This window comes from Heloderma suspectum, chromosome 8, assembly GCF_057233095.1.
Source record: "Heloderma suspectum isolate Gila_16-S chromosome 8, 16-S_ref, whole genome shotgun sequence".
Lineage (NCBI taxonomy): Eukaryota > Metazoa > Chordata > Lepidosauria > Squamata > Helodermatidae > Heloderma > Heloderma suspectum.
In genome coordinates, this window is record NC_139465.1 from 28,509,526 (window position 1) to 28,653,704 (window position 144,179).

General features: G+C 46.2%; 1 long non-coding RNA gene across 1 annotated transcript; it reads right to left on the minus strand.

Moving 5' to 3' along the window:
* Positions 1–26,156: 26,156 nt before the first annotated feature.
* LOC146338996 (uncharacterized) lies at positions 26,157–83,419 on the minus strand. Its single transcript, XR_014784737.1, has 3 exons — positions 83,041–83,419; positions 27,357–27,474; positions 26,157–26,873 (listed from the first exon to the last, which is right to left on the minus strand). It is a non-coding gene; the product is annotated as an uncharacterized LOC146338996 (long non-coding RNA).
* Between the last annotated feature and the right edge of the window lie 60,760 nt (positions 83,420–144,179).

Below are 144,179 nucleotides of genomic sequence, written 5' to 3' on the forward strand. Positions count from 1 at the left end.
GACACACTAATGGGTTTGTGATGGGAAACACAGGGACAGGAAACACCCCTTGATTGGGGTCATGGTGAAAGGGCTAGCATACAGGAGGTAAATGCAGGGGTTGAGGCACACAGCAAGTATACTGTGGAGAACCTGACTTAAGGAGAAGAATTGGACTTTAAGCAGTGTTAGGAATAGGGATGTCAGAGAATTCCGCCACGGATCTCAGGGAGGCCGAATGCCAGCGCATTCGGCCCCCCGAAATCAGTGTCAGAACAGTCTGCCCCCCCACCCCCACCCTGGGACGAGACTTACCTGGGGCGGATCTTCCTGGCGGCGGTGGCGGTGGCGGTGGCTCCAGTGGTGGTTCGGCGGCGGCGGCTGCAGCAGCCGGTCTTCCAACCGGCTGCCGCTGCCGCCATTTCCAGTTTTAAAAAAAAAGAAACACATGATAGGCTACGTAAAGATTTATGTAGCCTATCATGGCAAGGTTTTTTTTTAAAAAAACGTGATAGGCTACGTAAATGTTTACGTAGCCTATCACGTCTGACTTTTTAAAAAAAACAACCCCGCTCATACGCAAATGGCGGCGGCCGTGGCTGCCGCCATTTGCGTGAGCGAGTTGTTGTTGTTGTTGTTTTTAGTCGGACATGATAGGCTACATAAACATTTATGTAGCCTATCATGGCTGACTGCAGGGATGCAAACAGCCGCCGCCATTTGCGTTCCTGCTAGCCAGCAGCCGGATGTCCGGCTGCTGGCGGAGCTGGCTGGCGGCTCTGCAGAATCCCTGTGGAGCACAGCTGGCTGGCCAGGATTCCGGGGGACGGGGAGGAACAGAGCGCCTCCCCCTCTACCATCAACATAATCTGCGAAAGGTAAGAGACTTTCGTACATCCCTAGTTAGGAAATCTGGTTTTCCCTGAGAAGCTCCAGGGTGGCTGCTGGATGGCCATGATGTCATGCATCCCTAATGACCTCTAAACGCAGCCAATATTGCTCATGTAGACACCCCCATAGTCTTCTACCATATTCAGAAAAAAAAGTTAAGATGGCTTGCCATTTGTAAAGAAAATGGGTCAGTTTGGGAAATGCCATTCTTATTCTTTTCATTCCAGAATCAGCAAGCAAGTAACTAAAGAAATTATCTTTTAAGTTGGGAGATTTTTGCCTCAGGTCAACCATAATTAAGTTATATTCAATAAATACATTCTGGAAAAAAAATCAATGTATGAAAATGTTTGTCAGTAAGATAGCCAGATGTATCTGCCTTTATTGAATCTGATTCTTATTCCATATGACACAATGCTAATTTTCTCTCTTCTCTTTTGCTGAAACTAACTCTCTCTCTCTCTCTCTCTCACACACACACACACACAGAAACTTATTGAACTCTGTCATATTTAAGCATTCGGCTCTCATACACACTTTTAATGTACCCGTACCATAAGTTAGCTATGTTCCTGTATCACATACACACACGGACGCATGCATACACACACTCTATCTGAATTGGAGCCAGAATTACTAATGGTTAGAGTAGACCCATTGAAATTCGTCATGACTAACTTAAGTTTCTTGATTTCAATGGGTCTACTCAAAGGATGACTAAGTCTGGATTCAGCCCTCTATACCTGCCCATACATGCCTGCCTCTACAGTGACATAATCAGGCTGTCTCCTGGCTTTCCCTATCATCTGAGGTGAAGCAGGAAAAGGTGCTTCTCAGTGATGGCACCACAGTTGGGGGATGCTCTCCCCAGGACAGCTTACCATGGTCCTACTCTGATACTATTTTGGTGCCAGGTGAAACCCTTTGAAATTTTTCCTAGGCCTTTTAACTCTCAATTTTTATCTGTGCTTCTTTATGCTACTTTTTTTAAAAAATGTTGTTGTCATTGTATTATGTATCCAACATATATCTCTATCTCTATCTCTATCTCTATCTCTATCTCTATCTCTATCTCTCTATCTTTATATATTTTGCAAGCTCCTCTAGGAATCTTGGAAGCTGTCATTTGCAAACCATTCCTCCTGAAAAGCTACCATGTGGATTTCAAGGGAAGCTCTCACTGTCACCAGTGGAGGCTACCTTTGCTTTGATATGTGAATGACAGCTTCCCAGAGGCAATTTGTGGTGGGACCAGTGTCAGGAAAAGAAAAAGTTAAACTTCCCCTCCTCACTGCCCTCCCCTTCCCCTGCGCAGTCCTCCTGAGGTTGCTCAGAATTCCCCAAGTTTTCCATTTGTATAACAAAAGTCTGAATCTTAGAGTCTAAACCTACGTACATTCAGAAAGAAAAAAGTCCTACAACTACAGGATAGCTGGCTGGAGGATGCTGGGAGTTGTAGGACCTTTTCCTGTCTAAATGTGCATAGGATTGTGCCCACAGTTGCATTAATCCATGTCTAGTTTGACCTCAGTAATGTATGCTTAAATTCACTCATGTCAACAGACTGGAAGAAGCCCTAACTAGGTATGGAACTGCATCTTAAATTTTAAATAGTGATCGATCCCCCCCACAATAACTTAAAATGAAGAATACATCTAGGAGAAACTGGATGTTTAACATAACCCTGACCCAAGTAATGCCAGAGGGTATTCAGTTCTTTTAAATGACCAGAATCCATACCCACCATTTCAACATTTAAGAAGTATTATGCTTATTATTTTTACTTTTATTTCATACTGTAGTTTTAAACATTAAAACGCTGATATTGTATCTCATGTTGTATTTTATGGGCAGTATCCAGCAATGTCATTCCACAAATTAAATAGTGCTAGTGGAGTTCTGCCAAATCTTCCTGTTGTGCAAATGGTTGCCCATTATGTTTGTGCAACTAGTTCTGCAAGCAGTTGCACAACCCCTTGCACAATGGGTTGCACAAGCAGAATGTGCAACCTGTTGCACAACAAGTTAGACAACAGGTTGCACAAGAGGTGTGCACAACTGGTTGCACAACAGGTCGCATATGCATAATGCACAACCCGTTGTGCAACCATGCGTGCACAAACAACACTTTAGTTGGATTCTCCTCCTGCGCATAGTTCAGAACATAGTTTCTACTAGTGCAACATCATTTGTGCTAACCGAATGTCACAGCTGGATACTGCCCTATGATTTTAATTGTTGTGAACCACCCAGATAATTTCAGCCACTGGGCAGCATAGAAATGTAATACATACATACACACTCAGCTCTGTTGTTTTTGAGATATAACACATATCCTCTGTCATTTTCTATGGAAGGCTTCATTTCCATATGGGACAAAAGGTTTTGTTTGAAACAATGGAATGCAGAGGGCATTGTCAGGTCCACGGATGGGCACTGAGACAGATGTTCTTCCCACCAAATAGGAAGCACTTTTTCTCAGGAAAAAAAGAAGAAGCTTTATTGAATTCTGCACAGATGACGGCTGCAGAGACACAATCAACTCTGTGAGCGTTAAAGGTCACGCTGAAATTTAGTGGAGACAGAAGAAAAGCAATAATAGATAGAAGCATGGATTGCATGTGGAATTAAGTAGAATGAAATAAGACACGAACAAAAAGCCACAAATATTTCGTATGGCTCTGCTGCAGAGGTCTCGTGAACATAGCAATAAATAAATAAACAAACAAACAAATAAATATAAATACAAAAAGTGGTTTCCATTACTGCCTCAACATTAAGGTCAAGGTTCATCTTACTAGAAATGCTGTATAGCAATCACTGAGGCCTCGCAAGGCAGCTCATGATTTGTAAACTTTCTACTCTGGCTCTTGCATTCCAACAGATACCTTACAGGTTGTTGTTGGGAATATCCCAGTGTGTGCAAGAACAGTGCTGGGAGGCCCCCTGGGCAAAATGCACATACTGGAGTCTCTACCTCATCACCACCACCCATCCACCTTTGCCCTCTCCCTCTGAGGCCAAGGTAGGGATGTATGAGAAATTCATTTCATTAAGTTTTTGATCAGGATTTACCCAGTTCACACCTTCCATGCCGAACATGGACTCGGACGCAATCTGCCATCAAAGTCTGTACATTTCTAAGCTTGCAATGGGATTTGTGGACCAAAAAAAGAGTATTCTACAGCATGTGTGCATTTCAAAAATGCATACATTTCAAATTCAGTGCATTTAAAAAATGAGTACATTTTAATAACGTGTACATTTTAATATTTTAACGTGTACATTTCAAAAATGACTGAATAGGGATGGTTACAGGGAGCACATGACTCTCTTGTTACAACAGCTTCACTGGCAATTGGTCTGTTTGTGGGCACAATTCCAAGTTCGGGTTATGGTTATGACCTTTAAAGCCCTATATGGCTTGTGACTGTGCTCCTTGAAAGATTGTGCTCTCCTATACAAGCCTGCCTGTATTTTAAGATCTTTGGGGAAGGCTCTTCAGAGGGCATGTTTGGTGACAGTGTGAGAGAGGGCCTTCTCGGTGGCTGCTTCCAGGCTGCAGAGCTCCTTCCCAAATGAGGCTAGGTTGGCTCCCTCTCTGCTATCCTTCTGCTGGCAGGCAAATACATTTCTGTTGGACCAGACCTTCAGCTTGTAAAATGGTCTGCTGGGTAGGTTGGTATTTTTATTCTGTACTTTTTCGTGTGCTTCAGTTAATGTTTTGAATATGTTTGTTTTATTTTATTTTTTTATAACATTCATATGATTGTTAGCTGCCTTGAGTGCCATTTTCTGGGTGGAAGGCAGGGGATAAATCTAACAATTAAATAAAACATATTTTTGAATGTATTTTGGATTTTCTTACACAATAAAATGAACATTTGTAAAATGTATTTTATCCTAAAATATACATTTTATATGCATTTTGCTATGATACTGAGCTTTTTTCCCCCTTTTTTTTCAGTTGCATTGCAAAAATCAGAGACATGCAAAATCTGAAGGCCAACTTTGTTCCAATATTCACATTAGTCCTGGAAGCGAGTTTTAGGATGGTTGACTTTGAAAGGCAGATCCAAAGAAATCTTTGTGCATCCCAATGTACATTCAGAGGCAGTCCTCATGGGGGCACCTCAGGACTTCATGGAGACCATGACTTCCTGGGAGCTGTACCCTATTCTAACTGGGCTCACCCATGTAGCTGGTCATGCACTAGACCTTGTGTTTGTTTCTGGAGAAGTGGGGAGTGATCTGGAAATTCAGGATATATCCACCACCCCCATGTCATGGTCAGATCACTATCTGGTGATGTTGGACTTCCCGGTTCCACAACCCCTCATTAAAATTGTCTGCCCCAGGCAACTTATGGATCTGAATGGATTCCTGAACACACTTGGGGATTCTCTGGAGCAGGCCAAAGGCCACTCGGTCAAGACCCTGGTGGGTGGCTGGAATGCCGCAGTCACTGGGGCATTAGATCAGGTGGCTCCAAAATGCCCTCTCCCCCTAAACAGGGTTCGAACTGCACCATGGTTCAGTCCACAGTTACGAGCCCTGAAACAGGACATGAGACGGCTAGAGTGCTGGTGGTGGAAGTCTCTCTCCGAAGACGATCGGACACGGGCTAGAGCTCTATCTTCAGCCTGTCATGTGGCTATGAAGGCAGCAAAAAAGGAACACTATGCTGCCTCTATTGCGTCTGCCGAGTGCTGTCCCAGGAGGCTGTTCCAAGTGGTCTGGAGTCTGGTCAGTCCAGTTGCTCTGGAATCACTGGAGCATTCTAAGGCCTCCTGTGAGGCCTTGGCAAAGCACTTTGCAGATAAAATCGATCAGATCAGGAGTGTTATTCCATGCACCGTGGATACAGTTAGCGAGCGAGAGGCAGCCTGTGGCAAACGGGTTTTGTGGGATCAGTTCCAGCTTCTTCCTTCTGAAGAAGTGGACAAGGTGCTTTCATATGTAAACCTGAGCACCTACTTACTTGATCCTTGCCCATCTTGGGTTATTATGAGCTACAGAGAGAGATTGGGTGAGGGCATGAGGGCAGTGGTGAACACCTCCCTTGAGGAGGGAGTGACGCCATCAGCACTCAAGAAGGCAGTGATAAGACCGCTCTTAAAGAAGCCCTCCTTGGATCCCCAAGTTTTGAACAACTTTTGCCCAGTCTTGAATCTGCCATTTTTGGGTAGGGATGTACGAAAGTCACTTACCTTTCCGCGGATTATGTTGATGGTGGGGGGGGAGGCATTCCGTCCCTCCCCCCGGAATCCTCAACGGGGGGGAAGGCGATCCGTTCATCCCCCATGGAATCCTCCACAGCCGGCTGTGCTCCACAGCAGCTCCACGGAGCAGCTGGCCAGGCCCAGGCCAGAGCCATCCGCAGCCGGATTTCTGGCCACGGAGGGCTCTGGGTAAGAAAAAACAAAACAAAACCGCGTACGGAAATAGCAGCGGCTATGGCCGCCGACATTTGCGTTCCTTATTTTTGGCCGTCTTAATCTACGTAAATATTTACGTAGACTATGATGGCGAAAATAAAGGCGAATGCAAATAGCGTCGCGGGCACTATTTGTGTCCCTTTTTGATTCACCATTTTAGCCTACGTAAATATTTACATAGGCTAAAACGGCAAATCAAAAAGGGACACAAATAACACCCGCTAAGCTATTTGCATTACCCTTTATTTTCGCTGTCATAGTCTACGTAAATATTTACATAGGCTAAGATGGCCAAAAATAAGGAACGTAAATGGTGGCGGCCATAGCCGCCGCCATTTGCATACGCGTTTTTTGTTTTTTTACCCAGCCATGATAGGCTATGTAAATCTTTACGTAGCCTATCACATCTTGTAAAAAAAAGAAAAAAAAAGACAAGACTGCAAATGGCGGCGGCTGCAGCCTGTCGAAAGACCAGCCGTCGCAGCCACCGCCACCGGAGCCGCCGCCGGAGCCGCTGCCACCCAGAAGATCCACCCCAGGTAAGTCTCGTCCTGGGGGGGATCTGCGAGGTGGCGGGGGGTGGCAGGCCATTCCACCACAGAGTTCGGGGGGCCAAATGCACTGGCATTCGGCCTCATTGAGATCCGTGGTGGAATTCTCTGAAATCCCTATTTTTGGGCAAAATCATTGAGCGGGTGGTCTAGGGATGTCAGAGAATTTCACCATGAATCTCAGGGATGCCAAATGCCAGCGCATTTGGCCCCCCGAAATCGGTGGCAAAACGGTCTGCCACCCCCCCCCCGCCACCCCCCGGGACGGGACTTACCTTCGGTGAATCTTCCTGGCAGCGGCAGCTCCAGCAGTGGTGAGGTGGTGGTGCAGCAGTGGCGGCTGCGGAGGCCGGTCTTCCGACCAGATGCTGCCGCCACCATTTCCAGTTAAAAAAAAAAAAAAGTGATAGGCTACATAAAGATTTACGTAGCCTATCACGGCAAGATTTTTAAAAAACACCGTGATAGGCTACGTAAACATTTACATTTACGTAGCCTATCACGGCTGATTTAAAAGAGAAAAAAAAACCACGGGTACGCAAATAGCGGCACCCATGGGCGCTGCCATTTGCGTACACACGTGTTTTTTTCCTTTTAAATCAGCCGTGATAAGCTACGTAAACATTTATGTAGCCTATCATGGCTGACTGCAGGGACGCAAACGGCGGCAGCTACGGCTGCCGCCATTTGCGCACCCGGCCAGCCAGGATTCGGGGGGGGAGGGATGGAGCACCTCCCCCCCACTGCAAATGTCACCCTTCAAAAAGGTAAGTGACTTTCATACATCCCTAGTGGTGGTGATGCAGTTGAAGGCACACTTGGAAGAAGCTGATTATCTAGATCCATCTCAATTGGGCTTCAGGTGTGGGCATGAGACAGAAACAGCCTTGGTTGCTTTGGTGGATGATAAGAGGAGGGCTCTGGATAGAGGTGAATGCTCCTTCCTTGTTCTCCTCGACCTCTCAGCGGCTTTTGATACCATTGATCTAGGGATGTACGAAATTGCCCTTACCTATGTCCGCTGGGTTCCGCTGGGGGGGGAGGTGCTCCATCCCTCCCCCCGGAATCCTCGCCGGCCGGCTCGGCTCCACGGGGATTCCGCGGAGCCACCAGCCGGCTCGGCCAGCAGCTGGACATCCGGCCGCTGGCTAGTAGGGATGCAAATGTCGGCGGCCGTAGATGCCGCCGTTTGCATCCCTGTGGTCAGCCATGATAGGCTATGTAAATCTTTCGTAACCTATCACATCTGACTTGAAAAAAAACAAACGTGCGTACGCAAATGCGGATGCTATTTGCATTCCCCCTTATTTTCGCCATCTTAGTCTACGTAAATATTTACGTAAACTAAGATGGCGAAAATAAGGGGGAACGCAAATAGCATCCTCTATGCTATTTGCGTGCCCCTTATTTTTGCCGTAGTCTATGTAAATCTTTACGTAGACTACCCGTGCCCAAATAAGGAACGCAAATGGCGGCGCCCATGGGCACGCCATTTGCATATGCGCTTCCCCCCCCCCAAAGTCAGCCGTGATAGGCTACGTAAAGATTTACATTGTCTATCACGTTTTTTTTTTTGTTTTTTTTTACTTTACTTTTTTCTTTCGTGGCCAGAGAGGCGGGGAGCTTTCCCCGGCCAGAATTTCGGCGGCGAGGGATTTTGCTGGGGAGGGATGGGGCGCCTCCCCACCTGCCAAGAATTTTGGGGGGAGAAACAGAGCGCCTCCCTCCCCTGAAAAAAGCTGCAGGACCAGGTAAGGGACTTTCGTCCGTCCCTAGCTGTATGGGGAGGAATAAGCTGAAGCTGAACCCTGACAAGACTGAGGTACTTTTGGTGGGAGACAAGAGTAGGTTGGGGGATGTTGACCTGCTGTTGAATGGGGTACAGCTACCCTTGAAATTCCAGGTCTGCAACCTGGGTGTCATTTTAGACTCCCAGCTGTCCATGGAGGCTCAGGTGTCAGCTGTGAGCCAGACAGCATTGTATCAACTCCATCTGATATGGCAGCTGCTCCCCTACCTTCCCAACCATCTGCTCCCATCGGTAATACATGGCCTGGTCTCCTCTCATCTAGACTGCTGTAATGTGCTCTACGTGGGGCTACCCTTGAAGATGGTTTGGAAGCTGCAGCTGGTACAAAACTAGGGGTGGACAAAAGTCACTTACCTGTCCTCGAAGGACGTTCGCGGTGGGGGGGAGGCGCTTCGCTGGTCCTCCTGCGAAGTTCAGGCCGGGGGGGGAGGCTTCCTGCCTCGGCCCGGCCGAAATTCAGGCCGGGCGGGAGGCTTCCCACCTCGCCCAGCCGCGAACGCGAAAGTTTAAAAAAAAAAAAAACGCCCCCTGATAGGCTACGTGACGATTCACGTAGCCTATCATGGCTAGATCTGCAAAGTCAGCTGTGATAGGCTACGTCAATCGTCACGTAGCCTATCACGGGTGACTTTAAAAAAAAAAAAAAAAGCGCGTACGCTAATGGCGGCCCCCATAGGGAGCCGCCATTCACATTCCTTATTTAGTCGCTGTAGTCTACGTAAATGTTTATGTAGACTAGGGCGAAAATAAGGGCAACGCAAATAGCGTTGCCCTTATTTTCGCCGTAGTCTACGTAAATCTTTACGTAGACTACAGCGACCAAATAAGGAACGGGAATGGCGGCTCCCTATGGGGGTCGCCATTATCCGTACACACTTTTTTTTTTTTTTTTTTAAGTCACCCGTGATAGGCTACGTGACGATTGACGTAGCCTATCACGGCTGACTTTGCAAATCTAGCCGTGATAGGCTACGTGAATCCTCATGTAGCCTATCAGGGGGCGTTTTTTTTTTCTTTCATTGCAATGGCGGCAGCGGCAGCCGGTCGAAAGACCGGCTGCCGCTCCCGCCCCGCTTGAACACCCGCCGAACCGCCGGCCGGACCCGCCGCCCGGAGGGACATTCGGCGAAGGTAAGTCCCGTCCCGGGGGGGGGTGCGGGGGGCGGGGGGGGGTTCGGAGGATTTCTCCCCGAAACTTGTTCGGGGGGGCCAAACACGTTGGGGAGAAATCCTCCGCCAACCCTATACAAAACGCGGCGGCTGGCCTGATTAAAGGTAGCCGCCGGCGTGATCACATCACTCCAGTACTGAAGGAGTTGCGCTGGCTACCAGTTGTTTTCCGGCCAAATTCAAGGTGTTGGTTTTGACCTTTAAAACCCTATATGGTTTTGGCCCAGCCTAACTCAAGGAGCACCTCCAGCAACACCAGACAGGCTGCTCAACAAGATCAGCCTTGGATGGCCGTCTCTCTGTCCCATCAGCCAGGTGAGCTAGGCTGGTGAGGACAAGGGAGAAGGCCTTCTCTGTGATAGCCCCCACTCTGTGGAACTCCCTCCCTAGGGAACTCTGCCATGCCCCCGCTTTAATGAGCTTCCACCACACACTGAAAACTTGGTTATTCAGGCAGGCATTGGGATGGGTTAGGGTATTTTTAAATAAAGTTTAATGTGTAATTTTAATGTTTTAAAATTACTGCTGTACATCTGACTGGCCAGATGGGTGATTAAGAAAATAAATAAATAAATAAATATCTTTAGTTTGCTGGCTCCACCCTCTGTTTCCCAGGGCCTGGGGATCACTCAGGAGTCCCAGAAACTCTATTTCCTCCTCCTCCTCCTCTGTTCAGACACACCCTCCTCTTAAGTACATGGCTACTGCTTTCTATTGGTTGCAATCCATTCACTGTTCAGCCATATTTTACCCTGTTCTTTCTCCATCACTCACCTGTAACCTCAAGTCCCATCCCTCTCCATCCATGGTCTCTATTTTCAGCAGCTGTGTACTCAGGTACTGATCATTGCTTCCTTCTTGATTTTTTTTTAAAAAGAAGGATAAATGGCTGTATTTTATTACCCAAGAATATTACATTGGTGGCATGAAATAGAGACGTGTCTGAAGCTAAAGATCATAGTGTATTATGAGAGGATTTTAGAAAGTGTTATTCAACTATATATTGATTTAGTTGTTTATATAGTCAAGAGCCGCACACACATATTGAATTCTGCTATGATAACAGGATTCTAGGCTGCAGCTAAATGAGATGGCAAGAGGTCTATGATCTCTGGAGGAGAGGAGGGATTAATTATTTCCTTCATGCCATTTTTTTCTGATCCAGATCTCTCACTCTCTCTTGGTGTTCATAGATGGGTATCAATATGGTACCTATAGGTATTGGCTCACAGGGATAATTGCAGCTCCAGCAGAGATTTGGATCAGAAATCATGGTACATTGCCCTCAAGGGACATAGTTTCATAGTTAGGGATGTGTGTTTTTAATGTTGATGGTCTGATCAAGGATATCCTGCCAAAACATCTAGTTTGGCCATCATTGTTATTGTTGTTGTTGTTATTATTATTATTATTATTATTTTCATTTCTATACTGCCCAATAGCCAAAGCTCTCTGGGCAGTTAACAACAATTCGCAATACAGCAAACAAAATATTAACAACAGCAACAACAATTTAAACAACTAAGAACAATTTCAATAAAATACTAAACCCATTCAGACAGCTGGCATAAATGCTCCATCATATGCCATTAAATGCCTGGGAATAGAGGACAATCTTAACCTGGCACAGAGAAGGTGACAGTGTTGGTGCCAGGTGAGCCTCAGTGGGCAATCATTCCATAATCAGGGAGCCACCACTGAAAAAGCTCTCTCCCTTGTTGCCAACTTCCAAGCCTCCTTTGGACGTGGCACTCAGAGGAAGGTCTCAGATATCGATTGTAGTGTCAGGCAGGTTCATGTCAGGAGAGTCATTAGAGTTCTTTGAGCTTCTTGTAAGTCACAGTGTATCATATCCCTTCTTCACATACAGTTCCTTTGACAGAATTTAGGGAAGTATGAGAAATATGTTTCAGTTCCTTTTTTTAAAATCAGGATTTACCCAGTACACTCTTTCTGGACTGAACACAGGCTTGAATGCAATCTGTAGCTGAAGTCTGTACGTTTCCAGACTTGCAGTGTGATTCACAGTTGTTGTTTTTAAAAGTTCAACAGCAGGCATACATTTGAAAGATGTTCATGAAAAAATGTATTTCTTTCTTTTGAAAAATGCATACAAATATGCTTTATTCGGTAGGAGCAGAATGCATGTATTTCAAAGATGTGCACAACTGATGCATGTGGCCTTCAAGCTGCAGATTGTGCACATCTGCTTTCAGCAGTGGGGGACAGCTCCTTTGGCACTGGTGACTGCCATGTTGTTTTGTCCCAGAATGCCCCAGAATGTCCCAGAATGACATTCTGTCCAGGTTATTGGAGGTTAAGTAAATGGTGGCAAGCTAGGCTGCTGAAAGTGAAAGTAGTTGTGAAATAAGAAACCAGTTGCACAATAAAATCTCTCTCTCTCTCTCTCTCTCTCTCTCCCCCTTTGTGTGTGTGTATCAGAGAGAGAGAGAGAGAGAGGGGGAGGGAGGGAGGGAGGGAGGGAGAAGAAAAAGAAGAAGAAGAAGAAGAAGAAGAAGAAGAAGAAGAAGAAGAAGAAGAAGAGACTTTGCAAAAGCCATCAGCAAACTTCCTTTCATTGCATTCATCACACTCCAAATCTATGTACATTCCTGGTAAGATTTGAAAGGAAGCCATCCATTGTCAATCCTGGATCATGTAAATGTGAATCCAGTTGCTGTATTGTCTCAGATAAATTATTACCTTTGAAAGACCTATTTTACTAAAGAGAAATTCACTTACAAGTCTAAGAATACACACCTCTGATACAGTGGCCAGGGGGTGGGGGGTAAACGAGAGACCCTGCATGTGATTTAGAAACCACAGATCCGCAATCATGCCAAAGAAGCACAAGCAACCCATTTTAAAATATTTTAATTCTGATAGCTAAAACCTTTTTCACTTGGAATTATTTTCTATAGAGCAACTATCAAAATTGAAGACATCAGTAGAAAGAGAGAACCTCTGGATCCACAGACAATATTCTAACACCCATGGAGTTAATCTGGAATAATAATTTCATTATATACTCTGGATTTTTCTTTCTTTCTTTTGAAAAAGCAGCTCTTGCATATGCCACACTTCAAAGAATTCTTCCATCCTGAACATTCCTGAAACTATCACCTTGGCTCCAAGCATTTATCTGAAATCCCAACTGCATTGCCAAAAAAGGTGAAAGCGGAAACATTTAACAGTTTTAAAACCTACCTCTGTGAACACAAACACACACATGGAAAAGAGACTTAGAAGAAGTGAAATTTTGCTTGAGAATAAAAGGCAATCAAATCTGACTTCTTAAGAGATAACTGTAGTAATGCAAAACAGACATTTTCCTTCTTAATGCAAATTCAATACCTTTCGTTCAACTGATCCTAAGACCAGGCCTTTTCATTAAGGATTATCTGTCTCCTTTGCACAGACATTATTGAAGATTAATGTGTTTAATAAAAAAGCCACATGTAAGGATCAAACAAAGAATTGTGTTGCTAAGACAGGGCAACCAACTTCTTTTATGTGGAATAGCAATGTTTCCATGTGCTCCTAATCCAAAACAGGTGATTGCATTGTTTAACAGATAGCTGTTTGTTATATTGGAATGTGAGCTCAGAAAAGATGAGGCCTGCGTGCTTCCTGGCAAGTCAAGTGAGAGATTTACAGAGTTGCTTTCACCCCCACCCCAGGGCAAGATGTTGCTATGGAAAACAACAACAACAACAACAACAACAACAACAAGAACACCCTGAGAGGCAAGGTATTCCATTGTGAGCGGAGATGGGTCAAAGAAGAATCAGACAACAAGGCTTGGGTTGAAATTTGGGCCACATTTATTAAAATATCTGCAAAGGGGAACCTAGGACAGGCATCTTCTCGGGCAAAAGCACACCCAGCCTGAGCGGTGGCGTCGATCTCGCCCCTTCTGGGGGAGGTAGACCTTCCCCTGTCACCCCCTCCCGGTGCCGCACAACATCTGGGTGAGTGAGGAGGGTTGGTCTCCCAGGCAACCCTTATCCCGCACAACCCGTTCGGGGGGCCTCAGGCATCACCTGTCACCATAAGGTGCTTCTGCATGCACACCATCCCTAATCCCTTTCTGCTTTTGCCCATCCTAACCGCCACAGGAGTCACAAGCCTAGTGCTTGTGAACTCCCCCCACCTGCGCAGAAGGACTTCCCGCAGGCCCCTTTGCAGATCAGACAGAAATGTGCTATTCCCTACATTAGACAGGTGGACCGCGTCCTGCCTGTAATGCTCCCTCCTTGTCCAAAGAATTTCCTGTGGGTGGTGCATCCATCACCCTGTTCACATAGGCCATAAGCCATTTATCTGTTCACTTTCTGATACGCCCTGCCAATGGCAACGTCGTTCTGAGCCTTCCAATTGATCCAGGGAGCAGTGAGAATTGTAATGGCTACTTCTGGCCAGGTATGCCGAACCACCTGCATGTTAATCAAGGCTTGTTCGATCGGGTCCTTGCCTGGCTTACAGCCCAAGTCATTCCTTCCATCGTGCAGCACCTGGACCTGCAGAGGAAGACTGACCAAACCTTGGTGGAACAGGGTGAGGAGGGGGGGGGACTCCCACTGCATGTTCCATCTGCCAAGCCACTGGATCGTAGCATGTTGGGTAGCGGAAACTAAGATCCGAAGGCTGGTGTAGAACCATACGTGCAGCCCAAAACACCATACTGTGCCTGCATAAGAGAACCCGTACCAGCGTACGTCAAGTCCGACAGTCTGAGGAAGAAAATATAAGGGCAAGCAAAGGGAAAATTGCAACAGAAAGGAAGTGGTCAAATTGTGAGGGCCCTGCTGGAATGCTTCGAACTGCCATCATCCCACCACCATAACTTGCCTGTGAGAGACACCAGAAGTGGCTGCCTTGAGGACCACTCAATACCAAAGAGGGTTCCTATCGAAAATTACCTGGCCTAGCATGCTAGAACTGATGTGGTAGCGGCCCAACTGACATTTTGTTAATAGTGAACTGTCGGACTGACAAGACAAGGGTCCCTCCCAGACCCAGTATCCCAGTAAAACCTGTGATGACCCTGACGGGCATTAACCTCTGAATGGGTAGGTGGAGTACAGTGGGAAAGACCTGTACATCGTAGTATCTGAAGGCCCTTCTGGACAAACCAGATAAGGAACCCAAAACAACCCTGAAAATCCCAAGGGCCCCGAAGAGAGCCGTTAAGGCTGCAGTGTGGGACAGTGAAACGCCATATGGGGAGGGGCAAATGGAGGGCCATTATCTCAGAACCCAAGAAGGGAATCTGGAGAGAGAGGGTGCCCAGAATCTGCTAAAAGGTGGAGGCGGCCGTGCCACCACCTCATGGTGGATGCCTGGTACTGAAAGCTGACTTGGTGTCAGTAACTCCCCTTGTTGTGGCCAAGAAGACTAAAAAAAATGGCCAGCTTGCCCCTCCTGGCTCTAGCAGATATCCCCCTTATTCCTCAAAGAGATGCAGAATTGCAGCAAGGCTCTATAGGGAAGGGCCATGAGTCCTGACTGATGTTTGCTCCTAAGGCGTGGGACCGCATACCTGCCATAGGTAGCACCGGTACGTAGAGCTATGTAATTTAGGATAACATGTTCAGCTTCGGTATGCTGGTCCCATGTAGTCTTGCAAGGATGGGACCTAGTAACAGACACACCCATGAGGGTAAGGACCAGAACCTGTTGATCTGATTCCATGACAAAGCATTGGCAACTGGGTGTGCCAAAACCCAGCACATGGTGGGCCCATAACCAGATGTAGACACCCAGACACTGGGGCATGGAAGCTCTGCCCAGTGACATGATCCCCGATTTCTGTGGGATAGGGACTCAGTAACTCGCACAGTGGCCATGTTGTCGTACAAAGAGGGTTAACGACTTGGCTATGAGGTCGGCCCCAATGTGTACAGCTAGGTGAATGGGGAAGAACTCCAGAAGGCTGGTCCTGATGAATTCCGGTGGTGGCCCAACTCTCAGGCTGCTGCCCGGGGCACCACCAAACCAGCTGTTCGATTCTGAAACTCAGGGTACCAGCAGCACCCAAGAAGATCTGCGGGTTGGTGTTGAGGAGCAGCTCGCGCCACTGGGAGGAGATGCCATTAAAATCCCACAATATCGAAGCTGTACCCACATATCCAGACGCACAGCGGATGTGACCTTGGTCCGATGGTGCGGCCACTGCACTCCCTGCATTGTCGAACAGAGCTGGCACAGGAAGGCATGGCAAGGGACCACTACCCTACCGGGGAGATTGAAAAATTGCCCTACAACTTCATACAAGGGCCCCCAAGGGAGACCCTAGGGAGATGTAAAACCACTTGGAGTCGGCCTGAAGGCCAGAGATTTGTCTGGGGGGGGGGGAGAGAACATTGCCCAAGGGTATTAAACTTGATTCCACAGAATGTAATGCAGCATACAGGCCCATTGTCCTGTGGGCAAAAGTGACACCGAGGTCAAAAGGGAAGGGAACAAATGCTTTGATTAAGTGAAAACACTGCCCCCGCCGCTGGACTCCATGTAGCAACTTGCCCAGCAGGGACCAGGGGTCAGTCTCCCAGACCGAGACAACCATATCTTCGAAAGAGGTGTTTCGTACAGGGCACAGACACCCAGGGGTCTCATCATGAACGGGCTGGCCTACGGGAAAGAGAGGCTATGGATTAGCCTGGACTCCCAAAGGGATGTCATGGGGGGTAGCATTTTAAAAACCGAAGGAGCAGCACCCTTCTGACCAGGCTGGGGCCCAATGGAAGGGGCAGTAACCTGCTACAGGCTTCCCACAGTCTTGGCCCCCCCTAGGGGGGGACCCTGCCACCCCCGGGCTATTGGACAAGAGGTGGATGGGTGCTATCTGCTACCAAGGGAGTACACGTGACAGAAAATGGCAATGGTTTGGGAGCATGTGACCATGGGGCTGTACTCACAGCTCAGCATGCAGTGCTGAACCACTGGGCCCGCAATAGGTGGAGGCCACTGTCAGACCTATTGCCGCAATCCGGCAGGGAAGGAGACATAACTAGTAGCCCAAAGGCCCTGGTCTCTCAAGTCCCAGCACATAGAAGATTATTAGCGGCCCTTCCACGGAAGGCCTCAACATAAGTCAGCCATGCCACTCCTAAGGTGAAGGCCAATTGCAGAAGAAGCAGCCCAGATGGGCATTGCTCCTCTCATGGGATTAGCGAAAGGACCTAGCATTGCCACGTATGTGGGCATCTGGGCGTGTGGAGGTAGGGACAAGAGATCCTAAGTTAACCCTGCAGGACTCAGCCAGACACTAGCGAAAGGGGAGTGAAGTGGCTGGGGCCGCATGTTGCCCGGGAGTCATATGTAGGGGGTGTGGTTGTCTCACCCATATCCGAGGCAGCCATGCCAGGGTCCCTTGTAAGTAGGGGGGATGCTGCTGCTTGCGGTGCTGCTAACAGGATGCCCCAGGAGGGTGAACTGCCTCAAATGGTGGTGTGCCGCCTGGGAGACCCTGCGAAGACAGGGTGTAGCCTCAATGGTGTGCAGGCGCAATGGATTGGGGGCCGCAACGCCCTGGTCCCCAGCGGACAAGGTGAATGATGCTACTTGCATCGCTGCTGGTGGAGCTGCCTCAGGTGGGTGGGCTGCCTCCAGCGATGGTGTGCTGCCAAGGTGAGCCGGCGAAGAAGAGGTGGAGGTCGCAGTGGCGCCCAGACGCACTGCAGACAAGGTGGCTGGGCGATGCTTCTATGGCATCCAGATGCACTGAACCCACTGTGGCCATGTTCTGATCCCCAACCAGCAAAGAGGATGGCATTGCTTGGGTGACAGGGGATGAGGAAGTTGCAGGAGGAAAGAGCCCCTCTGGGGGCAGTGGGCTCTCGAGAATAGCCAGTGAAGAGGAGGTGGAAGCTCCAACGGCATCCAGACGTGCTGAAATAGAAAATAGCAGCATTGGGTCTGCTGTCGCGTCCTTTCAGATTGGACCGCCGTGGTTTTTTTAGGCCTGGCCAGGGGAGGGGGAGGGATTCCTGAGGAACGCTCAGCAGCCTCCAGGCGAGCAAGGATTAAGGACAGGACTGGGCCTGCCTCCACCTCAGACCAGGAGTTGGGCCCAGGCTGAGGTCTCTTGGAGGGGGGGCATGGGGCCCTACCCTTCCCCCTCCTTCCCCCATGGCCCCTCTTCGGGGTCATGATGTACGAAGGTGGAGTTCAGGGTCGGTGCTTGGTACAAGGCTGCCAGAGGCCTAGCAGCAGGGAAGATAAACAAGGACCTAGGTCCCAGTGCAATACTCCAACCACTACGTGGCCAATCCCTGTAAGCACAAATGCAGGCAGGGGTGTAAACCCACAGGAGGGGAGATCCTAGAGAGGGCTAACCAGCAGGACCTCATGTCAACCAAGGGAGCACCTATAGCTAGGGATGTCAGAGAATTCTGCCACGGATCTCAGTGAGAAAGAATGCCAGTGCATTTGGCCCCCTGAACTCCGTGGCGGAACGGCCTGCCACCCCCGCTGCCCCCCGCGGATCCCCCCCGGGACGAGACTTACCTGGGGCGGATGTTCCGGACGGTGGCGGCTCCAGCAGCGGCTTCGGCGGAGGCAGCGGCTGGTGTTCCGACTGGCTGCCACCACCGCCATTTGCAGTCTTTTTTTTCTTCTTCCCCCATTCGTGATAGGCTACGTAAAGACTTACGTAGCCTATCACGTCTGGGTTAAAAAAGGAAAAAAAAACGCGTACGCAAATGGCGGCAGCTACGACCGCCATTTGTGTTCCCTATTTTTGGTTGTCTTAGTCTACATAAATATTTATGTAGACTAAGATGGCGAAACTAAGGGGGAACGCAAATAGCGTAGTGGATGCTATTTGCGTTCCCCCTTATTTTCGCCGTCTTAGTCTACGTAAATATTTACATAGACTAACACCGTGAAAATAAAGGGGAACGCAAATAGTGTCTGCTACGCTATTTGCGTTCCCCCTTAGTTTCGCTGTCTTAGTCTACGTAAATATTTACGTAGACTAAGACAACCAAAAATAGGGAATGCAAATGGTGGCGACCGTAGCCGCCACCATTTGGGTATGTGTTTGTTTTTTTTTTAACTCAGACGTGAAAGGCTACGTAAGTCTTTACGTAGCCTATCATGGCTGAATACAGGGACGCAAACGGCGGCGGCTACAGCTGCCGCCATTTGCATCCCTGCTAGCCAGCGGCCAGATGTCCGGTTGCTGGCAGAGCTGGCTGGCGGCTCTGTGGAATTCCCACGGAGCGAAGCAAGCCGGCCAGGATTCCAGGGGGAGGGACGGAGCACCTCCCCTGCCCCAGCGGAACCTGGCAGAGCCAAGTAAGGGGGGTTTCGTACATCCCTACCTATAGCCCCTTACTGTAGGGCGGAGGCAGGCCGAGGGTCTGAGTGGGCCAAATGCTTGGCAAGCGCAGGCAAGTCACTGCCCACCACCCTTAGGTAGGGCAACACCAAGGATGAACGGCCAGTAGGACTGCCAGATATGAATGGGGGGGGGGTAGAGATGGCAAGCACAGAGCGCGTTGCATGGGAAAAGGTATTGCATTATATATATTCATTATTTATTATTATTTATTATTTATTGCATTTATATACCGCCCGTTTACCTCTTGCAAGGAGCCCAAGGCAGCTTACATTATCCTCCTCCTCTCCAATTTCACACCAACCACCCTGTGAGGTAGGTTGGGCTAAGAGTCTGTGACTGGCCCAAAGTCACTCAGTGTGCTTCCATGGCCGCGTGCGGACTAGAACCGGGATCACCCGGCCCCCAGTCCAATACACTCACCACTACACCACACTGGGTCTCGATTGCTGAAATGCTGATGCCCCTACAGCAGTTAGAACATCTGCTGAAAGGAGCAGGGCCATGCACCATGGCAGCCAGCGGGCGGGGAGGTGAGGAGCGCACGAGCTGCCAAGGGAGGGCCGGTGCACCCGACAGTGCAGCAACAGGGCTGTGCATCCCGGCGAGCCGGAGGCGAGGGGCGGGCGCACCGCAGCAGCGAGCGCCGGTGCCCCCGGAGCCGCAGCCAGACCCAGTGAGAGACCGCGCCTCCCAGCGAGCTGGAGGCGGGGGGTTCATGTGCTGCAGCCCATGAGCATCGGCGCCCCTGGAGGCGCAGCAAGCACCAGCGAGAGGGCTGCTCCCCCCAGCGAGTAGGAGGCGAGGGGCATGCGTACCGCAGCAGCGGGTGCCAGTGCCCTCGGAGCCGCGACCAGACCCAGGGCGGGGCCGCGCCTCCCGGCAAGCTTGAGGCAGGGGGCGCACATGCCACAGCCACAAGTGTCGGTGCCCCCGGAGGCACAGCAAGCGCCAGAGAAAGGGCCACCCGCCCGGCAATCCAGAGGCGAGGGGCGCACACGCCGCAGCTGCGAGCGCCAGTGCATGCAGCGCAGCAGCGAGGCTGGCACCCACGAGGCACGGCAGCCGCCGGCAGGAAAAAGTCGCATCCCCCAATGAGCCAAGAGGCAAAGGGCATGTGCGCCACTGAAGCGAGCACCAGAGCCCCCAGAGGTGCGGCGAGCACCGGCGGCACCAGGACAGGCCACAGGCATGCCGGCTGCAATCTCAGTGGGAACAATGGACGGTTCTGCTGAAAGCCAGGAGTCGGTCGTTGCTTCCAGGTAGGGTTGGCGGAGAATTTCTCCCCGAAACTTTGGGGGGCCGAGCGCCAATGTGTTCGGCCCCCAGAACAAGTTTTGGGGAGAAATTCTCCACCCCCCCGCCCCACCCCCGGGATGGGACTTACCTTTCCCGAATGTCCCTCCTGGCGGCGGGTCCCAGCGGCAGATCGTCGGGTCTTCATCACGGGCGGGGGCGGCAGCCGATCTTTTGACCGGCTGCCGCCGCCGCCATTCCAATAAAACTAAAAAAAAAACCCGCCCCCATGATAGGCTACGTGACGATTAACGTAGCCTATCACAGCTAGATTTGCAAAGTCAGCCATGATAGGCTACGTAAATCGTCACGTAGCCTATCACGGGTGACTTTAAAAAAAAAAAAGCGCGTACGGATAATGGCGGCCCCCATAGGGAGCCGCCATTCGCGTTCCTTATTTGGTCGCTGTAGTCTACATAAAGATTACGTAGACTACGGCGAAAATAAGGGCAACACTATTTGCGTTGCCCTTATTTTTGCCGTAGTCTACGTAAAGATTTACATAGACTACAGCGACCAAATAAGGAACGCGAATGGCGGCTCCCTATGGGGGCCGCCATTTGCGTACGCGCTTTTTTTTTTTTTAAAGTCACCCGTGATAGGCTACGTGACGATGTACGTAGCCTACCATGGCTGACTTTGCAGATCTAGCCGTGATAGGCTACGTTAATCGTCACGTAGCCTATCACGGGGGCATTTTTTTTTTTTTTACTTCTTATTTCGCAGCCGGGCGAGGCGAGGCACCTCCTCCCCAGCCTGAATTTCAGCCGGGCGTGGTGGGAAGCCTCCCCCCCGGCCTGAATTTCGGCTGGGCGAGGCAGGAAGCCTCCCCTCCTGGCCTGAACCTCGGGGGGAGAGCAGCAAAGCACCTCCCCCCCACCCCGAAAAGCTGCGAGACCAGGTAAGTGGGTTTCATGCACCCCTACTTCCAGGTCAGTCTCTCAAGCCGCGAGAGCGAGAGAGCTGGCTTGGAGGGGGCGCAGAGCTTAAGAGGGCTCTGCCGACTCCTCCCCTGCTTGGTGGTCCCATAGGGGGGGCACCCATTAGGCAGCAGCCACCTCTTCTCACCCCACCCACCCGCAACGTCCCCCCCCCTTTTGCCAGACAAGCTGGAGCCGGGGTTAGGGCACTTCTGTTGCCATAACGGTCCATTAAGAACGATGCACACTTATCCGAAATCCAGTTTTCTTCCAGACTGTGCTATTCATGCAGAAGACATTTTTCTGCTATTTACACTTCAGATTTTCCTCTTTGATTTGATGAAGAATAATTAAGGAAAATGAAAACAGCATTTTTTGTTTGCTTGCTTGTTGAGCTGAATGCATAAAGGTGCCAGATAATACATTATCCCTTCAATATAAAATCTCAAATCATCTATCCATCCATCCATCCATCTATCTATCTATCTATCTATCTATCTATCTATCTATCTATCTATTCTATGTTCTATCATCTATCTATAGATATAGATAGATATTCAAGATCTAAAAGTGCAGAAGAATGTCATAGGAACAAGCTGGTTGCCTGGAGTGACATTTAAAAAATATATATATAGAGAGAGAGAAAGCTGGGGTACAAAATCGTGTGTGTGTGTGTGTGTGTATGTGTAAAGTCTTACACAGCTTGGGACCACAATACCTGATGGAGCGCCTCTCCCGACATGAACCTACCTGTATACTATGCTCAACATCGAAGGTCCTCCTCCGGCTGCCTACTCTGAGGGAAGCTCAGGAGATGGTGACAAGGGAGAGGGCCTTCTCGGTGATAGCCCCCAAATTGTGGTATGATCTCCCCGACAAGGCTCACCTGGCTCCAACATTGTTTTCTTTTCAGAGCCAGGTTAAGACCTTTCTCTTCTCCCAGGCTTTTGGCAGCATATGATAAGTTTTAATTGATCCTGGAATGACATATGGACGGTTATGGTTGTCTGCTTTGAGATTGCTTGTTGAAGTTGTTTTAGGTATATGTTCTTGTACATTGTTCTGTTCATGTGTTTTTTATGGAATTGGCTTTTAAAATCTGTATATTGTATGTTTAAATGTTTTAATCTTTGTAAACTGCCCAGAGAGCTTTGGCTATTGGGTGATATAGAAATGTAATAACTAAATAACTAACTACAGAAAGAAAGAACAACACAACAAACCCTTCTCCTTCCAAGTAGAAAACCAACACTTTTGGAAAAAAACTTTATAATAACTTTCTCTGATATGTTCTTTTTTACCTGCAGGGTGCTTTTTACACAAGTGTGTGGGTGGCATACAAGATGTATGTGGAAGTCCAGTTTGCATACTTCTCCCCCTTCATTACGGGGGGGGGGGGATTGTGCTTGGTGGAAGCTATGCTAATATAGCACATCTGATTTGCATGTACTCAAATTAGCACAGCCTTGCCACCAGACTTCCTGTGATGATCTTGTCCATTACAATGCTCACCGTGAATTCATGACATAACTTTGTGCATCGTGATGAAAATTCTGCCTCCCAAACATAATCACCTAATTGATTTTACTCCCTCTCTACCCTGAGTAGTTCTAAGTAAGGCATAAAAACACCCATTACTAAGAAAAATGGCATAAAGCTATAATGATTCCCATTACCGTCTATTTCTTAGTCTGTCCTGTGAAGTACAGTGGAAGCAAACCTAATTAAATCTTATTTTATGAGTAACAGATAAGAAAGAAGAGAGTGGCAGAGAGAATAGGTAAGAACTTAGTGGTACAAAATAGGCTTTGCTAGCCTGGAGAGGCAGTGAAGTGAAGTATTACCTAGTCCCATAGGCAGAGAAGCAGCGAGTACCTGACAGTCAGAGGGCTACAATCACAGCACCTGGAACAAGAAAGCAAAGCTGAACAAGGGCCCAGCACAACAACTAATTGGTTGCTGTCCAAAATGCTTTCCAAGTAGAAGGGCCCATCTGCTGGGTATTCACAGCAATGGCATAAAGACAAGGCTTCTGGAAGGGTGACTGTTTTGACCTGGACTGATGATCTCAGTATCGTGAAGCATATTAAATATGGATGTCAGAGAATTCCGCGACAGATCTCGGTGAGGCTAAATGCCAGCGCATTTGGCCCCCCGAAAACCGTCGTGGAACGAAAACCCCCGCTCCCCACCCCACGAAAGGCGTGCGGGACGAAGTGCCCGCCGCTCCCACCCCACGAAAGGCATGTGAAACGGAGCACTTACCTGCTCCAGTCCACGCTGCTGTGCGAATGGCGGCCGTCCTGAGGCCGCCATTCGCTTCCTCCTTCTTCAGCTGTGATAGGCTACGTAAATACTTAACGTAGCCTATCATAGCTAATGCAGGGACATCATTTGTGTCCCTGGGGAGGCTGTGGTAGGCTATGTAAGTATTTACGTAGCCTATCACAGCAGGCGGGGGGGGGGAAACCCCAGCATACGTAAATGGCGGTAGCCACTGGGTACACTGGGTTTTTTCCCCCCCTGCCGTGATAGGCTACGTAAATATTTACATAGCCTATCATGGCAAGGGGAAAAAAACCCAGTGTACGCAAATGGCGGCAGCTACCACCGTTTGCGTACACTGGGGTTTTCCCCCTGCCATGATAGGCTATGTAAATATTTTCATAGCCTATTACGGCTCACTACAGGGACGCAAATTATGGCGGCTACGACAGCCGCCATTTGCATCCCTGCAGGGCTGCCCAGCAGCCAGTTGTCCGGCTGCAGGCGGCCGGAGCTGGCCGGCAGCTCCATGGCTTGGCCGCGGAGCAGAGCCGGCCAGCCAGGATTCTGGGGGGAGGCACAGAGGGCCTCCCCCCTGGCGAAGAGTACTGGGGGAGGGACAGAGCGCCTCCTCCCACCTGCGGAAACTGGCGGAGCCAGGTAAGCGGGGTTTCGTACACCCCTAATATTAAAAGAAAACAAACAAACAAAAATGAGCACACAAAATGGATGTATGCTCCAGTTCTGAGATGTTTCCTTGATAGAGCCAAGCCAAAATAAATAAATAAACAAACAAATAAAAAAATCACATTTTTTTTTCCATTTGGAAGCAAAAACTCTGGGGTTGGGGAGGACCATAAAATCTCCCTGCTGCATACCTTTGTCACTGTTGTCACCTCCTGGTTTTTTGGCCCAGGTGATGGCAGGGATTGTGCTCCTGGGAATCCAAGCTGTTGACAGGTGACATTTCCCCTATCACAAGTCCCAGAGTGAAGACAGAAAACATTGCTCTCACTTTGATTTGGATTCCTGATGATATCACATCAGGACATGTTGTCAACATGAAGCAATCAGAGTGAAGAAAATGCTTTCTGCCCTCAATCTGGTGCCTTGTGTGTGTGTGTGTGTGGGGGGGGAGTGTCACTTGCCAGCAACTGGGAATGTAACTTGGAGCGTGATCACTGATGGTAAGTTCGCCCCACACTTCCCCTAAATTGATTTGAGCATTATATATTAAGCCAAGAGCAGGTCTTGGAAACCTGCTGAGAATATTCTCATAGGAAGTTTTTATATGGAATAAAACCTTTGGTCCATTCTGCTCTCACGGGTGCAAAACCTGTGGCCCATGGGTCACATATAGGCCCACAAGCCCTTAACTATAGCCCTCACAGGTGCTCTGACCTCCCCTCACACTGCTGAATTCCACCTCCCATGGTTTTCTCACAGCAATGGGGGAAGACAATTCTGTGTCAGGATCACAGGATGGAGAGAAGGCACCCCACTCCCTCCCCCAGTGATCTTCATACAGATCGCTCTTTATCTGCTGCGAAAGCAACCTATATGAGAAGTCCCCAGTTCCTGAGCCAGTATCACATGAAGCCCTCAGGGAAGAAAAGATTGTGCACGCCTGGTCTGTATTGACTATCAGTGGCTCTCCAGGGTCTCAGGCAGGAGTTTATTTCAGTCCTACCTGGAATTGGCAGGGATTGGACTGGGGACCTTTTTGTATGCAAAGCTTGTCCTCTGTCATTGAGCTGTAGGGCTTCTTCACATGGAGCTTTTATCCTGCAATTGAGATTGGTTACTCATGGAAGTTTACAGGCCCTTTAGTTGACGTCATCAATCTTCAGGGCGTCTCCTGCGCTAAATGACCTTTATTCCATTTGTTAAAAGATCCGAGATAATGAGCTGTCAAATTACAGTGCTTGAGTTCCCCTTCAGTTCCCTTGTAAAAAGAGGAAAACCCACAATAAGAGGAGCTAGACCACAGCACCATCTAGTGGCTGTATAGTGAAACATATGGAAGACTCAGATAAGGGGGGGAAAGGGGAGAAGGAAGCATGTGTAAAGGAAGTCTGTCATGATCCTGCATTTAAAATGGAAGCAGTAATTCCATTATGGTTTCAGTCGGAACAACCAGAACTCTGAAGGAGCTATCTGAGCTGCTGAACCCATTTCGGTCATGGTCATGGCAGGGATGGGTATCAGGGGTGGGGGCCAGTGATGGGGATGCGGGGGTGGTCTAGAGGGAACTTGGTTAGGGGCTCCAGGCTGGGGGGCAGTTGGGGGGGGTCATACCTAGGTCTCTACAGTGAGGCTCATGGCCAATCTAACTGGTAGGGTGGAAATGGGGGGCACTGGAGGAGGACCCAAGGGTACCGATTTTGCCATTCACAAGCGTATTGCTTGTGTATGCTACACTGTGTATTGCTACACTGTTCAACGCCCAGGCCCCCTCCTAGACATTTTCAGAATAACAACACAGAGAAAGCAGTTTGCAGCGGACCACTTATTGAAAGCAACACACGGGAAACTAAGGCAGCAGGCAATTAAAGTCAATGACTACAAGAGAGTGAGTGAGTTTGGGTTTCATAATCACAGCATACTAAGTTCACAGAAACAACAGAGAGAAGGCGTATTTCTGTCTGTCTGTCTGACTGACTGACTGACTGACTGTCTTTCTTTCTTCTTCATGTTAAGTGGCTTAAGAAAACACAGCCCAGTTTATCTGGAGTGTGTCACAACACAGAGAAAGGCATTTGTAGACAAGCCCATTTCTCTAAGATTTAAATGAAAGGGGGATGGAAGACCAGGAAACCCATTTCACACACAGGCAAACTGAGGTAGCAGATAATTAAGAGCCAATAACTAAAATGAGAGAGTTTGGTTTACATAATAATCCCAGGTTTGTTTGTTTGTTTGTTTGTTTGTTTGTTTCAAGTGTGGTCCAGCAATCATTAAGCAGGAGGAATTTAGCCAGGAACATGTATTAATTTGTAGCACTAAAAGGAAAGAAACCCATTTCTCACACAAGTGCACATACTTCCATGGGAGTAGGATCCACTGAATTCAGTGAGATGTACTTCTGACTGGATCTACTGTATATATCCCATCGTTGAAAAGCACTTGTTGGCACACACAAGCAAATAATGACCATGTGCTTTCTATCTCAATCATCATCATAATCCTAAGCTGCAGCACCATGAACTGAAAAAAAAAAAAAAGGATTTATATTAAGGATAGAATCCACCCACACCAAGCATTATATACAAACACACACATACACATACATACATACACACGTGTAAAAATTTATCAGATTGCAAATTCCTCCTCCCACACACGCACACACAAAGCCCAAATACATTGCTACACAGCGTGGCAGTACGGACTTAAATGCATTCCCCTAACTCCTTTTTATTCACTCACAACCTCATAGAAACAAACAAACAATTTGACTCAACCACCCTTCTGCCGGGCAGGACACAGCCCCTTTAAGTCCCTCTCCCTGCCTTGATTAATTGACATGGACCAAGCGGATCTGCCATGGGCCTCCAGAGGGTGCCTTTAAATTAGGGATGTCAGAGAATTTCTCCAAGAATCTCAGGGAGGCTGAATGCCAGTGCATTCGGCCCCCCGAAATTGGTGGAGAAATGGTCTGCCCCCCGCCCCCCCCAGGACGGGACTTACCTTGGGCGAATCCTCCTGGCGGCGGCGGCGGCGGCTCCAGCAGTGGTTCGGCAGCGGTTCGGCGGCGGCAGCGGTGGCGGCCAGTCTTCTGACCGGCTGCCGCCACTGCCATTTCCAACTAAAAACAAACAAACAAACAAACGTGATAGGCTACGTAAAGATTTACGTAGCCTATCACGGCTAGATTTCTAAAAAAACACTGTGATAGAACACCGTAAAAATAGATAAAAAACACCGTAAACATTTACGTAGCCTCTCACGGCTGACTTAAAAAAAAAAAAAGTGCGTACACAAATGGCGGCGCCCATGGGCACCACCATTTGCATTCCTTATTTTGGCATGTGTAGTCTACGTAAAGATTTACGTAGACTACGGCGAAAATAAGGGCAATGCTATTTGCGTTGACCTTATTTTCGCCGTAGTCTACGTAAATGTTTACATAGACTACACATGCCAAAATAAGGAACACAAATAGCGGCGCCCCTGGGCGCCGCCATTTGCATATGCACTTTTTTTTTTTTTTTACAGTCAGCCATGATAGGCTATGTAAACATTTACGTAGCCTATCACGGCTGACTGCAGGGACGCAAATGGCGGTGGCTACGGCCGCCGCCATTTGCATCCCGGCAGGAGATGCGGTTTCGTGGCCGGAGGGACAGGGCGCCTCCCCCCCGCCAGAATTTTGGTGGGGAGGGATGGGGCACCTCCCCCCCACCCAGAATTTCAGAGTAATGTGCAAGTAATGAGCAAACTGAGTAATGTGTGGAACTTGGGGCAGGACCAGTTGGAATACTCCTGATCCCACCTCCATGCATTGACTGCACCCATTTTTAGAACATCTGCAATAACACTGTATCAATATATTCCACAGATCTGTTTTTGGCCATTCACATGGGCTGTGCAGGATGGGAGAGCAAAATGCACCCAAAGATTGGCAGGGAGGGGGTAAAATTTCCCTAACGTTTTTGGAGTGGTTGTTGTGGTGGAATACCTTATGCGTTGTTGTTGTTTTGCACTTTAAGGTGCTGGCTGCCAACCCACCACCACAATCTTCTCCCTGCTGTATGGGGGTGGGGGTGGCCTATGTTTAAACAAGGTGGCCAAGGAGGGGAGGTTCGTCTTCTTTTTAAGCTTTAAAAGAACCATCATGACAACGCTCTCTCTGAGTTACCACAGTGATCTCTGCTTCCTCCCCACAACTTCCAGGCCCCAAACCCAAAGGACCCATGAGATCTAGACCCATACTGGCAGAAAAGAAGAGCAGAGCATTTTAGAGCCTTGGGGTGAACTGCTGTGACAAATGTCTTTGAAGCTTTAAAAAGAAATGGGAAAAGCAGGAATTCAGGAGCTAATGCTTGTTAAGTTAAGAAAGAACACTTTGTCTTGGCTACTTCATCAAGGGAAAAAAAATGAATATAAACCATCACAAGCTAGAAAACTCTGGGAAAATTTTGAGCACAGGAAAAGAAGCAAAATCCTTCAGCATTTTCACAGAGGGGAGATAGTCCTAAGAAAATGTAGGGTTATTTTGGGGACAACGCTAACCTGCACAGGGTAGTGATGAAAGCAGTTGAAATGTGGAATTATTAACCCACCAACCTTCTGCACAGTAAGCTTTTTCCAGTTTTGTGAAATCATCCTGACATATACATACTAATGGTATTCAGTAAGACTGCGCTCCAAGCCTCTCATCTTATGTTATTACCTTATAGCCCAAAAAAGAAAAGAAAAGAAAAAAGCAGCAGCTTAGTAATGCAATGTTTAACATTGCATGAAAACTACAGCCTCTATACAAGATATGCCCTTTTGTGCAAATAATTAGAGGATTAATGCTGCTCTGGTATAAAGGCCAGATATTTGCAATGTGTAGGTAGTGTAAGTCATACACCATAAGCCTTTGAAGACAATAAAAACAGTCATTTTTGAAAATCAAGCAAACAGGAAACCCATAATTTTCTGTAGTCAGGTCATGCACCATTTTGGCATTCAAAATCTCAATGGTTAAGGAACACACAGCTTGGCCCATTTGTGATGATATGCAGCTTATTCTGCAAGCCAAGATTATTTATGTGTGGAACTTGTACGGAGTACCACCTTGCCAAGTTCTGCTAAAAACTACAAAAAGGAAGAAAAACTAATTATGTGATACTTGTTGATCTGTGTCTCTCTTTGATAGAAGTAATGTATGGAGATGGCATTGGTTCAACATCCTTATTGCAAGCAGATTTAGTTTTTCTTTTTCTTTAAAAAATACTACTATTTACCATTGTTTCTGAACAGCTGCAGTGGGAGGTATATGACTGTTCTCCCAGCAATAGCCTATACTTAACCAAAATTGTTGCTAATTAGGGTGTTTCATTCTGATGTAGGTCACAGCAATGGTTGCAAGTGGAACACTTAAGCACTTTGTATAAAAAGTGTTCCCCCCCCTTACAAAAAACCTCTCACCCTTTCCTTATTTTCTTCAAGATGGTTTACTTGTTTAGAGAAAAGTATGCAATATCAGCATCCTAGGACTGAACCACTTCAGATCAGAATGCAATTGACAAATTATATGATTGTCTCCACCCCTCCTCTCCTAAAAAAGCCCTACTCTATAGAAAACTACATGGTCAAGGTGAACAGAGAAGCTTTAGTTTAGTTTTCTTCCTGACATTCTAGTTTTCTGTGTGTAGAGAGAACACACAGAATTTCTCTCTTGCATCCTGAAGTGATACAATCTTAGGAGAGCTGTACCTCATACTTTTGGGGGGCGGGGTCATTGTGGCTTTTGTCACAGACAGTTTTGCAGAATTGATGTAGTGGTCTAAAGATGTATTATACAAATCCTGGAAGCAAAATAAATAAAATTGTAGGAATATTTCCTTTAAATTGCCTGAGGTCACACAACCTGAAATGTAAAGGATTTTCTTGTACTTCTTGTACTTCAAGGAGCAAGCCCTTCAAATTAGAGCTGAGTCAACATTTCTCAGAAGACATATTTCTGAGAAAAGTTCTCAGATTGTTGTTTTTCTCTCCCCCTGGAAAATGGCCACTCCATAATTTTATTCAAGTATACTCCTCTCTCTCTCTCTCTCTCTCTCCCTCTCTCTCATTCTGTGAGTGTGTGTGTGTGTGTGTGTGTGGTGGTTCCCAGGCCCCTTCCAACCCTACTATTCTATGATACTATTCTATGATTCTATGACACTGAAGGGATTCTTGACCACAATAGTAGATATGATGGTCACCTGAATTAAATTCGTCCATGCCTGTCCATTTTAGTTCGCTGATTCCCAAGATGTCGATGTTCAATCTTCCCATCTCATGTTTGACCACCTCCAGCTTACCTTGATTCATTGATCTGACATTCCAGGTTCCTAAACAATATTGTTCTTTACAACATCGGATTTTCTTTTCACCACCAGACACATCCACAGCTGAGTGTCCTTTTGGGTTTGGCCCAGCCGCTTCACTCTTTCTGGCGCTTCTTGGAAATACCCTCTGCTCTTCCCCAGTAGTATATTGGACACCTTCTGCCCTGAAGGGCTCATCTTCCGGCGTCATCTCTTTTAGCCTTGTGATATGTTCCATGGGGTTTTCTTGGCAAGAATAGTGGAGTGGGTTGCCATTTCCTTCTCCAGTGGACCACATCTTGTCAGAACTCTCTGCCATGACCTGTCCATCTTGGGTGGCCCTGCACGGCATAGCTTATGGCTTCACTGAGTTACACAAGCCCCTTTGCCACAACAAGGCAGTGATCCATGAAGGGGCAAGATTGAACATTGACATCTTGGGAATCAGCGAACTAAAATGGACAGGCATGGGCGAATTTAATTCAGGTGACCAACATATCTACTACTGTGGGCAAGAATCCATTAGAAGAAATGGAGTAGCACTCATAGTCAACAAAAGGGTGGGAAAAGCAGTACTGGGGTACAATCTTAAAAATGATAGAATGATCTCAGTACGAATCCAAGGCAAACCATTCAACATCACAGTAATTCAAGTCTATGCCCCAACCACTGATGCTGAAGAAGCTGAGGTTGATCGCTTCTATGAAGACCTACAACACCTTCTAGAACTAACACCAAAAAAAGATGTCCTCTTCATCATAGGGGATTGGAATGCTAAAGTAGGAAGTCAAGAAATCACCAGGATAACAGGCAGGCATGGCCTTGGTGTACAAAATGAAGCAGGACAAAGGCTAATAGAGTTTTGCCAAGAGAATACGCTGATCATAGCAAACACTCTTTTCCAACAGCACAAGAGATGACTCTACACATGGACATCACCAGATGGTCAATATCGAAATCAGATTGATTATGTCCTTTGCAGCCAAAGATGGAGAAGCTCCATACAGTCAGTAAAAACAAGACCTGGAGCTAACTGTGGCTCAGATCATGAGCTGATTCTTGCAAAATTTTGGCTGAAATTGAAGAACGTAGGGAAAACCACTAAACCATTCAGGTATGACCTCAATCATATCCCTGATGAATATACAGTGGAGGTGAGGAATAGATTTCAGGGATTAGACCTGATAGACAGAGTGCCTGAGGAACTATGGATGAAGGTCCGTAACATTGTTCAGGAGGCAGCAACTAAATCCATCCCAAAGAAAAAGAAATGCAAGAAAGCCAAGTGGCTGTCTGATGAGGCTTTACAAGTAGCTAAGGAAAGAAGGGAAGCGAAAAGCAAGGGAGAAAGGGGAAGATATACCCAACTGCATGCAGAGTTCCAGAGAATAGCAAGGAGAGACAAGAAGGCCTTCTGAAATGAACAATGCAAAGAAATCAAGGAAAACAACAGAATGGGAAAGACTAGAGATCTCTTCAAGAAAATCGGAGATCTCAAGGGAACGTTTTGTGCAAAGACAGGCATGATAAAGGACAAAGAAGGCAGGGACCTAACAGAAGCAGATGAGATTAAGAAGTGGTGGCAAGAATACACAGAAGAACTATACAGGAAAGAACTGAATGACCCTGATAGCCATGATAGTGTGGTAACTGAACTTGAGCCGGACATCCTCGAGAGTGAAGTCAAGTGGGCCTTAGGAAGCATTAGTAACAACAAAGCTAGCAGAGTTGACAGTCTTCCAGCTGAGCTATTTAAAATCCTAAAAGATGATGCTGTTAAAGTGCTGCATTCAATATGCCAACAAAGTTGGAACACTCAACAATGGCCACAAGACTGGAAAAGGTCAGTTTACATTCCAATTCCAAAGAAGGGCAACGCCAAAGAGTGTTCAAACTACCGCACAATTGCACTCATTTCACATGCCAGCAAGGTGATGCTCAAAATCCTACAAGCTAGGCTTCAGCAGTATGCAAACCGAGAACTACCGGAAGTACAAGCTGGGTTTCGAAGAGGCAGAGGAACTAGAGATCAAATCGCCAACATTCGCTGGATCATGGAGAAAGCAAGAGAATTCCAGAAAAACGTCTATTTCTGCTTCATTGACTATGCTAAAGCCTTCCATTGTGTGGATCACAACAAACTGTGGCAAATTCTGAAAGAGAGGGGAGTCCCAGACCACCTTACCTGTCTCCTGAGAAACCTATACGAAGGTCAAGAGGCATCAGTAAGTACCAGACATGAAACAACTGAGTGGTTCAAAATTGGGAAAGGAGTACGACAAGGCTGCATATTGTCACCCTGCTTATTTAACTTATATGCAGAGTACATCATGAGAAATGCCGGGTTGGATGAATCAGAGGTTGGAATTAAGATTGCTGGGAGAATTATCAACAACCTCCGATATGCAGATGATACCACCCTAATGGCAGAAAGAGAAGAGGATCTCAAGAGCCTCTTGTTGAGGGTGAAAGAGGAGAGTGCAAAAGCTGGTTTGAAACTCAACATTAAAAAAACTAAGATCATGGCATCTGGCCCTATCACTTCCTGGCATATAGAAGGGGAAGAAATGGAAGCAGTGACAGATTTTAGTTTCTTGGGCTCCAAGATCACCGCAGACAGTGACTGTAGCCATGAAATTAAAAGACGCTTGCTCCTTGGGAGGAAAGCTATGGCCAACCTAGACAGCATAGTAAGAAGCAGAGACATCACCTTGCCGACAAAGGTCGGTCTAATCAAAGCTATGGTTTTCCCAGTAGTAATGTATGGCTGTGAGAGCTGGACTATAAGGAAGGCTGAGCGCCGAAGAATTGATGCTTTCGAACTGTGGTGCTGGAGAAGACTCTTACGAGTCCCCTGGACTGCAAAGAGGTCAAATCAGTCCATCCTAAAGGAAATCAACCCTGAGTGCTCATTGGAAGGACAGATACTGAAGCTGAAGCTCAAATATTTTGGCCACCTAATGCGAAGAGAAAACTCTCTGGAAAAGACCCTGATGCTGGGAAAGACTGAAGGCAAAAGGAGAAGGGGACGGCAGAGGATGAGATGGCTAGATAGCATCACCAATGCAATGAACATGAACTTGAGCATGCTCCGGGAGACAGCGCAGGACAGGAAGGCCTGGAGTGCTATGGTCCATGGGGTCACGAAGAGTCGGACACGACTGAACGACTGAACAACAAGAACAAATGACACTGAAGAGGATGCAAAGCGCTGGTGGCTGCAAAAAACAAACAAACAAAAAACACCTTAGGCAAAATAAATTTTGCTATCACCACTGCTAATGGTGAATCCCATCCCTGAGAAACTGTTGGATAATTTCTCCTACGCCCTGGAGAAATTAGATGAAATGGTCCTTCTAATTTCTCTCCCCACAAAGACAGTGGAGAATTCCAGGAAGCCATTTGCACACAACTCTATTCCTCACCATTTTGTGAACATTTGAGAGAGCTTCAAGAGAAACCTAGTGATTCCGTGCTCTATTGTGCTTGTGTTTCCTTTGAATGCAAAATTGCAAAAGTTAGGCAAGTTCGCATTCAGAGGAAAACTGAACTAATCTCTCTCCCATCCCTAGTTGTAGGTAGGGAGGTCAGAGAAATCTAGAACAGAATCTAATGAGTTCATATTTCTGTGAATCTGACATGTGGATGCCACAGTGGACCAACTTTTCCTGAGTCACATGGGGCATTTTTCTTTTCTTTTTTTTTTTTAACTTTCTGGAATTTTACACACATTCAGTTGCAGAAAAATACATTAAAAAAAAAACTAGCTGAAAATGCACATTTCCCCCATAAGCTACAGCATGAAAATGTACATTTTGGTGGAATTTGAACATGGGGGTATTTGCAAATAGGCATTTGTGTAAATTTGGGAAAATCTAATTCTGCCAGTGAGGAGACAATAGAATAAAAGGCACTTGGCCATAGAGATGGGCAAACTCACCAGAGTCCACCTTGCCTGGTTTTTGGTAGACCCCCGCTGACCAGCCGACCCTAATTAGACCATTTACACCTGTAATTTTGCATAAATGGAGCTCTTTACAGCCACCATTTATGCAAATGGTGATTTCTGTAAATGGCTGAGCTGCCATTTTTATGCAAAATGGTGGCTTGTGGACAAATCGGGATCCCTGTACTTGCCTGTCTTGGTGCACGCCAAGTTGGGCAAGTGCAGAGATCCGTGGTCTGGCATCCAAGGGGCCAAGCCAGTGAGAAATCACTGTGCTCAAACCCCAGCCAGACTCCAATGACAGCCCTCCCTGACAATCCAAGAAACACAGACAAAATGGATTTTCCAAAACCCTGCATCTCCAACTGTAGGTCCCAGGTTCTAGCATCTCCAGGTAGGGCTGGGGAGACTCCCACCTGAAACCATAGAGAGTGCCTGCCAGTCAGTGACACAGTCCTGAACTAGATGGACCCACGTTGTGACTCAGTATCAGGCAGTTCATGTTTTTTATCCCACAATTCAAATTTTAAAGAGAGCTTCGGTTCTGGGGTGGTATAGAAATGTAAGGGAAGGGGAAGAGGAAGAAGAAGAGGAGGAGGAGGAGGGAGAAGAAGAAAAAGAGGAAGAAGAAGAAGAAGAAGAAGAAGAAGAAGAAGAAGAAGAAGAAGAAGAAGAAGAAGAAATAAAATTGTAGGATGGAAGAGGAAAGGTAGTTAATTTCTTCAACAAAGGATTGTTTTTCTTTGTTAAGGAGGGACAGAGACACTGACTTAATTCTTAGGTTGTGTCTGTTTGCAGTCAAGCACCTTCCTTCTGGTGTGAACTCTCACAGCGAGGCTGGTTCACAGAGATTAACCAACTGGAATCATGCCTGCCTCTACTGGATGCTTGCATAAAGGCCAGAGCCATTTCCCCAGCTAATCCATTTATAAAATGACTGTAATAAAACGGCCATCCTGACAGCAGCTCAGTAACATTCTTTCAAATGTTATAGCTGTTTCCAGGCAACAGAAACATCTTTTCTAGATTTTTTTTAAAAACCCTGGTAGGATTTAAAGGCAGAGGTTGGCACATTTCAATTGTCAATGATTGGAAGCAGAAAACAGGATGTGGTAGTGTAGCTTAAGCCATAATCCCCACTGCAACTTGGGTAAATTGTCTTCTAGGATTGATTTTCTTCCGCAGGTGAAGGGTTCAGTGGACTTTTGTAACAAAGGCTGAATTCTGACTGAGGTGGGCTATACCACTTCAGAGTACGGATGGGGCTTCACGTGGTTGCATGTATTCATTTAAGTAGTTTATAGGCCTCCAGATAACTGAAGTTATCTGGGCAGTTTACAGAGTTTAAAGCAAACAAAATTCCAATAGAATACCATGATGAAATCACAAATCTTATGCACAGACAAACACACACATATACACACACACACATTCCATGCACTTAGAAAACTAGTGTTTCTGGGAGAAGACTAGGCTAGACCTCTTCTTCCTGCCATTGGGTTTTCTTTTATGTGGAGGCATTTTGTTTTTTTGTTTGCATTTCCCCCCCCCATCCCCATCCCTGAAGATTGCACACTGATTGGTGAACCCAGACACGGGTTCACCAGGTCAATAAGAATGATGCTAGCTTCATTTTCTAAAGGTTACTTGTGAGTGGACAGTGTCATTATATTGTAGGGGTGAACGAAAGTCACTTACCTTTTCTCGCAGCTTTTTCGCGGTGGGGGGGAGCGCTTCGCTGCTCCCCCCGCGAAGTTCAGGCTGGGGGTGGAGGCTTCCCGCCTCGCCCGGCCGAAATTCAGGCCGGGGGGGGAGGCTTCCCGCCTCGCCCGGCTGAAATTCAGGCCGGGGAGGAGGCTTCCCGCCTCGCCCGGCCGCGAACACGAAAGTAAAAAAAAAAAAAAGTCCCCTGATAGGCTACGTGACGATTCACGTAGCCTATCACAGCTGACTTTCCAGATCTAGCCGTGATAGGCTACGTGAATCGTCACGTAGCCTATCAGGGGACGTTGTTTTTTTTTTTTCTTTCATTGCAATGGCGGGGGCGGCAGCCGGTCGAAAGACCGGCTGCCGCTCCCGCCCCGCTCGAACACCGGACGAACCGCCAGCCGGACCCGCCGCCGGGAGGGACATTCAGGGAAGGTAAGTCCCGTCCCGGGGGGGGCGGGGGCGGGGGGGCGGAGGATTTCTCCCCGAAACTTGTTCGGGGGGCTGAACACGTTGGCGCTCGGCCCCCCGAAGTTTCGGGGAGAAATTCTCCGCCATCCCTATTATATTATCTAAACACTTGGTGGCTCTGCACATAATTGTATCTAGGTGGAGTCAGGAGCTTCCCGTATCTGTTCTTTCCTTGTTTTCGAGAGGATCAGCTTCCTGATTGCTGCGTCTTCTGATCCTTCCCCGATAGGGATGTCAGAGAATTCCGCCACAGATCTCAGTCAGGCCAAATCCCAGTGCATTTGGCCCCCTGAAATCTGTGGTGGAATGAAGCCCCCCACCCCCCACCCCACAAAAGGCACACGAAACGGGACACTTACCTGGTGCTGTTCACACTGCTTTGCGAATGGCGGCCGCGTCTGCAGCCACCATTCGCTTCCCTATTTTTGCCATGATAGGCTACATAAATACTTACATAGCCTATCACGGCTAATGCAGGGACGCCATTTGCATCCCTGCAGAGGCTATGATAGGCTATGTAAATATTTACATAGCCTATCACGGAAAAAAAAAGGCTGCCGTAGCCACCGCCATTTGCGTTCCCTTTTCTTTGCCATGATAGGCTACGTAAATATTTACATAGTCTATCACGGCGAAACACATGGGCGCAAATGGCAGCGGCTACACCATTTGCACCCCTGTTTTTTTGCCGTGATAGGCTACGTAAATATTTATGTAGCCTATCATGGCAAAAAAACTGGAACACAAATGGTGGCCTCTACGCCATTTGTGCCTAGGTATGTACGAAAGTAATTTACCTTTTCGTGGATGTGATTCACAGTGGAGGGGAGGTGCTCCATCCCTCCCCCCAAAATCCTGAATGGGAGGGAGGCGATCCGGTCTTCCCCCCGGAATCCTGCCTGGCTGGCTACGCAGAGCAGCCGGCCAGGGCCGTCCGCAGCTGGAGTTCCGGCCCCGGATGGGCTGTTGCAGATGCAAATGGTGGCCACTGTAGCAGCTGCCATTTGTGTCCAGCCAGGCTGCTATGATAGGCTATGTAAGTATTTACGTAGCCTATCACGGCAGGCCAAAAAAAAAAAACACGGCGTACGCAAATGGCGGTGGCTACAGTGGCCGCCTTTTGCATTCCATATTTTTCGCTGGTTTAGCCTACATAAATATTTACATAGGTTATTATGGAGAAAAAAAGGGGGAGCGTAGTGGGCGCTATTTGCGTTCCTTTTTTATTCACCATAATAACTTACATAAATATTTATGTGGGCTAAAACAGCAAAAAAATAAGGAACGCAAATGGTGCCCACTACGCTATTTGCGTTCCCCTTTTTTCTGCCATCATATTTATGTAGGCTAAAACAGCAAAAAAAAAAAAAAAAGGGAATGCAAATGGCGGCCGCCGTAGCCGCCGACATTTGCGTACGCTGTTGTTGTTTTTTGGCTTGCCATGATAGGCTACATAAATACTTACGTAGCCTATCACAGCAAACAGCAGAACACAAATGGCGGCCACAGCAGCCAGTCAAAAGACCAGCCACCACCGCCGGAGCCGCCACCACCAGAACATCCTCTCCAGGTTAGCTTCGTCCCGGGGGGGATTCCGCGGGGGGGGGTGGGAGGCTGTTCCGCCACAGGTTTCAAGGGGCCGAATGCCAGTACATTTGGCCTCACTGAAATCTGTGGCAGAATTCTCCACCATCCCTATTTGTGCCCCTGAGTTTTTTTTGCTGTGATAGGCTACGTAAATATTTACATAGCCTATCACGGCCAAAATACAGGAACGCAAATGGCAGCCTCCGTAGCTGCCACCATTTGTGTCCGCAGGCTCCACACGGTGCCTGTCAATGCACCCGGCTGGCGGCTGCGCGGAGTTGCAGCGGAGCGGAGCCGGCCAGGTTAGGATTTTGGGGGGAGGTGCGGAGCGTCTCCCCCCCACCGCGAATCACCCCGTCTAAAAGGTAAGTGACTTTCATACATCCCTATTCCCTGATAACCTTTATGAGCAATAGACAGTGGCAAAGAATTTACTTATGCTTTGATCCAAAAATGGGGCTCATCACCCTGTGTTGTTGTTTTTTAAAACTTGATTAAGTCCACAACCCTAAATGCAGTTACTAGGGAGTAAGCCCTGTTGAACATAGTGGGACTTACTTCTGGGTACTGTGCCTAGGATTGCGTCCTAAGCCCTAAGCCCTGTCCAGGTGTTCAGCCTGAACACATGAGGGTAACAATTATATAGGGCTCCTGGGATGCATAAAAGCCCACCCCATCAGCCCTAGACATGCTGGCTCTGCCCTCTCCTGGCCTTTGCTCTTCCACCAACAAGGTTTGAAGGGATATTATTCTAAGTCCATTCAGCTAAACGTCTAGAACCCTCCCCACAATCAGGAATACTGATAAAGTCATTTCTAAGCGTAGGGAAGTTATTGACCAGTGCAACCTATACCACATTTCGTGCTTCTCTGCATTATGGTTATTAGAACGATGTGTCTGGCCATTCCTAGCTATATAGACATATTTTTTCCCACAGACATGTCTATTCAGAGTAGTTAATCTTGATCGTGATCTTTGTGACCTCTCTGTCAGGCGACAGCAACTATAATTCTTATTCTGGAGGTGAAGAAACTGAGGCCTGCTCCACAGATGCAGCCACATAACACAGTGAAATGCTTAAGTGATACTATGTGCTGCATACCTGTCTGAAGGTGATGGTGAGGGGTTTCAATTAAATAAATTTTAGAAAGGAGAGCCTTGATTACGTATCACAACAAAGACCTGCACAATTAATACCAATAGTGGTATTACTGGGATAAATTGTGTATACTCTAAACCCCCTGTGGAATATTATTCTACTACAACTTCCTGGTAGAAGGTACTAACTATGAGAAACACAAACATTCATTTGCTTCATTAAATATGACACGTACACCATGACAAAATAAATTAATTGGTGACCAAGACCTTGCTGAACTTCAAAAAGTGCTTAATTAAAGTTTAATCTGCCCACATTTAATTAGCTCCAAAATATGTAATGGATAGAAATAAACATGGGATGTTTGACCTAAATTTTGATGCCTGGATATGGCCATGTGTTTGATTAGTTTCCTTCTGGTGCATTCGTGTTTTTGAGCTTACCTGTATTTCACCTTAGTTTGTTTACGATTGTCACACCTGAAGTGATCATATGGAGAAGTAACATTAGAACACATCACACAATCAAGTATTTTATTATCTTACCATTGAAAATCTACATGAACCTGCCCCAAACATTAAGATCAACAGAGGCTTATTTAGGAGGCCTATTCTGTATCCAGTGGAGGCATATTCAGTAGTGCTGTACCCAAAAATTCTCCCACATTTTTTCGACCGTTCTCATTAGGGATGTATGAAAGTCACTTACCTTTAACGAAACTTGATTTGCGGTGGGGGGGAGGCGCTCCGTCCCTCCCCCCAAAATTCTGCCCGGGGGGGAGGCGCTCTATCCCTCCCCCAAAAAATTCTGGCCGGGGGGGAGGCACTCCGTCCCTCCACCCCCGAATCCTGGCCGGTTGGGCTGCAAATGGCGGCGGCCGTAGCTGCTGCCGTTTGCGTCCCTGCAGTCAGCCGTGTTTACGTAGCCTATCACAGCTGAGTAAAAAAAAAAGAGAAAAAAAAGCGCCTACTCAGTGTTTAAATGTTTACGTAGCCTATCACGGCTGAGAAAAAAAATGCGCATACGCAAATGGTGGCGCCCATGGGCGCCGCCATTTGCATTCCTTATTTTGGCACGTCTAGTCTACGTAAACATTTACGTAGACTACTGCGAAAATAAGGGGAACGCAAATAGCGTAGATGCTAAGCTATTTGCGTTCCCCTTATTTTCGCCGTAGTCTACATAAATGTTTACGTAGACTAGACGTGCCAAAATAAGGAACGCAAATGGCGGTGCCCATGGGCACTGCCATTTGCGTACGCACTTTTTTTTTTTACTCAGCCATGATAGGCTACATAAACATTTTACGTAGCTATCACAGTATTTTTTAAAAATCTAGCTGTGATCAGCTACGTAAATCTTTACATAGCCTATCACGTTTTGTTGTTGTTGTTGTTTTTACTGGAAATGGCGGCAGCGGCAGCCGGTCGGAAGACCGGCCGCTGCAGCCGCCGCCGCCGAACCGCTACCGAACCACCGCCGGAGCTGCCGCCGCCAGGAGGATTCGCCCAAGGTAAGTCCCGTCCTGGGGGGGGCAGGGGGGCAGACCGTTTTGCCACCAATTTCGGGGGGCTGAATGTGCTGGCATTCGGCCTCCCCGAGATTCATGGCGAAATTCTCTGACATCCCTAGTTCTCATTAAGTTTGATAGAAGAAAAATTATTTTCGAAAAGACATTCAATGGTGAAGAAATTTCAGAGAAATTCTCTTGGGTTGGCATTGGGTTTCTTGGGCTTACCTTACTTAGGAGGTGACTGAGGAGTGAGCACAATCATCCTGTTTTTCACTGTACAGTCATCTCTCTGGCAGCCTGTAGCCTCCTCAGCTTCCTACACTTCAGTTAAAGCTCAGTTTAAGGCACCACGAGGTAATTCCTCCCATAGGGTTTTTTTTCATATCAGGCAGCCTGGGAGGCTAGCTGTGATGAGTTAAGCCAGCTCAAGAACACCAAAAGATTACATTAAAAAACATTCTGAATGAGGCAGAATGAAGCCTCTTTCATGGGGAGGTAGGGAAAAACCTTTCAGGAAATTGGAGGACAGATTTTGGCAAAGCTCACCACCTCATCCCTGGAGCTGGACACAACACTGCCCCCACCCGCATTGCAGTGGATGCAAACTGGGGGCCAGCCAGCCTGCCAAGACTGCTGATTCTGTTGCAGCACAAATCCCCCAAAACTAGGGATGTCAGAGAATTCTGCCACGGATCTCGGTGAGGCTGAATGCCAGTGCATTCGGCCCCCTGAAATCTGTGGTGGAACGAAGCCCCCGCCCCCCCAACCCATGAAAGGTGCACGAAACGGACCACTTACCTGCTGCCGTCCGAGCTGACTTGTGAATGGCAGCCGCCCTGAATCCCCCCAGAATGAATCCCCCCAGAATGAAACTTACCTGGGGCAGTGGCGGAGGCGGCTCCGGTGGCGGCGGTGGCTGGTCTTTCAGCTGGCTGCTGCAGCCGCCATTTGCATCCTGCCAGGTTGGGGGCCAGCTGGGGGTAAGTATTTACATAGCCTATCATGGCAAAGAGCAGGGACACAAATGGCAGCTGCTATGCCGTTTGTGCCACTGCTCTTTCCGTGATAGGCTATGTAAGTATTTACGTAGCCTATCACGGTAAAGGCAGCCACACAAATGGCATAGTGGCTGCCATTTGCATGGCTGCCTTTACCATGATAGGCTATGTAAATACTTACATAGCCTATCATGGCAGCCTGGCAGGACGCAAATGGCGGCCACTACGGCGGCGCCATTTGCGTCCGTAGCAGCCTGGCCGTGGCTGGAACTCTGGCTGCGGTTGGCCCTGGCCGGCAGCTCCGCGGAGCTGCTGCAGAGCAGAGCTGGCCAGGGAGGATTCTGGGGGGAGGGACGGAGCGCCTCCCCCCCACTGCGAATCACACCTGCGAAAAGGTAAGTGACTTTCGTACATCCCTACACAAAAGCAACCTTATAGGCTGAGCTGAATGGTATGGTGGGATGGGGGTTCGCCTTCTCCTTTCTGCCATTTTTCTGCCTACCCCTTTTTTTTCTAGGCTTCTTTCCCACTTAATGGGGGTGGGGAGAACAGGGCAAGCAGAAACACACATGGAATGGCAAGGCCAGCTGCAGTTCACAGACTTCACTTTGAAATAGACAGTGAATGCAGGCCTCTAGGAAGAAAGCACACATGCAATAGTATCAGGAAAACAGAATACACACACACACACACACACACACACACACACACTGAAAGTGAAGATGAATAAGCATGGAAGGTTCCAACGGGGGGCCCCCCCCCACTTTTCTTGGTCCAAAAGTAGAAGAGGCAGTGATTTTTTTCTTTTTTAATCGGAGTATTTCTCTTAAATGAAATCGATAAATAATAATTAAAAAAAACATTTCCCTTCCAAGTTTAACACATTATTTAAAGAGGGGTTTTTTGCTTTAAAAGGAAAATGTCAGGCTACTATATTCACATTTCCTGGCATTATGTCTTTATCATTTTTTTTGAGACAATAACCAAGTGGCTACTATCTGGCGCTTGTATCTAAACAGGCCTGGTGAGTGGGATAAAGAGCAGCTCTGCTTTGGCTGTCAAACATTCAGATTGTTCTTGAGAAGGCAAAAAGCAAAAATGTCAACTCTTTAGCAGGGATGTTCACACAGATCTTGACATTTGGGTTAGCAAGTATAACCTTCAGATCTGGGTTTCTTTCAGTGCCTAGCACAAACAGACACACAACACAGAGACAATGAAGAATTTCCCGTGTGGTGCCATTTCTGTCATCTTATTAAACTGAGCTTTTTTCTCAGAGGTCAGTTTACGCAGCTGAAGACCCCACTGAGATGAATGAGCAAACATAACGGAAGCAGATCTTTGATTCATAACATAGTAAGACTGTTTTGTTACTTCTCATCCATAGGTAATGCCATTCCATTCAAAGATACTTTGTTGGCATGACAAGGAATGTAAGAGGACTGACAAGGCAGGTATAAAAAGACATATTTTATACGTTTATTGTATGTTGTTATTGTATTTTAATGTATTGTTTTATTGTTTTAATCAACTTTAATTGTGTAAGCCACCTTTTGGGTAGAAAGGCAGGGTACAAATCAAATAAATAAATAAATATTAGGACAGCAAACTCTCAGCCTTGTTATAAGTAGAACAAGAGCACCCATGTTCTAGTCTATAGATGGGGGCAGTTTAAACCAATACCAACAAAGTTAAATAAGAATATAAGAAAGGTTGGGAAGTCTGGCAACCTGGATGGAGGCTTGCGATTTGGATAGCAATGGCCCATGCTGTAAAAAGCCACCTTCACAGTTGTGGGGAACAATGGTCTCCTCTACTATCAAAGAAGTCACAGGTAGTGTCAGTGGCTCAGAGTGCCTTTTATCAGAAATGTGTAAGAAATTTGCTCCATTGAAGTTTTTTAAAGAGACATATGAGAATTTGGTACGGGGGATGAAATTTCAACAGATTTTACTAGGTCATCCCTGGTGGATTTCATTCTGTTTCTCCCTGCTGATATCGACTTGATCTGCAGTGAGTTAATCCAATATGTAAATTCTGGTTTGTTTGTTTTTTAATGGTGGCAGGAATTTGCACAAATAGGATCGTGGTGTTTTTTGAAAAAAATATTATTTTAGGACCTTTAAATTTGCGCAAGTGGGATTGGGTCCTTTATTATTATTGGGGGGGGTCTTCAAAAGCACTGAAGTGGAGGATGAAATTGACAACTTGTTTGAGAAGTGCAGAGTTTGGCTGTGCTGAGCTAAATGAAGTAGGAGGATGAAATTGACAAGGCTATTTACTGGGGGAATACATAGCAGATAGGCAGTCATGGAAGACAACACACACACACACACATACAACCACAAACCCATTTGTGCAAATTTGAATTCTTGAAAATTAATACACACATTTTAAAAAGCCACAATCCCATTTGCACAAATTTAAAGAAAATCATCATAATCAACATCATCATCATCATCCATGATCCCATTTGTGCAGCTCATGGGACACCACCTCCCCCCATGTGTCTATTTATTTAATGTGTGCAAAAACCTAAAAATTTTCAGGATTGGAGAGGGGGGCATCCATTACAGTCCACTGCCACTTATTAGTACAGAAACACTGTGAAATCCCATTGGGTTTAAATGGAATGGAATTCCCAGGATCACACATCTCTAGGATTTATTTTTTTTATGGGTTTACCAAATCTAGGGATGTTGGAGGAATCCATCTTGGGGGGGGTGTCAATATGTCAAGCTTTCAGCAGCTTGACACCCCCCCCATCTCCATCTCACTTGTCTGCAAGCTGGTCCAAGATCTGTGTAGAGCTTGTCCATGATCAGTGTAGAGCTGGGCCAACTTGTGGATTTTCACAGGTGGTGGTGGGGTCTTAAAAACATTATTTACACAAGTTGTGGCTGCAATTTGCATTGGTTATGCAAATTTGGGACATAATTTGAGTAATTTGCCTAACCTGTCCAAATTGCAGCCACGAGTCATGGAAGTTAGGCATATTTACAGCCACAATTTGCGCAAACTTCACAAATTATGGCTGGAATTTTTAGAAGTTATTTAAATCGCACTTGCAACTTGTGTAAATGACATTTTTATGAGTGAAAAAAAAAAGCTGATGTCCCCAGATTCAAGGAACATGCCCCTTGCTCAGCTCACAAATGCAAGCTGATCCAGAATGCTTGAAGAAATCTGACAAGGCAAAATGCCCGGATTTCCCTGCAATGGCCATCCCTAACTGAATCCGCACCTCCCAGAACTGGACATGGAAACCGACCCAATTTGAGGTCAGAAATCCATACATTTCCTGTCTTTCAACTGGTCCCAAAAGAAAAATATGTTCAACAACATGCACAGATTTGAAAAATGTATACAAAAACAATGCATGGATTTCTAAAAGGTGCAGAAGCTCACTTTAGTTAAAGGGGACATGCATCCATTAATGTATCCATTTGAAAAACACGCACAAAAAGAAGTATTATTTATTTCATTTCTATACCACCCAATAGCCAAAGCTCTCTGGGAGGCTCACAAAAAATACAGATCCCCCCTGCATTTTTTTTAAAAAATGCATGGAATGCATTTGGGGAAAGGACCCCAGTGATCAGTCCATCCTTACTTTACCAGCTCAGGCTCAGTTGCAAAGTTATTTGGAAAAAGTGAGCTTTACCTCAGCTAGGGTTGGCGGAGAATTTCTCCCCGAAACTTCGGGGGGCCGAGCGCCAACGTGTTCGGCCCCCCAAACAAGTTTCGGGGAGAAATTCTCCGCCCCCCCGCCCCCCCCGGGACAGGACTTACCTTTGGCGAATGTCCCTCCCGGCGGCGGGTCCGGGCGGTGGTTCGTCGGGTCTTCGTCCGGGGCGGGAGCGGCAGCCGGTCTTTTGACCGGCTGCCGCTGCCGCCATTCCAATAAAATAAAAAAAAAACACGCCCCCATGATAGGCTACGTGACGATTAACGTAGCCTATCACGGCTAGATTTGCAAAGTCAGCCATGATAGGCTATATAAATCATCACGTAGCCTATCACGGGTGACTTTAAAAAAAAAAAAGCACGTACGGATAATGGCGGCCCCCATAGGGAGCCGCCATTCCTGTTCCTTATTTGGTCACTGTAGTCTACGTAAATCTTTACGTAGACTACGGCGAAAATAAGGGCAATGCTATTTGCGTTGCCCTTATTTTCGCCGTAGTCTACGTAAAGATTTACGTAGACTACAGCGACCAAATAAGGAACACGAATGGCGGCTCCCTATGGGGGCCGCCATTTGCGTACATGCTTTTTTTTTTTTTTAAGTCACCCGTGATAGGCTACGTGACGATGTACGTAGCCTATCACGGCTGACTTTGCAGATCTAGCCGTGATAGGCTACGTTAATCGTCACATAACCTATCACGGGGCCTTTTTTTTTTTTTACTTTTTAGTTCGCGGCCGGGCGAGGTGAGGTGCCTCCTCCCCAGCCTGAATTTCGGCCGGGCGAGGCGGGAAGCCTCCCCGCTGGCCTGAATTTCGGCCGGGCGAGGCGGGAAGCCTCCCTCCCGGCCTGAACTTCGTGGGGGGAGCAGCAAAGCGCCTCCCCCCCACCGCGAAAAGCTTCAAGGACAGGTAAGGGACTTTCGTGCACCCCTAACCTCAGCTACATATGCCCTGTTTACATCTAGACTAAACTGCTGGAATATGCTCTTTAAAGCATATGTGGGGCTGTCTTTAAAGATGGTTCAGGAAGTTCAAAATGCAGCTTGTTGGGGCCAGGCAGCTTGGAACATATTACACCAGGGGTGGGCAACCTGGTGTCCTCCAGACATTTTGGACTACAACTTATATCAGCTCCAGCCAGCACAGCCAATGTGGTAAGGGATTATGGGAGTTTTACTTCAACACATCTGGAGGACACCAGGTGGCCTCTGCTTGCATTATACCAAAACTGGACCAGTTAACACTGACTACTGATCCAGTTCCAGTTGTTTGAAGTGCTGGGTGGCATTCACCTTTAAAACCCTAAACACTTTGGGTCTTGGGAACTGTATATTCGAAGGACCACCTGCACACATATGAACCTGCTATGGTCTGAAGATTGGTCACTGAGGTCCTGATCTTGATAGACTGAAGCGCTGGGCAGAAAATAACAGAATGAAATTGAATAGGGATGAATGCCAAGTTCTGCACTTACGTAGGAAAAAGAAACCAAATGCACAGTTACAAGATGGAGGATATGTGGCTCAACAACACTACAAGCAAGAAGGATCTTGGAATTGTTGTAGATCACCAGCTGAATATGAGCCAACAATGTGATGTGGCTGCAAAAACGGCAAATGCTATTTTGGGCTGCATTAATAGAAGCATAGCTTCCAAATCCCAGGAACTTCTAATTCCCCTCTACTCAGCACTGGTTAGGCCTCATCTGGAGTATTGTGTCCAGTTCTGGGTACCGCACTTTAAGAAGGACGCAGACAAGCTAGAGAGGGTTCAGAGGAGGACAACAAAGATGATCAGGGGACTGGAAAAAAGCCCTATGAAGAGAGACTAAAAGAAGTGGGCATGTTTAGCCTTGAGAAGACTGAGGGGAGATATGATAGCACTCTTCAAGTACTTGAAAGATTGTCAAAGAGAGGGAGGCCAGGATCCCAAAATGCAGGACACGGAATAATGGGCTCAAGTTACAGGAAGCCAGATTCCAGCTGAACATCAGGAAAAACCTCCTGACTGTTAGAGCAATACGATAATGGAACCCATTACCTAGGGAGGTGGTGGGCTCTCCCACACTGGAGTAGGGATGTATGAAATGACTCACCTGTTTCGTTTCATGACATCCGCGGTGGGGGGGGAGGCGCTCTGTCCCTCCCTCAAAATCCTTGCCGGCCGGCTCCACTCCACAGTGACTCCGCGGAGCCGCCAGCCAGCCGAGTTTGCCCACAGCGACATCCGGCAGCTGCTGGGCTGCGCAGGGATGTAAATATAGGCCGCCGTAGCTGCCGCTATTTGCGTCCCGTTTTTTCGCCGTGATAGGCTACGTAAATATTTACGTAGCCTATCATGGCCTCCGCAGAGATGCAAATGGCGTCCCTGTGTTAGCTGCGATAGGCTACATAAGTACTTATGAAGCCTATCATGGCAAAAATCAAGAAGCGAATGGCGGCCACAGATGCGGCCGCCATTCGCAAAGCAGCGCGAATGGTACCAGGTAGGGGCTCCGTTTTGTGATTTTCGCAGGGTGGTGGGGCGGGGGGACTTCGTTCCACCATGGATTTGGGGCAGGGGCAAATGCACTGGCATTCGGCCTCACTGAGATCCATGGTGGAATTCTCCGCCATCCCTCCACTGGAGGCATTCAAGATGAGGCTGGACGGCCATCTGTCAGGGATGCTCTGACTTAGATTCCTGCATTAAGCAGGGGGTTGGACTTGATGGTCTGTAGGGCCCTTCCAACCCTACTATTCTATGATTCTAAGATCAAGACTGGCAGGCTCTAGATCCAGGAAGTTTTTACTAATGGATCTGTACCTTTGGAACTCACTCTCAAAAGAAGCATGAATGGTTTTGTTGTTACTAAATCATAGGGATGTACAAATTGTGTGCCTCCCGTGCCGCTGAGCTGGGGGCAAAGTGGGGTGCTGACATGTGTAGGAGTAAGTTGCATTGAACTCAGTAAGACTTATTTCTGAGTAGACATGCACAGAGTTGGTTATCCTCTCTGCTCAGCTTTGTATTTCCACATCCAGCTCATTATCAGACTTCCTGTTAGTTATCTCAGAAGACCCTTGGGTGAATGGGGGGGAGGGTTTCCAGGGAACAGCTGGATTGAGGGAGATTCCACACACACACACACACACACACACACACACACACATAATGGAAGAATATAGTTCTTCATTTTCCCTGATATGCTTATTCCTCATTTTGTCCATTCCCTGAGAATGTGCAGTGTGCTTTTTATTCAAACAAAGAGAAGGTTGCTGATCTTTCCCTTCATGCTCCATTTGTACAAGTGAAGTGTGACTGCTTCAGAAAGAAATTTCCATTATACTCTCTCTTTTTCTTCATGAGTTTCATAACAGAAGTATGGTGTAGTGGTTAGAGTCCAGCCCAAAGTCACCCAGTGAGATAACTAACAGGAGGTTTGCTAATGAGCTGGATGTGGAAATACAAAGCTGAGCTGGGGGCAAGTGGGGTGCTGACATGTGTAGGAGTAAGTTGCATTGAACTCAGTAAGACTTCCTTCTGAGTAGACATGCACAGAGTTGGTTCTCCTCTCCATTTTAGCCTCACCATGTCACCAACAAGGCTGGATGTGGAAATAGAAAGCCTAGCAGGGGGAATAATACCTTGTGCAGGGCTCTAGACCAGCATGGGCATTTTAAAAGGTTTCTTTCTTTCTTTCTTTCTTTCTTTCTTTCTTTCTTTCTTTCTTTCTTTCTTTCTTTCAACAGCATTGCTTTAAACCAAGAGTGCATCACTCAGGCACACCTAGGGCAGCCTAGTTTTGGGAAGCCCCGAGGAGGAGGAAGTGTTTTGGCTGAAAGTAAACGGAGATGGAGGATTTCAATTGAAAAAGAACACCCACAAACAAGGCAGTGAGCACAATTCATTTTTTTTAACTTAAGTATTTATTATCGAAATATACTACCTTGCGTTTTTATTTACGAAAATTTCGCGACTCTGTGCGGATGACAAAAAAGTGCTGTATGACTGCTGGCTCCGCAGGACCTCGTGGTGCCATTCCGCAGAGGATTCCATGACACAGACTGAAGGGAATTCGATCCCATTTCAGTCAGTGGTGGAATTCTCTGACATCCCTACTAAATCATCCTTAAAACATATTTGTTACAGTCTGCATTCCAGGGCTGGTGTCAAAGTTAGGCATGGTGTATTGGACCCAGGAGCTTAACCAAGCACTTGTAATGTTAGAGGGGCCTAGAGATCCATAATGCCTTACTTAAGTTCATTATGGGTGCAACGTCCTTGCTAGTAAGCCTCTGAGCATATGAAGATGAGTCAAAGGGCTGATAGTACGGCCTAGCACATTTCATACTAATGAGTAGAGTAGGGATGTACGAAAGTCACTTACCTTTTCGCAGATTCTGTTCATGGTGGAGGGGTAGGCGTTCCGTCCTTCCCCCCAGAATCCTTGACGGGGGGTGAGGCGATTCGGTCCTCCCCCCCGGAATCCTCGATGGCCGGCTGTGCTCCAAGGTGGCTCCGCGGAGCAGCCGGCCAGGCCCAGGCCAGGGCTGTCTGCAGCCGGATTTCCGGCCGCAGAGGGCTCTGAGTAAAAAAAATCCAACAAAAATGCGTACGCAAATGGCGGTGGCTATGGCCACCGCCATTTGCCTTCCTTATTTTTCGCCGTCTTAGTCTACGTCAATATTTACATAGACGAAGACGAAGAAAAGAAAGGGGAATGCAAATAGCGTAGTGGGCGCTATTTGCGTTCCCCTTTCTTTTCTTCGTCTTAGTGTACGTAAATATTGACGTAGACTAAGATGGCGAAAAATAAGGAATGCAAATGGCGGCGGCCATAGCCGCCGCCATTTGCGTATGCATTTTTTTTTAAAAAAAAAACCAGACCTGATAGGCTACATAAGTCTTTACATAGCCTATCACGTCTATGGGGGGAAAAAAAGAGAAAAAGACCGGACTGCAAATGGCGGTGGCGTCAGCCAGTCGGAAGATCAGCTGCCGCTGCCGTCACCACCGAAGCTGCCACTGGAGCCGCCGCCGTCCGGAACATCCGCCCCAGGTAAGTCTCGTCCCAGGGGGTATCCGTGGGGGGCGGGGAGGTGGCAGGCCATTCCGCGGTGGATTTCGGGGGGCCGAATGCACTGGCATTCGGCCTCACCAAGATCCGTCGCGGAATTCTCTGACATCCCTAGAGTAGAGTATCTAATCAAGATGTGGCCAGGAAGTGAAGTTTGTTCACAAGTGGCTGTGCTGGGAGCCAAGCACTGTCAGTCTATGCTGGGAATGAATGCTAGGGGATGCTTGTTGCTGTCATGCTGCCTAATTGCTAACATATAGGGTATAAAACCCATTTTTCCCCCGTGGCTCTGGGTTCAGAGAAGCTGTCTGATCATTGGGTACGTCTGTGTGCTGTAAGTTACTCAAGAAAGTACTCCTTGTAAGTAAACCTGGGTCTGATTTATCACTCTCTTGGCACCTCTACCCTAAGATTTCAAAGCCCATGGCCAGGGCAACACACATGGCCAGGCACCCCCTACAAGAGCCCCCTGGAGCTGCTACTCCTGTTCACCATTGCAGCCTGCTTGTTCAGCTGACTCTCGCTCCAGTCCAGACAATGGGGATCCAGAGTTGGAAGAGCAGTAGACGCCAGTGCCGGGTTGCTCACTACCTCTCTGACTGCCAAGCCAGCAGGTGGAATGATGAGAAAGAGGATGAGGAACAAGAGCAGTGGGCAAGAAGGTGGGGTCACCGAGGGAGGGGGCTCACTGAGAGCGGCTTGCCCAAGGGCCCTCAAAGTCTCTGAGCCAGCCCTGCTGTGTTCTCTTAGAAGTTAGTTTTTTAAACTGCTGTAAGCTGCTGCTGTGTTTGTGGTTTGGGGAACTGGGTGCTTTTATCTGTATTTTTAAATAGCTTTATGGTTTTAATTATCTTGTTTAACTGAGTGCCCTTGTGAGGGCTTGGCCATGAAAGTGGCATAAGTACTTTCAAGAGATAAATAGCTACCCAGTCTCATTCCCCACTGTGGAAAACCAAAAATGTATTGGGGAACTCCAGAAGCAGGCATGAAAACAATCGTCTTTGGCTACTTGCTTCCACCGGCTAGTATTTGGTGCCTCTGAACATGGAGAAGCAACATAGCCCTCATTTTACATAGGTCTCTGTTATGGATTTCTCTAAATCTCCCTTTAAAGCAATCTAAGCTAGCGGCTACCACCACATCCTGTGTAGAGATGGCGGAGAATTCCACCATGGATTTCAGTGAAGCCGAATGCACTGGCATTCGCCCCCCCGAAACCCGTGGCAGAACAGCCTCCCACTCCCCGCCACCCTGCAGAATCCCCCCAGGATGAAGCTTACCTGGGGTGGCGGCGGCTCCGGTGGTGGCTCCGGTGCTGGCAGCTGGTCTCTCGGCCGGCAGCTACGGCCGCAAATGGCGGCCGTTGTAGCGGCTGCCATTTACATCCTTTCAGGCTGCCGTGACAGGCTACGTAAGTATTTATGTAGCCTATCACGGCAAAAAAAAAGGGAATGCAAATGGCGGTGCCTATGGCAGCCACCATTTGCGTTCCCTTTTGGGGGGGGCCATGATAGCCTACGTAAATATTTATGTAGGCTATTACGGCAAAAGAGAGGCGCTCAAATGGTGTAGTGGCTGCCATTTGCGCCCAACTCTTTTGCCGTAATAGGCTACATAAATATTTACATAGGCTATCACGGCCAAAAAAAAAGGGAACGCAAATGGCGGCCGCCATAGCCGCCGCCATTTACATTCGCTGTTTTTTTTTTCTTTCCCGTGATAGGCTATGTAAATATTTATGTAGCCTATCACGGCAAAATACAGGGACGCAAATGGCAGCGGCTACGGCAGCCGCCATTTGCGCCCCTGCAGGCTGCCCAGCGGCCGGATGTCTGGATGCGGGTGGCCCCGGCCGGCAGCTCCATGGAATCACTGCAGAGTGGAGCCAGCCGGAGAGAATTTTGGGGGGAGGGACGGAGCGCCTCTCCCCCACCGCGAATGTCACCCTTCGAAAAGGTAAGTGACTTTCGTACATCCCTAACTCTGGCAGGCAGTTTCCCAGATTTATGATGGATTGGATCCAGACTTATAGAATCATAGATTCATAGAATTGGAAGGGGCCTACAAGACCATTGAGTCCAACCCCCTCAATGCAAGAAGCCTGATTCGCAGGTGGTCTCCCATCCAAGTACTAACCAGGGCAAACCCTCCTTAGCTTCTGAGATCAGACAAGATCAGATGCATCCAGCCCTGTTCCTTGGCTATGAAAAAGCAGGGGGAAGGTACAAAGATGGATTTGGGAAGAACAGGATTTGAGAGCCCCACTGGATCTAGTCCAGTTTTCCTCAACATGATGTCATCCATTCTTTGGGGCTACCTCTCCAGCCAGCCCAGCCAGCATGGTCAATGACCAGAGATTATAGAAGTTGTAGTCCCAAACATCTGGAGGGCACCATATTGGGGAAGGTTGATATAGTTAATCATCCTGTTTGTCCTGCTCTAGACTGAGTCCTGGCTTTGTGCAAGCAAATACAGGGAGCCATGCAATAGAATAGTCAAACTGGCAAACAAATGGTCAAGCACACAGGTTTCAGTTCAAGGTAGGGATGTTAGAGAATTCTGCCATGAATTCTTTAGAATCCGGCCTCTTGGAGTCCGTAGCAGAACGGACCACCCACCTCTGCCACCCTGCGAAGTTGCCCTGGAATGGATCCTACCTGCCACCGGCTGTGTCCGGTCCGTCTGCTGCCATCCACTGCCGTCTGCTGCCTGTCTGCAGAAGAAAACGGCATCCGGCGTAGCAGACTCCATTTACGTCCCTTCTCTTTGCCGTGATAGGCTACATAAATATTTACGTAGCCTATCACGGCAAAGAGCAGGGATGCAAATGGCATAGCGGACACCATTTGCATCCCGGCTCTTTGCCGTGATAGGCTACGTAAAATCTTTATGTAGCCTATCATGGCAAAGACCAGGGATGCAAATAGCCATTTGTGTCCCAGCAGCTGGCAGAGCTGGCCAGTGAGGATTCTGGGGGGAGGGAGGGATGGCCTCCCCCCCCCCCGTGGACCCCCCATGGATTCCAGGTAAGGCGGTTTCATACATCCCTAGTTCAAGGAGGTTTTGGCTATAGCAGGAATGGTCAGAACACAGGCAGGCAGGCAGGCAGACAACAAAGATCAGGCAACAGTAGGAGTGGTCAAGGTAACAAGCAAGAGGTCAAACACAGTCAATCAGTCAGGTATGTTACTTAGTTTAGAAGCAGGGTCAAGAAACAGTCCAAGGGTCAGTAGCATATAGAGCATCCACCACAAGGCAAGGCACAGGAGGCAAGGTAGCACATACTGAAGGCATTGTTTCCAGCATTTCTCAAGTTACCAGTGAGAGCTGACATAGCTAAAGCTACTAGAACCCGCCCAGTTCTCAGCTGCATCCCATTAGGGGCTTGTCAGCTGTCCTCCTCATGAGGACAGCCTGACTCATGGGTCAGGCTCTCCAATAAGCAAGCACTCCTTCCCCTAGCCACCATCCTAACATGGATCTTAAGGCCCCAGCGCTCTTGGGGGCTAGACCCAGCATCTCCCTCTGCTTCAGAAGCTGAGCTCTCTGCTGCCTCTCTAGGAGGCAAATTCAAAGGCTTCACCCCTGAGAGTCCTGGACCATCATGGCTAGTGCCATGATCTCCTGAGGGGCCAACTGGCTCTGATGGTTCTGGATCCTCCTCTGAAGATGACTCCTGTGGTGGCATGGCACCTGGGACCATGACACTGTTTCCCTCAGTGGCCAAACAGACACTACTGGGGATATTCACCAGTAGGGCATGGAGGCAATTGCCCTCTCCTCTCTGTTTCTCCTCAGCAACTGGTATTCAGTGGTATACTGCTTCTGAACATGGAGATTCAATGCATACTCATCACAGTCACTAGCTCTCCTCCATGAATTTCTCTAATACCTTTTAAAAGCCATCTAAGCTAGTAGCTACCATCCCATATTGCATCATATAATTCCATAATGATTGATAGCGTGAAGTATTCTTCCTCGGTTGTTTGTTTATCCTAAATATATTGCCAATAACTTTCGTTGTGTGACCCTGAGAGGAGGAGGCCCTATGGGTATGTGTTTCAGGGACATGATCCAGAGCATCCCAGGAGTAGTGGTCTTTGGCTACCCCAGCATTTAAAACAAAGAAAGCCAAGCTTCAGTGAAAGTCTGTTCCTGGCACTACAGATTATTTGGCAAAGATATAAATCTTTTGCTCAGTGCTCTCCAAAGATTCTGTAATGTTTTGAAAATGTGACTGTCCTTTGGCTATAATTCTCAAAAGGAACAAAGTCCAATTTGCTGATGATGCTAAAATCTTGATCATATAAAACACAAAGCACATGATGAAACCACTTTATACCATTCAGTAAAAAATAGCATGAATCCAAAGAAGGCCTTACTAAAGTCTTAAATCAAGCAGTCATCTCTTTTCATGCAACACTAACCATATTGTCTGGATGGAATTCAAACGTGACATAAGCTTGCAAACCTACAAGCTCACTTAGTCTAGCAGACACTGAATCATCAAAAAATCAATACCACAAGGGTTTTTCAGCATCAAGTTAAAAGGAAACATCTGAGAAATTCAGTGAGGTCAATTCATCTGTCCAATAAATTAGGAAAACATTGGGCCAAACCAAATATAAAATCGGCAAAAAGAGAAAGAGATAAATTTAAACCATGTCATCACTATCCTTCTTGTACAAACATAAAAGTCTTAAAAGGATCCAGATACCATTCAATAAAATTTAACACCTACAGAATAATCCAAGAGGTGCTGCAAGTTGATCAATATATTTTGAATCCAGCAGCCAGCTCATTCACTGTCTTCTGTGCCTCAGTTTGGATCAGGAGAAAGATCAAGGAGAAGGTATGACTTTCTTAGCAACCAGTTGCCTCCATGCTAGAAGGGTGAGGGAGACAATCTCTTATTCTGAGCAAACAAATGTACTTTTTAGTACATCAATAATTGGTCTGTTTGATGGGGAAGTATATTTACTCAAGTAAAGACTGGGGAAAGAAACCCATTAACAGTTCAGCTGTTCATTTAAGTTCTTTGTCTTCATTTCTACTCCGTTGTGTATTCTGGAGTCTATTTCCAGTAAATATGTCATCCACTTTGGGGAGAGGGGATTAACAAATAACTTCCTCTGATTATTTTCATGTATCAAGTTTAGATGGCCAAATCTGTATTTTTCACTTTCTCTCACATTTGATTAAAAACAAGCAAACAACTCCCCCCACTCAAGTTCATTCCATCCTGAATATGAAGAACTGTATGAATTTTGGTAAATGCTTATCAACACTGAAATGAAATTCTCATGCATCTGCACCAGCCAAATTCAATAGCTGTAGCTATTCCCAATCCCAGCATGGAGAGAACTATGTTGTATCTGCTTGCCATGTAGCTGTTTAAGATGAGGAGCCTGTCAGAAAAAAAGAGGTGACAACCCTAATTCAGAACTAACATGGTCAAACCCAGACATGTAAGAGCTAAGCTTTCAAAGCCCTGGGCCTGATGAGTGAATCTGTCAGGTTTTGTTTCTCCAACATTAAGTTAAAAAACAAACAAACACACAACCCAAATTCTTTTCATCTTGAGTATAAATAACTTTTTCTATTATTATTATTATTATTATTATTATTATTATTATTATTATTATTTCCAACCTTTCCCCCAACACTGGTACTCAAGGTGGCTTTATGACATTAAAAACTTGTAGTATTAAAACATGTAAATTTAAATATATAAAAAGTTAAGAATATAATTACATTTTTGGGATGTCAGAGAATTCCGCCACGGATCTCGGTGAGGCCGAATGCCAGTGCATTCGCCCCCCCGAAATCTGTGGTGGAACGGCCTGACACCCCCCCACCCCCTGCGGATTCCCCCTGGGATGAGACTTACCTGGGGTGGATGTTCCGGGTGGCAGCAGCTCCGGCGGTGGCTCCGGTGGTGGCTCTGCCACTGCCATTTCCAGGCTTGTGGGAAAAAAAAAAGATGTGATAGGCTACATAAAGATTTATGTAGCCTATCATGGATGGGGTGGGTTTAAAAAAAATAATGCGTATGCAAATTTGCGTTCCTTCTTTTTACCGTCTTAATCTACATAAATATTTACGTAGACTATGACGGTGAAAATAAAGGGGAACGCAAATAGCGTAGCAGGCGCTATTTGCATCTCCTTTTGATTCGCCGTTTTAGCCTACGTAAAGATTTATGTAGGCTAAACCTAGGGATGTCAGAGAATTTTGCCACGAATCTCAGGGAGGCCAAATGCCAGCGCATTCGGCCCCCCAAAATTGGTGGCAAAATGGTCTGCCCCCCTGCCCCCCCCAGGACGGGACTTACCCTGGGCAAATCCTCCTGGCGGCAGCGGCTCTGGCGGTGGTTCGGCGGCGGTTCAGTGGCAGTTTGGCGGCGGAGGCTGCAGTGGCCGGTCTTCTGACCGGCTGCCACCGCCACCATTTCCAGTAAAACAAACAAACAAACCAAAAAAACCTGATAGGCTACGTAAAGATTTACGTAGCCTATCACAGCTAGATTTTAAAAAAATACCGTGATAGGCTACGTAAATGTTTACATTGCCTATCACGGCTGAGTAAAAAAACAACAACAACAACCATGCGTATGCAAATGGCGGCGCCCATGGGCGCCGCCATTTCCATTCCTTATTTTGGCACATCTAGTCTACGTAAACATTTACGTAGACTATGGCGAAAATAAGGGGAACGCAAATAGCCTAGCATCTACGCTATTTGTGTTCACCTTATTTTCGCCGTAGTCTACGTAAATGTTTACATAGACTAGACGTGCCAAAATAAGGAACGCAAATGGCGGTGGCCATAGCCGCTACCATTTGCATATGCAGTGTTTGTTTTTTGTTTTTACCAAGAGCCCTCCATGGCCGGAAATGCAGCTGCGGACGGCTCTGGCCAGCTGATGTGCAGAGCTGCGGCAGAGCACAGCCGGCTATTCGAGGATTCTGGGGGGAGGAACAGAGCGCCTCCCTCCCGGCCAGGATTCCGGCGGGAGGGACGGAACGCCTCCCCCCCCCCACCATCAACATAATCCGTGAAAGGTAAGTCAATGTATAACCGTGTAAAAACACTGTAGACTCCCTGGCAATGTGTGCCATATGCTAAATAAATAAATAAAATAGTTGTTGTTGTTCAGTCGTTCAGTCATGTCTGACTCTTTTTGACCCCATGGACCATAGCATGCCAGGCCTTCCTGTCCTGCGCTATCTCCCGGAGTGTGCTCAAGTTCATATTCATTGCATCAGTGATGCTATCTAGCCATCTCATCCTCTGCCGTCCCCTTCTCCTTTTGACTTCAATCTTTCCCAGCATCAGGGTCTTTTCCAGTGAGTTTTCTCTTTGCATTAGGTGGCCAAAATATTTCAGCTTCAGCTTCAGTATCTGTCCTTCCAATGAGCACTCAGGGTTGATTTCCTTTAGGATGGACTGATTTGACCTCCTTGCAGTCCAGGGGACTCATAAGAGTCTTCTCCAGCACCACAGTTTGAAAGCATCAATTCTTCGGTGCTCAGCCTTCCTTATAGTCCAGCTCTCACAGCCATACGTTGCTACTGGGAAAACCATAGCTTTGATTAGATGGACCTTTGTCGGCAAGGTGATGTCTCTGCTTCTTACTATGTTGTCTAGGTTTGCCATAGCTTTCCTCCCAAGGAGCAAGCGTCTTTTAATTTCATGGCTACAGTCACTGTCTGCGGTGATCTTGGAGCCCAAGAAAATAAAATCTGTCACTGCTTCCATTTCTTCCCCTTCCATATGCCAGGAAGTAATGGGACCAGATGCCATGATTTTAGTTTTTTAATGTTGAGTTTCAAACCAGCGTTTGCACTCTCCACTTTCACCCTCAACAAGAGGCTCTTGAGATCCTCTTCGCTTTCTGCCATTAGGGTGGTATCGTCTGCATATCTGAGGTTGTTGATAATTCTCCTGGCAATCTTAATTCGAACCTGTGATTCATTCAACCCGGCGTTTCTCATGATGTACTCTGCATATAAATCAAATAAGCAGGGCGACAGTATATAACCTTGTCATACTCCTTTCCCAATTTTGAACCAATCAGTTGTTCCATGTCTGGTTCTTACTGTGTGTTGCTTCTTGACCCTCATACAGGTTTCTCAGGAGACAGGTAAGGTGGCCTGGTACTCCCATCTCTTTAAGAATTTGCCACAGTTTGTTGTGATCCACACAATGAAAGGCTTTAGCGTAGTCAATGAAGCAGAAATAGACATTTTTCTTGAATTCTCTTGCTTTCTCCATGATCCAGCAAATGTTGGCAATTTGATCTCTAGTTCCTCTGCCTCTTCGAAACCCACCTTGTACTTCCCATAGTTCTTGGTTCACATACTGCTGAAGCCTAGCTTGTAGGATTTTGAGCATAACCTTGCTGGCATGTGAAATGAGCGGAATTGTAGGGTAGTTTGAACACTCTTTGGCTTTGCTCTTCTTTGGAATTGGAATGTAAACTGACCTTTTCCAGTCTTGTGGCCATTGTTGAGTGTTCCAAATTTGTTGGCATATTGAGTGCAGCACTTTAACAGCATCATCTTTTAGGATGTTAAATAGCTCAGCTGGAATACTGTCATCTCCACTAGCTTTGTTGTTAGTAATACTTCCTAAGGCCCACTTGACTTCACTTTCTAGGATGCTGACAGGTAGAGCATGTACAGAATCACAAGATGGAGATATGGCCTTTTTAGTAGTGGCACCCATCTTTGATAGTCCTTCTTAGGGAAGTTTGCATGGTTCCATAATTATTGCCATTGTAATGTCAAGGTAAAGCCATCCCATTTTCCCAAGCTTTTAATGGACAACAACGACTTTTTTGGTCTTTATATTGGTTTACTTTGCACTGTTTCTTTGTTTTTACTTTGCACTGTTATTGTTTTATTCTTAGTTTAGTCTTATTTTTATTATTCATTGTCTGAATTGTTCACAATGCTTGTTTGTTTTTCAATCTGCAGATTAAACTGCCTCAAGTATTTTTTTCCTCATGTAAATCTTGCATGAGATATGCCCTAACCCCGGCGCCAGCTTGTCTGGCCGAAAGGGGGGTGGGCATTGTGGGCAGGTGGGTGACATGACGCAGGGGCCTCTGATTGGTGCACCCCAGTGGCACCACCATGCAAGGAGGGGCAGGCTGAGTTGCCTTAAACTCAGCCCCCCTCCCAATCTCAGCTCTCTGGCTCAAAGCAGCTCCCTCCCACCCTCCCCTAAGCATTGTGGGTTTCTGGCCAGTTGCCCTTTGGGAGCCATGTAGGAATTTTTTGGCTCACAGTTCGATTGGCCTATTACTGTGAGTAGGGATGTACGAAAGTCACTTACCTGTTCTCGCAGCTTGCTTGGCGGTGGGGGGGAGGCGCTTCGCTGCTCCCCCCGAAGTTCAGGCCGGGGGGGAGGCTTCCTGCCTCGCCCGGCCGAAATTCAGGCCGGGGAGAAGTGCCCCATCTCCCCGGCTGCGAACTTCAAAAGAAAGAAAAAAAATGCCCCTGTGATAGGCTACGTAACGATTAACGTAGCCTATCATGGCTAGATCTGCAAAGTCAGCCATGATAGGCTACGTTAATCTTTCCGTAGCCTATCACAGGGGCATTTTTTTTTTAACTTTTCTTGTAATGGCGGCGGCTGCAGCCAGTCGAAAGACCGGCTGCCGCCCCCGCCCCTGACGAAGACCTGCTGAACTGCCGCCGGGACCCGCCGCTGGGAGGGACATTCGTGAAAGGTAAGTCCCATCCTGGGGGGGGGGCGGGGAGCGGGGGGGCAGAGAATTTCTCCCCGAACAACCTTTGGAGGACCGAATGCGTTGGCACTCGGCCCCCCGAAGTTTCGGGGAGAAATTCTCCCCCATCCCTAACTGTGAGTCTTTTTTGCCTACGTCACACTGTTTTGCGGGTCGAGTGTGTCCTGTAAGGGAATATGGTCTATATCATCGGTCACATACCAGTTGGTGGCTAGGACGGGCAAAACAGGAAAATAAGGATGGTGTGCATGCAGAGGCACCTTATGGTGACAGGTGACACCTGAGGCACCCGAACGGGTTGTGCAGCTCGGTGGGGGGATAAGGGTTGCCTGGGAGACCAACCCTACTCACTCACCCAGGTGTTGTGCGGCACCAGGTCGAGGGTGACACCGGAAGGTCTACCTCCCCCAGAAGGGGCAGTCTGGAGGGATGGCAAGATCACCGCCACCCCTCAGGCTGGGTGTGTTTTCGCCCAAGAAGTGCCAGCTACCCACTGACACAGTTAGATGCCCATCCTAGTTACCCCTTTGCAGGTATTTCAATAAATGTGGCCCAGTTTTCAACCCAAGCTTGTTGTCTGCATCTTATTTAACCCATCTCCGCTCGCAAAAGTTGTTGTTGTTGTTGTTTTAAACTATCTTATGTAGATGTTCTCTTCTCTATCACTTCATATTGAAGATGTTTCCCACTCTTGAATTATTTTCACAGAACATGACTCAACCATACCATTGCATCAGCATTTCTCAATGTGAGTCATAGGTTGTCCTCCCCACCCCTATCATCCTAAAGGAAGAGTACATTTTAGGGAAGATCCAGTCTGTCTCTTTTGCCTTTATCCACATTCAGTTATGAAGGAATTTGTATATTTTGAAAAAAAAAAAAAAACTTCTCAAAAGCAAACTGAAACAATTTTTTTCCGTAACCAGGACAAGAAAATTCATTAGGTACAGCTACTCTACTGGAGAGAACCATGTTGTGCCTGCCTGCCATTTAGCTGTTAAAGATACGGACCTGGTAAGGAAAAGAAAAAAAGAGAAAAAAAGGTGGCAACTAGGGATGTTTGAGAAATCTGCAACAGATTCAGATAAGTTCAGATTTATATGAATCTGACCTGCAGATTCTGCACTGGACCTGCTTATTTTGAGTCATGTGGACTTGCAGACCAGTTTTTCACTTTTGAGGGAGATTTGCACTAATTCACATCAGCACTAATGCATATTAGTTCATTAGTGCAAGTGCATATTAGTGCTAATGCACAATTGCAAACATGCATTAATCTCCATTAGCACTGATGGAAATTTATGTCAGTAGTAGAACGAAATTCTGATCTGAAAAAATCCAATTCCATCAATGAGCAACTGCTGACAGAATCAGAAACGCCTGACAGTCTGTAAAACATAGATGGGAAGGATTTAACAAAATCCGTACATCCTTAGCAGCAACCTCAGTTGAGCACTAATACAGCTGAATACACAGGGAATCATCCCCAGACATTTAAGAGCTAAGAACTCACAGCCCTTGTCCTGGTTGGACAATTCTGTAAGTTTTGGTTTCTCCCACATTTGAAATGGTTAGATCTCAAATTCTTTTCATCCCTGATATGAAGACATTTGCAGCTGCTGGTAAGTTCTTATCAAAAACTAACTGAAATGAACTTCTCACCCATCCCTATTTATTGTATCCTTCCATCAATTACTTATTCATGTTTCTTAATGATTAGTTTTTTACATGGTGTATGTTTTTTACACAAATTATTGGATTGATCCTTGGAACATTAAAATTTTAAACCCTGGTAATTTAAAATATCTCCTTTTTTCCTATTCAGAACTACAACTCTTTGCACCCTTGCACCAGCTTAGATCCTACAGTATCCTTGGGAACTTCAGGACCTTGACAGGTTCACTTATGAGGCTTCCTATGTTTAATAACTGATAGGGGTGGACGAAAGTCACTTACCTTTCGTCGAAGCTTGTTCGCGGTGGGGGGGAGGCACTTCGCTGCTCCCCCCACGAAGTTCAGGCCGGGGGGGGATGCTTCCCACCTCGCCCCAGCCGAAATTCAGGCTGGGGGGGAGGCTTCCCGCCTCGCCCCGGCCGAAATTCAGGCCGGGGAGGAGGCTTCCCGCCTCGCCCGGCCGCGAACTCGAAAGTTTTTTTTTTTTTTAAACGCCCCCGTGATAGGCTACGTGACGATTAATGTAGCCTATCATGGCTAGATCTGCAAAGTCAGCCATGATAGGCTACGTTAATCGTCACATAGCCTATCACGGGTGACTTAAAAAAAAAAAAAAGCGCGTACGCTAATGGCGGCCCCCATAGGGAGCCGCCATTCGCGTTTCTTATTTGGTCGCTGTAGTCTACGTAAAGATTGACGTAGACTACAGCGACCAAATAAGAAACGCGAATGGCGGCTCCCTATGGGGGCCGCCATTAGCGTACGCGCTTTTTTTTTTTAAGTCACCTGTGATAGGCTACGTGACGATTAACGTAGCCTATCATGGCTGACTTTGCAAATCTAGCCATGATAGGCTACTTGAATCGTCACGTAGCCTATCACGGGGGCGTTTTTTTTCTTTTATTTGAATGGCGGCGGCGGCAGCCGGTCGAAAGACCGGCTGCTGCTCCCGCCCCACACGAACACCCGCCAAACTGCCGGCCGGACCCGCCGCCGGGAGGGACATTCGGCGAAGGTAAGTCCCGTCCCGGGGGGGTGGGGGAGTGCGGAGGATTTCTCCCCGAAACTTGTTCGGGGGGCCGAACATTTTGGCGCTCGGCCCCCCGAAGTTTCGGGGAGAAATTCTCTGCCATCCCTAATAACTGACAATTGACTTATCACATTCCACAAAAATCAATCTTGTCATGGAGGGAGCAATCCTATGGCTGCTAGTCAATGGCTAGATGGCCATAGGATATGTGGTTTCTGGGAACCGACCTCAGAGCCCATGCTCTGAGGTTGGTTCCTGGAGAACCGACCTTCCTCCCTTCCATACTGCCTTGCAGGCAGTGCGGAATGGTCCCATGCTCCATGCTCAGAAGAGGAGCATGCAGCGGCCAAAATGGGGCATTCCAGGGGGTGTTCCAGGCCACGGAGGGCAGAAATGCCAGTACGACACCTCCTATGTTGTCCAGGAGCCGCTTCCTCTGATCTGCCGTCCCGTGGCTAGACATCCGAAATCAGGAGAAGTGTGGAGGGAATGATCCCCTCCATGCTTTTCCTGCCCTGCACTGGATAAGTGGTTGCCTCTGAATTCGGAGGTGGCCACCTATCTCCATAGGATTGTGCCCTTAGGAGCTTTAATCCAGCCGTTGAAGCTCAAGAATGGCTTCTTAGATCTAAGAAAAAAGAAAGAAGAAGCTTTTGCAAAATAAAAGCCATTAAAGAGAGACACTGGCAGATGGAGGCCTAATTCTCATGGAGGAGGTGGTAAAACTCTCTCTGAGGCTGCACTACTTCAGACTGCAAGCCATACTTGGGTGACAGCATATAAAACAAAATCCCCACAGGTAGAAACCAGCATGTGAGTGAGAAGTCTTGTCTAGAATGCTTAATCCTGACATGCTAAGTTTCTTGGTTTGCATCAACAAGCACCCAATCTTGTCAATCCCCTCTTGCTGTCAGAAGTGGTAGAGTCCAGGCTCAAAGCAGGCAATAAGAAGCAGGGACTTTTCAGTTCTGGTTCCTCATCTATGAGACTCTCTCCACTTATTCATTCACCAGGCATCCAGAACATGGTTTTCAGGTGACAGTTCAAGATTCATTATCATCATCATCATCACCATCATCATTTTCACTGGCTTTCATGGGGATGGATAGAATATTAATTCTGGTGATGATGAACTGTTTTTCTTTCATCTGTTTAGGTCTGTTTTAAATTTGGTGTTTTTTATTTTATTTTGTATGTGCTATTAGCTGCCTCAGGAATCTTTGATTAAGAGGCTGGCATAATTATTGTAATAACTAAATAATAATCCTTAGCATATTCTTTTCATCCCTACACTCTGCTCCTTAAATTCAACACATCACCACATTGGTGCTGCCTTTTGATGGGCATAATCAGATGTGTACAAGAAGGCAAAGACAATTTGAAAATTTGTCTCACTTAAGATTAAGCATTCAGTCAGATATAGGTATATTATTTTATGCTAACAATTTCTCATTTCTTAAATAAGAGATAGTAATCAAGTAAAATAACACCTTGTCATAAAAAAGTAAGATATGGACATTTGTATGAGATAGATATAATGAGGTGTTGCCTTTAAGGAGTAGAGATTAGGGATGAAAAGATTATGCTAAGAATGTCTGCTTTTCATTTTAAGAAGTTGATTTGCATTACACAGTAGTACCTCAGTTATAAAGTATCTATTTGAAGACTTCCAGGGATTTCAATTGGACTGTGCTGTTTCCATCAAATTAATATGCCTTAACTAATCTGAGTACTGGTTATCGAATAGTATATTACAAAAAAGAATACTAAAAAAAAAAAAATCATGCAAACTTGATTTCTTTAACTCCTCACTTGGTCTTGATCAAAAACTTTCCTTCCTTCCCTCCCTCCCTCCCTCCCTCCCTCCCTCCTGATAACTGCATTTTATTCTTGTCTTAGTATTTCCATGTTAAACTAGACAGCCTTTTGGCGTGGCCCAACAGGCTATTATTATGTACCCATGACCTGGGACCTTTTACGTACAAAACATATGCTGGGTTAGTGAACTAAGCAGTGCTTTAAGGCTGAGTTATTCTGCCTACACAGAATGAAAGAAAGCAAGTCAGTCTATCTATTAATAATGTCTGCTTTATTTTGTAGGCTGGAACACAAATATTATACATGCACTGCCACTGGATTTAAAGCATAGTTCATATTTAACCAGAAAGCAGAGTTAGTTATATTTGTTCATCATGAATTCCAGTCAAAACGGAAGCAAATCAGACAGTCAATCTTTATAATGCATAATATCTAAAGGGGCTTTTTTACACAAATATAAAATAGTTAAGCTTAAACAAAAAGTAACTTCTGCATTAAAAAGGCCTTTAAGCAGTGCTGTAGTCACTAGAGGTCACTGTTACCGTTTTTAGGATTTTAAAGTTAGCTGCTTCTATTGTTTATTCAATTTAATCTGATTTAACTTTAAAACTTTTATCGGTAAGGAAAAATATTAAACATTGTTGAATGTACAGCTAACTACAAACAAATCTTAGTTTAAAGCTTGTGTCTAGGGAAATGTATTCATGTTTCTGTTTGTGCCACTAGAAAACTTCACCTGAAAGAAATATGAATGGCTCAGGAAGAAGACAGAATATCAAGATGAGTTGCATCCCTGAGTCCCCAAAGGATGTGCTGGGCTGAGAATTTTCATTCAGTCCCTCCAAACTATGAATCAGATGGAGTCTTTGATTCCTGAAATAATCAGACACTATCTCATCAGGATTCTTCACCTCAAACTGGACCTGTGGGCACTTGAGAAGGAGAGAAAATGAGATTGAAGCAGCGGACAGAGAGGGCAAAAACACTTTTAAACGTTGTTTGTAGTCAATCTTTGCTCAGTAGTGGCTATCATTCTAACAAGAGGGACTAAATATGCACATATTAATAATCGGGGTGTGGGGGGAGAAGGGGATTGATAATCAGCTTCAACCAAGCTGGCCCATCTATTCAGCAGAATTTGTACAGGCCTGGTTACCACTTCTTAGTGATGTGACAGCCCCCATCAGCTGAATTATCAATCTGTCTGCTTTTATTAGAGATGCAGTTTAGAATAGTAATTCTAGGGCTTCTTCTTCTTCTTCTTCTTCTTCTTCTTCTTCTTCTTCTTCTTCTTCTTCTTCTATTTTAGGGGGATGAAGGAAGGCCAGCTATGGGAAAAGCCCCCTCCCCTTTTTTTCTTTAGTTCCTCTCATATATTACTGTCCCCCATGTTCTCTTAAGGAATGGATAGGGAAGGGAGGTCATGATGGTACATAAAAGAGCATATCAGTGGAGATAGGTGAAGGATCCGTCTCAACCAGAATAATTCCTTACACTTGCTTTTCATTCCTGAGTGTTGGTGTTGGTGGTGGGGGTTACACTTATAGGGTTATCTAAAGTTATAATGCAATGCGTAGTTCACACAGCTATATGTGCATTCTGTCAACACATGATCTGTATCCTGGTTTAAGTAGGATTAGTACATGTGTACAAATCAGGGATGAATGCATCAGAATTATTACAACCATCTGAACATATAGGATTGTGTCCAGTGGTGAAATGGATGCTACTGGCAGATCCAATGCTCCCTCCCTCCTGCAGTTCACCAACATGTTCCCCAAATCTTTTCCAGAGATGTTGGGGACAGTCCAGAGCAGATGTGGGGGGGGGGATGTGAGGGGACTGCAGGGGAAAGGAAGGAAAGGGAAAATCCTTTTGTATGAGTGGAAGTCTGTTTGCATAATATTGGTTTTCACCCACAGTGTGAATGCATGTTCAATGTAATGTGTGAACTCAATTATACTGATACCAGAAAAAAGCTAAAATAGCTCTAAACCATAGCAGTGCATTGCCCTTTATTGATGCTCATGGTAATTCCTCCTTTTGGAATATAGAAAGCTGCCTTGTACTGAGTAACACAATTGATCCATCTAGCCAGCATTGTTGACCCTGACTGGCAAGATTTTTTTTTTCCAGCCATACCTGGAGATTCTGGGGATTGAACCCAGGACAATATGCATGCAAAACTAACACTGTACCACTGAGCTGTGGACCTTTAGTCAAATATATGTTAGATACTTCCTTCTAAAATGTTAAGTGTCCTTTGATTTTGAGATTCATATATTTATACTTTGTTCTGTACATTTTGTGCCTTGTCCTATCCCACTTACATCATTTCTTTGGTAACCTAGTATATATATTTTAACTGTTGTTTTGTTATTGGTGTTAAGGTTCATCATTATTTTACTAATGCTGTTTTCCTTCTATGGAGAACTCCAAGTCTCAATAACAATACGGTTTTAAAAGGAGAGAAGAAATGAACACACATGTAGTGTTGTTGATCGTTTAAAGTGTGATATTTTTGTGTGTTGGTTTTATATAATGTGATTATATTTTATTTTTAGGGTTTGAATTAATTTTTGTAAACTGCTTTGGCTGATGGGTGGTATAGAAGTGTAGTGAATGAATATTTGGTGGGTGAGTGTTCCACCCTGATTTAAACAAAATTGTTTCAATGTCTGAAATGAATTTAAGTAGGAATGGGTGAATGAGTGATGTTGGAGGTTGCTAAGATTCTACCAACATCGTCTCACTAACTACTCGATTCCTGTTTGGATTTGAAATTGCTGCTTTCATTGCGCAAATGGGAGACTTGCACAAATCAAGCTGCAATCAAATGGGAGATTTGTGTGACTCTCCCAAAATTAGCACGCATCTCCCGAAATTGGCATGGATCTCCTGAAACTGGCACAATCTCCTAATTTGCACAAATATCTTCCATAGACTAAAGCAAGGCTGATTTAGTCTACAGGGGAAATTTGTGCAATTGAGGAAATTTGACAAATCAAACTTGGAAACAGGAATTAGATGAATGTGAGCATGTGTTCGATGCTTTGCGAACTTTTTCAGCGGATATGTGCTCACACTCATGGCTTTGAATAGGGTATGCTTACATGTTTTTTGAGCAAAAACACAATTCTCAAACATCCCTACATTTAAGTGCATGCTTAAATTGTACACATGCACACATTAGCACTTTGTCATGCAATCGGGAATCCTATAGAACTCAACAATGTAGATCAGGTATGGAATCTGCAGTCCCCATCACACCCTTCTCCCTTACACCCATTCATTTCTACCCACAATAATGCTGAAAATTAACCTGAGCATTTGTGCTATGTGGCATTATTTGGTGAAATGAAATAAAAAGGGTTTTAAAAAATGCAGTGTTTTCTGCAGATCATTCTTACCAGTGTGTTGCGAATCTAGAAAAGCCTATTTGGAATGTCAGTGCTTGATTTCATGCTTTGTTTCCCCACACAGTAGACAGGTATGAGAGCATGTACAGTTGACTTGAGTCTAATACTATTCCCTTGGTTCAGACACTGCTTTAGAACTGTCTTGGCTGATGTTGTTTTTGTTTCTTATTATTTTTCACACAATCGGCAAGACGTGCAAACAAGGAATATAATGGGTCTATGTGGAGTATATAACAGCCTCCACCATCTTCGGACTTTGAGGATCACAGGAGCTGTCATGGGCGAGAATCTGTGAGAATCTCTCATTCCTCTGGTTATACAAGCAGATGACCACTATGTATGAAGCAGCACACAGTAATAATGCAACAGCCTGCTTCTGCATCTGCCTCCCTCTGTGCCTTCCGATGACTGGCTGGCTCAGGAGGAAGGGAGTCAGGAGCATTCAGCCAGGCAACAAAACATCCAGGAAACAAAGGACAACTGCCATCACACAACAGCAGCTCATCTGAGTCCATGCCTGGTGCTCTTGGACAGTAAAAGGTCTTTGGGGGAAAAGGAGGATATGCTACTCCAGAGCTATGCCATGTGTCAGAGAGGGTGGAATAAGCCCAAATGTTACTCGGTTATTTTATATAGGATACCCTGGGGATCCTTCTGGATCTAATGTCTGGACAGATATCAAATGCATACCACAATAATAAGAAATAGAATATTTGAGTCAACCCTTACACCAGGGGTGCAGAAACCCAAGCATGGGGGAAAATCCAGCCCTCTTGGGGTCCTAAGCTGGAACTCTAGGGTTCTCCAGAAGGTCCAACCCCCTTTCACCTGGCCAACAAGTGTTTGGTGGCTCCAGTTTTTGTGCAGTTTCCCCCCCCCCTCCATTCTAAAAAGCTGAAATGCCTCTCCTGAGCCTTAGTTACTGGCAGTAAGGCCTTTAGGCTAAAATATGCTGGCATTTTGGTATCTTGGCTAGAGATGTGCACAAATGGCCTCTCGAAATTCTCCTCCTTGCTTGTAGGTACAGAAACTGGGGAGACAATTTCATCAAATTTCTCCAGGGGGAGCATAAACTGTCAACCGATTCTCCCAGGTAGGGCTCCCCACTGGCAGTGCTTGTAGCATGACTTCTTTCTTTTTTGGTAAGGGTTTTGGGGGGGTTTCATACTGCAGCAGCATCAACCGTCTTGGCAGGCAGGCCCCCAGTTTGCATCCACCGCAATGCAGGTGGGAGCAGTGCTGTGTCCAGCTCTAGGGATGCAGTGGAGTTAGCGCTCTGCCAAAATCTGTCCTCCAATTTCCTGAATTTTTCTCCCCTCATGAAAGAGGCTTCCCTTGCTCTGCCTCATTCAGGATGTTTTATAATTTATCGCTGTGGTGTTTTTGAGCTTACCAGACCACCTTACCTGTCTCCTAAGAAACCTGTACGAGGGTCAAGAAGCAACAGTAAGAACCGGACATGGAACAACCGAGTGGTTCAAAATTGGGAAAGGAGTACGACAAGGCTGCATATTGTCACCCTGCTTATTTAACTTATATGCAGAGTACATCATGAGAAATGCCGGGTTGGATGAATCAGAGGTCGGAATTAAGATTGCTGGGAGAATTATCAACAACCTCCGATATGCAGATGATACCACCCTAATGGCAGAAAGTGAAGAGGATCTAAAGAGCCTCTTGTTGAGGGTGAAAGAGGAGAGTGCAAAAGCTGGTTTGAAACTCAACATTAAAAAAATGAAGATCATGGCATCTGGCCCTATCACTTCCTGGCATATAGAAGGGGAAGAAATGGAAGCAGTGACAGATTTTACTTTCTTGGGCTCCAAGATCACCGCAGACGGTGACTGTAGCCATGAAATTAAAAGACGCTTGCTCCTTGGGAGGAAAGCTATGGCCAACCTAGACAGCATAGTAAGAAGCAGAGACATCACCTTGCCAACAAAGGTCCATCTAATCAAAGCTATGGTTTTCCCAGTAGTAATGTATGGCTGTGAGAGCTGGACTATGAGGAAGGCTGAGCGCCGAAGAATTGATGCTTTCGAACTGTGGTGCTGGAGAAGACTCTTACGAGTCCCCTGGACTGCAAGGAGGTCAAATCAGTCAATCCTAAAGGAAATCAACCCTGAGTGCTCATTGGAAGGACAGATACTGAAGCTGAAGCTCAAATATTTTGGGCACCTAATGCAAAGAGAAAACTCTCTGGAAAAGACCCTGATGCTGGGAAAGAGTGAAGGCAAAAGGAGAAGGGGGCGGCAGAGGATGAGATGCAATGAATATGAACTTGAGCATGCTCTGGGAGAGAGTGCAGGACAGGAAGGCCTGGCGTGCTATGGTCCTTGGGGTCACAAAGAGTTGGACATGACTGAACGACTGAACAACAACAACAACTAATCACAGCTAGCCTCCCAGGCTGCCTGCACATCCTGATCTGAAAAAAAGAAAAGAAAAGCCCTATGAGAGGAATGGCTCCATGGAGCCTTAAACTGGGCTTTAACTGAAGTGTAGAGAGTTGAGGAGTCCACAGGTAGCCAGAGAGATTATTGCACAATGAAAGACAGGACACTTGTGCTCACTCCCTGGACACCTCCTAGGAAAGGTAAGCCCAAGAAACCAAAACCCAACCCATGAGAATTTCTCTGAAATTTCTTCACCATTTAATTTCTTTTCGAGAACAATTTCCTTCCTATCAAACTGAATGAGAACAGTCTGAAAAAAAATGTGGGGGAAATTTTCAGCACAGCACTAATTCTGGCCCAGCCTCTTTTGCATTTGGCTTCACCTACTACTGGAATGTGGCCCCTGAGAGCTTCTCCAAAGTGTAATCCAGCCCTCAGGCTGAAAGAGGTTCTGCACTCCTGCCTCACACCTTGATCTTAAACTTTTCAGCTGACATATTGACTGGTGGCTTTAGAGTAACATAAGAGTCTCCAGCACTGCTGAGGCCCAGAAACTGACATGCCAGCATTCTCAGCAGTTACTGATTGATGCATGCCTTACAGCCAGTTCAGCTTCTAAGTACATGTGATAACAACACATGCCCATTTTTTAGAATGTGGATCATGTCAAACTCCTCTAAAGTAGGTGAGGAGTAGAGAGATTCAAAATATAGACAAGGCAGACAAGAATGGGCACCAGTCACTTCCCCTGGTCATACTTTCCTTCTCAAAACTTTCAGAAGGATGCAGACAAACTGGAGAGGGTTCAGAGGAGGGCAATGAAGATGATCAGGGGACTGGAAACAAAGCCCTATGAGGAGAGACTGAAAGAACTGGGCATGTTTAGCCTTGAGAAGAGAAGACTGAGGGGAGATATGATAGCGCTCCTCAAGTACTTGAAAGATTGTCACAGAGAGGAAGGCCAGGATCTCTTCTCGATCATGCCAGAGTGCAGGACACGGAATAATGGACTCAAGTTACAGGGAGCCAGATGCCGGCTGAACATCAGAAAAAAACTTCCTGACTGTTAGAGCAATATGACAATGGATCCAACTACCTAGGAAGGTAGTGGGCTCTCCCACACTGGTGGCATTCAAGATGAAGCTGGGCATCCATCTGTCAGGGATGCTCTGACTTAGATTCTGCATTGAGCAGGGGGTTGGACTTGATGGTCTTGTAGGCTCCTTCCAACCCTACTATTCTATGATTCTCTGTTTCTATTAAAATTGCTTGCCTCCAGTTGATTTTCTCCCATTGGAGGTTGCTTCTGATCTTGGAGCCAACTTGGGAACAAATTGCTGGAGAAGGTGGTTTTGAGAGAAAAGTTTCAGTACCTGCCTAGTTTTCCACAATTTAAATTGCTCTCCACTACCACCCTCTACAGGAATCTGGCAGTGATCTAGATTCTAAGACATGGGTTGACTTCACCTGAAATGCCTCAATTTGCTGCCAGCCAACTGAGTTTGGCATGGTGGGTCCTGAGTTGTGCAGGCTTTCAGTAATGCCATATGCTGAGCAGCTGCTAAAATTTACTCCCACAGGCCATAAAAGCAATAGATAAATTAGGGAATTCAACTGAGAAATATCAGTGGTATGGAATTCAGACAGAACAATTGAAAAAAAGAACCAAAAGGTGCTTGTTGGATTCACTGGGCTTTAAATGAAAGCATCCAAGAATATGTAGGAAACTGGAAAAATATGTTGTGATGTCTAGAAATCCATACAAAATCAAATCTATTGGATACAGCTAAGGAATAAGTGCTGGGTTACCCCCTGATCAGGGCCAGATTAAGGCCATGATGGCTGCTGGGTCTAGCCATCTGGAGCCGGTCCCATACTTTACTCGCAATGGTGAACTCACACATGAAATTAGTGCATGTACTCATGGAGTCAAAGAAAGCTATTTCATGAGCAACAATAATGCAGAAATGTTTTTTTAACTACATATTTCGTGAAAATTATCTTCCTGCAACCAAAAGACCAATATCTCATACATAGTAGTGAACGCAAATACAAACACAATCTTCCCTTTAATGGCACACAGACACATAGAAAGTCTCTTACACATACACACTGACTCAGCACTGACTCACTGCCTCATTCAGACGCAATGGCAAAGCAGGACATGGCAGGACACACAGACACACAAGGCAGGTCCGATACACTTTGTTTCCTGAGGAGGATGAGCAAATGTCTCCCATTTCTCCCTGGATGATCTTGGGACAGTCAGTACATCTCAGCCTACCTTACCTCACAGGATTATTGTGAGGATTATCATGGGGAGGTCTTTAGCTCCTGGAGGAAAGGCAGAACATAAATGTAATAAAACAAAGTATGAAGACAATATATTAGTAAAATGTAATTGTCTGACACCCCTTCATGAATCACTGCCTTGTTGTGGCAAAGGGGCTTGCATAACTCAGTGAAGCCATAAGCTATGCCATGCAGGGCCACCCAAGATGGACAGGTCATGGCAGAGAGTTCTGACAAAATGTGGTCCACTTAGGGATGGCGGAGAATTTCTCCCCGAAACTTCGGGGGGCCGAGCGCCAACGTGTTCGGCCCCCCGAACAAGTTTCGGGGAGAAATCCTCCGCACCCCCCTGCCCCCCGCCCCCCCCGGGATGGGACTTACCTTCCCTGAATGTCCCTCCCGGCGGCGGGTCCGGCTGGCGGTTCATCCGGTGTTCGAGCGGGGCGGGAGCGGCAGCCGGTCTTTCGACCGGCTGCCGCCCCCGCCATTGCAATGAAAGAAAAAAAAAAACCCCGTCCCCTGATAGGCTACGTGACGATTCACGTAGCCTATCATGGCTAGATTTGCAAAGTCAGCCATGATAGGCTACGTGAATCGTCACGTAGCCTATCACGGGTGACTTAAAAAAAAAAAAAAAAGTGTGTACGGATAATGGCGGCCCCCATAGGGAGCCGCCATTCCCGTTCCTTATTTGGTCGCTGTAGTCTACGTAAATGTTTACGTAGACTACAGCAACTAAATAAGGAATGCGAATGGCGGCTCCCTATGGGGGCGGCCATTCGCGTACGCGCTTTTTTTTTTTTAAAGTCACCCGTGACAGGCTACGTGACGATTCACGTAGCCTATCACGGCTGACTTTCCAGATCTAGCCGTGATAGGCTACGTGAATCGTCACGTAGCCTATCAGGGGACGTTTTTGTTTTTGTTTTTTACTTTTGTGTTCGCGGCCGGGCGAGGCGGGAAGCCTCCTCCCCGGCCTGAATTTCGGCCGGGCGAGGCGGGAAGCCTCCCTCCCCGGCCTGAATTTTGGCCGTGCGAGGCGGGAAGCCTCCCCCCCCGGCCTGAACTTCATGGGGGGAGCAGCGAAGCGCTCCCCCCCACCGCGAACAAGCTGCGAGAAAAGGTAAGTGACTTTCGTCCACCCCTAGGTCCACTGGAGAAGGAAATGGCAACTCACTCCAGTACTCTTGCCAAGAAAACCCAATGGAACGTATCACAAGGCAAAAAGAGATGATGCTGGAAGATGAGCCCTTCAGGGCAGAAGGTGTCCAATATACTACTGGGGAAGAGCAGAAGGTATTTTCAAGTAGCGCCAGAAAGAGTGAAGCGGCTGGGCCAAAGCTGAAAGGACACTCAGCTGTGGATGTGTCTGGTGGTGAAAAGAAAATCTGATGCTGTAAAGAACAATATTGTTTAGGAACCTGGAATGTAAGATTAATGAATCAAGGTAAGCTGGAGGTGGTCAAACATGAGATGGCAAGATTGAACATCGACATCTTGGGAATCAGCGAACTAAAATGGACAGGCATGGGCGAATTTAATTCAGGTGACCATCATATCTACTACTGTGGGCAAGAATCCCTTAGAAGACATGGAGTAGCATTCATAGTCAACAAAAGGGTGGGAAAAGCAGTACTGGGGTAAAATCTTAAAAACGATAGAATGATCTCAGTACGAATCCCAGGCAAACCATTCAACATCACAGTAATTCAAGTCTATGCCCAACCACTGATGCCAAAGAAGCTGAGGTGGATCGGTTCTATGAAGACCTACAACACCTTCTAGAACTAACACCAAAACAAGATGTCCTCTTCATCATAGGGGATTGGAATGCTAAAGTAGGAAGTCAAGAAATCACCGGGATAACAGGCAAGCATGGCCTTGGTGTACAAAATGAAGCAGGACAAAGGCTAATAGAGTTTTGCCAAGAGAACACGCTGATCATAGCAAACACTTTTTTCCAACAGCACAAGAGGTGACTCTACACATGGACATCACCAGATGGTCAATATCGAAATCAGATTGATTATGTCCTTTGCAGCCAAAGATGGAGAAGCTCCATACAGTCAGTAAAAACAAGACCTGGAGCTGACTGTGGCTCAGATCATGAGCTGATTCTTGCAAAATTTCAGCTGAAATCGAAGAACGTAGGGAAAACCACTAAACCATTCAGGTATGACCTAAATCATATCCCTTATAAATATACAGTGGAGGTGAGGAGGAATAGATTTCAGGGATTAGACCTGATAGACAGAGTGCCTGAGGAACTATGGATAAAGGTCCGTAACATTGTTCAGGAGGCAGCAACGAAATCCATCCCAAAGAAAAAGAAATGCAAGAAAGCAAAGTGGCTGTCTGATGAGGCCTTATAAGTAGCTGAGGAAAGAAAGGAAGGGAAAAGGAAGGGAGATAGGGGAAGATATATCCACCTGAATGCAGAGTTCCAGAGGATAGCAAGGAGAGACAAGAAGGCCTTTTTAAATTAACAATGCAAAGAAATCAAGGAAAACAACAGAATGGGAAAGACTAGAGATCTCTTCAAGAAAATTGGAGATCTCAAGGGAACGTTTTGTGCAAAGACAGGCATGATAAAGGACAAAGAAGGCAAGGACTTAACAGAAGCAGATGAGATTAAGAAGAGGTGGAAAGAATACACAGAAGAACTATACAGGACAGATCTTAATGTCCCTGATAGCCATGATAGTGCGGTCACTGAACTTCAGCCAGACATCCTAGAGAGCGAAGTCAAGTGGGCCTTAGGAAGTATTACTAACAACAAAGCTAATGGAGATTACAGTATTCCAGCTGAGCTATTTAACATCCTAAAAGATGATGCTGTTAAAGTGCTGCACTCAATATGCCAACACATTTGGAACACTCAACAGTGGCCACAAGACTGGAAAAGGTCAGTTTACATTCCAGTTCCAAAGAAGGGCAATGCCAAAGAGTGTTCAAACTACCGTACAATTGCACTCATTTCAAATGCTAGCAAGGTGATGCTTAAAATCCTACAAGCTAGGCTTCAGCAGTATGCGAACTGAGAACTACTGGAAGTACAAGCTGGGTTTCGAAGAGCAGAGGAACTAGAGATCAAATCGCCAACTTTCGCTGGATCATGGAGAAAGCAAGGGAATTCCAGAAAAACGTCTATTTCTGCTTCATTGACTATGCTAAAGCCTTTGATTGTGTGGATCACAACAAACTGTGGCAAATTCTGAAAGAGATGGGAGTACCAGGCCACCTTACCTGTCTCCTGAGAAACCTGTATGAGGGTCAAGAAGCAACAGTAAGAACCAGACATGGAACAACTGAGTGGTTCAAAATTGGGAAAGGAGTACGACAAGGGTGTATATTGTCACCCTGCTTATTTAACTTATATGCAGAGCACATCATGAGAAACGCCAGGTTGGATGAATCACAGGTCGGAATTAAGATTGCCGGGAGAACTATCAACAACCTCCGATATGCAGACGATACCACCCTAATGGCAGAAAGCGAAGAGGATCTCAAGAGCCTCTTGTTGAGGGTGAAAGAGGAGAGTGCAAAAGCTGGTTTGAAACTCAACATTAAAAAAATGAAGATCATGGCATCTGGCCCCATCACTTTCTGGCATATGGAAGGGGAAGAACTGGAAGCAGTGACAGATTTTATTTTCTTGGGCTCCAAGATCACCACACCCACAGACGGTGACTGTAGCCATGAAATTAAAGGACGCTTGCTCCTTGGGAGGAAAGCTATGGCAAACCTAGACAGCATAGTAAGAAGCAGAGACATCACCTTGCCGACAAAGGTCTGTCTAATCAAGGCTATGGTTTTCCCAGTAGTAATGTATGGCTATGAGAGCTGGACTATAAGGAAGGCTGAGCGCTGAAGAATTGATGCTTTCGAACTGTGGTTTTAGAGAAGACTCTTACGAGTCCCCTGGACTGCAAGGAGGTCAAATCAGTCCATCCTAAAGGAAATCAACCCTGAGTGCTCATTGGGAGGACAGATACTGAAGCTGAAGCTCAAATATTTTGGCCACCTCATGCGAAGAGAAAACTCTCTGGAAAAGACCCTGATGCTGGGAAAGACTGAAGGCAAAAGGAGAAGGCGATAACAGAGGATGAGATGGCTAGATAGCATCACTGATGCAATGAATATGAACTTGACCATTCTCCAGGAGAGAGTGCAGGACAGGAAGGCCTGGCGTGCTATGGTCCATGGGGTCACGAAGAGTCGGACACGACTGAAGGACTGAAATACAACAACAATTGTCTGACATTAATAATAAGTGTCACACTAAGCCTCCGTAGAACTTAAAATGGCTGGCTGTTCACTTCATGGTGCCTTATTGTACAGACACAAGATGTATCCAGTATCCCACCTGGAATTTTATCTTATGGAGACTAGGGCTGTGCATGGACTCCCCCTATCAGACTCAGAAGTCACTTTGGGGCTTCTGAGGTGGGCTGGGCCTGATTCAGCTCAGGCCGATTCAGGGGCTAGGTTGGAGGATGACTCCTGCTTCTGCTCAAGCTTCCTTGCTTGCGAGGAGACCGTGAATGCTTGAGTCAGCTGACAGAGGTAGGAGTCGCCCTCCACCTGTGCTCTCTCTCTCACTTCTGTTGCACAAAATGCTAGTTTCGCCCCCTGGAGGCTAGTCCAATTTGCCCCAAAGAGGAGAGTCAACTTCAGGCTGGGTCCAACTCGATTTTATTGTTTGCAAACAGTTCGACAAAGGAGCTCACGCTCAAAGCAGAGTCGACCCTGGGCAACCTCCGCGCTACAGTTTTATCACTTAGCTTTCATTCCTCAGCCAGCGTGTTACTTTTGATTGGTTGCCAGCGGTTTGCTTAGCAACCTTATCTTAGGGTTACTGTCTGCTCATTCCAGGCATGCGCAGCTCTTACAGTACTATGTGCTGCTTAAGACACATACAATGGCTTTTAGGTTACATTTTTACTACAATTCCCCCCCTCAAAAGACTTTTCTCAAATTTATACTCTCTTTGGTCCCGCGGTGGACTATGCACTTAAAGGCGCAAACTATTATTGCTGTGGCATTGATGGTTTTCTCTAAACAGCAAGTGAGGCCTAGGGCACCTTTGTTCTAGCTACTAGAATGTTGACAACAAAACCCCTTTTTTTTGAACTTTTGGAACTCAGTTTTGTTCCGTTCATCAGGAACCCTTGAAACGAGAGCACCCTCTTTCTGTAGAGCTACTTGAGTCCTTTCAGGGGTTCATTATTCCAACGGTGACCTTCAGGTGAGTCAGCTTCCGGTGTGACCCTCTCTGGTGCAGGTGATGGATCCACTTTTTTCCTTTAGCGACTTTTATAGCCGTGTGAGTGGTGAGTAGAACCTGGAATGGACCCTTTCATTTCTCAGTAAGTGGTTCATCTTTCCAGGACTGGATTAGCACCCAATCGCTGGGACTGAGATTATGCACTGGAGCATCTAAAGGCCAGGATTGGTGCGGTGTCGCAAACGTGTGAAAACAAAACAGACTGCAAGGCAGTAACACAATCTTGAATCTTAAAACTCTTACTTCTAAATTTACATTTAAGCTGTCAGCCATAGGTAATATCCGGGGTGGGCGCTTATGGAACGTTTAAATGGTGTCAATTTAATACTTCCCTTGGGGGTGCACCGTACTCGAGTCAAGGTGATTGGCAAGGCCTGTGGCCTTTCAACTTAATCTTTAAACAAATTCTAGTGAGCATTGTCTTTAAGGTGTGGTTCATCTTCTCAACTTGACTTGTAGATTGAGGTTTCCAAGGGGGGTGTAGCTTCTAGTTAGTTTGTTATGCCTGGGCCACTACTTGCGTCACTTGTCCAACAAAATGGGGCCCCTGATTTGATTCACTCTCTTTAGGTAACAAGAGCTTAGGGATTACTTTTTAACAGGATCTTGGCTACTGTCTGAGCAGTACAGTCAATTGCTTTTATCATTACTAGCAGGTACCGATAGCCATGAGTCTGGGGCAACTCTGAAAAGTCAATTTGAAATCTCTGAAAAGGATAGTAAGCGCATGGGCGACTTCTCATTTGAGCTGGGGGCTCAAACATCTTTGAATCATTTTTGAGGCACAAAGGGCAGTCAGCCACTGTTCTCAGGTCTTGGTCTAACCTGTAGGAGGTGCTATCTGCCTCGGGCGCACTCAAAATCGGGGTGTTAAAGGGGGATGATCCCTTTATTAACTAACCATAATTTTTGAACTTCTCAATGAGCGGCTTCAAGCCTGCACAGGTGGCTTTTTTCAGAGGATACTGCCTTACGCACACAGGGCTCTCCCTTTTTAAAGAAGATTTTAATTTGTGTTATACATTTGGTCGGGCAGGGGTTCTGTCTGCCCACACACATGGATTAACATTCTCTAAAATCTCAGTCCCTTTGGCCTCTGACACAATCTTGATTGCTTGAAGGGCCATTCGATAATTTGAGCCCTGCATTGCTGGCAGCTGTACTACAATCTGATTATCACTGAAGAAGATTTTAGCTTGCAGTTTTGTTAACAAGTCCCGCCCCAAGAGGGCAACTAGGTATGCAGATGAAACTACAAAGGCATGTTCCAGTATGTTATTTCCAGTCTTCATGAGGAGGGGCTTACACATGGGCAATTTAGTTTGTTTCTTTTCCCTTTAATTTCTTTTATAGTTACATGCTTTCCACTTTCTCTTGCGGGGGGGCTTCACAGGGATCATAGAAAATATGGCTTCAGTATCTACTAGGGCTTTACAGTCCTTGCCACCAACCCTTACTTTTACCTTGGGATTCTCCCGAGCGTTTGTTCGTAGGGTGGTGGCCCTTCAGCTAGACTCCCCCCCCACTGGAGGACCCTGCCAGCATTTGGCAGCCTTCAGGGTGAGTCTCTTTTCTCTTTTCTTTCAGCTCTGGACAATCTTTCTTCCAATGTCTCTTCTCTCGGCAATACGCACATTTATTGAGCCCCGGTTGGCCCTTTCCTTTTCTGCCCCCCCCCCCCCGGTCGCTTCTGTGCTCTCAAGCTGCTGTTTATATCTCCGCCCATGGTGGCTGCCAGCATTGCCTTTTCCTTTTTCCAGGAATGGCACTTTTTTATGTGCTCTCATGTGCACCATAGCTCTAAAAACTTCATGATCTGGGGTCTGATAAGGCTAAAGCAGGCGGTGATATTAAGGCTTGCTTCAATTTAAGAAAAGCCTTTTTTATTTTAATTGTCCACTTCTAGTGGGTAATATTTTTGTTAAAGCTTCATACGGGGGCTTCACCCCTTTTTATGGCTACTATAGCCTCCCTCTTGTAACAGGCACACTTATCTTTTGGCTTGCCTGTTCTGCAAATCATGTTTCAAATTCTCTGTGCCATGCACCAGTTTTAACTCTTTGTTTTCTTCAAGTTAGGCTGTTTGCCATTGCTTCGACAGAGACTCGCTTGCTTAGATCTTCTTACTAATCTCAACGACACACATTTGGGATAAGCTTTCTTTCTTTTTTTAAGCCTTTTTGTCTGCTACTTTTTTCTGCCTTCTTTTATACCTTTTTCATATCATTAAAATCTAACACCATGACTGGAAAACATTTGTTTTGTATAGTAGGGCATGGTGGAGCAGATCTAACCATTATACTGCTCCTCTGACTGCATGGTCAGGGCTCATTAAAATCAAGGGAAGGGCGTTCTCATATGTGGAAAGAGTTCCAAGCCACCATTTTTGCATCGGCAACTCCACACTGCATAAGTTTTGGCAGAGTGTCAGGTTTGCCTCTGAGCAAATGGAACATCAGAACAGTTCAGATTTTGAGAAAGAGCTGGAACACATGGGGCAGGAACTTTCTTAGGCTTCAGAAACACAGCTGGGCTTAGAAGTATCACGGGAGAGTGGGGGACTCTTTCTCTCTCACCTCTTAAGTTAAGAGAATTTGCTGCCCCCCTTTTTAAAGGGAAACTAACTTTTGTAGTTTCTCTTTGAACTTTTTGAAGGCTGTTTCCTTTGTAGTCTATGAATCTCTAGAAATTTGTATCTGTATGCTTCATTAGGGTAAATGAAATCAAAGCCTTGGAAATCATAGAATCATAGAATAGTAGGGTTGGAAGGGGCTTACAAGGCCATCGAGTCCAACCCCTTGCTCAGTGCAGGAATCTAAATCAGAGCATCCCTGACAGATGGCTGTCCAGCCTTGTCTTGAATGCCTCCAGGGTGGGAGAGCCCACCATCTCCTTAGGTAATGGGTTCCATTGTCATATTGCTCTAACAGTTAGGACGTTTCTCCTGACGTTCAGCCAGAATCCAGCTTTCTGTTACTTGAGCCTATTATTCTGTGTCCTGCACTCTGGGATGATCGAGAAGAGATCCTGGCCTTCCTCTCTGGGACAACCTTTCAAGTACTTGAAGAGTGCTATCAGATCTCCCCTCAGTCTTTTCTTCTCAAGGCTAAATATACCCAGTTCTTTCAGCTAAATGCAGCTTTTTATCTGAGTGTTAAAATCACAAATTAAACTTTACACTGAGCTGGTCACAAACAAACACACAATCTACAACAACGGGAGTTTAAGGCTATGACAAGCCTCACAGTACTTTTTATGGCAAGTCTTTAACTGTGCAAAGTTCCAGTCCATGTGCAGAGTGCTTCTAACAAAGAAGGCTTTGGGCCATAAAGAAGGGATGCTTTTAACAAAAGCTCTGTGTCTCTTCATCAGTTCGAATGGGGAAGGTGTAACCTTACACCTCTTCTAGATTCCTCCACAGATAAGAACAGAGCAGTGCTGCTCAGCTTTCCAGCTGTGATGCTTTTCTTGGTTTTTTTTTGCAAATCTCACTCTTTTGTCAGGTCCTCACAAACACCTTCCAGCCTCTCTGCTTGCTAAGGCTAAACCAGCCACGGCGAAGGGGGGTTAGGCAAGTCCCCCTTGGCTCTGCTCTGAGCAGGCTGACAGAGATAAGCTTACACAGACCCTGATATTTTAAGAACTTGCTCTGTCTTTGTTTCTTGATTTTGCCACAGTCTTTAAGTCGTCAAACAAATCTCTTTCTTCAGAAGTTGCAACTTTTTTAACTGCTTTTGCTTCTTCTAACAAACTTGGATACGGTGGCAGACAAACTGTCTCTGGAGGGCCCCCTCCCTCCCCCAACAACCTCTCCTCCCAACCTAACAGACCGAATCAGACCGGGGGGAGCTCAGGGCACCTTGGGCAGGGTCTCCCAGTCTTCAAGCTCCTTCTGTGGGGCTTGAATCAGGGAGAACAGGGGCTTTGGGCTTCACCTCAGAGCATACCATCATGACTTTACAATATTGAACTTTATATTCAACCTTTTCTCGCATTCAGTGGATTTTGGTTGGCACTCACCCAAATGCTGATAACCTCACCTTCCCTGAGGCAAATTTATCTCTTACTACTTGATTCAGACACCACCCGGGGTCTCTTGCCCCTGTGGTCCTTTGCCAGTAACACATTTACACATTTACACTTCTGTAACTAAGGGGGATTCTTTCCGCACCAATTCAACCAACCATCAATATAGGCGAATTGATCCCATTGCCCATTATTCACCACATTTTTATATACAGCATTTACAAGATTTACACCAAAGGATCCTATGTCTGGCCAACTAATTCCAAATGCTGGCCATTCCAATTGACAGAGTGTAACCAGCTTGCCTTTCGACATCTTAGTACACGGAGTCTGACAAACCTCAGACGCTTGACTTTGCTAAAGTTCTTTAGCATGCATCCCAAGGGAGTGGCAGAGCTTTCTAAACGGGAGCTACCCGCCCCCATTGTGCCTACCTCTATTTGAAACCATACACGGAGCCTGACAAACCTCCGACACTGACACGGAGTCTGACAAACCTCAGACGTTTACACAGAGTCTGACAAACCTCAGACGCTCCAAAGGCAACTTAAACAGAAAGACAGAAGAGAAATCAAGTACTTACTCTGCCCAACACCCTAGTGCCGTCTCTTCAGACCCATTCAGCCTGGTTGACTCAATCAATGGAGTCCACGCCTTTAACCTCCTGGGTGTCCCGACCCCCGTTCTCTGGTGCCGTGGCAGACCTCAAAGGCGGTCCGGCGCGCCCCACAGGCACCTTTGCCGGTTCTGTTGTTTGACCCCAGGGTGGTCCAAGGGACTCCTGACTGCTCGCCAGTTTGTTGCACAAAATGCTAGTTTCGCCCCCTGGAGGCTAGTCCAATTTGCCCCAAAGAGGAGAGTCAACTTCAGGCTGGGTCCAACTCGATTTTATCATTTGCAAACAGTTCGACAAAGGAGCTCACGCTCAAAGTAGAGTCGACCCTGGGCAACCTCCGCGCTACAGTTTTATCACTTAGCTTGCATTCCTCAGCCAGCGTGTTACTTTTGATTGGTTGCCAGCGGTTTGCTTAGCAACCTTATCTTAGGGTTACTGTCTGCTCATTCCAGGTATGCGCAGCTCTTACAGTACTATGTGCTGCTTAAGACACATACAATGGCTTTTAGGTTACATTTTTACTACACTTCCTTGCAAGGAGGTGAGGGTACCCAGCTGGAGGCCAACTCCTGCCTCTGTTCAAGCCTTCACAGGTTCCTTGCTTGTTGTGAGGAGCCTGTGAAGACTTGAGTCAGGCCAGCAGCAGCAGCTCACAATGGGGGTGGGCTGCTGCCACTGCCACTGCCACCAGGGCCCTGCTTCTGCCAGCTCCTAGGCCCTCTGGACAGGTGCCAGCAGCCGTCTTATTGTTCCTGGGAATGGGGGGAGCCATTGTTAAAACAGCAACTCCCTGTATTTCCAGAAATGCAGGGAGCCACCATTTTAGAAATGGCTCCTGTCACAAATCCCTTGGCCCCTGTATCCTTAAGCATTCACACACACACACACACACACACACACACACACACAGAGGCTTTAGCCTTTAATTCATTATTCACAGGTTCCTTACAGATGCAAATCCTCCAAGACTCTCTGGAGACAGAGGAAAGCCTCCAGGGGATTCAAATGGGATCACCAAAAGTTGCCCGTAATTTGAAAGGGAAGCTTTCTGGCTAGGCTAACTTAGGGAGGGAGGTCCCACCCCTCACGCGATGCTTCCCTGCGTAGCTTCTTATGCATCGTTAACCAGGGCGACTCTCTGAGCTCCACCCCTGACATTTCCCTCTTAGCTCTGCATCTCCGCCTCGCATCTCATAGGTCACAGACCTCAGTCCCCTCCACCTCCTGCTCGCTGCTTCTCACAGAGGGGGGCAAGGAGGAAGCTTCACGCCCAGCCATCTGGGAGTTGGTAACCTGAGAAGCACACCTACACATATCTGAACTGGCTTGCAAAAATGCCTCCCTTGGCTCTGCGTGCTCCTCTTCTGAATCTGAGCTGCTAACTATCTCCCTGTGCTCAGAATCAATCCTGACATCTCCCCACTCTGGAACAACAAGACAGCTGCCAGTGCATGTCCAGAGGACCCTGGTAAGGAGCTGGAGGCTAAGCAGTGGCGTGGGAGCTGGGCCTCCGGATTGCTCTAAAGTGCACCAAAACACTTTGGAGCGACCTGATTTGCTTCAGGCTGCTTTGTGCCCCTTCGCCTCAATTTGAAGGTGTCCCAAAGCACCCCACTTTGACTTGGAGTTCAGGTTCAAGTCGAAGTGGTGCATAGCCCTAGTGTCCCTGGGGAGGGAGCCTGATGATTGACATCAACTCTTACAACTCATAGTAAAAATTCAATATTTGAAGAATATCCTCTTGCTTTTCATACGTCCCACCTATATGGCTCCATCTTCTGCCTGACCATCAACTCAAAGAAACATTATTAATAGTGTAACTCTGTATATGTCTCCTCTGAAGTATGTACTACTGTGTTCAATGGGGTTTACCCCCAGGCACGTGCGTATATAGGGATGTATGTGAAATTTGTTTCAGTTCATTTTTTTATCAGCATTTTTACCAGTTCAAACCTTCTGGACTGAACATGGATTCTAATGCAAATCAATGCAAAGTCTGCACGTTTCCAAGCTTTCAGTATGATTTCCAGATCAAAAAAGATATGTTTGACAGCATGTGTACATTCAAAAAATGTGCATGAACCATTGAGTACTTTTGAAAAACATGCAGAAACATGCTTAAATCAATGGGGAAAGGATGTGTACATTTCAAATATGCACACAATTGATGGATATGTTTTAAAAATGCATACATGTTTATGCAAAAAGAAAATAACAAAGATCACAATCTGATATGGACATGACATGAGACATAATGAGCTCTGAAGTAGAATTTGGAGCTTTGATAAACTAGAGTTTTGCTTGTACACACATCCCTAGTAGTGCAGCCTTACAGCACAAACCTAGGACACCTTTCACCCTTTACCCATTGTGTTCAGTAAGACTTACTCCCAGAAGGTTCATAGAATTGCAACTTAAATCTCTCTATGTCCTCTTCCCCTTTCCCTTCCTTCAGAGACAGAAAGAACTCAATGGAGAAAAAAAAATGGGCTGAAATGCTAAACACACCTACTAGAGAGCTGGCATGTTGTTGCTCTCTTGCTGTAATGGTGTGTGTGTTCAGGGAAGGGGTAGATGATTGGCACACTGGGCAAGGATCACCTCCTCTGATATCACCAATAGCTGAGCCAACTAAGAACTCAGAAAGAGAGTGAGTCACCACCATTTCAAATTCCCTGCATGCACACACACATAGCTTCCTAGGAAGGGATGTCAAAAGCTGAATGACTAATGAGAAACCCAGAGTGGTTGTCAGTAATGGGTGGAGAAAGTAAGATAACCAGAGAATACTCTTAAGGTGGATCATGAAAGGTGTTTCAGTTGAGCTGAGCTCATTAGGGAATAAGCAGGCAGTTAGAGCCCATTCTCCACATGTCTGTTCAGAGAAGTCCCTGAGCTAAATGAAGCTTACTCGCAGGGAAGAGAATCCATCCTATAGCCTCTTACCTGGGACCAACACCCATTTCATCAATGGGACTTACTTCTCTGAACAGAAATAGGGCACTGCATTAATAAACTTTATGAAAACATCATCCTTCTCCTGAACTTCATCTCCACCCTTACTTAAGTTCCCTCTGCTCAAACCCCAGCATACTAGATAACACTGGACTACAGCGCAGTGATTTCATAAACTATCCTCCCTCCCTCCCTCCCTCCCTCCCTCCCTCCCTCCCTCCCTCCCTCCCTCCCAGCAATATGGGTATAACAACAGTGGACATTTTGCAAGGATAATGTAACCCAAACTCAAACATAGTGCCCTCACTACCAGTACCACCACACACACATGCAATGTAGGTATAATGATGGTTTTGGCAGGGTGATTTCTTTAATGCTTAGAGATGCAGTTTTTTTAAGCATATTTTATTTTTTGGCATGAAATAGCTACCTATTATTTTGGGCAAGATATGCTACTGCCCTACCACAGCTACACTAAAGTTCTGTGTTGTTCTGGTTTGTAAAATTCTATAAAACAATTGCTTTCTATTGTCAGTTATCTTTATTTGAGAAGGGTACCCCCCCACACCCATCCACCTGCCCACAAGGGCAAAATGAACCAGGTAGTTCCTTCTGCAGACAACTGGTTATTCTATGGTATTCTTACCTCTTAGGGCTCGTTCACACAGGGCTTTTATCCTAATATTGAGATTGCTCACTCACAGAAGTTTGCAGGTTCTTTTCATGATGCCATTAACCTCCGGGGCACATTCATAAGTATTTCCTGCTTATTTCATCACAAAAAGATCCGGAACTAATGAACCATTTTTTAAAGTCAGAATGTAACATGATTGAAACAGCCACTAGATGGCGGTGTTTCATTGAATTCTATGGAACCTTGAAAATTAAAAGCTTCCCCTCTCAGCAATCACGTCGCTGTCTGGGAGCCGCTGTAAATGTGGAAAGGCTCCAGAATGGGAGGGCTGCAAGGGGTTTTCTTCTTCAGCAAAGGAGATGGTTACCTTGTCGTGGTGCTGGAGCTTGAGCACCTCAATGACGTCGTGAGCTAAACCGTGAAGGGACACCCAAGATGGGAAGGTCATGGCAGAGAGGTCAGACTAAATATGATCCCTGGGGAAGGAAACGGCAACCCACCCCAGTATTCTTGCCATGAAAACTAAATGGATCAGTACAACCAGAGATATGTCGGTATACCATCGGAAGATGGGACTCCCAGGTCGGAAGATGGTCAAAATGCTACTGGGGAGGAACAGAGGATAAATTCAACTAGCCCCAGATGTGATGACACAGCTAGCTCAAAGCCGAAAGGACGGCTAGCAGCCGATGGTGCTGGTGGTGAACGACGAATCCGATGTTCTAAAGATCAACACACCATAGGAACCTGGAATGTAAGATCTATGAGCCAGGGCAAATTGGATGTGGTTATTGGGGAGATGTCAAGATTAAATATAGACATTTTGGGTGTCAGTGAACTGCAATGGACTGGAATGGGCCACTTCACATCAAATGACCACCAGTCAGATCTACTACTGTGGACAAGAGGACCACAGAAGAAATGGAGTAGCCTTCATAATTAATAATAAAGTGGCTAAAGCAGTGCTTGGATACAATCCAAAAAAAGACAGAATGATCTCAATTCGAATTCAGGGTAAGCCATTTAACATCACAGTGATCCAAATATACGCCCCAACCACAGATGCTGAAGAAGCAGAAGTAGATCAGTTCTATGAGGATCTGCAGCACCTACTGGATAGTACACCAAAAAAAGATGTTATTTTCATTACAGGAGACTGGAATGCTAAGGTGGGTAGTCAAATGACACCTGGAATTACAGGCAAGCATGGTCTGGGAGAACAAAATGAAGTGGGACATAGGCTGATAGAATTTTGCCAAGACAACTCACTGTGCATAACAAACACTCTCTTCCAACAACCTAAGAGACAACTTTATACATGGACTTCACCAGACGGTCGACACCAAAATCAGATTGACTACATCCTTTGTAGCCAAAGGTGGTGGACATCTATGCAGTTGGTAAAAACAAGACTTGGAGCTGATTGTAGTTCAGATCACAAACTTCTTATTGCACAATTTAGAATCAGACTAAAGAGAATAGGGAAGACCCACAGATCAGTTACATATGAGCTCACTAATATTCCTCATGAATATGCAGTGGAGGTGAAGAATAGATTTAAGGGACTAGATTTAGTAGACAGGGTCCCGGAAGAACTATGGACAGAAGTTCGCAACATAGTTCAGGAGGTGGCAACAAAAAACATCCCAAAGAAAAAGACAACCAAGAAGGCAAGATGGCTGTCTGCTGAGACACTGGAAGCAGCCCAAGAAAGAAGGAAAGCAAAAGGCAACAGTGATAGGGGGAGATATGCCCAATTAAATGCAAAATTCCAGAGGTTAGCCAGAAGAGATAAGGAATTATTTTTAAACAAGCAATGCGTGGAAGCGGAAGAAGATAATAGAACAGGAAGGACAAGAGACCTCTTCCAGAAAATTAGAAACATCAGAGGCAAATTCCAGGCAAAAATGGGTATGATCAAAAACAAAGATGGCAAGGACCTAACAGAAGCAGAAGAGATCAAGAAATGTGGCAAGAATATATGGAAGATCTGTATAGGAAGGATAATAATATCGGGGATAGATTTGACCATGTGGTCAGTGAGCTAGAGCCAGACATCCTGAAGAGTGAGGTTGAATGGGCCTTAAGAAGCATTGCTAATAACAAGGCAGCAGGAGATGATGGTATCCCAGCTGAGCTGTTTAAAATCTTGCAAGATGATGCTGTCAAGGTGATGCATGCCATATGCCAGCAAATTTGGAAAACACAAGAATGGCCAACAGATTGGAAAAAGATCAACCTATATCCCCATAGCAAAAAAGGGAAGCACCAAAGAATGTTCAAACTATCGAACAGTGGCACTTATTTCACATGCCAGTAAGGTAATGCTCAAGTTCTTGCAAGGTAGACTCCAGCAATTCATGGAACGAGAATTGCCAGATGTACAAGCTGGGTTTAGAAAAGGCAGAGCAACAAGAGTCCAAATTGCCAGTATCCACTGGATAATGGAGAAAGCCCGGGAGTTTCAGAAAAACATCTATTTCTGTTTTATTGACTATTCTAAAGCCTTTGACTGTGTGGATCATCGCAAATTGTGGCAAGTTCTTGGTGGTATGGGGATACCAAGTCATCTTGTCTGCCTCCTGAGGAATCTGTATAATGACCAAATGGCAATGGTAAGAACAGACTATGGAACAACGGACTGGTTTAAGATTGGGAAAGGAGTATGGCAGGGTTGTATACTCTCACCCTACCTATTCAACCTGTATGCAGAACACATCATGCGATGTGCTGGGCTTGATGAAGCCAAGGCTGGAGTTAAAATCACTGGAGAAACATTAACAATCTCAGGTATGCAGATGATACCACTTTGATGGCTGAAAGCGAGGAGGAGCTGAGGAACCTCATGACGAAGGTGAAAGAAGAAAGTGCAAAAGCTGGGTTGCAGTTCAGCCTCAAAAAAACCAAGATTATGGCAACCAGCTTGATTGATAACTGGCAAATAGAGGGAGAAAACGTGGAGGCAGTGACAGACTTTGTCTTTCTAGGCGCAAGGATGACTGCAGACGCTGACTGCAGCCAGGAAATCAGAAGACATTTACTTCTTTGGAGGACAGCAATGACAAACCTTGATAAAATAGTGAAGAGCAGAGACATCACACTGACAACAAAGGTCCGCATAGTTCAAGCAAGTAACCTATGGCTGCGAGAGCTGGACCATAAGGAAGGCTGAGCGAAGGAAGATAGATGCTTTTGAACTGTGGTGCTGGAGGAAAATTCTGAGAGTACCTTGGAATGCAAGAAGATCAAACCAGTCCATACTTCATGAAATAAAGCCAGACTGTTCACTTGAGGGAATTATATTAAAGACAAAACTGAAGTACTTTGGCCACATCATGAGAAGACAGGATACCCTGGAGAAGATGCTGATGCTAGGGAAAGTGGAAGGCAAAAGGAAGAGGGGCCGACCAAGGGCAAGGTGGATGGATGATATTCTGGAGGTGACGGGCTCAACCTTGGGGGAGCTGGGGGTGGTGACGGCTGACAGGAAGCTCTGGAGTGGGCTGGTCCATGAAGTCACGAAGAGTCGGAAGTGACTGACTGAATAAACAACAAACAAGGGGGTTTTCTTTAGTGTAAAGGCAGCCTTAGTGTGGAGTATAACTTCACCCATTGGCTAAACACACTGAAAAGTGGTAGCAGGCTCATTTCTCACAAAATGGTTGGATAGAATTATGCCTTAACATTTTGTCTTGTGTATCTCAGGTCTACAAGGGCTAGAAACTTGCTTGTTGTTGTCATCTGAAAGTTGGGAGTCTGGGGTAGCTCGTGGATTGAGATGATAGGCTGAGGGCTATGGCCCCCTTAGCCCTATGGTTAATCCAATAGATGGTGGAACTCCCTTCTGTCTTTCTTTTAAACAATAACGCTCAGTTAATGAAAGGTGAGATAGGGAGAAATAATGGCCAAGACGTGAGACAGTGCCTTCTCTCCAGATGAATCATTCAAAAGCCTGTAGTTAATTAATGGGGTACATGAATTTTATTTAATGTAAAGATCATCATCAACAACAAACCAGCCCAGGAAATACAGCATGAACAACCACCCATCATAGAATGTGGCATGGCCTGCAGAATGATACTGATATCATTCAAATATCAGTAACAGATTGCATAAAAAAAAAAAAAAACACTGCTGCTCTGGATGCACTCTTTATCATGTAAACAAAATGAATGTGATAATTCTGTTCAGCCTTCGACATTAGATGTGGCAAGAATGCTGACATTTCAAGAGCGGCTATGCCAGGCATGTCTGAATCTCCTTCTGTCTAAGCCCAGCTGTGAGGGTAAAATGCTCCTAGACTGCACTTGGCTTCTTGCTGTGTTACCAGCATTAGCAAAAGTTCTTCTTCTTGTTCTTGTTCTTCTTGTTCTTCTTCTTGTTCTTCTTCTTGTTCTTCTTCTTGTTCTTCTTCTTGTTCTTGTTCTTGTTCTTGTTCTTGTTCTTCTTCTTCTTGTTCTTGTTCTTCTTCTTCTTCTTCTTTGATAGGACTTTACAGCATGCAAGTGTCTTTCAAGGATTATATTAAAGTCAGCATTATTCGAAATTCCTCCTTATCTCCACAGTTCTACCATCAATTTGTGGTTGCAATTCAGAGTCAGATTCAGAGCTTTTCTAACAAGGGGCTAATTGTGGACTCATCATTCCTTACAGTTATTTATGAGTTCTTTAGGTGAAGCGACCCTCCAGTTTAGCTTCTGGTTTTAAAGAGCACTTGTGTGTGTGTGTGTGTGTGGGGGGGGGGGGGTTAAAGCAGGAAAGATGGAGTAATTTGTGAAACCAAAAGAAAACTCCCCCCCCCTTAGTGGTGCAATTGTGTTACTCTATAGGACAACACCACCTAGAGCTTATATAGTGGAAAAGAAGGAAATGAAAAGCTCATTGTCTGGAACTCAGATCTCAGTTCTGTAACGAAACCAGAAATAGATACAGCAGATCAACTGCCTTGTGTAGAAAAGCTCTCAATCTTTGCATTAGTCACTGAGAAGATAGACCTACATCTTCTAAACATGCCACAGGCCTGGACTACAAGTTCAGTTGGTCAAGGCTGAATTTTAGGATATTTGTGGAAGAATGGAGAGTTATTTAAAGCAAACGCTGAACTTAAAATGGGGGAGAATCTAAATCTAGATTTCTGTCCCCTTCCCACACAACTGACTGCCTTTAAGACCCTGATCTTTTGGCAGTTCCTCAGCAATTGTTAAAATATGGGGAGGTCATAACAAAGAGTCCACAAGTCTGGTTCATATGTGCTTGCTCCATGGTTGAACACTGCATTATCAAACATCAAGTGGTGTGAATGAATCAGTCACTACACAGACAGAGGCCACCATTTCAGTAGATCCACTCAGCAACTGGTGATCAAGTGATCGGATGATAGGATGAATTTGCCGGTTGTTGAGGAGTTCAAAAGAAGACCCCCCCCAGTTCAAGGAGCCTCATCCCCATTGCAAGACAGTGCCAGAACCCTTTAATTTTAGGTCAAACTTGAAATGGGTTTTCTGCTGTGGCTAGCCAGCCCACTCCTTCCATAGTGAAAAAAGTGTGTTTGCGAAGTATGAGTGACTAACAGTGATGGCTTGCCAGAAGCAAAACAGGGCTTCTATTTGGGGGGCAGAGGAACCTACATGCCCTATGCTCCTAGGAAGGGAATGTCAAAATCATGTTGTCCCACCAGTCAGCTTCATGGGATGACCTTGGGTTCTATTATTTTGAGAGAGTGATAAAAAATGTCTCCCTCTCCACATTCTCCACACTATTCTGCATAGTCTGGAGAATGTGATAGGGGGGCATTTTTCCCCCTCACTCAAAAAACTAGGAACTGGGGTCATCCCATGAAGCTGAATGGTGGGAGATTCAGGAAGGATAAAAGAAAGTACTTTTTCACACAGCACTTAGTTAAACTATGGAATTTGCTACCTCAAGATGTAGTGATGGCCACCAATTTGGATGCCTTTAAAAGGAGGCTAGATAAATACCTGGAGAAAAGGCTATCAGTGGTTGCTTCTCCTAATGGCTGTGTGCTACCTCCAGTACCAGAGGCAGTAGGCTTATGTACACCAGTTGCTGGAGAACATGGGCAGGAGGGTGCTCTTGCACTTGTGTCCTGCTTATAGGTTCCTGGTCAACAGCTGGTTGGCCACTGTGTGAACAGAATGCTGGACTAGGTGGATCCTTGGTCTGATCCAGCATGGCTCTTGTTATGTTCTTAGGTTAATTTTCAGTTAAGCACAGGCTAGCAAGGCCTTCCTCTTTTCTAGAGAGACCTCCATACTACTGTTTACCCCTTCCCCACTTCACAAAAAAATCTTTCTTTTTTCTTGTGCTTCGGAATGGCAAACATCCTTCACCCACTACTACTGCTACTTGTACTACACTTATCACTCCTATTATTATTATTATTATTATTATTATTATTATGGTGCAGTCCTAAGAATGTTTAGACAGAAAAAAGTCCTGGAACTCCCAGCATTCCCCAGCCAGCCATGCTGGCTGGGGAATGCTAGGAATAACAGGACTTTTTCTGTCTAAAACATACATAGGATTGCACCATTAGTTTACTTTCTCAACCACTCTCCCTTGAGCTGCAATCCTATATGCCCACTTACCGAGCATAAGCCCCACAAACGCAATTCAGCTTACACCTGAGTAGACCTTATAGGATTGCACTGTAAAGTACTAATCAACAGTTCCAAACAGATTTTCCAGGAAAGCTAAAAAAAACCCAAAACCCGAATCAGGTGAGTTGAGCCATCATTAGTACCAAATGGTCAAATATTAAGAAATTCAATGATGTATGCACATTTTTTAACCAATCTATAGTGTAGCACTTTAAATTATTATCAGAAAATGTATTCATCCTTTCTTTTACCCTTTTTTTTTTTTAAGTCACAGTGAATTATGTGGCAGTTCATTGAACTGCAAGAAGTGATTTGGATTTACATTTAATCCACGGGAGAATCTAGGGCAAAGAGCCAAGTTTAATAACTCAATAGGCAGCAACCAATCCAATCCCCTGATGGGAATGCTTGTATATTGTATGTGTTTACACTACAAACATGCATTTGTCCCATTCACACTTTACATTTTTAGGTATACCCTTCCAAAGAGTAGTGCAGAAAATGGTCCTTAATAAGGATGTATAATTACTTTCTTTCATAGGGCAGTATAGCTGCAATTGCAGGCACAGGGAGACAGATGGATGACCCCAGTTTTTAAAACTCCCACAAACCTGTTGATCACATGAAAGAGGCTGTATTGACTCAGACCCTAATTGCAATCAGTGTATATGCAAATGGAGTCCATTTCTGTGATTCACTTATTTATTATTTATTTAATACATAAAACTGTGTCTTTTCTGCATGGGAGTCCAAGGTGGATCACAGTATAACATTTGTTGTTGTTCAGTCATTAAGTCATGTCCGACTCTTCGTGACGCCATGGACCATAGCATGCCAGGCCTTCCAGTCCTCCCCTCTCTCCCGGAGTTAGGGATGTATGAAAGTGACTTACCTTTCGCAGATTATGTTGATAGTGTGGGGGGGAGGCGTTCCATCCCTCCCCCTGGAATACTGGCCGGGGGGGGAGGCGTTCCTTTCCACCCCCTGGAATCCTCGAATGGCCGGATTTCAGGCCGCGGAGGTCTCTGGGTAAAAAAAACACACACAAAAAAACCAACCGCGTACACAAATGGCGGCGGCTATGGCCGCCGCCATTTGCGTTCCTTCTTTTTGGCCAACTTAATCTATGTAAATATTTATGTAGACTATGACGGCGAAAATAAAGGGGAGCGCAAATAGCATAGCGGGCGCTATTTGTGTCCCTTTTTCATTCACTGTTTTAGCCTATGTAAATCTTTATGTAGGCTAAAACGGTGAATTAAAACGGGATGCAAATAGCGCTGGACACGACTGAACGACTGAACAACAACAACAACGCTATTTGCATTCCCCTTTATTTTCGCCATCATAGTCTACGTAAATATTTACGTAGATTAAGATGGTAAAAAGAAGGAACGCAAATCCTTCTACGGCTACAGCCGCCGCCATTTGCGTACGCGGTTTTGTTTTTTTTAAAACCCACCCAACCATGATAGGCTACCTAAAGATTTACATAGCCTATCATGTCTTTTTTTTCTTTTTTTTAAAACCTAGACATGATAGGCTACGTAAATCTTTATGTAGCCTATCACGTCTTTTTTTTTCTTTTTTTACACAAGCCTGGAAATGGCTGTGGTGGCAGTTGGTCGGAAGACCGGCTGCCGCCGCCGTAGCGACTGTTGGATCAACCGCCGGAGCCACCGCCGGAGCCGCCGCTGCCCGGAAGATCCGCCCCAGGTGAGTCTCGTCCCGGGGGGGATCCGCGGGGGGCGTGGGGGTGGCAGGCTGTTCTGCCACGGAGTTCGGGGGGCCGAATGCACTGGCATTCGGCCTCACCGAGATCCGTGGCAGAATTCTCTGACATCTCTACCCGGTTTGTGCTCAAGTTCATATTCATTGCATTGGTGATGCTATCTAGCCATCTCATCCTCTGCCGTCCCCTTCTCCTTTTGCCTTCAATCTTTCCCAGCATCAGGGCCTTTTCCAGTTAGCTTTGTCTTTGCATTAGATGGCCAAAATATTTGAGCTTCAGCTTCAGTATCTGTCCTTCTAGTGAGCACTCAAGGTTGATTTCCTTTAGGATGGACTGATTTGACCTCCTTGCAGTCCAGGGGACTAGTAAGAGTCTTCACCAGCACCACAGTTTGAAAGCATCAATTCTTCAGTGCTCAGCCTTCCTTATAGTCCAGCTCTCACAGCCATATGTTACTAGTGGGAAAACCATAGCTTTGATTAGGAGGACCTTTGTCGGCAAGGTGATGTCTCTGCTTCTTACTATGCTGCCTAGGTTTGCCATAGCTTTCCTCCCAAGGAGCAAGCGTCTTTTAATTTTATGGCTATAATCACCATCTGCGGTGATCTTGGAACCCAAGAAACTAAAATCTGTCACTGCTTCCATTTCTTCCCCTTCCATATGCCAGGAAGTGATGGGGCCAGATGCCATGATCTTCGTTTTTTTAATGTTGAGTTTCAAACCAGCTTTTGCACTCTCCACTTTCACCTTCAACAAGAGGCTCTTTAGATCGTCCTCGCTTTCTGCCATTAGGGTGGTATCATCTGCATATCTGAGGTTGTTGATAATTCTCCCAGCAATCTTAATTCCGACCTCTGATTCATCCAACCCGGCATTTCTCATGATGTACTCTGCATATAAGTTAAATCAGCAGGGCGACAATATGCAGCCTTGTCGTACTCCTTTCCCAATTTTTAACCAATCAGTTGTTCCATGTCTGGTTCTTACTGTTGCTTCTTGACCTTCGTACAGGTTTCTCAGGAGACAGGTAATGTGGTCTGGTACCCCCATCTCTTTCAGAATTTGCCAGAGTTTGTTGTGATCCACACAATCAAAGGCTTTCGCGTAGTCAATGAAGCAGAAATAGACGTTTTTCTGGAATTCTCTTGCTTTCTCCATGATCCAGCGAAAGTTGGCGATTTGATCTCTAGTTCCTCTGCCTCTTCAAAACCCAGCTTGTACTTCCGGTAGTTCTCGGTTCGCATAATGCTGAAGCGTAGCTTGTAGGATTTTGAGCATAACCTTGCTGGCATGTGAAATGAGCGCAATTGTGTGGTAGTTTGAACACTCTTTGGTGTTGCCCTTCTTTGGAACTGGAATGTAAACTGACCTTTTCCAGTCTTGTGACCATTGTTGATTGTTCCAGATTTGTTGGCATATTGAGTGCAGCACTTTACAGCATCATCTTTTAGAATGCTAAATAGCTCAGCTGGAATACTGTCATATCCGCTAGCTTTGTTGTTAGTAATGCTTCCTAAGGCCCACTTGACTTCACTCTCTAGGATGTCCGGCTGAAGTTCAGTGACCACACTATCATGGCTATCAGGGACATTCAGATCTTTCCTGTATAGTTCTTCTGTGTATTCTTTCCACCTCTTCTTAATCTCATCTGCTTCTGTTAGGTCCCTGCCTTTTTTGTCCTTTATCATGCCCATCTTTGCACAAAACGTTCCCTTGATATCTCCGATTTTCTTAAAGAGATCTCTAGTCTTTCCCATTCTCTTGTTTTCCTCGATTACTTTGCATTGTTCATTGAAGAAGGCCTTCTTGTCTCTCCTTGCTATTCTCTGGAACTCTGCATTCAGGTGGATATATCTTCCCCTTTCTCCCTTGCTTTTCGCTTCGCTTCTTTCCTCAGCTACTTGTAAAGCCTCATCAGACAGCCACTTTGCTTCTTGCATTACTTTTTCTTGGGGATGGATTTCGTTACTGCCTCCTGAACAATGTTACGTACCTCCATCCATAGTTCCTCAGGCACTCTATCAGGTCTAATCCCTGAAATCTCTTCCTCACCTCCACTGTATATTCATCAGGGATATGATTTAGGTCATACCTGAATGGTTTAGTGGTTTTCCCTACATTCTTCAAGTTAAGTTGAAATTTTGCAATAAGTAGCTCATGATCTGAGCCACAGTTAAGGATGGACGAAAGTCCCTTACCTGGTCCCTCAGCTTGCTTCGCGGTGGGGGGGAGGCGCTCTGTCCCTCCCCCAAAAATTCTGGGCGGGGGGGAGGCGCCCCGTCCCTCCGTCCAAAATTCTGGCTGGGGAGGAGGCGCCCCATCCCTCCGGCTGCGAATCCTCCTGGCCGGCTGGGACGCAAATGGTGGCAGCCATAGCCGCCGTCGTTTGCGTCCCTGCAGTCAGCCGTGATAGGCTACGTAAATGTTTACGTAGCCTATCACGGCTGACTTTGGGGGGAAAAAAAGCACGTACACAAATGGCAGCGCCCATGGGCGCCGCCATTTGCGTTCCTTATTTGGGCATGTGTAGTCTATGTAGACATTTACGTAGACTACGGCGAAAATAAGGGCAACGCAAATAGTTTGCAAGGGCAAACAAACAAAAACCGCAACCATAAAAAGAGGGGTGGGGGAATAAGCAGAGGTGGCAAGTGAAGCTTAGCAAAGCTACCAGTGGCCACTGGGCTAACTGGAGAGGAAAGGGGAATACAGGAAGCTGGATTACTATTTGTCCATTCAAGACATGTCTTGTCTATTCTGAGTCTGACCAGGAATAGCTTCCCTTGGTCTTCAGCAGAGTTCTTTCCTGTTATCCATATCCCGGTCCTTTTTAAAGTACAGAAGCTTGGAATTGAACCTGGCAGTGGAGGCTGGTGGTTCTGATTTTGGTGGAACCGTTAATTCAGACTGTTAATTTCAGTCAGACCCATCCAGAACTCTAAAGAAGCTATCCAAGGTTCTGAACCCTATCCCCAAAATAGTTTAATCCCCTTGGAGAGCTCCTTTAGATTTCTGGCTGCCCCTGACTGAAACCCAGAATGGATTCACGGCCACACCAAAATCAAAGCCTCCAGCCTCCACTGGAACTTGGGTCCTTTTGCATGCAAATTATGTGCTGTGCCACTGTCCCTTGAAGTGAAGAAACCCCCACCCACATCTTTAAAAGCCAGGAGGCGGTGGTGGGATGGGAGGGGGGTGTTAGCACTTTCAAAGCTCACAGTTACAGGCTGGGTAGTCTCCTCTCTCATCACTGTGGGCTATGCTGACATCATAAGGGATTACTATGTAGTCAGCAACTGTGTGTTTGCATAGCATCACTAACTTCTGTTGCTTAAAAGTAGGAGTTTCTAAAATTTGCCAAAGTCTCCATATTCGGGTGAAAAAGAACTTGAGATTAAGAAAAATGAATGTGGGAGAAACTGAAACAGATGTGTCCGTCCATGCCCAGGGTGCTGAGTGCCCTTAAAAGTGTGGGGTTAAATCTCTGAGTATTCAACCATGTTAGTGCTGAGTTAAGGTCGCCACCACTTTTTTCTTGCAGACTCCTCCTCATTAACATGACAAGCAGGTATAACTTGGTCTTATCTCCACTGGGAATAACTGCACCTATTGAATTTGGCTGGTGCAGATGAGTCAGAATTTTCTTTCTGATAATTTGCAAACTTCTTCTTCAGGAGAGAAAGAACTTGATATATATATATATATATATATATATATATATATATATGAAAGCAAAACTGGCAGATTTGCCCCATTCCTAGTCCCCAATGTGTGAATTAATTTAGTTTCTTTAAAAATACAGACTGAACAACATTCCCCCACATCCCTAGCAGTTGTATTTGCATGGGCAAATATAAAAGTATATAATTATTATTCTTAAAGAGCCCTCATACTGCTATCAAAAATCATGGAGGGATGGCTTTTTTTCTTCATCTTGCCACTCAGTGATTCTTATATTGTAGTTTTACCATAGGAGCTCATGAACAAATTGATTTTTAAAGAGATCTTACCCCCAATGGACACTCAGCTTTTCAGAAGTCATTGCCCATGGCTTTAGGGACTGCTCTGCTCTTGGCTCTCTCTTTATTGTACTCTTTAACTTCAAGAACAAAGTGTCAGAAAGCAAACATTGTGTCCTTTGAACAGAGAATTTTAAATGAAGAGAAATCTCTTTAAAATGATATCTGTCTTATAAATACTATTTCCATAGCAGATGGAGCCTGAAATGTTTGAATCTCTCTATCTTTTCCTTAACGTTAGCATGAGGTATTGAAACAGGTGGATGGAAGAGGGGTGGTACTTAATCAGTAGCTCAGCTTTGTAAGATGACTTGAAACCAAAGTTGTGTAAGGTGACTTGAAACCAAAGATAAATCGAATGCCCCATTATGGCACAATTAACTGGTAGTATTATAGTATTGCCCAATGGGTGATCTTTGCTTGTATTGCAGATTGATTTTTAATTTAGGAAACTGGAAAAAAAATGTGGCTTCATTATTGCAAACCTTTTGGTCATCATCATATGCTTGTGTTGTCTTCATGAAAATGAGTCATGTGGAACCTTTTCCTTCTACATGCAAGTGCTTCTGACTAAGGCTGAGGTGGAAATTTTAACCTGAAGACTTTCAGCTAACATAAAAATTTGGGGGTGGGGCAGCACTTCCCCCCTCAGTGCCACTTGAACAGGGTTGGGTGTCTGATGGGTGAACACAATCAGACTCACTTATTGATAGAGGGTTTATGTTTCTTAAATATAGATACAACAATTCTTTAGTGAAGCATTTCTAAAGACGACATAGATATTTTTGGAAGAACTTGATTACTCTCTGAATGTTGTAAGTTTGTTAATTCTATGGAGATCTGTCTTAATTAATGGCAATGTTCAATTTTGTTTATATGTGTATTGCATTTTCTGCTCTTCTTTGGATTTATGTTTTTATTATGTTTGGTTTAACTCTATTATTTCTGGGGGGAAATACAATGTGTTAGATCCAGATTAGTCATACTTCTAGTAGACCCACTGAAATCAATTGGACATAAGTTATAATTAAAAAAAAAATATCACAGCATAACAAACAAAAAACAAAAAGCGGAAATCTCAATGTGGTAATGAATGATTTTTTCTCTTGTTCATCATGTTGTATTTCTGCATCCACAATAAGAATAAGCATCAGTTTCATGTACTCTACAACATATCACTGAAAGCATTAGCACTGGCAAAGTACTGATGCAATAGCATGGTGGTATTTCCAGCTTATGGAATGATTGTAAAACGTGTGTGTGTGTGTGTAGGGATGTGTGAACCCACCCCTGTCTGGGTTCTCCGGGTGCTTGGGTGCCCGCAGCCCCTGGACTGAGCTTGAGCCCCTCCCATGCTCAGTAGGCAGCCCTCACTCAACCCAGCAGCCTTGTTGAGCTCTGTGGTTGCCATTTTTTGAAAAATAAAATGGTGATTGAAAAATGTGCATATTTGTGCATGTGCAAAATGCACATTTTCGTGCATATACAAATATGCACATATTTGCCATCACCATTTTATTTCTCAAAGAATGGCAACTGTGAAGCTCAACAAGGCCAGTGGGATGAGTGTAGGCCATTTGCTGAGCAGGGGCAGGGGCAAGCAGGAGCTTGGCGAGCGGGCTTGGGGGTGTGGGCAGGGGGTTCCACCGTGTGTGTGTGTGTGTGTGTGTGTGTGTGATTAGCTGCAAGGTCCATGCATGTAAATAAAAAGATATTTCCCACTATGTTCAGGCGGGCTAGGGGAAACCTTCTGAGTAAACCTGGACATAATTCCTGCAAACCTTGTTCATTTCCCTCACTCTTTTCATCAATGATTTATCAGTACAGTGCATAAAATGACCTCATCCTTGTTGTAGCTCATGTTTCCTGTTGCTCCTCCAGAACAGGAAACTGCCAGAAAGTTGACAGGAGAATTTTACTGACCATGCTTGACTTAGGGTGCAATCCTATGGGGATTGTCAGTGTCATGCCTACCTTGAACTCCTCTGAGGATGAAGGGGAATGGCAGGCTCCAGACCCAGGGGAAAGGACTAGCACAGAAGTAGCCTGAGCCCCCTCAACTATGCCTGGCTGCAGCCTCTCTGGAGAGTTCAGAGGGTGAATTTCCACTGACCCCAGCAGAGTGAAGGTGGCATCATGTAAAAGAGGAATGAAGATGAGCCCCCATCCGTTTAAGACAGAGAGGCTCCCAGAGGCCAGAGGACTGATTGCCAGAAGCTGTTTCAGGCTTCTGCCATTAAAAGCATGAAGCAGGTAGGGACAAAGCTGCTGGAGAACAACGGCATGTCCATGTGCTGGATCTTGACAGCCTCACCTTGACCCCGAACCTGAACCTCAGCCTTGCTCATGGATCCCTGACTGTGTTTAGACCTTGGACTGGAAAAAGGACTTCTCTCTGCCATGTCAAACTGGATTTGTCAAACTGGTAAAGTCCCACACTCTAGCCTCCTCCTTTCTGAGCCTTGGACAGATTTATGACCCAACTTATCAATCAGTGAATTATTTTTGCTCTTTGCTGGCCAGCTGTGGTCAGCTGTCAAGGACTGAGAGCCAGCCACCTCTGAACTAGGAGGTGACCTACTATCCAATGCAGGACAGTGAAGCACGGGCAGGACTCTCCTCCATGCTCTGATGCTGTGCATTTGCAACTAGATGGCCTATTTCAGCTATCTAGCCAGGGCACCTTGGAGCTGGGGGGCGGGGAGGGAAGCCAGATGGTGCATAGGAAGCATTGTAACATCACTTTCCTCCATCCCCTCCCCTCCCTGCCCCCAGGAACACCCCCCTTTCCCCTGCTTCACATTGCTCTTCTGAGGCAGCAGGGGAGTGGGAGGGCAGTCAGTTTTCTGGGAACCAACCTCAGAGTGTTGGCTCCCAGCTCAATTTCCAGAAAACAAAAAATCCGATGGCCGTCTAGGTACTAGCAGCCATAGGATTGCACCATTAAATGATAAGAAGACCCCATTGCCTTGAGTCAACTGGGGTACTTAACACCTAATTTAAAACAAAACAAACAAACAAAACCCCCCAGCAAGACTGAGCTCATCTTAATGAAATTTAACCTATTTGTTGGCAATTAACAAACTCAATTTATTCAGCCATTCCCTGCTCTGTAACTTCTCTCTCTGTCTGAACCTTGGCAAAAAAAAGCTTTTTTTGTTTTTACATTGTGAAAACTTCAATGCCTGTATAATTACTAGGATGGTTTGTTTAAAATACAAAAAATACAATAATAAATCAAAGAAGGAAGCCCACAAGTCAACCGGTGTAGTTTGCTATTTCTCTTGCTATGTATGCACATTTTATTTTTACCATCTCCCTTTCAGAATAATGAGGAAGTATACTAGCTATGCTCAGATTAAAGAAATAATTATAAACAAGTAACTATATGTAGGGGACACAAACAGGTGTGCAAATTTTCCACACATTCTTCTAATTATTTTATTATTGTATTTTTTTAAATCTTGGGGAGAGCTTCCATGGATAGAAGAGGCTCTCCTCTGCAGAGAGCCCCCCTCCACATGTAGAAAGCAATGATAGTGGTGAGGGAGGTGTACGGAGCTAGTGAGCTCATCCCTGCTTCCCTTCTTCATGTGTAGGGCTTACACATGAGGAGAACATTTGAATCGGGCTAGGTTCCCACAACCACCTTGAGCATACATAGAGTGAGAACTCATGTTCAATGTGCTTGGCATTTGGGTGGCCACCCTGTTGATTATCCTTCTCCCTGGCTGAGCTGAAGGACATGGTCTCGGGTTTGATGTTGAGGACTCCACAGTTGATAGTTCTGGGGGACCTTCATATACATGTGGAGGCCATTGGATCTAGGCAGCTCAGGATTTCATGGCTGCCTTGACAACTATGGGGCTGGCACAAAACTTGTGGCAGGACACACTCTTGATGCAATTTTCTCAGTCAGACAGGAGAGGAGGAGGATCTGAAGGTGGGGAATTTAACATCTATTCCCTTGTCATGGTCAGATCATATCCTGTTGAGGTGTAGGCTTTGGGTGGCTTTTCCCCTCTGCAAGTGTAGGGTGGAAGCTCTATCAAAATGGTCCACCCAACAATGGACTCTGATGGATTCCAGAGGGCTCTGGTGGATTTCGCTGATGGTTGGCACTCCGGAGGATCCCCTGGTCACTCTTTGGAACACAGATATGTCCTCAGGTGGTTGACATGATCGCACCTAAGCACCCTCTCCTGCTTTGCAGAACCCAAGCTGTGCCTTGGCATACATCTGAACTAAGGGCAATGAAACAAGTGGGGTGAAGGAAAACTTGGGTAAAATGTAGAGATGTACGGACTGTGTAAAATCCGCTCCATCTGTGTTTCATGGTTTGTCAGGCGCCTTTTGTTCCATCATCCGCCCACAGACAGATGCAAATTTTTTTTTTCTGTCATGCGGAAAAATACAGAAATAATTACATAAATATTTGCATAAGTATTTACATAAGTCTTTACACAATTTACCTCAGTATGTAACATTTAGTGTGCTGTCCTTGATTCCATTCAATGTTTCCTCAGCAGGAACTTATGTATTTTTCTATGGATTTATATGCATAAATTTCAGGAAAGCTAAAGAAAAAAAATCACCCAGAAGTCCACAGACTCCGCACGGCCTGAGGGAGTCACTCCGCAGCGGATTCTGCAGGTCAGATTCTTAGAAATCTGAGCTCATTTTAATTCATCTTGAATTTCTCCAGCATCCCTAGTAAAATGTGATAAAACAACTTAGAGCCCATTGTTGACCTTTTTTGTGCCACCCTCCCACCAAATGAGTTGAAACAGTTGGCTACAAGAGAGAGGATCTTTTCAGCAGTGGCACTCCATTTGTGGAATGTCCTCCCAGAGAGGCTCACCTGGTGCCTATGTTATCGTCTTTTTGGCACCAGATCAAAACCTTTTTATTCCTCCAGGCATTTTAAGAATGCGTTTTTAAGTGCTTTTTTAAGTACTTTATTCTGGCTTTAATCTGTTGTTTATGTGCTGGAATTTTCTTTTTAAAACATGAAATGCTGCTGGTTTTATCTTTCTTTTATTCTGTATTGTTTTTACCTGTTTTATTGTTTGTATTCTATGTTTTGATCATTGGGTAGTTTAAAAGTACAGCAAATAAATAAAGATGCTGTAGATGGGGCTGCTCTTGTGTGGTCAGAAACTGCAGTAGCTCCAAAATGTGGCAGCTAGATTGTTTTCCAGTGTACATTTGTAAAAGCATATTACATCTATTTTCTTAGCAATTGTACTGGCTCCTTCATTTGGTTTTGGACCCAGCTGAAGGTGCTGATGCTTATAAAGCCCTAAAAGGCTTAGGGCCAGGATATTGCAGATATCCCCTCCAATACAAACATGTCCTTGAATTGCAATATTCTTCTGAGGCCTTCTAAAGTAATTTTGGTTGATGTGTACATGAGACAGGGCCTTTTCTGTAGCAGCACCCAGTTATAGATTTCCTTCCCAGAGGGAGGTTAGGCTAGCCCCATCCTTGCTGACTTTTAGGCAGATGTCAAAAAAGATTTTTATTCTACCTGGCTTTTAATTATTTTTAAATTGAAGTTTCTACCTTTCCTTTTGGGTGGGGGTCATTTAATACCCTGGGCAGAAATCAATGGGGTCCTTATACCCATGCTGATTCTCTTATACCCTGCCCATTCTGTTGTACAAATGGCCCTCACTGCTTGTACAATGCCACTTTAGAGCTTCTGGGGCAACCCACATAAGGGAGCTCCACTGACATGCCTCCTTCTAGAAACAAATGTTTCCACTCATATTGTGGGGGCTTCCTGTAGAAAGTGCTAAATCTCTCTTGTGTAAGTGGCGGAACCTGCTTCTGCAATGCAATGGTCCTACTGCTCAGGGACTGGCAGGGGTAGAAGTGCCCCATTGGATTCTGCCCTCTGTTGTAATTCTGTTATTGTTCAAATTGCATGTTTGTTTTTTGTAAACTGTATTGTGGTCCTTGTTAGGTCCTAAAGGTGGTGCAGAAATGTCATTGTAAATAAATAAAAATGTATTTTCAAATTTGCTAATGATATTCCTATTAAGGCATCATTAGATTTTTTTTTAAGGACTGCTGCAGAATGATTATATTTTTCTTTCTGCTTGCCAAACTCTGCATGCATTCAGAAAGATGATCTCTACACAGACAGACCTGGGGGAAGCCATTAATCTCTCCAAGATAAGGATGGCTCCAAGAACATCACCACTCAAAACAAGTTTTATGCTTTCTCAAGGAACTGCAGAGTAGAACATAGTAGGACAGGGAAATTGCACTGCCTTGAAATGAGCAAAGGATAATTAGCATACAATGAAATTATTGCTGTATACATCTGTAATTCATATATGGTATGGCACTGGCTGCTTTAACCATCTTTCAAACATGTGTCCAACTATTGATGGATGATGCTCTTCCAGATGCTCTTGGGAATCCTGCTCCCTTGCTTCTAGCATCTTTTTATCATTATAAGAAGTGAATCTGCTTTACTATTCCAAGTGCTCCTGAAATAGAATTTTGATTAGCTCTTAATCTTCTAACATGCAACTTTTTTCTTCCATTAAGGTGAAACAGAAACCCCCATTTCCCCCTCCCTTTCCCACTTAAAGCAGATGAAGCAGATTAAAACAAAGGGAAAACAAAACTATGAACTTATGCAAATAATGGCATTGCATTTTACATCTCGCCTCGTCAAAGTTCCTTACTGTGCATACCGTAATGCTCAGCCATGTGATTGTCTTGATTTCTTCTGCATTAGGCAATGTGTTTAGAGATGTGTGAATCAGCACAACTGGAGCTCATTCTCCAACTTCCATCTCAAAGCTCATTCCAACCCTTTACCGTAGCAGATTGCAAGCTTTTCTTCTTTTTGAATGAACATTTGTGCATATTTTTGTGCACATTTCCCCAAATGTATGCATCAGTTGTGCAAAAGTCTGAAATGTATGTGTATTTCTGCCATTGATTAAAGCATATTTGTGTACATTTTTCAAATGTGCACACTTTTCATACTCGTCACATTATTTCAAATGCTTGGTTGGGGGGGGCTATGACTCATATTGTAAGCTCAGAAATATATTCACTTTGGCCACATATCATGTTTGGGTCTGCATTTTGTTCTGGGAGGTATGGATTGGGTAAGTTCTACTCAAAAATGGACTGAAATAAATTTGTCATGCATCTCTAAGGGTGTAATCCTATGTGTGCTTAGGCAGAAAAAGTCCTACAACTCCCAGCTTACTGAAATACTTTTTTTTTCTATCTGAACAGGCATAGTATAGTTGCCTAAATATGTTCATCCTAACACTTGTAAGCTTTGAATATTGCCAGCAACAGCTTTATGCAGAGTATACATCACCATCAAGTTGGAATATGTACGTTAACAGTTATGTAGGCTGTTTTCAGAATGAACAATTTTATCTGAAGGACTGCCTGCTTCCATACAAGTCTTCTGTAGTTTGTAATCTTCATCAGAGCTCCTACTCTATGTCCTACTACCAAATTAGGTTAAATTGGTGGAACATATGACAGGGCCTTCCCTGTTGTGGCACCCCCCCCCCCAGTCTTTGGAACTCCCTTCCTGGAGGGATTAGATCTGTTCTCTCACTGTTTGCTTTTCAGGGAGCAGTGAAGGTGATATTTGGCTTAGGTTTCCATTTTAGAAGGAGCCATTTCTTGAGTATTGTTTTCATTCTTATGTACTCTGTTGTTCTGTTTAAACTCTGTTTTGTGGCCTAATAACATTTTATATTTTGTATTCTGCACCACCACCTCAAGTGGCTATTGGCTGAAAAGCAGAATAGAAATATTTTAACAAATAACTACAACTAATTTTGCAACTAAGAGATGCCACAGCCAATTTCAATTCAGTGCCATGAAAACAATTAACTTTATCTATGAAGACAAGTTTAGCTATTAGAAGCCTGAGAGCCACTTGATCCAATGGAATTTCATGAACTGTGGCAATAGTACAGTGGAATTAGTGATATGATGCCACAACAACAACAACAACCATATTTTGGATGTGGGAATTTCTATGTATTTTGTATGCTCACACAATGGCCATAGTGGGAGATGACCTTTCCAGCTACTTTATGTGGTTCTTGTTTGTGAAAAAAGAATGACACTTTAAAGACAGCCCCCCCCACCTCCATAAACTGGATGAAAGGACTTTGAACCATCACAGAAGGTCCATAAATGTTCATGTCTGTGTTCCATTGCAAACAATAACCTGGGAAGAGAGGACTGGGCAGCTTATCTCCAAATGTGGAACAAAGAAAATTTTCCTTCACCATATACTATTCCAGAAACAGAGGCAGCATGCTTCTGAATACCAGTTACTAGGGAACATCAAATGGATACTGCCAGTACCAGAGACAGTATGTACACCATTTGCTGGAGAACAGGAGTGGGAGGATACTGTTGCCCTCATGTCCTGCTTGTGGGCTTCCCAAAGTCATCTGATTGCCCATTATGGGAAACAAGATGCTGGACTAGATAGGCCTTTGGTCTGAACCATCAGGAGTCTTCTTTTTATACCATTTCCAATGTTGGAGGAAGAGAGAGAGAGAATACATCTAGGAATTTCCAAGGGTCAGTACTAGAAGCATGGTCTGGAGACAGTTCAAACATAGGATCAGTACTACAATCAAGGTCTGAAGTCCATCCAAAGGTCCAAACACAGGGCAGATCCAGAGAAGAGCCAGGCCATTAGGAGATACACAAAACTTACATTTAAGAGCTGGTGCATAGACTTTGTTCCAGCACTCTCTGTGCCTTCAGGCTTTTAAGACTGAGCCTTCAGAGCTCTACCCAGAGTGTAGCTCCAGAACCTTAGAGGCATTATGCCTCTAATATTGCACCTAATAAGCTTTCCCACCCCCCAAACTGCACATTTTAACTATGCACTTTTTCAAATCTCCCATTTTTGCGCAGAAAAAAAGATGGGAAAATGGCAGGCGCTCACCGGATGGGATCGCGATGATTCTGGGAGGGTGTGACTGGGCTCAAGCAGGGGGCAAGCAAGGGGGGGAGGGGGAGGAGAGCGGCTTGGCAGGCACCGTCTGAGAGTTGTGGGTGGGGGTGGACGGGAGACAGCCTCCCAGACCCAGTCGGGCACTCATGACATCCCTACTCATGAGTAGAACCTTGTGCATGAGTATGCCTTTACTTATGAGGAGTTTTTATTCCTCAGGTAGGCACTTTGCCTGGCAACCAACTGAGCCTGCCCCTTTAGGCACCCATACTCTGTAGGTCTAGGGGGAAGCTTAGCATCTGCCCCCAATTCAGAGAGGACGAAATCCAGGTTTGGAGGGGAAAGTTTCACTGCCATTTCCCCAGGATCTCGCAAACGAAGGTCCCGCAAAACCAGCTGCTCCCTCTGTGGCATTTGGCTTGAGGAGCTCCAGATAATCCCCCAAAGAGGATTTTTATGTTCTAATGAACTTCAGCAGCATCTCTGCTCTTTGGGAACCCTATTACTTATGCTGCTGCTATGCTTTTTTTTTTTAAGAACCATTGTATTATTTCTGTGGGTTTCTTTTTAAATAATAGTTCTGTTGCCTTTATGATGCTTTATTGGGACTGAGCATCAGGCATTTTTTGGCAGTGCCATTGGCCTCATTTTTTTGTTACTGGTCACTGTTTTGAAAGGGGCTTTTTGCCTATTCAGAGTGAGGACAGTAGGGATGGACGAAAGTCCCTTACCTGTTCTCGAAGCTTTCTTCGCGGTGGGGGGGAGGCGCTTCAGTTCTCCCCCCGAAGTTCAGGCGAGGGGGGGGAGGCGCCCCGCCTCGCCCAGCCGAAATTCAGGCCAGGGGGGAGGCGCCCCATCCCTCGCTGGCGAAATTCAGGCCGGGTAGAAGCGCCCTGTCTACCTGGCCGTGAAAAAAAAGTAAAAAAACACACAAACACACATACACATGTGATAGGCTATGTAACGATTTACGTAGCCTATCACGGCTAGATTTCCAAAGTCAGCCGTGATAGGCTATGTAAATCATCACATAGCCTATCACGGGTGACTTTGAAAAAAAAAAAGCACGTACACAAATGGCGGCTCCCATGGGGACCGCCATTTGCGTTCCTTATTTTGACATGTCTAGTCTACGTAAAGATTTACGTAGACTATGGCAAAAATAAGGGCAATGCAGATAGCGTTCCCTTATTTTCGCCGTAGTCTATGTAAATGTTTACGTAGACTAGACGTGCCAAAGTAAGGAATGCAAATGGCGGCGCCCATGGGCTGCCGCCATTTGCGTACGCGCTTTTTTTTTTTCAAAGTCACCTGTTATAGGCTACATGATGATTTACGTAGCCTGTCATGGCTGACTTTGGAAATCTAGCCGTGATAGGCTATGTAAATCGTTACGTAGCCTATCACGGGTGTGTTTTTTTTTTTTTACTTTACTTTTTTTTTTTGCAATGGCGGCGGCAGCAGCCGGTCGGGAGACTGGCCGCCACCCCCGACAAAACGCTGCTGAACCGCCGCCGGGACACGCCGCCGAAAGGGACATTTGGCCACGGTAAGTCCCATCCTGGGGGGGGCGGGGGGCCAGCGGAGAATTTCCCCACCAATTTCGGGGGGCCAAATGTGTTGGCATTCGGTCTCCCGAAGATTCGGGGAGAAATCCTCCGCCATCCCTAGAGAACAGTGCTTCTAGAATTGGCTTGGTTTGCCCTCAGTGATGTCGCAACATCAGCAAATCAGACTGTCTGTGTAGCATTGTGATATCTCTTGATTCTCATTAGACTGGGATTGCCTATGTGACTAATGGATGCACAGGACATGGTAATGAGCAAAAAAATAAAAATAAAAAATGCTGCCAAAGCAACCTCAAGGTTGCTTTGGAAACAGTGGCAGCAAACAGGATAAAAAAGAGGCAAATATGCTCACCATTTAGTCAGTTTGCAGGAAATATTTCTAAAGTCTCTCACTATTTTTTTGAGCTAAAAATCAAAATGGGAGAGCATTCAGTTCAGCGGCAGCTGTAGTATTTAGTTTTGCATGTAAACTGCCTTGGGTGGAAATAAAAAAAAGTTTTAAAATGGGATATCAATGAATAAGTAAATGAGAGTTCATTTTAAAACTCTAGACAATGCCCCTTCATTCATTTGAACTATCATCTTAGATCAAAAATTGTCTCATGGCAGAAAACCGCAGAGGAGAGACAGAAGAGAAAATAATCTGTACTTCTAGATTCAGTATAAATACAGTTATTACTTGGAGTGGGCCTTTTGTCAGGAAATATAGTTTGCATACAAGCAAAAGTATTTATAACAGGAGTGAGCTTTTATTTTTTTTAAAAAAAGTACAGTGATAATAATATATTAATTAATGTTTGTAAAACATGGATCTCCCTCAAGAAAGGACAAAATAATAATATCTGTCATTGGAATCATCATTTCTCTACTACTTCCTTTGAGTGTATGGTAGCATCTCAGATCACATATCGGCCTGATGCCTGGAGATAACTAAGAAATAAATGCATACATTATCTCAAAGAAATCCCTCTTTACCACAGATAAAAGCAACAGAAATGATTCATGTGGCCTAGTGCTATGCACAGAGCCAGAATCGTTCGCCACAAAAAAAAAAAAAAAAAAAGTCACACAAAAGCAACATTCAGAGCAAATGTGGAGAATCGTCCTTAGGGGAAACACTGGAGAAAACAAGAGAGGTGTCAAAAGAATATGGATAAGTACTGGTGAATTTAACCAAAGGGTTCCACACATCCCTACGGCAGAATCATGTTGGACTCAACATAAAATTAGACAATAGTAAAACCCTTACTCTACAAATATACCTTACACTGTTCTGAAGCAGCCATTTGACACTCTTACATTGGTACGCTGGCCTGCGTGGTATGTAATGAGGCTGCGGGACTGGATAAGCCATCTTTACCTACTGGAGTGTCTCTGTTTGAGCATTAACTATGTAAATCTGGGAGCTTAAGAGGTGTGGCTCAGCAAGCTATTTAATCTACAGAAGCCCAAATTAGTGCCCCAAAAGAGCATCACCTGTTCAGTGCCTGTGGAGAGGTGATACATGTAGTAGTTTTAATTCATGTGAAAGAGCTAATTATTATACATAGATGTTATTAAATATGTGGGCTTAATGATTGGGTGTTTGGTTGTATGAGCAGTAGTTATGTGCAATTTTAGTTTAATTGTTAATGTGTTTTGTTATTTATTTTAAAGAATGCCATGGTTTAAATGAGTATTCATTTTATTCATTTGGAGACAGCAGGGTCTTTTGCCCACTCCAGAGCAGAGTAAGATTAATAGGGTTTGTTTCTTGGTTTGTTTGCTTTTTTTGCCTTTGGCCCCTTAGGTAGATACCTATAATATAAGTATCCTTACAGGTAATCAATTTGATGTTTCTAGGGACAGCTATTCCAGCCCTATGTATGTCAAATATAGAGAACAGCCTAATTCATGTCCTGAGTTGGGGAATCTTGGAGAAAGGCAACAGATATGGGGTTACATTTATGCAGATCAAACTTCACTAATTGCTAGAACTGACCAGCAAATTTACCACTAACAAAATCAAATAAAGGGCAAACTGAAGAATTTGATTGTATCATTGAAAGCATTGTGGGATGGGCAGGATGAAAGTACAGCAAATCAACCAGAGAAGCATTTTAAGCCTGAGAAACCTGAACAGATAGGGCAGTTAATTACTAGCTCACATAATACTTTACTGTTGCAGCCTGCTAAACTTGTTTTGCCATTTTTCCTTTTAAGGGCAACATTCCTTATTAGGGCTCAAGGAGGTTGACGATTGCATAACTATGGTAACTCCTTGGGTAAACAATGAGGAAATAGATGTTTCTGAAATAGTGCTTCAGTATTTCTGGGCTTCACCATTGAACTGGACCCCTTGAACAAGTCCTTAAGGTTCTCTTGCCTCCTTAAGAGTCCCACCTTCCTACTTTTACCTTCTCCTTTCCAATAGCATGGGGTTTAGGCTGTAGACATGGGGTGATTGACATTCTAGATAGATGGTTTAACCACAACTGGTAAATTAAAGCAAGCAACTCGCAACTAAAGGTGAATGATACAATTGCATTAAGGGAAAATAAAAGTTGCAAAACACAAGTTCCTTTATCCTAGCTGTACTTAGACTTTTCCAGGCTGCTTCTTCCTGCTCCCTCTTCAGGATCTGGTCTCCTAGGCTCTGCTCTTACTGCTCTGGTTTTTCTGACTCTCTCTTTTTATACCCTCCTCCCCCTAAACCAGAAGTACCACTTCAAACCTGAAGAAATGAAACTTAACTGGAGAAATGAAACTACTCCTCTCAAGGATACCCCCTACCACCACCACCACCAACAACAACAACAACACAAACAAACACAGGCTTCAAGTCCTGACCTTTTCCCTTGCCTCTGTAAGCCTCATACCTTCACAAGTATAGAGATACAATTTCATATTAAAAATGTCAAGACTCCAAACTTTTTTTTTTTTTTTTTAGAGAGAAAAATAAGTATTATATGAATTTGGCTTGATTCAATCTAGAGCATTTTATGATACTCTGAAGAAACCTTTGTTAATACTGGGAGTTTGCTCTGAGAAATCTAGAGTTAAACTATCTGTGAAGGGTATGTAATAGGACAACTGAATAATCTTCACTTCTCATAGCATCAGCACTCCAAACACAGCATGAAACCATATGTTGCCCACCAGTGTGGAATTCCTTGCTCATACCATTCCAGATCTATTCTCTGGCTGGATTCAGACAAAACATTAATGAGGTGCCAGATATTGTAAGCCACCACAGGATAATACCCCCCCCCCATTTTGTTGTTGTTGTTTTGATGTGTTGGTCAGTTATTTATTAGAAAGCTCCACAATGAAGAGAAATTGCAGCTTATGTTTTCCTCCTGTTGGTTAATAGGAACAACTCTGCGTGCTTCCAGACACTGGGGGAGCAACAGAGAACATGTTGTATTAACAGCTGCTTGTCTTGTTCATCCCCCCCTTAATGTCCTGTTATTTGATTGGTTCTTTTCATCTACTCGCTCCACTTCCTCTTTGCCTCTGCAACAGGAAAAATGTGCTTTCTCCCTGATGGAAACAAGTAACCGTATCTCGTGCCTTCACTTACTTGCATCGACACACCCAGCTGTAGGAGGTGCATGTAGCTGAAGAGTGTAGGATAGCTTTTTTCAATGATGTGTATAAAAGCACTAATAAAGTAAGTTGATTTGAACTGCTCTAGCCTGCATTTATTTCCTGCTGTGTTTCTGCAGTTTCTTCATATAAGGCAACTTTGTTGTAAGTCACAGAAGACTTCCCAACACCTCCAAGCTTGTCTTATGCACTCATGCTTGATAAAGTCTTGTTTACTGAAGACTGGTTCCACACAATGTTGGTATCTTAGCAAGTTGATTGGGTGGGTGCCATACTGCACCTTGGCAGGGCTCCTAATGCAGTTCTCCTAGGTTCTCCTAGGCCAAGTGAAGACCAGAAGGTTTTGGAGTCTGGGTTGTACGTAAGGAGACAGAGAACAATTAAGTTACTGTGGCTGAATATAACCCGTATAATGTGTACATTTTTCACCATTTGGTAAGCTTCAACATCAAGAATCAGTGGTTTTTCAGAGACTTCAAACAATGGGTCACCAGGGCAGTATCAACTGCATGCATGATTGGGCATCTGGTGAGGCCTAGACCCTGGCAGGGAACATAGGAATACAGGAAGCTATCATATATTGAGTCAGGCCATTGGTAGCACCTAGTCCAGTATTGTCAACACTAATTGGCAGCGATTCTTCAGGGCTTCAGGCAGCAGTCTTTCCAGCCCTACCCAGAGATGCTGGGAATCGAACCTGGGACCTTCTGTATGCAAAGCAGGGGCTGTACCACCAAGCCATGGCCCTTTCCCATCACTAACCAGATAGAGCTCCTGGAATTGCTGGGAACCCTCCTGTAATGCCTAAATCCAATAGAAAGAGCTGGACACATGTGGGTGAGCGACTGCCACTCATCCTCATCTTCCACCAGCACACCTGCCTGCTCCCTATGGGATGCCAATTCCTATTTGGGAACTCCCAAATCCATTCCTGTCTGTCTAAATGTGTATAGGCAACATTGGTAGGCAAAATGCCCAATCAAGGTGTGTTACAATAACTGAGATGGAACCGTAAGAAAGAAGTATGAATGTAATCAAACAAAAAATCACTATCGGTAAAACAGCAGAAACAGTAGATGAAAAACGAGGCTGAGGAAAATCAACTAAAAATATCTGTCAGAACAGTGCAGAGAAGGATCCCAAAGGAGAAGCAGTAGCAGCTGGCGCGCCTCTTCCTCATACACGCATGTTTGGGGAGGGATGGAAAGTGAGTTCCAGCCAGAGCTGTACACTAGGGATGGTGGAGAAATCCTCCACAGACCCCAGTGAGGCCGGATTTTAAAGAATCCGGCCTCCGGAGTCCATGGAGGATCAGAAGACTTACCTCCACCTCCTTGGAGGAATCCTCGATAGCTGGATCCTCCCTGCCGGCCGGCTCTGGAATGCCAGCGATATGGCCGCCATTGCTGTATCGCTGGCTGGGCTGATTGACTGCAGACGCAAATGGCGTCCACTACGCAATTTGCTGCTGTAAATGTCTTAGTTTAAGGCTAAATGCAGCCATGGCTGCACATGGCTGCATTTAGCTTTAACTAAGACCTTTACGGCCGCAAATGGCATAGTGGATGCCATTTGCGTCCGCAGTCAATCAGCCCAGCCAGCAATACGGCAATGGCGGATGTATCGCTGGCACTCTGGAGCAGGCCAGTGGCTCCACGGAATTGCCACAGAGCGGAGCCAGCTGGGTAGGATTCTGGGGAGAGGGATGGATCACCTCCCCCCTGTGGACCCCACCCCCAGACCTGGAGGTAAGTATTTTGTACATCCCTACTGTACACAGATGGCCTCTCAAAATTTTCCAGCCTATTTGTGGGCAGAGAAATTGGGTACCCCACCTGTGTTTTTTGGTTGTTTTATGATGTAAATAAGAATTTATTAAGCATTTTGTTCACTCAGAAGTAAGCTGCTTGTTATCAATGGGGCTTCTCACAGGTAGGTGTGTACAGGATTGCAGCCTTATTCCCACAACAGTACCATTTGTGTGGTATGTATGGCCTGTCCCTTTAAGAGACATATGATTCCTAGGGATGTACGAAACTCACACTTACCTTTTCGCGGAATGTTTCGTGGTGGAGGGGAGGCGATCCGGTCCTCCCCTCCGGAATCCTACCCAGCCAGCTCCGCTCCACGGCGGCTCCACGGAGCAACCGGCCAGGCCCATCTGCAGCCAGAGTTCTGGCCGTGGATGAGCTGCTGCGGACGCAAATGGCGGCCGCTGTAGAGGCCGCCATTTGTGTCCAGCCAGGCTGCCAGGATAGGCTACGTAAGTATTTATGTAGCCTATCACGGCAGGCAAAACCCCCCAACAACAACGGCGTACACAAATGGCGGTGGCTATGGCGGCTGCCATTTGCGTTCCCTGTTTTTTGCAGTTTTATCTTACATAAATATTTACATAGGCTATTACGGTGGAAAAAAAGGGGAATGCAAATAGCGTAGTGGGTGCTATTTGCGTTCCTTTTTTTTCGCCGTTATAGCCTATGTAAATATTTACATAAGCTAAAATGGCGAAAAATAGGGAAGTCAAATGGCGGCCGCCGTAGCTGCCACCATTTCCGTACGCTGTTTTTTGTTTTTGTTTTTGCTTGGCTTGCCGTGATAGGCTACGTAAATACTTACATAGCCTATCACGGCAAAGACCAGGATGCAAATGGTGGCCATGGCAGCTGGTCGAAAAACCAGCTGCCGCCGCTGCTGCTGGACCTGATGCTGGACCTGCTACCATCCGGAACATCCACCCCAGGTAAGCCTTATCCCAGAGAGAATCCACGGGGGGCGGGGGGGCAGGCTGTTCCACCACGGATTTTGGGGGGCTGAATGCCAGAGCATTCAGTGGTTCAGCCTGTTGTTGCTTGCTTCTAGATGGTGAACAGCTCATTGCTGTTCTGCTGCTGTAGCCTAAGAAAGTTTCCTGTTGAACTCTGGAGTCCTGATGCTTCCTGGACTTAGGGATGGCAGAGAATTCCACCACGGATTTCAGTTGGACCGAATGCACTGGCATCCAGCCCCCCGAAATCCATAGAGGAATGGCCTCCCATCCCCCACCCCCCCTGCGGATTCCTCCCGGGATGAAGCTTACCTGGGGCGGATGTTGCGGCAGCGGCTGGTCTTTCGACCAGCTGCCACGGCCGCCATTTACATCTGCTGTTTGCCGTGATAGGCTACATAAGTATTTACATAGCCTATTACGGCAACCCCCCCAAAAAAGACAGCATATGCAAATGGCGGCGGCTATGGCGTCCGCCATTTGCATTCCCTATTTTTCGCTGTAATAGCCTACGTAAATATTTACATAAGATTAAACGGCGAAAAATAGGGAAGGCAAATGGCGGCGGCCGTAGCCGCCGCCATTTGCGTACGCTGTTTTTTTTTTGCCGTGATAGGCTATGTAAATACTTACGTAGCCTATCATGGCAAAATACAGGGATGCAATTGGCGGCAGCTATGGCCGCCACCATTTGTGTCCCTGCAGGCTGCCCAGCGGCCGGATGTCCGGCTGCGGGCGGCCCTGGTTGGTGGCTCCGCGGAATCTCCGCAGAGCGGAGCCGGCCAGAGAGAATTTCAAGGGAAGGGATGGAGCACCTCCCCCACACCGCAAATGTCATCCTTTGAAAAGGTAAGTGACTTTCATTTTATACATCCCTATGTAAAAGCGTCAAATTCCATGTTAGGCATAATTAGTAAAGGAATTCAAAATAAAATTACCAAGATCATATTCCTGTTATACAAATCAGTGATGCAACTACACTTCATGCTAACTTTATTCTTACATTGGAATTTTTTTTTTTTTTAATGTGACATAAATGTATTCTGAAATAGGCTATATAAAGTACCGAGCGCATGCCTTAGGCTACGTGGAATCTATTTCAGCCTTACTATACACAGCATTGGTAATCTTTTTCATAGCTCTGCTGCCCAACTGATGATTATGGTGATTATATTAGGGATGTACGAAAGTCACTTACCTTTTTGCGGAATTTTTTGCGGTGGGAGGGAAGTGCTCCATCCCTCCCCCCGGAATCCTCGACGGGGGGGGGGAGGCGATCTGGTCCTCCCACACGGAATCCTTCCTGGCCAGCTCTGCTCCGCAGCGGCACAACAGAGCAGCCGGCCAGGGCCATCCGCGGCCGGATTTCCGGCCGTGGACGGGCTGCTGCGGACACAAATGGCGGCCACCATAGTGGCCGCCATTTGTGTCCACCCAGGCTGCCATGATAGGCTATGTAAGTATTTACATAGCCTATCATGGCAACCCCCTCAAAAAAAACCCCAGCGTACGCAAACGGTGGCGGCTATGGCGGCCGCCATTTGTGTTACCTATTTTTCTCCGTTCTAGCCTATGTAAATATTTACATAGCCCAATACAGCAAAAAAAAGGAATGCAAATGGTGCCCACTACTCTATTTGTGTTCCCTTTTTTTTCACCATAATAGCCTACGTAAATATTTATGTAGGCTAGAACGACGAAAAATATGGAACGCAAATGGCCGCTGCTGTGGCCACCGCCATTTGCGTATGCTGGTGTTTTTGAGGGGGGTTAGCCATGATAGGCTACGTAAATACTTACGTAGCCTATCACAGCTGCAAGGACACCAATGGCGGCCGCAGCAGCCCGGCCGCGGCCAGCCAGGAGACCAGCCGCCGGAGCCACCGCATCCGCCCCAGGTAAATTCCGTCCCAGGGGGATTCCATGGGGGGGTGGGGGGCAGGAGGCTATTCTGCCACCAATTCTGGGGAGATGGATTCTAAAGAATCCACCCTCACTGGAATCCATGGCGGAATTCTCTGCCATCCCTAGATTATATCAAGCATAGGAGCAGTGCTATTAAACACTTACATGATCTCCTGGACCAGATGACCTGAGAGAGATGATGCAGCAGTTATTACACACAAATCCTGAAATGACCCTGGCAGCAGTTCTTTTACATGAGCATCACTTTGTTAGCACAGTCAATTCTAGGACTATTCTATAACTGAAGCAGAGATAGACTTAAACAACAATAGCACATGCACAGGAAAATATCCTAGACTGAAACAAATGGAGATGAAATCTTCAGGAAGAGCACGGGACCCAAGAACCACCTTTATTTCCTTCCAGAAAGATCACCTTGTGGGATGAAATAGCAATTTAGTTTCCATGTCAGCTTAATCCACAGCTGCCAACTGCGTTGTTACATTTTTTATGATGTTTACACCTGAAACTGCCAATTTCCTGCATAAGCCACTGAACATCATGAGACTAATGACTTTCATCTGCTACTGTGCTGACTTGGAACTAAGGTCATGACTGGCTTAGTTGCTATATATTCAGCTTGGGCCTATTCTTCAGACATGGCACCCAGGGAGCACAGAAAAGAGGAGACCGAGGACAAAATAGCTTCTGAGAAGGGATGTACAAAAGGCAATTACCTTTCGGGGATTATGCTGATGGTGTGGGGGGAGGCGTTCCGTCCCTCCCCCCGGAATCCTTGCCGGGGGAGGAGACGCTCCGTTCCTCCCTGCCCCGGAATCCTGGCCAGCCGGCTCCGCTCCGCAGGGATTCTGCGGAGCCGCCGGCCGGCTCCACCAGCAGCTGGACATCCGGCCGCTGGCTAGCAGGGACACAAATGGCGGCGGCTGTACCCGCCGCCGTTTGCATCCCTGTAGTCAGCCATGATAGGCTACGTAAAGACTTATGTAGCCTATCACATCTGGCTTAAAACAAAAACCAAAAAAATGCGTGTACGCAAATGGCGGCGGCTATGGCCGCCGCCATTTGCATTCCTTATTTTTGGCTGCCTTAGTCTACATAAATATTTGCGTAGACTAAGACGGTGAAAATAAGGGGGAATGCAGATAGTGTCCGCTACGCCATTTGTGTTCCCCTTATTTTCGCCATCTTAGTCTACGTAAATATTTACGTAGACTAAGACGGCCAAAAATAAGGAACGCAAATGGCGGCGGCCATAGCCGCCGCCATTTGCATACGCATTTTTGTTTTGTTTTTTAAGCCAGACATGATAGGCTATGCAAGTCTTTATGTAGCCTATCACATCTTGTAAAAAAAAAAACAACCCAAAGCAACAAGACTGCGGTCGGAAGACCAGCTGCCGCAACTGCCGCCACAGCTGCCGCCACCTGGAAGATCCGCCCCAGGTAAGTCTCGTCCGGGGGGGGGGATCCGTGGGGGGGCGGGGGGGTGGCAGGCCATTCCGCCACAGATTTTGGGGGGCAAATGCACTGGCATTCGGCCTCACCGAGATCCGTGGCGGAATTCTCTGCCATCCCTACTGAACTCCTGGGTCCAATGTAAAAAGGGAGGATTATTCCTTCCAAAGGAAGAGCATGAGTTTCAAATGTAAGTGGACAGTGCCGGCCCTAGCATTAGGCAAACTGAGGAGACTGCCTCAGATAGCAGATACTTGGGGACAGAGGCAGCACCAACAGAGATGGACAAATGTGTCAGTTTTGCTTTCTCTCACATTCAAATGGTTTAAGAGACCAATCCTATGGCTACTAGACACTGTCTAGATGACCATAGGATTTCTCTGCTTCTGGAAACCATGCTCCCTGCCCCTTCCCCTGCCCCTTGTAGCTGCTGCAGTTCTTTCTGTGCTCCTGCCATGTCCACATTTGTAAACTGAGCCTGGAGAGGGTGGAAAGGGAGTGGTCCCGGGGGCAGGGAGGGGAGGAGACAGCAGAAGCTGCTTTAGACAGCTTCCTGTCAGGTCTCTGGGCCCCTTTACCTGCTTCCCCTACGCCACAGCTAGATGCATGAAAACATGGGTCTAGCCAAAAATGCAGGGCAGCTGGAGCATGGATGAGAGGATCCCCTCCATGGTCCATCTATCCTGCATAGGATAGTTGGCAGCCTCTGAGTTTGGAGGCTACTGACTATCTTGATAGGATTGCGCCTTACATCTCACATTCTGCCCATCCCAGCTATGAAGAAATCTGTGAATTAGGTCAGTTTTTATGAACAACTAACTGAAATGACATTTTTGCCAATCCCGATCTGCAAAACAAGGATCTACAACAAGATCATTGCCTGGCTAGCTAAATTCCTGTGGGCCTTAATTTGAGCGGAGAGATGGGAGAGATGGGAGAAGCTTCCACTCCGATGGGAGACACCAACTTGACTCTGAGGAGCAGAGTAAATGCTCAGTGCCATTATAGATAGCTGGTTGCAGGCCTGACATTAGGCTTGGTCAAGTTGACCACGGTGCTTCCCATCTGCTGTGATCTAGGTAGGGATGGACGAAAGTCCCTTACCTTATCCCGCAGCTTGCTTCGTGGTGGGGGGGAGGCTCTCCGTCCCTCCCTCCAAAATTCTGGGCAGGGTGGGAGGCGCCTCATCCCTCCCCGCCAAAATTCTGGCCGGGGGGGAGGCGCCCCATCCCTCCGGCCACGAATCTCATCTTGTGCCGGGATGCAAATGGTGGCGGCCATAGCCGCTGCCGTTTGTGTCCCTGCAGTCAGCCGTGATAGGCTACATAAATCCTTACGTAGCCTATCACGGCTGACTTTGGGGGGGGGGGAAGCGCGTACTCAAATGCCATTTGCGTTCGTTATTTGGGCACGTGTAGTCTACGTAAACATTTATGTAGACTACGGCGAAAATAAGGGCAACGCTATTTGCATTCCTTATTTGGGCACGTGTAGTCTACGTAAACATTAGGGATGGGGGAGAATTTCTCCCCGAAACTTCGGGGGGCCGAGTGCCAACGCATTCGGTCCTCCGAAGGTTTGGGGAGAAATTCTCCCCCCCCCCGCCCACCCCCAGGATGGGACTTACCTTTTAATGTCGCTCCCGGCGGCGGGTCCCGGCGGCGGTTCGGCAGGTCTTAATCAGGGGCGGGGGCAGCAGCCGGTCTTTCGACCGGCTGCCGCCGCCACCATTACAAGAAAAGTAAAAAAAAAACAAAAACGCCCCTGTGATAGGCTACATAATGATTAACGTAGCCTATCACGGCTAGATTTGCAAAGTCAGCCGTGATAGGCTACGTTTATCGTCATGTAGCCTATCACGGGTGACATTGAAAAAAAAAAAAAGCGCGTACGCAAATGGTGGCCCCCATAGGGAGCTGCCAGTCGCGTTCCTTATTTGGTCCCTGTAGTCTTTTGTTGTTGTTCAGTCGTTCAGTCGTGTCCGACTCTTCGTGACCCCATGGACCATAGCACGCCAGGCCTTCCTGTCCTGCGCTCTCTCCCGGAGCGTGCTCAAGTTCATATTCATTGCATCGGTGATGCTATCTAGCCATCTCATCCTCTGCCGTCCCCTTCTCCTTTTGCCTTCAGTCTTTCCCAGCATCAGGGTCTTTTCCAGGGAGTTTTCTCTTTGCATTAGGTGGCCAAAATATTGGAGCTTCAGCTTCATTATCTGTCCTTCCAATGAGCACTCAGGGTTGATTTCCTTTAGGATGGACTGATTTGACCTCCTTGCAGTCCAGGGGACTCGTAAGAGTCTTCTCCAGCACCACAGTTCGAAAGCATCAATTCTTCGGCGCTCAGCCTTCCTTATAGTCCAGCTCTCACAGCCATACATTACTACTGGGAAAACCATAGCTTTGATTAGACGGACCTTTGTCAGCAAGGTGATGTCTCTGCTTCTTACTATGCTGTCTAGGTTGGCCATAGCTTTCCTCCCAAGGAGCAAGCGTCTTTTAATTTCATGGCTACAGTCACCGTCTGCAGTGATCTTGGAGCCCAAGAAAGTAAAATCTGTCACTGCTTCCATTTCTTCCCCTTCTATATGCCAGGAAGTGATGGGGCCAGATGCCATGATCTTAGTTTTTTTAATGTTGAGTTTCAAACCAGCTTTTGCACTCTCCTCTTTCACCCTCAACAAGAGGCTCTTGAGATCCTCTTCGCTTTCTGCCATTAGGGTGGTATCGTCTGCATATCGGAGGTTGTTGATAATTCTCCCAGCAATCTTAATTCCGACCTCTGATTCATCCAACCTGGCATTTCTCATGATGTACTCTGCATATAAGTTAAATAAGCAGGGTGACAATATGCAGCCTTGTCGTACTCCTTTCCCAATTTTTAACCAATCGGTTGTTCCATGTCTGGTTCTTACTGTTGCTTCTTGACCCTCGTACAGGTTTCGCAGGAGACAGGTAAGGTGGTCTGGTACTCCCATCACTTTAAGAATTTGCCACAGTTTGTTGTGATCCACACAATCAAAGGCTTTAGCGTAGTCAATGAAGCAGAAATAGACGTTTTTCTGGAATTCTCTTGATTTCTCCATGATGCAGCGAATGTTGGCAATTGGATCTCTAGTTCCTCTGCCTCTTCTAAACCCAGCTTGTACTTCCGGTAGTTCTCGGTTCACATACTGCTGAAGCCTAGCTTGTAGGATTTTGAGCATCACCTTGCTGGCATGTGAAATGAGCGCAATGGTGCGGTAGTTTGAACACTCTTTGGCGTTGCCCTTCTTTGGAATTGGAATGTAAACTGACCTTTTCCAGTCTTGTGGCCACTGTTGAGTGTTCCAGATTTGTTGGCATATTGAATGCAGCACTTTAACAGCATCATCTTTTAGGATATTAAGTAGCTCGGGTGGAATACCGTCATCTCCGCTAGCTTTATTGTTACTAATGCTTCCTAAGGCCCACTTGACTTCACTCTCTAGGATGTCCGGCTCAAGTTCAGTGACCGCACTATCATGGCTATCAGGGTCATTCAGGTCTTTCCTGTATAGTTCTTCTGTGTATTCTTGCCACCTCTTCTTAATCTCATCTGCTTCTGTCAGGTCCCTGCCTTCTTTGTCCTTTATCATGCCCATCTTTGCACAAAACGTTCCCTTGAGATCTCCAATTTTCTTGAAGAGATCTCTAGTCTTTCCCATTCTGTTGTTTTTCTTGATTTCTTTGCATTGTTAATTTAAAAAGGCCTTCTTGTCTCTCCTTGCTATTCTCTGGAACTCTGCATTCAGGTGGATATATCTTCCCCTTTCTCCCTTGCTTTTCGCTTCCCTTCTTTCGTGAGCTACTTGTAAAACCTCATCAGACAGCCACTTGGCTTTCTTGCATTTCTTTTTCTTTGGGATGGATTTCGTTGCTGCCTCCTGAACAATGTTAAGGACCTCCGTCCATAGTTCCTCAGGCACTCTGTCTATCAGGTCGAATCCCTGAAATCTCTTCCTCACCTCCACTGTATATTCATCAGGGATATGATTTAGGTCATACCTGAACGGTTTAGTGGTTTTCCCAACGTTCTTCAATTTAAGCCGAAATTTTGCAAGAAGCAGCTCATGATCTGAGCCACAGTCAGCACCAGGTCTTGTTTTTACTGACTGTATGGAGCTTCTCCATCTTTGGCTGCAAAGGACATAATCAATCTGATTTCGATATTGACCATCTGGTGACGTCCATGTGTAGAGTCGCCTCTTGTGCTGTTGGAAAAGAGTGTTTGCTATGATCAGCATGTTCTCTTGGCAAAACACTATTAGCTTTTGTCCTGCTTCATTTTGTACACCAAGGCCATGCCTGCCTGTTATCCCGGTGATTTCTTGACTTCCTACTTTAGCATTCCAATCCTCTATGATGAAGAGGACGTCTTTTTTTGGTGTTAGTTCTAGAAGGTGTTGTAGGTCTTCATAGAACCGATCAACCTCAGCTTCTTCGGCCTCAATGGTTGGGGCATAGACTTGAATTACTGTGATGTTGAATGGTTTGCCTTGGATTCGTACTGAGATCATTCTATCATTTTTAAGATTGTACCCCAGTACTGCTTTTCCCACCCTTTTGTTGACTATGAGTGCTACTCCATTTCTTCTAAGGGATTCTTGCCCACAATAGTAGATATGATGGTCACCTGAATTAAATTCGCCCATGCCTGTCCATTTTAGTTTGCTGATTCCCAAGATGTCGATGTTCAATCTTGCCATCTCATGTTTGACCACCTCCAGCTTACCTTGATTCATTGATCTGACATTCCAGGTTCCTAAACAATATTGTTCTTTACAGCATCGGATTTTGTTTTCACCACCAGACACATCCACAGCTGAGTGTCCTTTCGGGTTTGGCCCAGCCGCTTCACTCTTTCTGGCGCTACTTGGAAATAGCCTCTGCTCTTCCCCAGTAGCATATTGGACACCTTCCGACCTGAGGGGCTCATCTTCCGGCGTCATATCTTTTAGCCTTCTCATACGTTCCATGGGGTTTTCTTGGCAAGAATACTGGAGTGGGTTGCCATTTCCTTCTCCAGTGGACCACATTTTGTCAGAACTCTCTGCCATGACCTGTCCATCTTGGGTGGCCCTGCACGGCATAGCTTATGGTTTCACTGAGTTACGCAAGCCCCTTCGCCACAACAAGGCAGTGATCCATGCGGCGAAAATAAGGGCAACGCAAATAGCGTTGCCCTTATTTTTGCTGTAGTCTATGTAAATCTTTACGTAGACTACAGGGACCAAATAAGGAACGCGAATGGCGGCTCCCTATGGGGGCCACCATTAGCGTACGCGCTTTTTTTTTTTAAGTCACCCGTGATAGGCTACGTGACGATTAACGTAGCCTATCACGGCTGACTTTGCAGATCTAGCCGTGATAGGCTACGTAAATCGTTACGTAGCCTATCACGGGGCTTTTTCTTTTTCTTTTCTTTTGAAGTTTGCGGCCAGGGATACGGGGCGCTTCTCCCCGGCCTGAATTTCGGCCGGGCGAGGGGGGAAGACACCCCCCCTCGCATGAACTTCGGGGGGGGAAGCGAAGCGCCTCCCCCCCACCGCGAAAAATGCTGCGGGACAAGGTAGGTCCCTTTCGTACATCCCTAGTAAACATTTACGTAGACTACGGTGAAAATAAGGGGGCTGCCATTTGCGTTCCTTATTTGGGCACGTGTAGTCGACGTAAACATTTACGTAGACTACGGCGAAATTAGGGCAATGCTATTTGCATTGCCCTTATTTTCGCCGTAGTCTACGTAAATGTTTACGTCGACTACACGTGCCCAAATAAGGAACGCAAATGGCTGCACCCATGGGCACCGCTATTTGCGTACGCGCTTCCCCCCCCAAAGTCAGCCGTGATAGGCTACGTAAGGATTTACGTAGCCTATCATGTTTGTTTGTTTGTTTGTTTTACTGGGAAATGGCGGCGGTGGCAGCCAGTCGGAAGACCGGCCGCTGCCACTGAACCGCCGCCGAACTGCCGCCGGGAGCTGCCAGTGCCAGGGACATTCGTACAAGGTAAGTCCCATCCCGGGGGGTGGCGGAACGTTTCTCCACCAATTTTGGGGGGCCGATTGCATTGGCATTCATCCTCCTGGAGATTCGTGGAGAAATTCTCCGACATCCCTAGATCTAGGGTTACTAGTTATCAAGAGTGGGCTGTGGCATGGAGCATTGTTCCCAGCCTGCTTGGCATGTGTGCACTGGTTGGCAATTCCCTGTCAATGATCCCAAACCTGCGCCAAACTTTGGGGGCAGGACTGGCATCTTAACAGGTAGCTTCCTTCCCCTCCCTCCCCCACCCCTGGCCTGGGGCTGCGGAGCAAGAAAAGAGACATAAGCGAGGGGAGGATAAACAACCACCACCCAGCCAAGCGAGGGAGAGCGCAGATGCAGGATCCAACCTGCACCAGCGGGTTCACATACATAGGCTGGTTGCTTCACTTGGTGCCATGGCTGTGCTGCCCCCCAGTCCCTGCTAGGGATGCTGGAGATATTCGAGATGGACTAAAATGAGCTCGGATTTCTTAGAATCTGACCTGCAGAATCTTCTGCGGAGCGACCCCCTCAGGCTGCACAAAGTCCCTGGGATTTCGGATGATTTTTTTTTTTTTACTTTCACAAAATTTATGCATATACATTCATAGGAAAATATATAAGTTTCTACCAAGGAAATGCTGAATGGAATGGAGGACAATACACTAAATGAGGTGTACTAAGGTAAATTATGTAAATATTTACATACTTACGTAATTATTTGCATATTTGTCCACATGACAAAAATAATAATAATATTTGCATCCATCTGTGGTCGGACAATGGAATAAAAGGCACCTAGCAATCTGCAAAACACAGATGGGGGGTGGGGGGATTTTACACAGTCTGTACATCCCTAGTCCTTGCTACTTGCATAGCAGAGAATGGGGGCAAGTTGGTGCAGCCTGCAGGGAGTGGGGGCAGGATAGCGGTGCTGGTCTGTTGATGTCAGCCCTGAAGTTGGTGGTGCCAACTTCACTATCAGGGTGTTGTGGTGGCTTTGGCAGAAATGGCGGTGGGCCCTCCTGGAGCCCTGGAGTTAGCCCCATCATGCCAGGCCCTGGCACCATTTCTGGCTGCTTCGACTTCTTTGTAGGGATGGGCGGATTCCCTACCATCCAGCCCATGGGGGAATCCACCCAGGGAGGGGAGGCAATCTGTTCTTCCCCCTGGAATCCTCCGGAGCGGCTCCTCTCTGTGGTGATTCCGCAGAGCCACACACTGGCTCCAGACCGCTGGCAATACACTAGTGGTGGCTGCCATTACCGTATTTCTGTCAAGGGCTCCTTGGAGGGCTCTCTCAGTCTAATCCAGTAGCCAAGTCCAGACACAGACAAAGGGATTCTTTTCAAAGCTTTATTCTTCTTTTACAACTTAATAACTCTACAGGTAGCAACTAGATCTGAGCAGCAGCATCCCTATGCCCTAAGTTGGAACAGTTGGTCCCCGTTTGAAAGGCAATTACTGGCAGACCCCTGAATATAAGGACTAGGGAGAATCCCTCCCCTTTTCCCTTGGATCCTCTGGGCGCAACCGTTCTTTGAGCGCGAACCCTTTGGCACCGCTCTCTGCGTCTGCGCCGCGCATCCACCCAGTCTGCTATCTGTGCTGAGACACTCCCTGGACTGCTTTCTAAACTAGGAATGTGGGTGGGAGGAATCTCTGTCAGCTGTTGGTCCTGGGAAAAAGGAGCGCACTCCTCTCCCGAAGGAGCGACTGCTCTTCCTCAGCAGCAGAACTACTCTGGGAATCTATGGGCTCATTGTCCACCCTGACATCATCCCCGCTCCCATGAGGCCCTCCCTCCTGCTCCTCCCCTGAGGCCCCGGGCTTGTAGGGGTACAGCTGGTGGAAGCGCCTCAGCAGCAACGGAGCATACACATTTTTCGCGGGATCCCAGGATTGCTCATCAGGCCTGTCCCAAGAATGAGGCACTGCAGCTGCCACCAGGCCCTGAGGGGGAAGAATCAGAGAGGGGGGGGAAGTCTCCTCACTCCCTGGCTGGAGTTCAGGCTTACGAGAAAGAGCATCCGCTTGTAGGTTGTCTGAGGCCTTCACATGGCAAATCTTAAGGTGGAACTGAGAGAAAAAAAGTGACCACCTAATCTGCCGCTGGTTTAAGGCATGGGCTGTCTGAAGATGTTCGAGGTTGCGATGGTTGGTTCTAACTTCGACTGGGTGTTGTGCCCCCTCCAGGAGATGACGCCAGGTCTCCAAATCGGACTTGATGGCCAACAGTTCCTTCTCCCAGATGGTATAATTCCTCTCAGACATGGTCAGTTTCCGGGAGTGGTAGGTGCAGGGTTGCAGCCCGCCACCCTCCCGATGAGGCTGAAAGAGCACTGCCCCCACCGCGAAGTCAGAGGCATCAGTTTGCACTACAAAAGGCTTCATCGGGTCGGGATGTAACAGGATCGGCTCAGAACTGAAAAGCCTCTTAAGTTCATCGAAAGCCTGTTGGGCTGATGCTGTCCAATGAAAAGGAGATTTCTTGCCCTTAAGGAGGTCCATGAGAGGAGAAGTGAGCCAAGCAAAACTGGGCAGGAACTTTCTGTAAAAATTAGCAAAGCCCAGAAAACGTTGCAAGTCCATCTTGGTGGACGGAGCCTGCCAGGAGAGGACAGCCTGGACCTTTGCAGGATCCATCCTGATACTGTCAGGTGAAATAATGTAGCCAAGAAAGTCCAAAGAGGTTAGGTCAAACACACATTTCTCCAGTTTGGCATAAAGATGGTTCTTGCGGAGGCGCTGCAGTACGGCAGAGACATGGCGTTGATGGACCTCGGAGTCCTCAGAAAATATAAGTAAATCATCGAGATACACAATGAGGAATGTGTCCAAATAGTCCCTGACGATGGCATTCATAAAACGCGAAAAAGTGGGAGGGGCACAGGCTAACCCAAAAGGCATTACTAGGTATTCATACGTTCCGTACCGGGTCCCGAAACAGGTCCTCCACTCATCCCCCTCCCGGATGCGAATGAGATTATATGCGTTATGCAGGTCCAACTTTGTGAAAATCTTGGCTCGCCCCAGGTGCTCCAGCATCTCTGGTATGAGGGGTAGGGGGTACTTGTCAGGGATGGAGATGGAATTTAGGTTTCTGGAATCGTGCACCGGCCTGAGTTCTCCAGATCTCTTGGCCACAAAGAAGGTAGGGGCACAGGCAGGGGAGGAGGAGGGGTGAATGAAACCGCGTTTGAGGTTTGTGTCCAAAAACTCCCGCAGAGCTCAAAGTTCTGGCTCCGACATCAGATACAGCCGGCCAGCGGGGATGGTCGCCCCCGGAATGAGGTTAATGGCACAGTCAAAAGGGCGGTGGGGGGGAAGCTGGTCAGCCTCTTTCTTGTCAAACACATCCCGGAAAGCTGCATACTTCTCTGGGAGGAGGACGGTCGCTGAAGGACTGCCAGAAGCAGACGAGGAGGGAGAGGAAAGGGTTAAGGCCTGGGCTGGGACTGGCATCTCCTCCGGGAGGCAATGCTGCCGGCAGTAGGGAGACGCAAACTCCACTTGCTGAAGTCCCCAAGATATCTGAGGGTTGTGCTTAGAGAGCCAGGAAATCCCCAGCACGATTGGGCATAAGGGAACTTTGGCTAAGTGAAACTGAATCTGCTCAACGTGGGACTGGGTGCACATAGCGAGCGGAACTGTAATCCGGGTCACCGCGGCCGAAGAGAGAGGACGCCCATCAATGGTCTCCACTGCCAAGGGGGCAGGAAGGGGCAGGGTAGAAATCTTGTGTAAAAGGGCGAAGGACTCATCCATGAAACTGGTCGTCGCCCCCGAGTCCACTAAAGCCAGGGCCTCCACCCCACCCCACTGAGAGGAGCGGAGGTGAACATGCAACAGCAGATGGGAGGGTGGGGGGGTTGGGGAAAGCACCCACCCGGTGGGGAACTGACCCCCACAACTGAGGCCCCCAACAAGCCTGGGGGGCAGCCTAGTCATGCCTGGGGATGAGGAGGAGGGGGAAGGAGAGGAGGAGGAGGAGGAGGGGGAGGCAGCGGAGCAGTGGATGTCCCTCGGCAAGTCTTGGTGAAATGCCCCAGCTTTCCACATCGAAAACATCGGCGCTCAGCACTGTGGCGCTTAAACTCCTCTGGCGGCAGCGAGGCTCGAGTAGCTCCCAGCTGTATCGGGGTCTCCTCTGCCCCCAGCGTTGGAGCGGGGGGTGGGGGAGGAGGCAGGAAATGTGGGGGAATGGGAGGAGGGAAATACTGGCCCCTGGCTCCCCACCGAGTCTGCCGGCGCCCCTCCAGTCGACTATCTATCTGAAGGCAGGTGTGGATGAGCTCCTCCAAAGTAGGCGGGCTGGGCGTGCGCGCCAACTCATCCAAAATCTCATTGTTCAAACCCTCCAAAAACTAAGCCGGTAGCACGGCATCATTCCACTGTAAATCCTGCATCAGCAAGCGAAAGGAAGTCACGTAGCTGGAAACTGAGTCCTTGCCCTGCCGGAGGCGGTGAATCTCCCGAGAAGCCATCTGCGTGCGCAGGGGGTCACCGAAAAAACATGACATGGCTGTCATGAAACTTTGATAGTCCCCGAGCAGGGGGTCATTAGCGAGAAGAAGTCCCGAAGCCCACTTAGCTGCCATGCCCGACAGCAGGCTAATGACAAAACCCACACGAACCTCTTCCATCTGGAAATCCTCAGGTCGAAGGCGCATGTACAGCTCTGACTGGACCCTGAAAATCTGAAGAAGTTCTTTCTCACCAGAAAACTTCTCTGGCAACGCCACCGGGCACTTGCGGCGTGGGGGAATCAGAGGTGGGGGGAGTCAAAACGTTGCCTGTAGATTCTGCACGGCAGCCGTCAGTTGAGCCATCTGATCACGGAGCATCTGGTTCTCTTGCGCCAGAGCTTGTACCGTTGTGTTCCCGGCACCCTCCATAAGGCAGTAGGAGAAAAGAGGGAGAGAGGAGAGAAAAAAAAAGAGGAACGGGGACCAAGCTGTCAAGGGCTCCTTGGAGGGCTCTCTCAGTCTAATCCAGTAGCCAAGTCCAGACACAGACAAAGGGATTCTTTTCAAAGCTTTATTCTTCTTTTACAACTTAATAACTCTACAGGTAGCAACTAGATCTGAGCAGCAGCATCCCTATGCCCTAAGTTGGAACAGTTGGTCCCCGTTTGAAAGGCAATTACTGGCGGACCCCTGAATACAAGGACTAGGGAGAATCCCTCCCCTTTTCCCTTGGATCCTCTGGGCGCAACCGTTCTTTGAGCACCAACCGGGCACTATGCCTCCTTTCCGCGCCCTCCATTTGGCGCCGCTCTCTGCATCTGCGCCGCGCATCCACCCAGTCTGCTATCTGTGCTGAGACACTCCCTGGACTGCTTTCTAAACTAGGAATGTGGGTGGGAGGAATCTCCGTCAGCTGTTGGTCCTGGGAAAAAGGAGTGCGCTCCTCTCCCGAAGGAGCGACTGCTCTTCCTCAGCAGCAGAACTACTCTGGGAATCTATGGGCTCAGTGTCCACCCTGACAATTTCCAGCGATCCGGACCCAGAGTGCTATTCCAGCCAGAATCCTCCTGGAGCAGAGATAAATGGAGCCGTCCCACCGCGGACTCATTTGAGTCGGTGGCGGATTTCTCTAACATCCCTACTTCTTTGTAATGTCTGTAGGCTGAATATATTAAGGTATCCATTGATAAAACTGCAGTGAATGAAAAAAGGGAGACATAGGATGAAAAAAGAAAAGAAAAGAGGGAGACAGAAACAAACTGAGATTATGACATCCATTTTAGGGTATCTGCCACATAGAGATCTGCTTTAATAGGAAATGGTTTCTGCTCGGGGGTTGCTATTTCCCCCCTCTTCTTTGTGTCTATGTTTAAAGCCTACTAGGGCCTAATATAAACTGACACAGCTTTAAAGGCCTAAATCTAGTTGTTGTCATTAAAGAGCAGAGCTGGACAATTTGCTAACCAATTCGGCTGTCAGAAGGTTAGAGAAAAGTGACCCCTTCTTACCCCATTAAAGAAGGAGATTGATTAGATCTTTATTTAAAGGAAATGATAAAATGCAACAGAACATCAAATCTCACTGCCATGCATATGCATGGCATGAGCAAGTGAGAGTACATGATAAATATACAATTAGCTGGGTGCACAATATCATTATGACACTAATGAATGTCTTAAATAATATTTCTTTTCTGTTTATCTTATACTGGAATGGTGCCATTTATAACCACTACAGAGACAATGTACTGTAAGCATATGTGTGCGTGTGTGTGTGTGGGGGAGGCATTTCACCACGGGCACCTCTAGAGCATTCAGAGGTCCTCTCCCCAATACATCCCTTGGTCTCGTGTCCCGGCTAGCTCCACATTTGAAGGGGCTCCCTAGGGATGCAGAAGAAAGTCAAGATGGACTAAAATGAGCTCAGATTTCTAAGAATCTGACCTGCGGAATCTGCTGCGGAGCGACTCCCTGAGGCCGCACAGAGTCCGTAGACTTTCGGATGTTTTTACTACTTTCATGTAGGGATGGCGGAGAATTTCTCCACAAATCTCCAGGAGGCCGAATGCCAATGCATTCGGCCCCCCGAAATTGGTGGGGAAATTCTCCGCCAGCCCCCTGCCCCCCCAGGGATGGGACTTATCTCGTGCGAATGTCCCTCTCGGTGGCGGGTCCCAGCGGCGTTTCATCGGGGGCGGCGGCAGCGGCGGGTCTTCTGACCAGCTGCCGCCGCCGCCATTGCAAAATAAAAAAGGAAAGTAAAAAACACACACACACACCCGTCATAGGCTACGTAACGATTAACGTAGCCTATCACGGCTAGATCTGCAAAGTCAGCCATGATAGGCTACGTAAATCGTCACGTAGCCTATCACGGGTGACTTTGAAAAAAAAAAAAAGCACATACGCAAATGGTGGCGCCCATGGGTTTAAAGATTTACGTAGACTATGGCGAAAATAAGGGCAACGCAAATAGCGTTCCCTTATTTTCGCCGTAGTCTACGTAAAACTTTATGTAGACTAGACGTGCCAAACTAAACAACGCAAATGGCGGTGTCCCATGGGTGCCGCCATTTGCGTACGTGCTTTTTTTTTTTCAAAGTCACCCGTGATAGGCTACGTGATGATTTACATAGCCTATCATGGCTGACTTTGGAAATCTAGCCGTGATAGGCTACGTAAATCGTTACGTAGCCTATCACGGGTGTGTGTGTGTTTTTACTTTCCTTTTTTTTTTGCGGCCGGGTAGACGGGGCGCTCCTCCCCGGCCTGGATTTCAGCAGCGAGGGATGGGGCGCCTCCCCCCCTCACCTGAACTTCGGGGGGAGAAGCGAAGTGCCTCCCCCCCACCACGAAGCAAGCTGCGGGACCAGGTAAGTCCCTTTCGTCCATCCCTACTTTCATGAAATTTACGCAATTAGTTCCTGCTGAGAAAAAGTTGAATGAAATGGGGGGCTAATAAGCTAAATGTTACGTGCTAAGGTAAATTGTGTAAATACTTACAAAACCTCTTATGTAATTATTTACGTAATTATTTGTGTAATTGTCCGCATGACCAAATAAATAAATAAATAAATAAATAAATAAATATTTGCATCCATCTGTGAGCACAAAACAGAACAAAAGGTGCCTGACAATCCGCAAAACGCAGATGGAGTGGATTTTTCTCAGTCCATACATCCCTACTGCACATGTCTATTGTGCAGGTCTACTGCAGCTACAGTGTACCCAGCCCGAGATATAGGCAGAGAGCAGCAACTCTGCCTCTCACTCAACCTTTCCAAATGTAGGGATGTATGAAAGTCACTTACCTTTAAAGAAATTTGATTTGCGGTGTGGGGGAGGCGCTCCATCCCTCCACCCCCAAATCCTGGCCTGCCGAGCCCACAAATGGCGGCGACTGTAGCCGCCGCCGTTTGCGTCCCTGCAGTCAGCCGTGATAGGCTATGTAAATGTTTACGTAGCCTATCACGGCTGAGTGAAGAAAAAAAAAACCGCGCGTACGCAAATGGCGGCGCCCATGGGCGCCACCATTTGCATTCCTTATTTTGGCACGTCTAGTCTATGTAAACATTTACGTAGACTATGGCCAAAATAAAGGGAACACAAATAGCATAGACGCTACGCTGTTTGCGCCGCCATTTGCATATGCGCAGGTTTTTTGTTTTGTTTTTACTCAGCCGTGATAGGCTACGTAAACATTTATGTAGCCTATCACAGTATTTTTAAAAAATCTAGCCGTGATAGGCTACGTAAATCTTTACGTAGCCTATCACATTTTGTTGTTGTTGTTGTTGTTTTACTGGAGATGGTGGTGGCTGCAGCAGGTCGGAAGACCGGCTGCCACAGCCGCCGCTGCCGAACCGCCGCCGGAGCCACCGCTGCCAGGAGGATTCGCCCAAGGTAAGTCCCGTCCTGGGGGGGCGGAGGGGCAGACCGTTTCACCTCCAAATTCAGGGGGCTGAATGTGCTGGCATTCAGCCTCCCCGAGATTCGTGGCGAAATTCTCTGACATCCCTATCCAAATGTATGGGGTCAATATATGGCAAACCTGTGTTCTTCTCTTTGATGGGGAGGAGGACGGGGGACAGAGTGGGGGAATGAATGAGAGCGCGGGAGAGCTGTTGTACTTATTTTTATTTCTGAGTACTACTGCTGAGAAATCCACTCTGAGCATCCAGCAATCAACTGCAGGAACTAGGGCTGCTGTGCATTGCTTTGGTGCCGAATCCGAATACTGAAACAAATTGGGGTGCTTTGGGGGTGCCTTGGTGAGATTCGAAGTGGATCAGAGCAGCACTGTGGCACTCCAAAGCAAAACAGGTCACTGCTGAAGAGCCGCAGTCTGCCTCAGAGATTCTGAACTATTCTGATGCCTTCTGAAACCCAGACAGCCTGTCTCTAAAATGTATCAACCTGTGAAAGATCAGGGAGGGGAAGAGCAGGAGAAGGGAGGGGGAAGGGTAGAGGAGGAGGAGGTGGCGAAAGAGGGAGCTAGTGTTGGAAAATGACAGCTCTAGTTGCCAAATTAGGGCTGAATTTAAGCCAGCTGTTTCCAATCAATGACAGTGTTGGAGAAGGCAGGGGTGTGTGTGTGTGTGTGCGTGTGTGTGATGATGTGTACATTGGAGAAAGCCTGCGTTTGTTTAATTGTGTGTGCGTGTGTGTGTGTGTGCGTGTGTGTGAGAGAGAGAGATTGAGAGAGAGAGAGAGAGAGAGAGAGAGAGAGAGAGAGAGAGAGAGAGGGAGGGAGCTGTTAGGCAGTGGCTACTGGAGAGAACAGTTAGAAAGAATTGGTTAGTTAGTTGGGTAGACTCTCTCTCTCTCTCTCTCTCTCTGTGTGCGCGTGCACATGCACATGCTTGCATTGTAGTCGAGCAAAGCACTACACACATCCACATTTCCAAACACAGTGGGCAAAGCATTACACACATAACATTTATTATTTAAATAATACTACACTGTGTGGCAAAGCAAGCTCAATATGAGACATCTTTGGGGTCTTGGCATTGGGGATGCCCATTGCTCAGATTTCATGCACTTCTGTGCAACCAGTGAATTCTTTGCCTTTTGTGGAAAAAAGCACATAGCAGAGCCTGCCTGCCAGCCTGTTTCCCCAGGTAATGTGTATTCCATTCAGCTGAAGAGACCTTCATCCACTGTGAAGCTGAATAGGAAAGGGCTTCACAGAAGAGTGTGTGTGTGTGCACTTCAAAGAAACCTGCAGCAGAGATTAGGTAGTGACCTCCTCCTAGTCACCACTTAAACACCTAACTTCTCTGATTATCCTTTCATAACCTTTGGTTTGAGTTTCTGAGAACAGCACATTTTATCTGTGCCTAGCAAAAAAACTGCTGGGCCAAACTGTCTGAAATTGGGCTGGTTGGATCAACTCCTTGGGAACTGACAGATCCCCAAATTTCATGCACTTCTGTGGAAACAGTGAAAAGTTATAGCTCTTTGCTTTGGGAGTTTTCGTTGAAAAAATCAAATTTCAGCTGTGCCTAGCACAAAACCTACTGGGACAAACTGTCTGAAATTTGGCAGGTGGAATCCCCTCCATGCGGCTGAGAGTTCCCCAAAGTTCATGTATGTATCATGACAACTGAAAAAGTTATGGCTGTTTCTGTTTTACAATGCAAGTCAATGGGAAAAGGTCAAATCCAAATAATTCAGTTTTCCAAACCTTGCTTTGGATCTGAATTGGAAGCAAAGCAGACCGGTCCAAATCAGTCCAAAGCATAGCAGGGCTGGTAGGAAGGTCCAAAGTGGCATCCAAAGCAAAGCGGGGGTCCGTGCACAGCCCTAGGAGGAACAAATCTGGTACTGGTATATTGTTTAATTTGTTTTTATTTGTGGGGGTGCACTTCCTGTTTTCTGCATAGGTGTTTTATATTTTAAATATTTTTAATCATTTTTCTGTCTGCTTTTTAAAGGTGTTTCTCTGTCCTTGGGATGATGATGATGATGATGATGATGGCATTTCCCTCTGGTTGTGCACAAACGTATTTTTCTTTAAAGTTGTTTCTCTCTTGTGTGGACCAAATTTTCTTAAAAGCCTTGCTCTCTTGTTTGAGAGAAATGTGGATGCAAAGGATTGTGTTAGTGTATGATCGGACCCACACTTACCCTTGCAATCTTGATCTCTGACGTAGGGATGTATGAAAGTGACTTACCTTTTCGCAGATTCTGTTCATGGGGGGGAGGCGTTCCGTCCCTCCCCACAGAATCCTCGCCGGGGGGGGAGGCGCTCCATTCCCCCCCCCCCGGAATCCTGGCCGGCTGGCTGTGCTCCGCAGCGATTCTGCGGAGCCGCCGGCCAGCTTTGCCAGCAGCCGGACATCTGGCCACTGGCTAGCAGGGATGCAAATGGTGGTGGCCATAGCCGTCGCCGTTTGCATCCCTGCAGTCAGCCGTGATAAGCTACGTAAATGTTTACGTAGCCTATCATGGCTGATTAAAAACAAAAAACAAAATGCACGTATGCAAATGGTGGAGCCCATGGGTGCCGCCATTTGCGTTCCTTATTTTGGCACATCTTAGTCTACGTAAACATTTACGTAGAGTAAGACGGCTAAAATAAGGGGAACGCAAATAGCGTAGCGTCTATGCTATTTGCATTCCCCTTATTTTCGCCGTCTTAGTCTACGTAAATGTTTACGTAGACTAAGACGTGCCAAAATAAGGCCCATAGGCGCCGCCATTTGCGTACGAGCATTTTTTTTTTTTAAGTCAGCCGTGATAGGCAACGTAAAGATTTATGTAGCCTATCATGGTGTTTTTTTAAAAAAATCTAGCCGTGATAGGCTACGTAAATCTTTACATAGCCTATCAGGGTTTTTTTTAAAAAAAAACCTGGAAATGGCGGTAGTGGCAGCCGGTCGGAAGACCGGCCGCCGCAGCTGCCGCCGCCGCACCACCGCTGGAGCCGCTGCCGGAGCTGCCGCCACCAGGAATTTCCGCCCCAGGTAAGTCCCGTCCTGGGGTGGGGGTGGGGGGTGGCGGGCTGTTCAGCCACCAATTTCAGGGGGCCGAATGCACTGGCATTCGGCCTCCCCGAGATCCGTGGTGGAACTTTCGTACATCCCTACTTCTGACCGGCTGCCGCCACCGCCATGTCCACTCTTGTTCTTGTAAAAAAAAAAAAAAGAAGTTGTGATAGGCTACGTAAAGATTTATGTAGCCTATCATGGCTAGGTTTAAAAAACACACACACACGAGGTGATAGGCTACGTAAAAAAAAAACACCTGCATATGCAAATGGCAGCGGCTACGGCCGCCACCATTTATGTGCCTTATTTTTGCCCATCTTAGTCTACGTAAATATTTACATAGGCTATGATGACGGAAATAAAGGGGAATGCAAATAGCAAAGCGGGTGGTATTTGCGTCCCTTTTTGATTCCCCATTTTAGCCTAGGTAAATATTTACGTGGTCTAAAATGGGGAATCAAAAAGGGATGCAAATTGCACCCGCTACGCTATTTGCATTCCCCTTTATTTTCGCCATCATAGTCTACGTAAATATTTACGTAGGTTAAGAGGGCAAAAATACGGAACGCAAATGGCGGCGGCCATAGCTGCTGCCATTTGCGTACGCCGTTGTTGTTGTTTTTTAACCGGGATATGATAGGCTATTTAAGTCTTTATGTAGCCTATCACGTCTCTGTAAAAAAAAAAACACAAACCCCAAACGACCAGACTGCAAATGGTGGCAGCTGCAGCCGGTCGGAAGATCAGCCGCCGGAGCCGCCACCGCCCGGAACATCCGCCCCAGGTAAGTCTCGTCCCAGGTGGGATCCACGGGGGGGGGGCAGGGGAGGCAGGCTGTTCCATCACAGATTTTGGGGGGCCGAATGCACTGGCATTCGGCCTCACCGAAATCCGTGGCAGAATTCTCTGACATCTCTACTGACAAGTGACTGTTATATTTACCTCAATGTGCCTCTGGGTTTCTGCTTTAGCCTCCTCCCCCCGCCCACCCACCCACCCCACACTTTTTTTAAGTCTTGGAGAAGTTGGCTCTCTCACAGATTTCTGCAATGCATGGTGCTATGTGTTCAAGCTAAGGATTCCCATTTCTAGGACAACACATTCCATTCCCCCTTCCCAACACCAGTTTTCTTAATAGGGGTGGGAGAGAATTTCTCCCTGAAACTTTGGGGGGCAAGTGCCAACGTATTTGGCCCCCGAAGTAGTTTCGGGGAGAAATTATCCACCCCCCGCCCCCCCCCCCGGGATGGGACTTACCTTTCCTGAATGTCCCTCAAGGCGGCGGGTCCCGGCAGCGGTTCGGCAGGTCTTCGTCAGGGGCGGGGCTGGCAGCCAGTCTTTCGACCAGCAGCCGCTGCCGCCATTCCAAGAAAAGTAAAAAAAAACAAACGCCCCCGTGATAGGCTACATGACGATTAACGTAGCCTATCACGGCTAGATTTGCAAAGTCAGCCGTGATAGGCTACGTAAATCATCACGTAGCCTATCACGGGTGACTTTAAAAAAAAAGAAAAAAAGCGCGTACGGCTAATGGCGGCCCCCATAGGGAGCCACCATCCCCGTTCCTTATTTGGTCGCTGTAGTCTACGTAAATCTTTACGTAGACTACGTCGAAAATAAGGGCAACGTTATTTGCGTTGCCCTTATTTTCGCCGTAGTCTACGTAAAGATTTACGTAGACTACAGCGACCAAATAAGGAACGCGAATGGCGGCTCCCTATGGGGGCCGCCATTAGCGTACGCGCTTTTTTTTTTTAAGTCACCCGTGATAGGCTATGTGATGATTAACGTAGCCTATCACAGCTGACTTTGCAGATCTAGCCGTGATAGGCTACGTAAATCGTCACGTAGCCTATCACGGGGGCGTTTTTTTTTTAACTTTTTATTTCGCGGCCGGGCGAGGCGAGGCGCCTCCTCCCCGGCCTGAATTTCGGCCTGGCAAGGCGGGAAGCCTCCCCCCCGCCCTGAATTTCGGCCGGGTGAGGAGGGAAGCCTCCCCCCCCGGCCTGAATTTCGGGGGGAGCAGCGAAGCACCTCCCCCCCACCGCGAAGCAAGCTGCGAGACCAGGTAAGTGACTTTCGTGCACCCCTAGTTTTCTATAATTTTCCCCTCCAATTCAGTGAGCAAAAATCAGGCTCAGTAGTTATCCCATGTTTATTTCCTTTATATCCCACATTTACTCCATTGAGCTTAAGATGGCATACATAATCCCCTTCCCCATTTTATGGCATAATACTCCCCACTCCCATGCATGCATATTCCCCCTTCCCCATTTCATCTGTAGAACAACCCTGTGACGTAGGCTAGGCTGAGATAGTGGCCTTGTTCAGACACACATTGAGGAAGGGTGGTAAGGTTATCCATCATGCATGGCGGTTACCACTAACCACTGGAAGTGGTACCGCCACATGTGCAGGTAACCACGTTCCTCAACGTGGTTAGACTAACCATTCTCTAACCACCCTCCCTCCTGCAGGAACCTGCAGTCCTCTGGATGGGCAGCCATGCATCCCAGCAGCCTTTGCGCTACTGGCCATTTTGGTGCTTGGTGCTGTTGGCCATTTTGGTTCTCGGCAGCTACTCCTTCTTTGGCTGCTGTTGCCACAGAGCTGTATGGCAGCTGTCAGTTAACCATGGAGGATGTTCAGACATCACACTAAGCCATGGTAGAGCCCACTAACCATCTTTTAGTGCTTAGTGACTGCGGTTAGTCCATGGTTAATAAAAAACATGGTTGGGACAGACACCTATTCAGACATCACACTAAGCCTACATGGTTAGCTCAAAACCATCATGATGTTAGGATGATGTCTGAACAGGGCCAGTGACTGTACCAGAGTCACCAAGAGCTTAATGGCTGAGTGTGTATTTTAACCTGGGACCGCCACCCCGGACCTAGCCAACAGTGACTCTGCAGTGCTAAAATACAAGAAAAGTCCATACCATGCCAATTTCACCACCAAATGACTCTCTCCCTTCAAAAAGCAGAAAACAGTGCATAATAAACTATTTATTTTCAGGCTATGCCCTTATTAAAGGTGGTTGCTTGGAAACACACAATCAAAAATCCTATTCCTCTTTCACATGCTGATATGCTGCCAATATACAACAGAAACAAGATTACATTTATCCCTCCCAAAAATCATACTAAGGTGTTATGAACAGGCTGGAGCAGTCAGGAAACTCAGCTGTCCAATTTAATGTGACCTTTGTAAAACTGAAGGTTTGGCCTTTACTTTCTAGGCTATGTATTGATGAACAGTTACAGGGAAAGAGGTGGGGGGAAGAAAGAAAAAGAAAAGAAGAACATGACAGATATTGGTAAGGGTGTTAACCAGATGTTGGAAAAGGAAGCTGAAGATACTGTGTTTAACATTAAAAGACTTATGAATAATTCCAGAGGTGTGTGTGTGTGTGTGTGTGTGAGAGAGAGAGAGAGAGTTTCATCAACATATCCTAAACTGCATTAGATCAATACTGAAAGGCTATATCCTAACATGAAACTTTTTTTGAAGTAAGTCTGCAATCCTGTACCACTGACCTGGAAGTAAGTTCCACTGAAGTCAGTGGGACTTACTTCTGAATAGATATGTATAAAATGCACCGTAACAGTTCATTTCTATGTAAGCCTACTCAGAATTAAGCCACAACGAGTTCAAAGGAATGTAGTCCCCAGTAAGTGTGTTTAGGATTGTAAATTAGTTTTTCTTATGAGTTTGTTCTTGTTCTTTCTTTCTTTTAAAGTGCTGGTGAGTTTTGATCTCTTCTGCCCTTGAAACTAGCTTCCACACACACACACACACCCATATGAAAGACAATATGCAATTTCTACCCCTTCTTTTGCATATGCCCACCCCACAAAAACAATCTTCCTAAAGTTCTCAAATGAATTTTTTTGGCTCAGGCAGCAAGTGGATTAGTGAGAAAATATAACAGGATTCCGTGACCAGGGCCAAATCTACACCTTGTGTCCTATCATTATGATCCGATCCCATCATGGTAACGCTATATCCCTCTTGCACATTTATAAGGGCACACAATGACATTTTTTGTGGTACATTGGATAATGTGGAATAAAAAGCAGGAAATAAACTACAAAAGTGGCATATCGGATGGGTAATATGCCCCAACAGTTACAAGCACACTTCAATACCACTATAAAGCACTAGTGTATATCTAACCAAGATATCGTGAAATAGAAGACCATTCTAGAACATTGAAAGGTGAAGAAAGTTGTTTAGCTAGTTTAAAACTTGCTCAGCCGAACATTCCAAGGAGATACAATAAAGTGTGTCTTCTCAGATGATTCCAACTGATATCCTACCCGTATATTCCTACTATATCATCAACAGAAGTAGGATCAAACCAACTACTTCTTACACAAACCAACAATTTTTATCTCGATAATTTGCAATCAAATTGTGTAGTGGAATCAGAAATGTAGGCTCACCACATATATGTAGGGTAGCAGATGGTTAGATAGTAACATTATGTGTTGGTGTTTTAATCCTGAATAACTTGACAAACTGCAAATGTTAGCACATAAAATGTTCCTAAAGGTATTTATGTCTGCCTATTTGTGCATCGTGGCTTGTCACCAGTCCACCGGCCGTGTTTATGTTCCTTGATTGGATGGCCTAAGGGTTATAAAAATGAGATCTTATTCTAATTTAAGCATTAATTATACTAATTGCTCAAACGCCTCTGCATTTTTGTGTGTGTTAGCCCATAGTTCTAAGAAATATGGCAAACGTGTCAAAATACAGAAGGCCACTTTCAGTCGGTAAGTTTCTTAAAACTGCATGTGTATTTTTATTTTTATTTTTATTTCATTATTTGGCTGCTGAAATGTCATTGCTGTGAACAATACACTCTTCTTACAATCCAGAATGTCAGACTGTTATAATTAGAGCTCTGCATAAACAGCCATTCAAAATTCTCCACCCTATTGAGCAGAGAAAGAGGGAGGGGAATTTCATGGCATTTCTCCAGGGGGAGGAGGAATTCTCCAACAGTTTTTCTCAGGAAGGGTTCACCACTGGCAGGGCTTATAGCACAACTACACCCCCCACCCCCAGGTTTCTTTGCACTGCCACTGAAAGTTGAAACAGCATCAACTGTGTTGGCAGCTAAGCCCCAATTCTGCATCTTCCACAATGCAGGAGTGAAGGGGTCATTGTTGTGTCCTGCTGCTGTGCGCCCTCCACAGAACAGGTAATACTACTACTGTGCCAAAATCTGTCCTCCAATTAGGGATGTTGGAGAAATCCTCCACGGACCCCAATGAGGCCAGAATCTATTGAATCCGGCGCCCTGAAGTCGGTGGAGGACTGGATCTCTTACCTGCAAGAGGAATCCTCACTGGCCGGATCCTCCCCACCAGTCGGCTCTGGAGCAGATTGACTGCGGCTGCAAATGACGTCCGGGATGTTAAGGCCTTAGTTTAAGGTAAATGCAGCCGTAAATGGCTGCATTTACCTTAAACTAAGGCCTTTACAGCAGCAAATGGCGTCCTGGGCACCATTTGCATCCGTGCTTTTGATTAACGCGATAGGCTACGCAAATATTTGCGTAGCCTATCACGTAAAAGCAGGGACGTCCAGGGGGATTCTGGAGGGGAGGACCGGATTGCCTCCCCCTCCGCGGACCTCCACGGATGCAAGGTAAGGGGGTTTTGTACACCCCTACCTCCAATTCCCTGAAATTTTTCTTCCAGTTTTTTTCTGCCTTATTCACAGGGCATTTTATAATTTATTTTGAATTTCTTAAGGTGGCATTTTTGAGCATACCTAACCACTGCAAGATTGCCAAGGATGCGGTGTGTGTTTATCTTTCTAATGCACATCTCCATTGCTCTGCAGCCTCCCAGACTGCCTGTGCTTTCTGAACTGAAAAGGCGCTATGGAAGGAATTACCTTATTATGTCTTCCCCTGGGTTTTAACTGCAGTGTGGGAAGCTAAGGAGATCATAGGCTTCTGGAGGAATGAGAATTTCTTTGAAATTTTCTCCTCCCAAATTTCTTTTTGAAAGGAATTTCTTTTCTATCAAATTGAATGAGAATGGTAGAAAAAATGTAGGAGAAATTTTTGGCACAGTACTAGTTATAATAATTACTAGCTCTTTTCAGATTTTTAGTGAAGATTTGGGGGGGGGCGGTGATCTGGATCATGCCTGCTGTTCTCTCTCCTGACCTTCCCACATTCATCTGAAGGTCTGAGTAAAGTGCCCCACACACACACTGTGTGTATAAAGCACACCGTGCTTTTTTTCCCTACTCTCCTGCAAGCACACATGGCCCCAATTCAGTCTGGGACCATGGTGCTTCAGAGGGTTTAAGCTTCCCCCCACTCATTTTTGATGTGAAATCGTACCACCCCTTTTAATCCCCTACATTGTATTAGTGGATTTAAAAAGAGAGAAAAGGCTTCCATTGATTCCAGTGGAGAATTGTCTTTTTGTAATCCACTAATAATAGCCATAATTAGCCCAGAAAAGATAAAGGAGGAGGAGGAATTTCAGGAGAAGATGAAGGAGGGAGGTTCCTGTTGGTGTGATGCCTAATGGAAGACTGAGATAAATTGTGAGTTTTGATGAGTCCGGTGAATTACGACATTTGTACGTACGTATGCCACAGTAAATTATCCTATAAGTGGCGTGGGGGAGGAGGAGGAAAGGATAATAAACATTCATTTTTCCCAGCTTTTCCTCTTCTATTTGAGATACAGGAATACTAAGGTAAAAAGGGGGTTTTATAGTGATTGCTGTTTACCCCTCTTTATATTTGACAACTGGAGTATTAAAACAAAACTCTGAGTAAATTAAGACAATAACAAAATTACACAGGGCAGCTGTTTCAGCTCTTTCCACACAACAATGCTCTTTAGAAAAGGGAATGAATCTAATGGAATCTAACAGACTCTGCCAAAGTGGCAATAAGTGATTTAAAATGTATGGAAAGGTCTCGGAGAAGCAACCTCACCAAGCTCTAGATGAAGGAATGCAAACACTCTAGCAGCTTTCACTTTTAAGAATAACACACACACACACACACACACACACAACCTGTTGTTGTCTTTCTGTATTAGAAGTCAACCCACAAGAATTTCTGAATCTTTATCTCCCATATGTTTCCTTTGCTGCAAAATGCGTAAAGTTGATCTGGTTTACATTTTTCCCCTTATAGTAATTGCAAAGTTATATAAACTGGGCGATCCTCTCTTCAGATCTTCATCCAAATTCTTCTTGGAGTTTATTTGTTTGATCTTCCTTTACAACAGCCTCCACCAACATGATGCCCTCCAGATGTTTTGAACTTTGACTAGGGATGGCAGAGAATTCCACCATGGACTCCAGTGAGGCCGGATTCT